General features: G+C 41.6%; 1 protein-coding gene across 1 annotated transcript; it reads right to left on the bottom strand.

Moving 5' to 3' along the window:
- Window positions 1–30453: 30453 nt before the first annotated feature.
- Htr2a (5-hydroxytryptamine receptor 2A) lies at window positions 30454–97099 on the bottom strand. Its single transcript, NM_001246728.1, is given in 3 exon segments — window positions 30454–32203; window positions 92840–93040; window positions 95518–97099. Coding segments are annotated over 3 exon segments (1416 nt in total). The 5' UTR covers window positions 95930–97099; the 3' UTR covers window positions 30454–31400.
- Between the last annotated feature and the right edge of the window lie 40456 nt (window positions 97100–137555).

Below are 137555 nucleotides of genomic sequence, written 5' to 3'. Positions count from 1 at the left end.
ACACACACACACACACACACACACACACACACACACACACAATTGGTTCTGTCTTCTCAGCATTTATTTCTATAAATAATTTATACACATAGACAAATGCTAATAGCCTCAATCCAAGGAACTTTTCTTTGCAGTGAGCAAATGCAGTGAGGCAATGTAGTGAATGAATGCAGTGTGAGAATGCAACATAGAGTGAGCCAATGCAGTGAGATGATGCAGTAAGGCCATGAAGTGTTCAGTGAGTGAAGGCAGTAAGGACATGGAGTGCAGTGAACAAATGCAAAGAGCCCATGCAGTCATCAAATTCCATGTGAGAATGCAGAGTGCAGGGAGCCAATACAATGAATGAAAGCAGTGTGAGAATGCAGTGTGCAGAGTTGATGCAGTGAGCCAATGCAGTGAATAGATGCAATGTGCAGTGGGCCAATGCTAGCAAGTCAATGCAGTGAGCTGACAGTGGAAGCCAATGCAATGCATGAATCCAGTGTGCAGTGAGCCTTTGAAGTGAGCAAATGTAGTGAGGCAATGCAAATGAATGCAGTGAGGTGACGCAGTGAGGTAATGCAGTGAGGTGATACAGTGAGGTGATGCAGTGAGGTGATGCAGTGAGCAAACACAGTGAGCCTTTGCAGTGAGGCAATGCAACAAGGCAGTGTAGCAAGGCAATATAGTGAGTCTTTGTAGCAAACAAATGCAGTGAGCAGATGCAATGAACCTTTGCAGTGAACAAATTCAGTGCCTAAATGAAGTCCAGTGTGTCCTTAGAAAAAGATGCCAGTCTCATCTATAATTTCAAGAGGTATGTAAATGTCATGAGAATATTATATTAAACAGGAATTTGCTCCAGGGCAGGCTCCAAAGCAATACAGAGAAACCAAAGCTGAACACAATGTGGAGTCAGAACAAGATTGAGAACAGGTAGTTTATAAAGTAGTAAAGTACTCACGCAACAGAGCCAGTGACCAGGTTTGAACAAGATTTCTTCTAGTCTGCTCAGCCAGGCGAGAGGGAGAAAAACGGCCTGGGTGAATACCTCCCTGCTTCTTAAACCCTTGCTACATCATTCTGACCACGCCCAAGTGGGCATGGTCAGCGGTACCTCTAAACAGGATTTCTCCCTATAAGAATCCTTGTCTTGAAAAATCATAAAAAGAGTAATTGAACCTATTTTTTAAGATCAGTTTTCTTGAAGGGTTAAAATTTGAAAGCCCACATAGATTTGGAACTCACAGTGACAAACAACTTTTTATTTGTTTTTTTAAAGCTAGATTATCATTGAAAGGGAACCAAGGTCATTTAGGTCTTTATTTATAATTGAAATTATGAGATGTCCAAATGGTGTTTATTCTGCCTCCTAGAGAACAGCACAACATGTACTTCCTGTCCCACATTTCTTTCTGATATTGAAAAGTAATGTATGCCATTACTCATCATGTCTGAGGAGGGTGACTCTGAGAACAGAGCCAAGAGTGAGGTACAGATTACCAATGTGCGAGATGGTAAGAGGCAGAAGATAGGGCTGGATAGAGAAGATGAAATGTCCCTAAGTGTATTATATTTGTGACTGCTAGAGATGTAGCCACCCATCTAAACTGAGTTGAACACATCATTTATTCTCTCAGCAGTTTTGTTAATAAAAACCTCAGTGTGTACATTCTACATAAAGCATGATTACATATGGGAAGTCTGAGGATAGAAGTATCCTTTTATAAAATGAATGAGGTCTTGTATGGGAGATTATTCAGTGCACTTCATAAAATATGCGTTTATTTTATCCAGTCCTCTAACTTTGTCACAAATTAGCCTAATTAATATGCAGCTAACTTAAAAGACCTATCTGATGCTGACTGAAGGGGTGCACAAGACAAGATGATCCCTGACTGTTTTAGCCACCATAGACACTGGAGAAAAGTAGCATTCTATGGACCAACCACAAAAGCCTTCATATTGTTGTAGAATTCATAAATATATTTAAGTTTCAAAAGGGAAATTAGAATATTAGATGTCAGTATTTCCAGACTCCATCGTTAATGTTTTTCATTCTAAACAAGAATCATATGTAAAAGGGGAGGGGATAAAACATCACAGACAAGAACTTTATAAAATAATGAACTCAAAAAAGAAATAAGCAGTGATCAAGCCAAAATTATTTTTTCAACACATAATATATTTAATCACTTGTCTCTTTGGAACTCTAATGGAATATACCTGCTTTCTGTTTAATCTCTAGCAGGAGATTTTCATATGAATTAGAAGGAAAAAGTGCACCTCGTTATTCATGAGTGATGCAAATCTGACAAAATTAAAACAACAGAATGCTTCCAAGAGCAACTGGAATGATTTGTGTGAAATGTCAGGCTTTAGCCAGGCTTCTGATAGAACACAGAGAACATGACTATGATTAAGTCATCTCTGAACTTCTCTCTACAGAGTGAGAAGCTGTGGTCCACACTTTGTTTTGTTCCCATATGCATTATAGACCTGACAAAGCTTAGGAACTCACTAGAATTTCTTGAATCTGGGGGTACAGCTTAGGAGAGACCATCTACCTAATATGTACAAGTCCCTATGTTTTATCTTCAGCTTAAAAAAATAAGACTAAATCTGGAATCACAATCACAATAATGATATAAATCACTTATTTTAATAACCAGAAGAGATAAAGGACTGACGTTAGAGAAACATTTATATAATTATTCTTTGAGAAAATTGCCTTACTGCTGTAAAAGATAAGTTAACTATTTCTTCTTTTGGTATGAATAGTTTTTATTTATTCTTTGGCAATTTTATGTATGTAAACAATGAATGTTGATCATAGGCACTCCTAACATTCCCCTTCCCCATCCATAACATCTCCTTTAAAAAAAAATGATAACCCAATGAGACCAATTATTGCTGCCTGTTTGAAGGTTCACTGTAAATGCCTACTGTATTTGCTCACTGCATTGGCTCACTGCATTGTATATAATCTCAGCATGTCCTTTCTCAGGGATCCAGGGTGCCTGACACAGATAGTTAGCACATAGAATTGCCAAGGGTAATGCAATATGCCATGTAGCCATCTGATAAATATAGGGATATAAAGAAAATGCAATCAAGAATGGTGCGGTTGAATTTATTATTAACTCAGGAGATGGGGAAGCAAACAAGGTTAATAGATGTACAGATCACTGCAATTCTCTTACCATTGGGGAAAATTTACTGACAGAAAACAGTGATCAAATCATACAGAGTGCTGAAAAGGAGAGAGGAATGGGCTTCAATTTGTTCCTCCACAAGCAGAAATAAGTAACGTTGTGCTATTTAATGAAGTCAGTAGAGATTCCCCTGGCATTGGCACGGAAGCTCATGCAGCTCTATAATTCCTTTCCTGTTGATATCAACCCTTGCCTTGTCTATAGGGGGTTTACTGCTAGTGAATGTATCCTTTGAAACTTCATATACAGAAAAGCAAATTGAATATTTATTGAAATGGGGACTTGGCAGAATTTGTAAGCACAGGCAAACAAAAGCACAGGAGGAATATTGAGAGGCATAAATACAGTAGTTTTAGGAAAGTGAGTAATGGGTTCTGATGTGCCCCACCCAACTCACACATTACTATTTTCAGTCTTCATTTATCTGTTTTTAAGAAGTTTGACATATTGTGGAAAATGTACCCGTAAACAAGATCAGCATAATGATAACAGCACAGCCAGGAGGAATTCCACATGGCTCCATACCTAGAGGAACTGTTTTTAGAAATTAATAATTTGAATTAAAAATTACTATATTATTACTATACTCCCTTGGACATCCCTCAGTCTTTTGGCTCTATCTTCTTTTTCATTCTGGATGGTGATTGTCTCCATTATCCTCAGTCCCCACCAGAGATGAGATTTTGTTTTCTCCTTCATGCCCATGGTCCTCCCTTCCTTCTGTTGCTCTGGTGTTTAAAGTGAGTAGCAACTTTAGTTTTTGACAATTTTTAGCTTTGGAATTGAGGATAAAATATCTTGGAACTGTGGTCAGAAGACTGTGAGCTTGGAGTCTGATAGTTTTCAAAAGGGCCTCATTCAATTGTTCTTCCATCTCCTATTCATCCTTTGTATTTCCAAACAGTGTCAGCATTTCCTACTTCAGGTGGGGCCATCAATATAAGATCCCTTCCAGTGTCTGGCTAACCAGAGGTACAAATCTAATTACGTGTGTTTTTCTCCACTAATCAATGATCGAGAGATGCCCATAAGAGAGCTTCTAAACATGGAAATTTGGTATTGTCTTTGATCTGCCTCCTCTCTATAAAATTATAATTCGTTCTCTGCTATTTCATTTTCTCTCTTCATGTTCAACACTAGATTTGCTGCTTTGTCAGATTCTTCCATAACCTGAGGGCTAAGATGCATTAGTACTTACTCATGAATTACAACTTACATTAGCGACTTTTCTTCCCACTGAGACAAAATACCTGACAAGCAACTTAAGGGATGAAAGGCTTGTTTTAGCTTGTGGTTTCACAGGGATTTCAGCCCATCATAGCTAGAGAGTCATAGTGCAACTCAGTGGGAGCCTGTGCAGGTAATGGGTTTTTTTTGTTTTGTTTTGTTTTATTTTTGAGATTGGGTTTCTCTGTTCTAGCACTAGCTGTCCTAGAACTTGCTTTGTAGACCAAGCAGGCCTCAAACTCAGAGATCTGCCTGCCTCTGTGCCCCGAGTGGTGGGATTAAAGGAGGTGTGCACCACCACGTGTGGCTTAGGTTACTTCATGGACCATGAAGCAGAGAGGGCAGCTGGACCAGCAGGGTAGAAAATCCTCCCAGGTCTATTGCCTCCACCTAAGCCCCATCTCAAAAAACGCACCACAGACTTCAAATCAGGTCTGCAAGATGGGGACCAAGTGCTGGAAACACTAGCCTCTGAGGAGCATTTCAGGTTCCTGTCATCACAAGTCAGTCTTCTCATCCTCAGACACTCATCCGCAGACTGGCTACTGGCCAGTTTTCCAGGCATGCCTGTGCCTTTGTAGTCAGCCAGACTATGGACTTTCTGAAGCCTGGTACTGAGGCTTTGCCAACATCCTTGCAGTAATTCCCAGCACCACCCTAAATATCTGGGTGAACTTACAATTGTTTCTTCATCATAGTTATTTATTTATTTATTTATTTTATTATTTTTACTTAATTTTGAGACAGGTCTCATGATCCAGGCTTGGCCGGTCTTGAACTTGCAATGTTGTTCCTTTCTCTGCCTCCTGAGTGCTGGGGTTACAGGTATGTGCTACCATGCCTGACGACTTGGATGCATTTCAAATAAACATCCACTGAAGGAATGAAAAATGGGGCTGAAGCCACACCTTTCAAGCTATATTTCCTGAAAAGAGGTCTGAGGACAGTGTAGAAACTCTATGTGTTATATACAACTTCAGATTCTGGGACTAGACCCTACATGCTTCCAAACAGAAGTTGCTATGTGATGTTTTCATTGCATTTTGACACTCCTAAGACTATCAATAAAGTTTGTTTTGAATCAGAGGGCAGAGCTAACTAGTAGGTGACCAACATTAACAATAGAGGTTTTGGAGGACTGAGGATAGATAGACAGGAAGTAGTAGGGCAGGGCTTAGAGAGGGTCTCAGCCTTTTTGGATGGAGGAAAAGAAGAGATAGGTTACTAGTGGCTTTTCTGCTGCTTCTCTGATCATTCAGGTTCTTACCCTGATATCTGACTTCCAAGTTTTTATTGATGAAGAATAATTAGATAAACACATCAAGATTCTCTGGAACAGGACCCTGCAGTCTGCATTTTAAATGTATTCTACAGATCAAGAACTATTGTTCTTGGGATTTCAAAAGATGCGGGTTGTTGTTTTGTCCAAAGGAACTTTTAGACTCAGGCAATTGTCTTCTGCTGTTCACTGTAGTTTGTCTACACCTTGACAATGGCAACCACTTACTTACCTTGGCTGTCTTGAATACCCATTTCTGCCTATTTTCCCACCTTCTGTTCTAACTCGTGGTTAGAACAGAATCATTACAACAACCCACAAGTCCCTGTGATTTCAAATTTCTAAGCAGTGGGTACCATAGTATTGCTTCTTACCTGCATTGGCCCCACTTTTCTGGCATGAGGAAGATCTCTGTAGACAAGGGCAGACCTGAGTCTGTTGTACTTGCTGAAGATTCATTTGGGGATTCGGTGGCTCTTTTCTCTTGATTTCTGAAGGGCTGAGGCTGCTTGACAGCAGATGCCCAGCAGATGTCAGCCAGTAGTAAAAAATGGAAAGTTTTACTGTTTTACGGATGGTTGGTAGGAATGGAATTAGCCTTGCCCCCTCCAGCCAACACAACTGACAGCTTTTTATACCATTTTAAGGAAATTGTAACTTGAAATCATAGTTTTCCTGTCATTACTTTAAATAACATTTCAGAGAAAATAATGTTTATCTAAATCAAAATTACCCTGTACCTGACTTCCTTTCTGCCTTAAAGGTTGGTAGGAAAGTACAAGGAAGTGCTCCCTTTCAAGAGTCCAAATACCATAGTCCCAAAGCCTCATGGGGCTCTTGTCTGGTGCTTGGGTGGAGAGGTGGGGAGGCTTACCCCCTGCACACCAGGCTTAGGCGTGGAGCACCTTTGCCAATACATCTGGATTTTGTTCTTTGCCTGTCCACTGGCAGCCTGAAAGAAGTCTTCTGGATTGCCAGCTGTCATCCAGGATGGAGCAGGCCATTGGTCTTTGTCACTTGTAGAAGTGCCAGTCCTGTGTTTCCCCCATGTCTGATAAACGATGTTGAAATCATCACTCCCATCCTACTTACATTTGATATGACACAGCCCAGAGGGTGGGGGTGGGGAGAGGTCTATTTTGTGGTTCCCCATGGGAAGGAGCCCTCAGACCTTTGGAAACAAGACAAGGTAAGAAAGCAGATGCCTCCCCTAAAGGGTGTATCTTCAAAAGAACCCCAAATAATGTTCTACTAGTTTGTTTTAAAGTCAAATGGTTTCTACATTGCAAAATTCCTCCCTGTAATATTTCTCTAAGTCCTCATGAAAGTATATTTGGGAATGGGCTAGATTTAAGAATGATTTTAAAAACATTTTTTCTCCCATAAATCTCACAAGCTTTAATGAGATGTAACCCACAAATGAAAACTGTACACATTCAATGTATACCTTGAATATGTTATGATTGAATCTACATGTATGTGTATAATGGCTAACAGGGTCAAATAACACATCAACCACCACACATTCGTATATGGGTGTATTTGGAAAGAACACTTCAGATCTACTTTTCTAGATGTTTTACAAGTAAAAGTATGCAGTATCGCTGCCATCATGTTGTATGTTACCAAAGTTTTGGTTGTAAGGTTTTATTTTATTTTATGTTTTTTGTCCAACATCTCCTGACTTCATGGTCTTTGGTAACCACTGCTCTACCCTACTTCTGTAAGTTTGATTGTTTTATATTCCACATGTAAATAAGATCATGCAGCATTTATCCTTTCATACTGCTTTTCTCCTTGGTAGCTCATCTTCTAGAAATGCCAGGGGGGAGAACCAAACAGGGTCAGACTTGTGGGAAACCCTCGCTAGATCTTATATAACTTTTGCCTTAGGCTTGTTAGTACTGAGGGTCCCTTGTATTCATCTTTCTCATCCTTCCTGTGGGAAGTGGCCAGGAGGGCGTGTTAGCCTCTGTTTACTGTGTCCTTCTGGATCAGCTCTTGTTGCAGAAGATTTCTGTAAATGTTCCCTGATCATTACAATGCTACAAACTACTGTTATCCTTGTGTTGTATGCCACTTGTGCCACACTTGTATCCACACTTGTGGTACGGTGACAGAACACCTGACAGGAACAATTTAAGGGAGAAGAGATTTGTCCTGGCTCATGTTCATCACGATGGGGAAGGCACAGTGGGAAGAGCTGTTTGGTCCTGAGTAGCTGAAGTCCATGGTTGATGCTTCCCACATGTGGCTGACAGCAAGTGGAGACAGGACCAGAAACACAGTGGTGGTCTAAAGATTCACCCCTAGTGGCCGGAATCTCCCAGCCACGCCCTGTGTCCCAAACATCCCACAATCTCCCAATATTGCACTATAGGATGGGGAGAAAGTTCTGGAGAATTTTCACATTTGAACCATAACAATGCATATTTAACAGGTGAGGATTGCAAAGTATAAATAATTGTTCCCCAGACCTGGTAAATGGTAGAGATAAGATGTGATCTGGTGTCTGTGGGATCCTAAGCTTGTGATCCATTTCCATTGTCTTCCTAAATCTTTCAGCACTAGATTTAAAAGACTCTACACAATGTCATTCCTAAGAATTTTGATTCACCGTGATACTCTTTAAAAATAAATTACCCAAGCTCTATTATATTGTTGTTTTCTTGCTGTAAATCTAAAGAATATGAGTAATTTGCCAGTTGTGGTAGTGATACAGTGTCATCAACCATCTTTTTGTTTATTAATCCCAGTACTCCAGAGGCAGAGGCAGAGGCAGATATGTGAGTTTGAGGTCTGCCTGGTCTACATAGTGACTTTCAGGCCAGCCAGGGCTACATAATGAGATACTGTCTCAAAAAAAAGAAAAAGAAAAAGAAAAAAACAAACAAAAAAGAATATGAATAATTTGAATAACTCTTGTACTACAGGAGTAATATTTTATTTTATTTTATTTTTTGAGACCAGGTATCTTTGTGTAGTCCTGGCTGTCCTGGAACTCTCTCTATAGACCATATAGACCAGGATGGCCTTGAACTCAGAAATCCACCTGCCTCTGCTTCCCACATGTTGGGCTTAAAGGTGTGCACTGCCATGAGTGGCCTACCATTCTCTGATTTGTCTCTACATGTCTGATCTGTAGAGATTGAAGTCCATGTTTCCCTCACTGGCAGGTATAATACAGACATTCTGGAACATACACATTTTGTAACATCAGTGGGTCTAAGGGCTCCATCAAACTGATGACATAAATGTTTCTAATTTAGTTACCAAATGGTTTTCTCCTCCACTGAAGTTTGAATGATTTTTTTCTTTCGAAATTGTCCAATTTCCTGTAGATTGTAATGTGGCTATTTTAATCACAGAGCTCAGCAATTGCTCCATAAAGGTCATAAAAATCACAGTTCTCAGGCAAGCAGTGAGAAAGCACCATTGGGTTTGATTCATCTCCCAGCCACTGTTTTCCTAGGGCTTTGTATTCATACTTCTGGAACTTTTTTAATGGCAACTATTTTTTTCAGATTAAACAATTAAACAGTGGCTGATATGTTTCTTATAATATACTTTAAAAGTGTCAACTGTTGTGAAAGTTCTGTTTTCAGACGAGGCTCGGATGGGAAATTGAAAATACTTATATTGGCAGGGAAAATGGAAAGAAACAGGAATGCAAAGCCTTAATGAGTAGCCACACTGACCGGAACAAGAAGTCAATGGATTCACTTTGCAGAGAAGGTTTTGATCCAGCATGTAGACTTAGGGTAAATTTGGTGACTCTTTTCCTGCCAAGGGATCCTTTCTAGGGACATCCCACACAGCTCATTACAGATGATTGGATTGAGAAGGGTCCCTGGCTGGAATCTGGTGTCATCCTCAGGTAGGGCTCAGAAGGCAATTATGTCCTTGTATGGAAAACCTAAACCACGATCCCTAAACATCTGCATAAGGAACAACAGGGAAAATCAAGTGATTATTGGCAACTGTAGAAGGTGAAAGGCCAAGTACATATAAGTCATTGTGGATCTTGAGTCAGCACATGTTATAAGATGCTAGAAGAGTGACTGGTAGAAAGATGATAAAAAGAAAGAGACAGGAGAGAGAGACAGGTTGAGGAGGGTGCTATGGAGTATGAGGCCTTTAGTGAGTACGGAGGCCTTCTGTGTGCATCTTTCAGATGTGGTATGAATTGGGTTGTGTCTCTCTATTTCTTTAAGGCCTGTTAGATGTTATTGACCCCTACTTACTCATTTCCATTTGTATCCTGACAGTAAATTCTACATTCTCTGAAGGAAGTAGAGGTTTTGCAATTTCTCTGACTAGCATGTCTAACACATTTAAAATATGAATTTTCAAGTCAAAATTCTTCTCTTCATTGGTGCAGGAAGTACCAAGAACATATCAGAAAGTTATTTTTGAGCCTACCCACTAATATGAAGGACAGAGTTTATGCATTTCCACCCTGTTTCAGAGGAACTTATGCCACATATGTTCTCTAGGCAAAAAGCTGAGTCAAAAGGAGAGACAAGGAAGGATTACTATCATTTTATTTATCCAATCAAGAGTGATCCTTTCTTTAGAGAATTTCTCACATTGGTAATGAAATAATACTTCTTTATCAAGGTCTATTAACCCTGCACAGGAAGTTAGAGTCACTAGGAAGAATTGTATCCTTCCCAAGGTTAGATCTTGGTAGAGTTTCACTCCAATAAAATAAAATAAAGACCAATTTGTGCTACACAAATATTCTTACATGAGTGGTCTTGTGCTCGAGAGTGGCCAACTTATTAGGGGCTAAACTTTAAGAAAAAAAAATTGTTTCACTCTGTCACATAAATTGCCAAAGGCTCCATGTTTTGGGGTAGGATTGTGTGCCCAACCCTCCTGTTTGCTGGGATTTGGTCCTGCTTGGGCTTGCACAGGTTTTGAATGTGCTGTTACAAAAGCCCTGAATTACAACTGTAACATTTACACTTGTTTACATTTTGGTGCTGAAACCTGTTGCAGTGTTCCCGCCTAGTACCACAGCCTCCTCAGAGCCCCCAAATAACACACGAGACACTATATTAATTATAACTTGTTGGCTGGTGACTAGTATTTCTTATAGGCTAGCTCTGTCTTAAGTATTAACCCATAGCTACTAATATATGTATTTCTACATGGACTTATCTTACCGAGAATGCCAGAATCATGTGTCCTCTCTCACATGACTACCTCTCTCTTACTACATTTCCCAGAATCCTCCTTGTCTCCTAGTCCCACCTATCTTACTTCCCTATTGGCCAACAGTGTTTTATTCATCAACCAATAAGAGAAATATATGTATAGAAGATCTCCCCCATCATCTCCGCTTTTCTGTCTAAATAAAAAGAAAGGTTTTAACTTTAACATAGGCAAATTATATATAACAAAATAGTTATTAAGCAAGAAGTATAATTACAATATTTAGCCCAATAACATTTAGAAAGATTTAAAGAAAACATTTTATCTATCCTACCTTTGTGAGTCTGAAGTTTTATAGTAACTTGTCTTTTATCATAACTAAGGAAAACAATAACCATGACTATTTGTTTTCAACTCCATCAAAGACAACAGAAGGATTATATATAAACTTTAGAATTGACAGATAATTCGATGCCTGGTCAGTTACCGGAAGTTCTTCCGTAATGTTCCATTTTCGGCCCATAGGCCATAGTGTGTCTGGCAGACTCCTCAACAAAGCAGGAAACTTTAAACTGTCTGCCTGTATTGGTAGTTTGTGTCCTGTAGGATGTCTGGCAGATTCTTCCATGAAGCAGGAACCCTGTGGCAATGCCCATCTTGTTCCAGCAGTCCCTTTCCTGTGGGTCCTGCATGTTCATTTTACACAGCATGAAGTCAAACAGTCCAGATAAGAGTGGTTTCTTGTCCAAATGGCTAGTCTTGTCAGACTAGAAGCAAACTCCATAATGAGTTTCTTCGATGTCCATCTTCCCTTCTGAAGCAGTTGGTGTTGCCAGGAGCAGATGTGTCTCACTGTTAAGTAAAACACTAAACCACTAAATGCCATATTCTGTAGGTCTTTGAAAGGTTTGAAGAATGTCTATACAATTGAAATGTAACTCTATATATCTAGAAAACCTAAGTAACCTAACTATACGTTTTGACTATTATAGGTAACTATCCATAATCTGTATTTAATTATACATTACATTTTTAAATGAACTATACAAACACAATACCTAAGCAAGAGGAGAAATACATATATCACAAAATTGACCTTAAATTTGTATCAATAAATGAAAATCCATTCCAATACAAAGTATTCATTTCTATACCATAATCTCCCTTTTACCTTTAAAAAGAGATTGGCTATGATCATTAACCATTTATAACCAACCCCATTTTAAATGAAAACAAAAAATTATAAACAATATTTGGGAATTTTGATGTCCTTTATTCTAAACTGCTTCCTTCTGGTTGGGGGCACGTCCATACCATGAGAATCATGATAAAATACAGATACCTGGCCAAGTCCTTGTTTTTGTAGTCTATAAGGCTGCATCGTCTCAGCTGTTTTAGATGTTGGATCACCTGGGACACTGGTTCAGGGGGTCTTGCTTCATCAAACCATATTAGTCTAGAAGAAATCCATAGCTTTGCATTTTTTTTGTGGAAACACAAGCAAAATCTCTTTTTCCAAGTAACCTGTTCTTTTACTTAAATTTAGAAGTCAAAGCATTTTTAAAATACATAAGTTGGATTAATTTAACAGTATTTATAATTAAATGTATTTTAGAAGCTGTAGCTCTTTCCTCAGCCATCAAACAATTTAAAGACAACATTATAGCATATAATATCCAGACTCTCTGTGTATTTTCCATCTTTATGTGGCTTTTTATTACTCTATATTTTCTTTTCTTTTTTCATTTTCTGAGACAGGGTTTCTCTGTGAACTTTTGTCTGTCCTGGAATTTACTCTGTACTCCTGAGTGCTGGGATTATTCATCAACCAATAAGAAAAACATATGTACAGAAGACGTCCCCCATCAGAAACCCTTGGTGCCTGTACTCTCCTCTTGGAGGCTGAGTTACACAGGGACCCTATTGCTTATCTCCAGTCCATCTGCAACAGACTCAGCTTCCAGCTCACTGATCACTCAATATTCCTTTCATGAGTGGCAATTAGGTGAGTTCCCCCTTGGTTGGTGTAAACATTTCCCTGGGGCTGAGGAAGTGACCCTTGAGTGTCCAGCACCCCTCTAGTACTCTTGAAAACAGAGGTACCCCCAGCCATGGTCTTTAAGACTATAGCTGGCTCTCTTCACCTGACCACACTCCCCCACCCTTGGAGCTGCAGTCAGGCAGTTTCCTTAGGCCTAATTGCGTGTGGCAACCCTTCCTGTCCTCTCTGCCTGTCTTCCCCATAAAAAGAAGCCACAAAAGCCTCCCTTTCCCAGCCATTTCCTGTGGATGAGACAGTCCCCCTAGAGCTCAGTTTTCTTTCGCCTTCTCACCTCTAGGGAAGCCCTGGTACCAGGCACCCTAGTCTCTCCACTGGTTTATCTGGGATTAGCTATTACTACAACTCATAAGGCAATTACCCTAGGAAGAAAACACTTAATCCACTCACTAACAGTCCCTACTACAAAGAATGAAAATATCTTTCCCAGGAATGTCCGGCTTCTAATGCTCTTGAATTCCTTCTCTCTCCTCTTGTCCATTGCCTATATACAGCAGCCCTTGGCCCCTCACACAAACCTCTTCTAGCCCCAGTTACTATGCCATTTTGTAAGCTTCAACAGGCCCTCCTCCAGGTTCTATCCCTACACTTCCAGATTGAACTCGACCCTTCTCTTTCTATGTTACTTAAAGGGAGGTAGCATTACCTCAGGCCACTTACACATGGTCCACAGATGGCAGCTCCTTCCTATATGAAGGAGTATGCAAAGCAGGATACGCTATTATTTCAGACATCATAGTGGTTGAAGCAGGGGTCCTTCTAGCCCAAATCACAAACCAGCAGGCTGAATTAATAGCTCTTACCCACACCTGTCAATTAGCAAAGAGATGATCCCTAAAATTAAATATAGACTACCAGCCTGCCTCCAGTCTCAGCAGAATGAGACCTAACACATCTGTCAGGATTCGAGCCCCGCCCTATTGGGTCAGGTCCTACCTCTTCTTCCCCTACTTCTATCACTAGTGAACTCTGTGCATGGAAATTTGAAGCTCAGGCAACATATACCAGACCACTCATGTGGTAGGTTCTGGAGACATAATGCATATTCAGGAAAACGCTGCCTTTGATGAAGAATGGGCAATCTTTCACATCCTAATTAAGGACCCATGGCACCCAGATGAAAAATGAGAGATTGGTAAGCTTTATTCTAGTATTATCATTGCCACCCCCGGACATGCTCAAAATACAGAGGATCCACATCCCGTTCTCTCAAACTTCTGCATATTGAATAATGCTCAGCTTGACCTCTTTGGGGAGAATGCTGCTTGTGTGTCTCTCTAGTGTCAAACTCTCACCCACCCTTTGTGGTTCACTCATTGTCCTACGAGATTCTTTCACCACTTGTTAATTGCGCCAAGCCAAATGTCACTGCCACCCCTTATCTCTCTCACAACCCTCTCTTTGGTATTACAGACTGCATTAATACACCAGAAACACACCCTGTGGGCACCCTGGATTCTGCTGACTGCAATACTTGGTACTATCAACCAGCCCCTGTGTCCAAATAATCACAATGCCTCTATTCTCTGTGGTACTCAAGTTTTATCATTGCTTACCTGCTAGATGGTCTGGGACTTGTGCCCTGATGTTCCTATTTCCTAAATTAGGGGTGGTATCTAGAAAAAAAAAACCTTGCCAATTCCCATTGCCACGTTCATAGCAGCATGGCATGATAAACAAGCAATCCTTTCTAGCAGCCCTGGGCATAACTGCAGGTGTAGCCACTGGAACTGTCCCGAGCGATATTCTCGCCGGCAAGAATCACACAGGACATTCGGATCCTTCTGCAGGAAAGCTTTAATGCATCTTGAGAGGAGAGCATAAGCTTACCAGAGCGGAGACCCTGAGCCCAAGAATCCCGTTCCTTAATAAAGGCTGGCGGCAGTCGCCTGGGACGTGTCACCCTATGAATGGCTTCAGCTCCTCAGGCCAAATGAGCCACGGGATAGGCAGAGATCAAAGGAATGGAAATTACCCAGCGCCTGTGAAATAATTTACATTTGGTGCCTGCAGGCACCATCATTGTAATGGAGAATGTAGGAACGGCTCCCTACAGATCCCCCTTTTTTTATTAATTAATGATAAGGCTTTATATTATTACAAGCAAATAGGTCACCCATATGTTGAGGGATAGAGGCAGAGGTTGTACCTTCCCAAATCAAACAATAAGACTGTGTACGAGAGTCTCGACTAGGCTGTTAGCTTGACCCGAAGCACTCTCGACCTGTCCTCTGCCGTTTTTCTGGGAAAGGGAGGCTGGGGCAGGCAACCCTTATGCAGGACAACATACCTCCCAGAGAAGCCTGCATACTGGGCAACTTCTCTGTGTGAAGCTTTGTTCGACATCCCTCATGGGCTGCTCAAACCAGACACTCTACCCTGTGCAATGAGCCTAGGCTCCGGGTGTGCAAGAGCTGTCTGGCCGGCGGCCTATTGCTTAAGCATAGTTAGCCAAATATCAGTGGAAGCGCTTGGGCGATAACCATCTTGTCTCTCTTTAGTTTGAGCCTTGAGCTTACAGACCAGCCAGAGAAGTAACACCAATCCGCAGCAAACGGCTGCACCAAACAATCCCATCCTCCACCCCTTAAGCGATCTATGATGACAATCTCTCCGTCAAGGACAGGAGTTAATCTGGATAATAATAGCGGCTCTCAACTCCCGGGGAGAGGGTGGAGTTCCGACTTTTGAAGGTCCGAAGGGGCTCTTCGGGTGAGTCTTTCTGGGATCCACAGGGGATTCTCTTCATCCTGTAGAAAAACACATAGCTCCCCTGGATCTTATGAGAATAGGATCCGGGCCTCTCCAAAGACCAGTTAAGATATCTTTTCATTTTATCATTTCTTTTGGCCTTTTAGGTTTTGAGGTGAGACGCTTGGCCTCAGTATGGCCCTGAGCATCAATGTTTATGAGGCTTTAAAGCCCCAGGCATTCCAGGCCTAATATGCATGGCCTTTTCCCCTATCAAAGACTGGGAAAGCCATCTGTAATTTCCTCCGCTCCTCTAATGGTAAGAAGGAGTCGGTACCAAATAATGGGGGTGTTGATGGAAGTACACCCGCTGGATTAACAGGTCTCTTAAATTTACCGGGTTGTGACCAGTTATCCCCTATTTTCTCTCCCTCCTTTTTTGTTTCTTTTTCACCTAGCTGAGCTGTTTCCTCTAAAACTTTATCTCTTGAGCTTTTAGAGTCATCAGAGCTATCAAGATTTAAAGCTTTAAACTTATTTACAGAATCATCTAACAAATTATTCACTCCCTTGTCATTAGACATCCCGGGAGGTCCTTTTTCCTTATTTGTTGCTGTTTCTCTTTTTATACACACTCCCTTGTCAGTAGACATCCCGGGAGGTCCTTTTTCCTTATATTTTATTGTTGGGCGTGCCCCATCTCTCACTACATTCGGTTTCTGACATGTAATTCTGGACTTCTTTAAGATTGCTACAACAGTGAGAAAGGTCAAAATGGCTCCTAGTAAAAGCACAGAAGCCTCTACACTAACCTCCCAAAATAGCAACATTCCCAAGCCAAAGTCCAGAAAAGACATACCTCTCCGAATTTACCACCCTGCAGTTCTGAATCCGCCTTGTAGCCAAGGGGTCTCCGAGGTGCCGGCGATGTTAACAAGTTCCCGGGTTTCGGCACCAGATGTCCCGAGCGATATTCTCGCCGGCAAGAATCACACAGGACATTCGGATCCTTCTGCAGGAAAGCTTTAATGCATCTTGAGAGGAGAGCATAAGCTTACCAGAGCGGAGACCCTGAGCCCAAGAATCCCGTTCCTTAATAAAGGCTGGTGGCAGTCGCCTGGGATGTGTCACCCTATGAATGTCTTCAGCTCCTCAGGCCAAATGAGCCACGGGATAGGCAGAGATCAAAGGAATGGAAATTACCCAGCGCCTGTGAAATAATTTACATTTGGTGCCTGCAGGCACCATCATTGTAATGGAGAATGTAGGAACGGCTCCCTACATGGAACAGCAGGACTGACTACCTCCCTAGCTATTTTCCATTGGCTTTTCTCAAAATTCACCCAGGATTTCCAGTGGGTAGCTAGGACTATCCTTCAGGAACAAATAGATTTGCTGGCCACTGTAGTACTACAAAATCAGAGATGATTCATTTCACTCATGGCAAAGAGAGATGATCTTTGTCTCTTTCCTGAGGAAGAATGTTGTTTCTGTGTCAACCAATCAGGTGTAGTGAAAGATAAGATTCAACAACTCCAAATGGATCTTCAAAACCAGCAATAGCCAATAGATCACTCATAGTCAGATTTGGAATTGCCCTTCATATGTTATCCTTTTAAACCCCTCTTCTCTTACTTGTTTTAGTCCTACTAATTGTGCCCTGTCTCATAAACCTCTTGTCTAGATTTCTTCAACAACAGATCCAAAAGATTTCTAACCAGACTTTTGACTAGTTACTATTAAGGATTACCAGCCCCTGGCCATGAGGATGAAGATCAAGATTGTCTTTAAGAACCTTGATGCCCCAATTCAGCAGGAAGTAGTTTAACAAAAATGCTGTCCCCTTTCCAACCTCCTAACCTGGTTGTTTATTAACAAACAAAAAAGGGGGAATGTAGGGTAAAAGGGACAGTCAAAGAAACCCACTCTGGATCTGAACCCAGAGCTGGTGAAAGAAACACTTTTGTCCCTGAACCCAGACCTGCAGAAACATACCCTCACTCTGAAACCAGAGCCAAAGAAACACAATTTGTGCCTGGATCCAGAGCCACTGAAAGAAATATGCCCTGGCCCCAAAACTAGAGCCAAAAAGCTAAGAAAAAATAAAATAAAATAAAATAAAATAACAGTGAAAGATACACAGTTTGGCCCTGAAACCAGAGCCAACACTGCCCCTGAGCAACTGAAACACAAACCCAACCAATCCCTGAGCAGGAAAACCAACCAATCCCTGAGCAGGAAAACCAACCAATGCCTGAGCAGGAAAACCAACCAATCCCTGAGCAGGAAAACCAGCCAATAATCCCTGAGCAGGAAAACCAACCAATCCCTGAGCAGGAAAACCAACCAATAATCCCTGAGTAGGAAACCAACCAATGCCTGAGCAGGAAAACCAACCAATCCCTGAGCAGGAAAACCAACCAATCCCTGAGCAGGAAACCAATCAATCCCTGAGCAGGAAAACCAACCAATAATCCCTGAGTAGGAAACCAACCAATCCCTGAGCATCCTGACTTTGAACTAGGAGCCAGTGAAAGAAACACACCCAGTATTTGAAACCTGAGCCAGTGGAAGAAACACTTCATCCCTGAGCCCAGAACAAAAGAAACACCCTGATTGTGAAACTGGTGCCAAAGAAACACTCTTTGTCCCCAGAATCAGAGCCAGTGAGAGAAATCCACTTTGATCCTAAAGTTAGAGCCTAAAGGCTAAAAGGGACCAGTGAAACAAACACAGTTTGGCCCTGAAATCAAAGCCATCTCTGCCCCTGACCAACAATATTAACAATCTCTGAGCAGAAAAACTTCTCCCTGGGAAAACTCCACCACCAAGAAGCCCTATATAAGCCCCCCTGCCTGTTCAGTTGTCAGCTGTCCTTTCCCACCCTGTCAGAGGCAGCCACTCTCCTGGACTCTTCCTTCCCATATAAATCTCTTTTTCAAAAGAGTCTTGGGTGAAGGTCTTCATTTGCCCGGCACAGAATAGAAAATCCTTGCTAAAATGTCCCGTAGGGGACTGAGTAGAAAACCCTTTCTGAGACATTCTCTTAGGAGGGGGGTGGTGAGGAAGGATGAGCAGAAAAAGCAATAACTTTCACTGGAGGAGATTACTACATTCCTGCAGGGCTTCCCCTGTGGCAGAGTGTAGCCGAAGAAGTAACATCTTGGGCAGAAGAAGAAGCAACAGCTCTGCTAGGACATTCCCTTAAGGGAACAGAGCAGAGCTCAGCTGTAATGGCTCCCTCTAGGAGAGTAGCAGGATTGCTATATCCTGCGAGAAGTCCATGTCCCACTGCACCCCAGCTTCAGGTAGTGTGGCTTCCCAACAAGTCAGGACACTTTCCCTCCAGGGCTGAGCTGTCCTATTGTGTCTCCAGCCTCTAGAGCTGTCCTTTTGCAGCTCTAGGTAGCCTGACTTTCCAACAAGTCAGGAAAGCTTTTTGTCAAGGGCTGAGGGTATCTTTGCAGCTCCAGAGCTGTAACACTCACACTTGCTTACACTATGTCCAGAAGATAATCTTTCCTTGTAGTACCTCATTACCTCAGGATTTGACATTCTTTCTGGCCCCTGTTCTGTAACGATCCTTGAATATTGGGAGGGGGTTTTCAGTATATATGTTCCCTTTAGTGTTGAGCATTCTGAAGTCTCTTATTAGCTATACCTTGGCTAATTGTAGGTCACCGTGTTAATCATCATCTACTGTAAATAGAAGCTTGTCAGATGAGACCTGCGTTGATCTATGTGTGTAACAATAAGTCATCAAGAGTCAATTTAACACTGTGTCCCTTTAGCAGCATAATAGCAATAGGTTCTCCCTTAGGTCCTATGACTTGTCTGGTCATAGGATCTTAGTCCAAAAATGGTTTCAGGTTTGGAATTATCATGTGGAATGGGACTTATATACAATGAAAAAGTAGTTGGTTACTCCCATGGCAGGTGTGCTGCGATTGCACTAATGGACAAGCCTTTCCAGGCTGATCACTGGAGCTTGAGGGGTTCATTGATGAATACCCTTCTCCTATAGTATCTTGCATGGAACATCCGAGCACTATAAAAGCTGTCCAGTAGAGAATAAAGCTTCCAGGGTAGTACCAGCTTGATTTTCCAGTGTTATGTGATGCAGTCATGTGGCGTCTTCAGGATCTTATTGTCAAGCTATGGAGGGTAACCAAAAGCAATGATGATAGTCTGTATTGTTTGGGGGCTATGCGACCTCACTCCAACAGAAATGCCAGTCACCTTTCTATGGCTATAAAGAGACACCATGACCAAGGCAGGAAAGCATTTAATTTGGGGCTTGCTAACATTTTTAGAGGATGAGTCCATGACCATTGTGGTGGGGTGCATGGTGGCAGACAAGGATGGTGCTGGAGTAGTAACTGAAACTTACATATGATCCTCAAACTTCAGGGAGAGAGAGAGAGAGAGAGAGAGAGAGAGAGAGAGAGAGAGAGAGAGAGAGAGAGACCAGGCCTAGCATGGGCCTTTGAAGCCTCAAAGACTACTACCAGTGACACACTTCCTCCAAGAACACCACACTTTCTAATCCCTCCTAAACAGTTCTACCAACTGTAACCAAGCATTAGATATAGGAGTCTATGGGGTGCCATTCTCATTCAAACCACCACAAGACGTAACTTACACTTGGTACTGGTATTGTTTGATTTTGTTAGCCTGTAGTATTTAGTAGGGATATGATTACCCTTTTATAGGATAACTTCATTTTAACTCTGTGTGTGTGTGTGTGTGTGTGTGTGTGTGTGTGTGTGTGTGTGTGTGTGTGTCCATCCCCCTACTTCCTCTTCTACTCTGGCTCCACTTCTGACCCCTTCTTGTTCCATTATTCCCCTTTAGCCCTTTATGCCAGTATATTCTATCTCCCTTCCCTTCCATGGGGATGGACTTCTCTTTAGCTTGGTCAAACTGCCTTCTGAGACCATTTATTGTGATTACATATGGGAGAGCTCTGCACAAAGTTCTTGCTCAAAAGATTTTGGCCTCAGTGTCTTCCTCCTGTGTTTTTCCTATCCACTCTTGTACTGTAAGGAAAGTAGACCGGGTTATGCTGAGCTTAATATCTGTACTTCAAGAAAAGGTCAAAACACTGCTAATTTCTACTTTTGGCATTCATCATTTGCCTACCTGCAAGAGATTGTAACTTTCTCAAATTCTTAGAACCTAGTCAGACTACTCCCCATTTTAAATAACATAGGGATCTAGTACTCAGTCCTAAATGTGACCTCTATATTAGCCCCCCTGCCCTTTGTCCCCACCACAGGCTCAGGGAACATGTGGAAGAGGACAAGGAAGGGAATAAGAGCTGAAGGATGGGGAGGAGTGCTGTGAGTGGTGGCTTCTGGACATGGCACTCTGGTGCACTTGTGAACCCACGACAGATGTAGTTAGCCACACAAGGTCAAGCCAACAAGGTCAGACAACCTTCCAACAGGCGGCACTAGTTGGTCTCAGTGGGTCATCATTTTTTAAAAAGGAGATGTTGGGAGTGGGGAAGGGGAATGTTAGGAGTGCCTATGATCAACATACGTTGTTTACATATATAAAATTGTCAAAGAATAAATTAAAACTCTTCATATCCAAAGAAGAAATAGTTCACTTATCTTTTGACATCAGCAAGGCAAATTTCTCAAAGAATGATGATATAAATGTTTCTCTAACATCAGTTTTTTCTCTCTTTTGGTTATTATTAAAATAATTGATTTATATCATGATAGTGATTGTAATATCAGATATAGACTCTTTTTAAAAGTTGAGGATAAAACCTAGGGCCTTGTACATATTAGGTAGATGGTCTCCTAAGCTATACCCCCAGATTCAAGTAGGTCTAGTGAGTTCCTGAACTTTGTCGGGTCTATAATGCATATGGGAACAAGATGAAGTGTGGACCACAGCTTCTCACTCTGTAGAGAGAAGTTCAGAGATGATTTAATCATAGTCCTGTTCTCTGTGTTCCATCAGAAGCCTGGCTAAAGCATGACATTTCACACAAATCATTCCAGTTGCTCTTGGAAGCATTCTGTTGTTTTAATTTTGTCAGATTTGCATCACTCATGAATAACTAAGTGCACTTTTTCCTTCTAATTCATATGAAAATCTCCTGCTAGAGATTAAACAGAAAGCAGGTATATCCCATTAGAGTACCAAAGAGACAAGTGATTAAATATGTTATGTGTTGAAAAAAATAATTTTGGCTTGATCACTGCTTATTTCTTTTTTGAGTTCATTGTTTTATAAAGTTCTTGTCTGTGATGTTTTATCCCCTCCCCTTTTACATATGATTCTTGGTGGCATCCATTGTGAACCTGTTTAGAATGAAAAACATTAACGATGGAGTCTGGAAATAGTGACATCTATCTAATTTCCCTTTTTGAAACTTAAATATATTTATGAATTCTACAACAATTTGAAGGCTTTTGTGGTTGGTCCATAGAATGCTACTTTTCTCCAGTGTCTATGGTGGCTAAAACAGTCAGGGATCATCTTGTCTTGTGCACCTCTTCAGGCAGCATCATCAGATAGGTCTTTTAAGTTAGCTGCATATTAATTAGGCTAATTTGTGACAAAGTTAGAGGACTGGATAAAATAAACACATATTTTATGAAGTGCACTGAATAATCTCCCATACAAGACCTCATTCATTTTATAAAAGGATACTTCTATCCTCAGACTTCCCATATGTAATCATGCTTTATGTAGAATGTACACACTGGGGTTTTTATTAACAAAACTGCTGAGAGAATAAATGATGTGTTCAACTCAGTTTAGATGGGTGGCTACATCTCTAGCAGTCACAAATATAATACACTTAGGGACATTTCATCTTCTCTATCCAACCCTATCTTCTTCCTCTTACCATCTCGCACATTGGTAATCTGTACCTCACTCTTGGCTCTGTTCTCAGAGTCACCCTCCTCAGACATGATGAGTAATGGCATACATTACTTTTCATTATCAGAAAGAAATGTGGGACAGGAAGTACATGTTGTGCTGTTCTCTAGGAGGCAGAATAAACACCATTTGGACATCTCATAATTTCAATTATAAATAAAGACCTAAATGACCTTGGCTCTCTTTCAACAATAATCTAGCTTTAAAAAAATAAATAAAAAGTTGTTTGTCACTGTGAGTTCCAAATCTATGTGGGCTTTCAGATTTTAACCCTTCAAGGAAACTGATTTCAAATTATAGATTCAAATACTCTTTAGGAAGCCTAGCAACTACTAAAAAGAGAAACTGTTTATCTTCTAGCAGCGATGAACCTGTTTAAAGGAGGGTCTGGCTCTGGGATAATGCCACAGCAAGACTCATTTATGTTGATATCCCACTTTTGGTTCCATAGCTTACAAAAATTTTTGATCATTGATGGTTCGTCACAGGATTACTATTATGAAGTTAGCTACCACCATGTAAAATTCAGCTATAGATTTAAGAGTTCCAGAATATTCTTTTCTTTGGTTCACAGATGTCTGAAGTACTAGGCTTTCCAACATTCGGGTAAGTTCAGACTTAGGGCAGGCTCCTCCACCATTATCTCTAAGTCTTTTATTCTACCTTCCAAGTAATAGAAACATTTTCCCACAGTCAGATAAGAGCGGCAAGCCGGGTGTGAGTCTTCTGGCTCTTTTCAGCCACAATTGGGCTAGATGAAAGAGGCTCTAAATAAGCAGGAAAATCTCATGGTGTGCTGGGTCATGTGAACATACTGGTGTTAAATTTAAGCACGGCTCTTGCCATTTCTCTTGGTTGCCTACCAGAACCTCATGCTGAAGACACCACCTACATTCATTGGAACATACAGAGAAATCAAGTTGGAACTGAACTGGAAGCTTTAATCCTGATAGCTAACTTTCATAGCCTCAGAAGGTGCTACACAGGATCCTGGGAGAGTGTGATTGCTATTCTTCGTTGTCAACTTGACTACATATGGAATTAACTAAAATCCAAGTACACCTGTGAGGGATTTTTAGTTTACTGCATCATTCCAGGTAGGAAGACATGATCATTTGAGTTTGGAGGACGTGCCTGAAATCTGGGCCATACTTCTAGTGTCAGCCTATGTAAAGGACAAGGACAAAAGAAGCTTTTGTTTTATGCCTGCTCACCTTCAGTTTTGTTTCATTGTATCAAAGCCTACTTATTTTGTGTTCCAACATATACCGAAGACCAGCTGAGACATCCAGCCTCGTGGACTGAACAATTACTGGCTTCTTGGACTAAGGCACTCTAATAAATCCCATATATGGGTTGTATATTCATTCTATCAGCTCTATTCCTCTAGAGAATGCTGATTAATACAGAGAGAAAAGGCATGAATAGTCTTAACCAGCTGTGAACTCTGCATTGCTATGCCAACCTGAATGAACGCAGGTCACAAATGCATTGTGTGAATGCCACGAGCAGACACAGTGAGCACATTCATTGAGGCCAGGTAGTATGCACTGCACCAATGAAGTGAACCAATGCAGTGAGGTCACACAGTGTTTAGTGAATGAATGCAGTGAGTGAACGCAGTCACCTGATGCAGTGTCTAGTGAGCCAATGTAGTGAATGGATGCAGCACACAATTGCAGAATGCTGTGAACTGATGCAGTGAGCCAATACAATATGCTGGCACAGTGTGGAGCAAGCCAATGCAGTGCACGAATGCAGTGTGTGAATGCAGTGTGCAGTGAACCAATGCAGTGGGCTGCTGTAGTGATCGAATGAAGCATGCAGGGAGCCTACACAGTGAACCAACACAGCAAAGCTGATGCTGTGGGTGGATGAAATGCACATGTGCAGTGTGCGGTGAGCCAATACCGTGAGCCAACACAGTGAGCCGACGCAGTGAGCAGATGCAGTGAGGCAATGTAGTGAGTTGATGCAGTTAGTGTGCAGTGAGCCAATGAAGTGAATGAAAGCAGTGTGTAGTAAGCCGATGAAGTAAGTGATGCAGTGAGGCAATGCAGTGTGCAGTGAGCTAATAGACTTCATGAATGCAGTGCACAAATACAGTGAGCCAGTGAAGTGACCCACTTCAGCACACACAGTGTGCAGTGAGCAAGTACAGTGAGCTAATTAGATGAGCCAATGTGGCAAGCGGATATAGTAAGTCAATACAGTGAACAAATGCCATGAAGAAATGCAGTGAGGCAATGCAGTAAGGAAGCAAGTGAGCAAATGCAGTTATCTGATGCAGCATGCAGTGAGCAGATGCAGTGAGCCCTTGCAGTGAGCAAATGCAGTGATACAATGCAGTGAGTAAATGCAGTGAACAAATCAGTGAGGTGATGCAGTGAGCCTTGCAATAAGCAAATGCAGTGATGCAATGCAGTGATGCAATGCACTGAACAAATACAGTGAGCAGATGCAGTCGGTGGATGTCGTGAGGCAAAAGCAGAGACCTACGGCTGCTCCCAGTCCTGAGAATAAGTGATGATTGAGAGCTTGGCCTTAAACAGATCATTTATATCATCACCAGTAAGGCTCAGGGAACATTGAAGAAATGGAGAAGGAAAGGATATAAGAGTCAGGAGACGAGACAAAAGTCTTCGAAATGTTATCTTCAGGGCATGACAATCGTGACCCCATGCAGCTGAGGTTGCTTCCACTGGGCCTGTCATTAGTCCATCACGGAGTAGGAAGGAGCTTCCAGAGCCCCATCCCTTCTGCTGAACTATTGGCTACTTGTAAATTCTGGAGGAGAGACAGACATGGGCTTCAGTGTTGTGCCCCTGGGTGAGCCCACAAAGCTCCAGTGGGCATTTCCAAACCCATGGTCATACAGAGGGTCCTGCTTAAAATCAGTGGGTCATAAACAAATCAAAAGACATGAGTGTGGGAGAGGGATGTGCAGATGAGAGGGAAAGCAGACAGTGTGAGTGCCGAGAGCAACCAGAATGCATTATGTCATGTATGAAGCTCAAAAGACAAATTTAATAAAAATTATAAAAAGGAAGGGCAGAGCTTTTGTGTGTGTATTATTGTTATTCAGAAGAAAGCATTTGTTTTTACAACCCATATACAAATAATCAGTAAGCAACAAAAGGTGGTATAATTATTGTGTATTTACCGAAATAAATACCCATAAACTGCCAAACAGGAGGAAGAATTTAGTAATATTCCTAATTTTCTCAAAGTTATGGATTTTTTCCAAGTCATTATTATGGGTTAAAAGTTGTTAGGTGATAATACTGTCATAAGTACGAAACACTATCTCAGCCGATTAAACAACACTTGCATAATGACAACAGTGGCTGACATGACAATGTGGACAGGGAAAGCCTTAGAGGGGCCTCCTCTAGAAGGACAACTACAAGCAAATGGCTGCTCCAAGAGGGAAAGGAGAATCAGTTTTCTCCAAGGATGAGCTCACTGACAGGCTATCCAATCACAAGAGGTCAGCCTTTTACATATTCATTTACAATTGAGCAACACTACATGGACTCATCAGGTGTGTGTGTGTGTGTGTGTGTGTGTGTGTGTGTGTGTGTGTGTGTGTGTGTGTATGTGTGTGTGTTTGTGAGCATGCATGTATCTCAATAATAATTTGAGATGTCATGACTTTGAGAGGGAGTAAGGAGGCACAGGAAGAGTTGGGGGCTATAGGGAGTAGAAAAGATATGAATACAAGATAGGAAATTCTATTTAAAAATCCTTTCTAATGTTAAATTGCAAACATTTATATGAATATGGAAGATCCAAAGGTACCTGTTTTCCTGTAGATCATTTGCAAGACACCAGGAAAATATTACTGGTCCCCAAATTTCTTTCTTATTTGTCTTCTTGGTGCCTAAAATGTTTGTCTTTTGTTTTTGCCTGTTGGATTATGTTAAGGGTGGACAGCTAAAGAGATGTCAGTGGTTCCCAAGGCCAATAAGCTCTAGTTTCTTATTAAAATAGAGGCCTGCCTGGTAGGAACAAATACATTCAAAAGACATGCTTGTGTACTCATCTTTGTCTATCAGACTATTGAAACAAATGGGTCTCCCAATAAATAGAATTTCTTAGCAATCTCTTGTTGGAGAAGAAAATGTCCATGCCATGGGGACAACCAGAGAAGGAGCTTTTGTCAGCCAGAAGAGAAACTTGTCTTTGGGGGCAGACTTACAGCTTGCTAGATGATGACGCAGGAGAAACTAACTTCAGGAGAGACTGGATCTGAGACAATGATGGGCAGTCCTTTGCAGGACTGCTTAGCTATCTCTTGCCTTCTGATTCTCCATCACTGATTGAATAAATCCTCCTTTATTGTTTTCACTATTAATTTGGCTCTTTCAATTGATTTATCAAGGGTGGCTGAATCTGGTTTGCTAGGCACAGATTGTAGGCGGCCATAAACCTGGTGACAGTCTTATAAACAGGACATTAAATGGGTACTTTTGAAAGAAGCAATAAAGGGAGCCAGATGAAGGAACCTATGTATCATGGTAGCAGAGGTAAAAGGTGTTTTGAAAGTCAGAAACATTCACAGAAAACAGTAGAGAATTATGAAAAACTGTGTTGGAGGAAGATCACAGGTTCAGGCCCTTCCTAAGCTATGGAGTAGGTTCAAGGCCAGCCTGGGCAACCTAAGAACCTCTCTCAAAAGGAAAGCTTAAAGTTATAGTTAGGTGGCAGAATGCTTACCTAGCATTGTAAGAGCCTAGATTGAATCCTTAGTTTCATAATAATAAAAACAAACAAAAACTGAAGCAAACAAACCCATTTCTAACATTTCCAGGTTGTTGCAGGTTATCAGGAACAGCTACAGCTGTGATATAATGTATCCATCTTTGTCTGCGAGGCAGGGCCCAGCAGGTCCAGTCTAGAGACACAACAATGAGGTGCATGGTGACAAGGATGACTCAAGTTCATAATTAAGTGTAGAGGAGAAGCAAAGATGGAAACTGGAGTGTCTGGGTTATAAAAGATACTCTTTCCACCACTTGGATGAATTTAGGAGAAGCATTAATGGATTTGGATCAGACGCCTCTGGCTTGAACTGCCATATTTCTTGTTAGCTGTGTGACTTTTGACATGTCACTAATGGAGTATCAGTTTCTTACCTTCAAAAAAGACTATTCCTACCTTTAGGATCATTGTGAAGAGCCCATTTATATGAAATGAGCAAAAACCAGACAGCTTAACAGCTGGAATACAGTAGGTGGATGCTCAACACATGAGTTATAACATCCTGGAAAAGACCATTATCCCTTTTTGTAATTATCTCTATACTTCCTTCATTTTTTTGAAACAGGGTATCATGCAGTTCAGGCTGGCCTTATTATCTGTAAGCATCCCTCACCCTCTAGCCTCCACCTCCTCAGTGCTGGGGTTACAGGCATGCACCTATGAAGCCCTGCTTTGTTTCATCCCTTAAAGATGAAATGATGACCCTCTGGCCTATTTAATGATGCTCCATGTCCTTGATTAACTATGGTCCCTATGAAAGAATGTGCATGTGCTTGTGCATGTATGGTTATGTGCGCGTGTACACCTGAAGGCAAGCCTGTATCTCTTGATGGCATCAGTAAGACACAGAGCATCTGTCTCTCTTCTGTATATGATAACTGGAAGCTGACTCATGACCTTGAAGCTGAAGAAGTGAGTTCTAGCTTTTTGATGTGGCTGAATCCAGAAGGTCAGGCTTTTGATTTCCAATTGTCCTCAGCTTGGAGATCTGGTAGGTTTGAGGCAATTCCTTTCAGCAAACACAGCTATTGACTCACTGTTTTTAGTATACTTTATTTGCAATTAATCATTCATTCTTGAAATATTTTAGAATAGATTAAAATCAGTACATAAAATAAATCTTCACTGTATTTGTTACATATGGCACAGAATAACAACACTTTATAAATATGTTTCATCAGTGCACAAAATGGGAGAAGAACCCTTTTGCTAAAAGCAGCCCAGTCACAATTTAATTGAACTATGGTAGCATTTTCCAAAACTGACCATGAGATGGCGATGTGGCCAAATAGATTATGTAAGCTTTAAATTGAGTTTTCCTTAGCTATGGCATTGAATCCCTTAAGTCTAGAAGAGTTTATCATCCAACCTAAAGAAGAGTGTAGTTACTCTTTTAATAGTACTGGCTAGAAATGAATCCTTTCACCATGGATCAATAAATCATTAGATGGTCTTTTCCCCCCTACTGGGGAGAGGAGTGTATCTGAAGAGCCATAGAGGTCAGGAAGGACCCAGCTTAAAGAGAGGCCTTAAGTTACCATCCAATTTCATATTAATACATGGAACACAGACTATTATTTTCAACATCCTGATAGACCTGTGTTAAAATCTTTCCATACAATTAAAGCATTTTCCAGTTTGTTTAGACGGTATCTCTGTTACACTGTAACCTCATTTGGCAGTCATGGAAAGTCATAGGAATCTTAGTTCATGAATTCACATTTAGATCAACATGATTCAAACATGCACGTGTGTGTGTGTGTTCAATGACTTGCTCTTCTTCCATATAAATATATAAATATTGAATAAAGTGCATGGGAACATGTCTGTACATATATACAGGTACACGTTTTCTTATATACACTTCAATGAATACTTACACAGAGAAAAACCACATACACACTGGCTATACATGTATAGTCAAAAGACATCTGCCAGGCAGTATTTATGTTCATTCTGATGAACTAAGTTCATGGATTAGAATTGATAGCCTTTTCCTTAATGCATATTGACATGTGTACAGTGTGTAAGGCAACACACATTACAGTAGACTTCCTAACACAACCTCAGTACTAGTGACATACTATAATTCTATGTCTGAAACAATGACCACCACTCAAAGCGCCTGTAAGGACAAACTTGGGAAAACATTAGTGCATTTCCAACCTACATAATGAAGCTTTCTACATTCTTTAATGCCAAACTTGTAACATTTCCCAAAGGCTTACAGCAAAACACCTTTATAGTGAATATAAATCTTCCAGCATTTTACCCTGCGTCTATCATCTGTTCCCAACAGTAATGTGCAATTCACTCTTGTGCATCACAGTGTCAAAGGGGACTAACGGTGGCTGACTTTGTTAGTGATCATTTCTACCAAACATTATGGTAACTGATATTTGCTTTTTAATTGGGAGCTAGTATCTATCAATAAAATGAATGTAGTTTTAGAGGGTAGGAACAAAAATATTGCTTTAAACCTTGATCGTCATGAATTGGATCCAGTTTGAGGTGCTTATTTCTATATATAAGTTGAAATCTTTGATTCAATTGATATTTTCCCATTTTCTTGCCTGCTTGGCAAATGAGAAAAATTGAAACAAACAAACAAACAAACATTTTCTAGAGTAAATACAAACTCTTTTCCGAATCAGGTAAGAAAGAAATTGAACTGATTGATCTTCAAAATAAATCTGTTCATACTTTTTTACAATGACCAATTAAGTTGTCATTTTTAAATGCAAAGATCTTATAAATTTATTTTTATATCTTTAATAACTAAGGAACTGCTCCACTCATAAGATACAGTACATAGATCACTGTGGAACCAAGCTAACCCATTTTAATAAATAATATAAATACATTTAACCTGAAAGTATCAACTTTAAAAAAGCCTATATTTATTTATTTTCTTTTGGGGGCAGGGTTTCATGCAGTCCACACTGACTTGATAAATAGCTGAGAATGACTTTGAATTCCTGATTCACCTGCATCTCCCAAGGGCTAGAATAATAGGCATGCACCACCTTGCCCTGTGGATCCAAGCTAGTGCTCGCAGTGCTGGGGAATCCTGCATGCTAGAGGAACACTGTTATCATTGGAGCTATATCCCCAGCCCTTTGAAAACATCAGTTTTACCTGATTAAGTGTCAATAAGAAAGTCACTTGACTTTTTTTTTTTTTTTCAGAAACAGCCTAAGAAGCTACTGCTAACAGCGAGAAACCTGAGTTTATTGTTTAGCTGTGGCAGTCAAATCAATGTACTGGTCACAGCTCAAAGGGCGCATGCACAATGCAGTGGTCCCACAGTGCGTGACCAAATACCTCCAGGGTGCTGTTTCTTTGAAGCGCGTTCTAGAACTGTATTTCGAAAAGCAAAATTATCCTTTGATAGTTTACAGAGAGGAAAATATACGAAACAAGATCACATTGCAAATTCAGGTTAAGCCCAAGAAGTAGAAGAGAAAGCAGCACGTTATTGAGTAACATTTAAAACCCTTCCACATCTGAGAATTAAATGACAAATGCAGCAAATGCCAGCGATCTTGTGAACATTTCAAAATGGCATCTATGAAAAGGCAAGAATGAAAAATATTGTCAAGTATTTCAATTAATTTATATTAGCAATACAAATTTCATAATACTATTTTTTATTTTCAAAATATGTGTCATGGTGAATTTTAAACACTTTTTTAAAAGAGGCTATTCATTATTTTAGTATTTCTAGCTATTTTTATATACAATAATAGTTCACCAACTCACTCCTGCGCCACCCATCAACAACATGGCAGCAAGGTTTCAATTTGAATAATAGAAATTAATTAGATTGATTTTATGCCTCATTGTAATTGTACAGTAAAGTACAATGATCTTAAAGATCTCACTGACAAGGTTAAAAGGACAATGATAAAACCATAACACTCAGCTCAAATGCCGTCAGGACATTGTCCAAGTGCACATTTTGTGGTACACTGCTCTTCATACACAGAATACAATGAGGCATATAGATTCTGTTGAGTCACTGGAGTAGTCTAATTTGTCCCAGCCTCCTTATTCCCACCCCCACACACAAGGGCTAAAAACTTGTTCAAGTGCCAGCGTCACAGCAACCAGTCCGTCACACACAGCTAACCTTTTCATTCACGGTGTTGATATTGTCTGTACAAGTCTCTTCTGATTGTTGTTTTCCTAGTGTAACCATAGAGCAGTCATTATCTGTCGGCTCAGCGTCTTCCTTAGAGTCCTTATTTTGTCCCGCCTGGAGCTGACTAGACTTGTAGGCCAACGCCGGTATAGTGTTCACTAAAATTAACTGCAGTGGCTTTCTGTTTTCCTTGTACTGACACTGAATGTACCGTGAGAAGGCAGACCTGTAAGTCTTATTGAACAGTGTATAGACCAGTGGATTGACAGCCGAGGAGAGGTAACCAATCCAGACAAACACATTGAGCAGGGCTCCGATGACATGTTCGTTGCAGGACTCTTTGCAGATGACGGCCATGATGTTGGTGATGAAGAATGGGCACCACATTACGACAAACAGAAAGAACACGATGCCCAGCACCTTGCACGCTTTTTGCTCATTGCTGATGGACTGCATCGTCCTTCTGCCGGTGTAGGAGCCTGGCTCCCTGTGGATGGACCGCTGGAAGAGCTTTTCGGATGACAGAGAACTCTGAGGCAGGAAGCTGAAGGAGGCTAATTTGGCCCGAGTGCTGAGGTCACTCACACACAGGGTGGCTTCTTTCTGAAGGGACTTGATAGTGAGGAAGTAGGTGATCACCATGATGGTTAAGGGGATGAAAAATGCCACAAAAGAACCTATGAGGACAAAATTGTCGTCGGCCAGCAGGCAGCTCCCCTGCTTAAAGACCTTGGAGTCATCCTGCAATCCAAAGACTGGGATCGGCATGGAAACACCTGGAAGGGAAGCAGGGTGAGACACGTGATCAAGCAATTGCGTATATGAAGGTGAGAGTATCACTACAAAATGCTGGCTGGTCAAAGAATTTATACCACCTTACTTTAAGGTTTAATATATTACTGCAATGAGAGTTGGGCTAATTCTTACTCTATAGTTTTTCTGATTCTATTTTGGAGAAAACATACACAGAGGCAAAATGAAGCAAATAAAAAATGACCACTAACACCTCCATCCAGAGACCAACAGACAAACTTCCGTGGGCAATTTAATGTTGTTTGTCTTAAGCACGCATCACACACATCACGCACGCGTGCACTCACATACTGGGAAGAGGAACAAGCTTCTACTTTATCTACTATTTTGCAATTTTCCATTTCACATTATATTTTTGGTTGCGAGCCTAGCCTTTAACGGCTGAGCCATCTCTCCAGCCCCATTTCACTTTATATTATCAGCATATCTTACTTTGTAAAGTTACAAGTCTAATATAGTTCCTTTTTAGCAAATCTGAGAAATATTTAAAAAGTAAATAAATAAAATAGCATTTATTCTCACTGCCAAGGGAACATAGGTTACATTTCTTTTGTTTACACAGTACTTTATAGGCAGTTTTAGATCTTCCTTTCCCATTTTATATTCATTATAAGACTGAATTGCTTTTGCTTGCTGAGACAGGGTCTTACACTAGACCAGGCTAGCCTCAAACTCACATAGATCCCACTTCTTCAGGTTCTTGAGTGTATTTGCCAACATGTACAGCTTTAAAGTTAAACAAGTTTTTAAACTATTTTTGAAAAAACACTTTCTGATACTAATTTCAGATAATCCAAATGAATTTGGGTTAGCTTTAAAAAGCTTTTATCTTGGAGAAATTTTAACATCTGCAAAATCCAAAAAGAACAAAGGCAAATGTTGTCCCAGGGAAGCCTTATAGCATTTACACTTGTGAGCTCAAAATGAATGTTGTGTCATCTTTGTCTGGGATGGTCCTCCTTGTTGTGAAGTAAACCTCAGACATCACATGATTAAACAGGTATACATCTTATTGTGTAGATCTAAAAGTGACACACTTTCAGAGAAATCTTCGATCACATACTGGCTTAACCATGAAGAGAAACTTACTGTTTCCTTCACATCATGAAATATAGAATTCGTGTTCAGACTTCTCATTGTTTCATAAAAGTCATATATATTCACAGCAGAATACCTGATAGGATGAATTACCGAAAACAAGACAGCAGCAGACTTTTATTGTCAAATGTATGACTTAGGTACACTGGAACATGGGCTTGCAGCCAGTGAGTTGCTCTATGCTCAGATTTGGAGCATCTCTAATGGTCCTTCAGGTACACGCTCAGGCAGAGGAGTACAGCAGCGAGGAAATATCACAGCTGGCTCTGATCATGCTAATTTTTCCTCATGGTGATTGGACCCTACTTTGTGAAGTTTAGCTTGACCTTGATGGGAAGTTTTGTTCCTATTTGGAGCTCAGGCAATTTGAAAGAGGCTGATTAAGCCAAAGCAACCATGGTTCACTTCTTGTTATGTTATTTTCTCTGCCACAAAGGCAGAGATGGGAAAGGAGAAGAAACAACTGCAAAACTCACTCCAAGTTTGCCTCTTTCACCAAAGGATGGACAGAGGCTTTGTTTCCTTCCTGCACTTTTCCTGTATTTTCAGTTTCCCAAGTTGCCTGATAGAGGGCCCTGGTGGTGCTTTCAGAGGCTCTGTAGCCCCAGATGCTGCTCTCAGGCCAGCTCAGCACAGAGTCAGGGGCCACTGCTTAACCCCTGCCTTGCCATCCAACAGGAAAAGTTTCCTTTGAGGACGTGTACTACAAACACTGCAGCAGCAGTAACAGCAGCAACGACAAAACAAGAGACAAATAACCAAACTCTGCATGGTCAGAAATGAGTTTGGCGCTCTCCAAACACCGGTGTGGCTGTCCTAACATTCTGCTGTTGGGAGGGACAGTAGCTGGAACTTAAGAGTGATATTTCGCAAGAACATCTGTCTGTCTCCCCCGCCCTCTTGTGTGTGTGTGTGTGTGTGAGAGAGAGAGAGAGAGAGACAGAGAGAGAGACAGAGAGACAGACAGAGAGAGACAGAGACAGAGACAGAGACAGAGAGACAGAGAGACAGAGAGAGAGTGAGAGAGAGAGACAGAGAGAGACAGAGAGAGAGAGAGAGAGAGAGAGAGAGAGAGAGAGAGAGAGAGAGAGAGAGAGAGCGCTTGCCCACCATCTGGGGCCATATTGGAGCCTAAGGCTGCCATCCTCCTTAATCACTTCCTCACTTTATGTTTTGAGACGGGAATCTCTCACTGAACCCAGAGCTTGCCATTTAAGCCAGACTGGAAGGCCAGTGCCCCCTGATCTATCTGTTTCCATCTTGCTAGTCCAGATGGCCAGTGAGCCCTTGATCTGTCTGTCTCCATCTGGTCCCTCCCTTTTGCTGCCATGCCCAGATTTTTGCATGAGTATTTAGGATCCAAACTTGGGTCCTCATACTTGCCCGGCATACACTTTGCCCCCTGAACTGTTTTCCTAGTCTGATAAGACTCCCTTTGAGTGTCATTTTCCCATAACTCCACAGTCTCTAATGATAATATTTGTCACTTGTCTATGCAAGATCATTCCAGATTTTTTTGTTTGTTTTGTTTTGTTTTTGGAAGGTGAACATAAATGACATCCAGTGATAATTTTTGTGGTAAATAACTCTTAATTTATTGCCACTGTGTCCCTGCCACATTGTTGAGGACATCCTCTGAGCCAAGAGTTATGACTGTAGGGGAACCCTCCTCTGAGACCTTCTGATACCTCACCAAATTTCAGAAAACTAACCCTAAAAGATAACCTATGATTTATAAGAGAGCTTTCTTTTTCTGCCAATATTTGAACTCATATCTGTGAGAGATGCTTCTTGTAGTCATCCAGTCTCATTATACAGACTCCCTGCTTACTGATTAGAATGGATACACTGGACATCCATTTCAGATGGGTTTAGATTTGAGTCTTGGCTATGGCTCTGGGCTCCTGGGGTGATTTTCAGTTCTTCTATAATATGAGGCTGGTGCCAATGTGCCTTCATGAATGGAATGGGGATAAAATGGATCAAATATGCAGAGCACCAGGATGGTGCATGACCCAAAGGAGATAGAATAACAACTGAAAAGCAGGTGGCAATAATTTTCCTGGTGTCATTACTGAGAAAAAAAGGTATCAGCAGTGTTTTATTTTAATTTATTTTGTTTAATCTTTCTATGCTAGCCTTTATATAACAGAGTTTATAAACCAAAAGAAGCAAAATAGTGTTTTGGCTGCTTACTATTGGCTATGTAACAATGATGTAATTATTAGCTTTTGCCAGGGTCATGTGAGGTCTCAATCAATTTTAATTTGGTATGGCTAGCACTGTTGATTACTTTTCTAATGTGATGGATTATAGCCATTACTATTAGTCATGATGCAAATAAACAGACTATCATCTGTCCAAAAGGTATATGATTTTGTTGTTAAACTCTTGAGTATTCATTTTCTTGATTAATACAAGGAAGGTCCCACCTTGAAAGCCTTTTGCCCTATTACTTATTACCTGGTAATTTGTAATGAGTGGCCATTTTCAGTGAACCAGAATGTAGGACAGCCTAAGGCACCCAACCCCTCGATCAGTTGAAATTTGTTACTTTGTCTTGGGTTGGCAAGACACACAAACTATCCACCCCCTATGGGATGTTTTCATTTCTGCAGCCCTGGAAGGAAGGGTGATGGAACCACTCATATGGACACCAAGATTCTCTCTCTAAAATGTCTGAGATAAAGCACTAACTCAGGAAGGTATGGTAGGAGGTCATAGGGAGGATTGTTTTGGGCTTAGAGAGGACACCTTGTTTGGATGGGGGACCATCAAAATCACTGGTCTTTAAATGTCCCATTTCTCTTCATTAGCAACAAAACTATCCTGATTATTGCTGTATACCATTTGTTTGTAGTAGTTCTTCCTGAAACACTGTGGTCAGCAAATGCTTGTAAATGGTAGTTGGAAAGTTAAAGCGGTACTCTAGAAAGAAGGGAAGAATTTTTGGTCAAAGAACCAAGGTGTGTAGATAGGCTTCCTGTGTACAATAAGGAGTGCTGAAGCATGCTCCTACCAAGAGAAGTGAAGAATGCTGGCTGATAGCCAGGAGTATGATCACAGTCATCTCAAGTGCATTAATTTTCTGGCTGCTTTGTTTGATAATAGTGGCTTTTGGAGACCTGACATCTCCTCTCACTTGAAATTCCTGCATATTAAGCATTTTGCTTTATGAAGAGACAGTGGGTAGCTTGAACTACGTGACTCTGCATTTTGTTTAATAAGTTTTTTTCTCCTTAGAAGTAGAAAACAGCAATCAAAATTCACTAAAGGTATTGGATCTTCTGTGCACACTTTTTATTCCTCTGCATTAACATTCAGACAGTGAAGTGAACGGGAAACACAGACACTAAGAACGCAAAGGCTTTGGAGGGTGTTCTCTTTGAGCTCGGCTCTCTGTGCATCTCTAGTTAGCATCTTGCGGTGGACTAAAGGATCTTAACTCTGAACTACTGGCTGTGACAGATGGGCTTTTCCTTTTAATCCTATACATTCATGATTTAGGATCTTGCAACTACAAATGGTTCTTTTGTGGCAACTACTTTTCTTTAGATGTAAGAAGTTTGAAGTGCTAGGTAGCAAGGGTCTCATGGGACACTGAGAGTTGGTGGGGGGCTTTCAGTGTATAGAGGAGATGATGGAAAGAGGTATTTCATGAGCCAGAGGAAAATTTTGAGTCATGCATTTCAGTTTCCCTCAGACTGTCACCTTTTCTTTGTATTTGGACACTTGACTCTTTTTAATTATAAGAGAGGATTTACTAGCAGTTTGACAGAAAGCACCATAAGCCAATGCTACAGGATAATCTTCAGGCTCCAGGTAAAAGGAAATTGATTCTCTGTGGGGAAACTGGAAATGGCACTCACCAACCTGCAAGCTCTAATACATGGCAACATTTCAAGATATTTTACACACACGCATTCACTCCACCTTGACCTTTTAACAGACTGGATAAACATTGTGCAGACTACCTAAGAATTGATAAGAATTTCACCATAAGGAGATGAAAATTGGCACTAGCTAAGTAAGTTATGTAACTTACTTAGAATCGCATAAAATTTAGGGTCAAAATTAAGACTTCTACCAGTCTTTTAATTTTTATGTGATATTTAAAAACTGATTTTATAGTAGTTATAAAATCTAAGACTATATCAGAGCTCATTAATGTTGATTTCAGAAAGTCCCCAATAATCCTAAAAGCTTTTGACTAGCACAGATACAAATTTATATATAGTCTATGAGAAAGATAGAACTTTCATCAGATTATCTGAAAACATAGCAACCAACATCATTAATTACCATTAAATTTCTCAGATGTTGCATGGACAGCACATACACTTACACACATGTACCTACTCATTTACCTCCTACATGTACATATCATACATACACTTATAATACACACACACACACACACACACACACACACACACACACACACACACACACACCCTTCTTCAATGCTTCTCTGAACTTTGATTCTTCATTCTTAATCTCAAAATAAATCTCCTGGTGAGACATTACATTTCTGAGACTAGAAATTAGAAAGCAATTTAAAATCCTCATTAGGTCTCTGTCACATATAACAGTTGTCCTCATCTCTGGCTGTACATTAGAATCACCCAGGAAGCTTTTAAAAATTATGATGCCTGGGCCTCATTCCAGACTGATTTACAGAGTCTGAGAACTATGAATGCCCAGGCTCTGTCTTGACCTTGAAGCAAAAGCCATGTCTGTGACCTCTGAGAGCTAAGTGGTGTGCAATGTGGAGGCTGGCTGCCTGGTTGCCCCATCTTAGATTCTTTGTTCTGTTGGCCCTCTCTGTTTTGTAGCGAAGGGACTATGCTTGGAAACTCTGTGAGGATCTCCCACAGAAGGTAGGTAGAATTCTGACTTGGAGATGCAGATTGCTGGCTGCCACTTCAGCTCCCATCCATGTTTCTTCTTTCAGGGAAGTGTTATTTATATTTACCATTTTGCCTCTTGAAAATATAAGTACCTGAATCGTATCAAATAATTGAAATCATTAAAGCTTATTATTAAAAATTCATTTATTAATATCATGGGGTGGGCACATAGGCCACATCATATGTGTGATGGTCAGAGGATAATTGTGTGGAGTTGGTTCTCCCCTCCCACTGTCAGTTCTAAGGACCGAACTTAGGTCTCAGGCTTAGGCAGCACGCACCTGCTGAGCCATCTCACTGTCCCTGAAACAAATTATTATAACCTTGCTTTGCTGCCGAAACCACAAATAAGAAAGGAACTTTGGGTGATGGCTATGTAAATTATCGTGGTTTAATTATCCTATGGCATATTCAGGTACCAAAACTTATGTTATATCTCATATATGTATATAGTTATGATTGTCTAATAAAACAATAATAAAACTCAAATATACTGTTTCTTTTTAATAAGCATATAGTGGTGAATGTTACCCACCATTACCAAGTATTCTTTTCTCATTTGAATATTTAGCAACATTTAGGCAAAGGTTATGCCTGGTCCATATTATTGAACCCCAACTTTTATTATAGTTTCCCTGAATTTCTTCTGGGTACAGATTTTCTGAATAAGCTTTGCATGGGATACATCTCATTTTGGCAGCTCCAGTCTTCAAGGTATGTGTAGAAAGAGTCCTGGTTCATCTCCTGTAATCAGACTGGTGACTACCCTAGTTGATATCAGAGAGCTTCATCGAGTAACTGATGGAAACAGATGCAGAGATCCACAGCCAAGCTCTGGGAAGAGCTCTGGAAGTCCAAGGGATTGTATGAGCCAGGAGGGTCAAGGTTATGATGGGGAACCCACAGAAACAGTTGACCTGAGCTTGTAGAAACTCATGGACTCTGGACCAACAGTTAGGGATCTTGCATGGGACCAACCTAGGCCCTCTGCATGGGTGTGACAGTTGTGTAGCTTAGTGTGTTTGCAAGACTCCTAGCAGTGAGATCAGGACCTGTCCCTGGTCTTAGCTGGCTTTTGGGAACCTATTCTCCATGCTGGATTACCTTGCCCAGCCTTGATGAAGGGGAGGGGTTCGATCCTGCCTCAACTTGATGTGCCAAGCTTTGTTCACTCTCATGGGAAGCCTGCCCCTTTCTGAATGGAGGTGGAGGAGACGTGGATGGGGAGAGGGGAAGGGAGGGAACAGGAGGAGAGGAGGGAGGGGAAACTGTAGTCAATACATAAAACCAATGAAAAAATGTTAATAAAATAAATAAATTAAAAAAGAAAGAGTCCCGGTGTCTGGAAAGGGTGTGGCAGCTATGTGTCCACACAACCCAGGTCTAATAGAAGTCAAATCCACCTGTGGGTTAGGACACTGGATTAACCATACTACAGTATAGAGAACCCACCACCTTCCTAACGCTCAAGCAATTACCAGTCACTCAGCTTGCCCTAGAAAGCCTTAGCAGTTTGGTCTTTATGTAATTCACAATTGGTAGATTTTCACCTGATCCTGTAGCCTTCTCTCTCTCTCTCTCTCTCTCTCTCTCTCTCTCTCTCTCTCTCTCTTTCTCTCTCTCTCTCTCTCTCTCTCTCTCGCTCTTCTTAATCATGTCTGGACTATTCAGGACAGCATTGCACCTGGTTTGCCTTTTAGGTTAACCACATGGTGATTTGAGATGTTCCTAAGACCTGCCTCCTCTCACGTGCATCTCACCCCAATGACTTGGTTGATCTAATGCAGTGCCCTGTTACTAGTAAGACAGGTTTCTCTTTGTATACCTGGAATACATTGGAGGGCTGGCTTTAACCCAAATTTATTTGGCATTGGACAGAGGTGGGTCCATGTGGACTTTGGCTGTCATGGAAGAGAAACCACAGGGAACAGCTTAGGGGTGCTAGTCTGATAGTAATATGACAAATATATCCTCGTATTCTTAAAAGGCTAGCATCAAGGGGCACTATAAGTAGTAATCAGAGTATAGTGACTCACATCTCATTTCTCCTCTGGACCAATTCCGATGCCATCTACTTCTCCAAATGCTCCACGAATGACCTTTAATGGTTCCAGGATTTCTGCTAAGCAAGGGCTTGGGTAGGGCAGTGGGTTGGGCATCTGGGGGCGGGGAACCTGTCTCATGGCTACACTTGCATAGGAAGCAGACTTTTTATTTTGTATGATTACCTCACATGGTATTGGGCTGCAGATGGGGACTAGTGTTCCAAACTGCCTCCTATTCCTTCAAGCCATTTCCCAAGGCACATCCCTTGTGAAAACTTCTCAAAATCATCTCTCTCTCCAATATGCTCTCTCTCATCACTCTATATTCATCCCTGACTCCCTCCTCATTTACCTGGTGCTTCCAACACCTTAGCATTCCTTTTCTTTAGAGGTTTCACTTCACTCATGGGATGGTGATCTCATTAGCAGCAGAGATGCTTTTTCTTAAAAACTTATTCTAAGTTCAGACCTCAGATAAATGCTGGCGGGGTAGGGAGCAAGCATGAGAAGGGAAAAGGGATGGGTGGGAATCATAATACATTTTATAGACATTTCTTGGAATTATTGAATAATCTCAGTGTTTCTCAGTTTTGCTTGGGAAACACAGTAATGAGGTTTTAATTAGTTATAAAAGGCAAAAGAAAGCAAAATGGACACTTACATGAGACAGAAGAGCTACCCACGGGATGAGGCAGCACAGAGCAGACTACTTGGACAGCTAAAATTACAGGGGGTGGTGGGGATGGGTGTCCATGGTGCCATGTGGAAATCAAGGATCTCAGTTCAATTCCATTCTACTTTGATTCCTGGGCTGGTATCTGTCCTTTTATTTTCCTTAAAGCTGTTTCTCAGGTAAACTGATTGCTGAGAAACTAGAGAATTGTACAGAGGGGGAAGACAGGGTTTAAAAACCTGAAATTTGTCTCTCGACTGTTCATCAGTAGCTGAGTGACCTTAGGCTGTGGAATTATAATGATTCCATTTGTAAGGTAAGGTATGTTTGTGTGTGTGTGTGTGTGTGTGTGTGTGAGAGAGAGAGAGAGAGAGAGAGAGAGAGAGAGAGAGAGAGAGACAGAGACAGAGACAGAGACAGAGACACAGAGAGACAGAGATAGAGAGAGTCAGGGACAGACAGAAACAAACAGATCGAGAGAGAGAGACAGAGACAGAGACAGAGAGAGATCCATCTTTATCTTCAAATGGGACTGTAATGAGGAAATAATGATATACTGGTTCAGAATTATTTTATAAACTTATAAGATTTATTTTTTAAAAAGCAATGACAATTCACTTCATTCAGGGTGCGTTTCTTTAGTAATACAAAGGGCATAGGAGAAGCATTGGGAAGCCTGGGATCTTATGGGGAAATTTAAATGTGCATACATGATTTATTAAGGAGGCAGTACAGGAGGAAATGAGATCAAGAGGCAAAGTAGAAGGCCCGGTTAAGCAAGGCTGAATCATGGCAGAGTGTGATGCCCATGATGAGTTCACATTTCTGGAGAGAGTCATGTAGGAGACAGATGCTAAGCTGGCCCTGTGGCTGAACATCTGGGTGGGCTTCTGGACCGAAGGCAGGATCCAGGAGGGGGTCTGTGTGCACCTTGGCTGAGGAACACCTGGCCTTGTGCATCCCAGTAGGCAAGCGCCTGGCCATGTGTGTTTTGGCACAGGTGTGCCTGACCTCACTATGGGCCAAGGAAGTCTCCAGTTTATCGTGCAGCTGCAGGCTCAGAAGCAAGCATACATATTTCCTTTGTTTTGTTCTGTTTTCTTTTTTGTTCTGGAGTCAAACCCAAGGCCCTGTCTATGCTCTTCAAGGACATCCCCACTGAGCTACAAACTAAGTTCCACACCAATGTCTTGCTTCTTGTTATAGACACTGAGTAGCCCCTCCATCTGGGTCAGCAATCAGTTTTATCCATCAAACAAATGTTTAATTGAATCTCCACTGAATGAGGTACTTAGGAATGCAAGAAGAAGAAGAAGAAGAAGAAGAAGAAGAAGAAGAAGAAGAAGAAGAAGAAGAAGAAGAAGAAGAAGAAGAAGAAGAAGAAGGGCTTTAGTATAAACAGTTGCTTTATAATCCAAGACCTTTCATGGTCATCAGTCCCAAGGAAGACTGGGAGAGAGGGAGAGGGAAGGGAAGCAAGCAGAATCAGGGTTATACCAGCACCATACTGCTAAAACCATGATGCATTCAGGGAAATCTGCATTCTCCTTGAACTTTGTTGTCGTTGTTGAAGGGTACTATAATGTATACTTGCAGTTCTGGGACATTCAGTCTCAAGACTTGTTTACACATTAAAAATCATTAAAATGTCCAGAAAGCCTTTTGTTTTGGGGAGTTTTAAGTATCTATTGTTTCAGAAGTTCAAAAGAGCACTTTAAAGACAATCATTAATTGATTCATTTAATAATAAAATATTATATATAGACATGTGTAGCATATTTTAAACAAAAAGGCCCCTGTACTCCCCCAAATGAATGTGAGGTGGCACTGTTTTGTAAGTGAAAATCTCTTTACCATCAGGTTTCACAGAAGATGATAGATTCACACGGCTCCACCTGCTTCTGTCTTTGTATTGTCACAAATCCTTCTAACTGGAAACTGCACCCTGCCCGCCTTAAGGATGAAAGGGAAGAAGGAAAATGCCTTCTTGAAAATACCATTGACCCCTTTGGACTTCCTGGGAGTGACCCTGGGATTCCCAAAGACCTTCACAGCATACTTAAAACCACCAGTGTAATAGAGAAAAACAATTAGTTTTCATCAGAAAAACCCAGTTTGGATGCCCTGTTACTTGAAGCAAACCTCTTCATTTCTCAGAGTTTCCTGTGTAAAATGAGGATTCCTCAGTATTGTCCCTTGAAAGGACTGTCATCAGGAATAGAAATGAGACTTGCTGTACCAGTAGTGGCGATTGTGGCAGTATCTAACAGCTGGCAAAGAGAAGAATGCTCCCTTAATGTTTAGAGTTCTTCATTCTGTCTGAAATTCCTGCTGTAGCCCAAACCTCCAGCCACCCTTGTTTGGTTCTAACAAAATGCTACCATCCTTACGACTTTGAAGATGTGTGCACGACTTAACTCCTCTGCACAAACGTCTCTATTAACATGAAACCACTAACCTCCCAAGATAGGGACCCTGCCGAGCAAGACTCTGTCCTAGGATGGCTTGAAACAGAAGTGCTGAATGTGACTTCTGGGGTGGGAACAATGGAGTCATCCACCAACACTGAATAATGGGTGCAAATGCAAAAAAATGGACATGGCTTAAGAAAACACATGAGGACACAGATTCATAGAGCGAGGATAAAAGAGATGTCCACCATGGCCTTCCTCTCTGGGCCTTCGGATAGCTGGGCTCTCTTGAGCATTGGGGTCCATGGGGATTAGTATGAGTGACCCTCTTCTTACAAAGTCCCCAATGAAAGGTCTGCATTGCCCTCTTTGTTAGAAAAGGTCTTTGGATTTAAAAATGGTAGCTGGTTCTGGCTAATGTAGCAGAAACCGACACTGAGCACATCAAGAAATGTGGGAGAGGCCTGGGCTCCAGGATGAAATCTCAGAAGTGAAACTATACTGCGGATGCAAGGGGTGGGTGAAGAACATTTCAATGTTCTTTGCCTGATTAGTGCTCACGAGACTGCAGAAGTGTCCCTTCTGTACTTGGGCCTCAGGGGCTGGGTCTCTGGCAACAGGTGCTGTAGATCCGTGAACCAGCACCTGATAACTGCTTCATCTTGTTTGTTCCCTTCACTCCTTCCAAAGTCCAAGTTTGACCAGAGCATTTCTGCTGGCTCCAAGGGTCCTAGGGAAAGTTGGGAAATCAGAGTTCTGAGAAGATTTGGAGTTCTCAAGAACCCCTTCTAAATATTGAAGTCACTTCGAGGACAGTCATAGCTCTGGAGTGCAGTGGCTGGCACTCACTTTCCTCAACATAAAGTAGGACAAGCTGTTGTGGATTATTTTAACTGAGTGAAGATGTGTCACATTTGTTTATGCTGTGGAATATTACTTTAACTGAGAAAAGACGACTTGCATTTGTTTATGCTGCATTTGCTTAATGATGTAAGGGTGTGTTACATTTGTCCATGCTGCATTTGTTTAATTATGATAAGACATGTTGCTGTTTCGCCTTGCCTGCCTAAGGCACCTAATAGAAAGCTGAATCGTCAATAGCTAGGTAGGAGAGAGATAGGTGGGGTTTGTGGGTAGAGAGAATAAACATGAGGAGAAATCTAGGCTTGAGAGAGACGAAGAGAAGAACGAGGGAGAAAGAGAGGGACATGCTGGGGCCCGAAGCCAAGCAGTCGCCAGCCAGACACAAGAAGCAATGAAAGCAAGATGTATAGAAGGAAAGAAAGGTAGGAAGTTCTGAGTCAAATGTAGTTGAGAGAGAGAGAGAGAGAGAGAGAGAGAGAGAGAGAGAGAGAGAGAGAGAAACAGCTTAATTTAAAAGAGCTAGACAGAAATGAGCCTAAGCTAAGCTGAGCATTCATAACTACTAAGAAGTGTTCTTGTCATGATTTGGTTGGTGGCCTAAAAACAAACAAACAAAACCAGGTACAATATGCAACTGCTATAATGGCCTTTTTCAGAGGTGCTGATGATAAAATTTCATTTTCCCCCATTTCCTACTTCTCTTGGATTCTGTTCTCCTTTTCAGTGATCTTTGCAGTTAGCATATGGTCACATAGCAAGATGGAACAGTTGATAAAGTACCTACCACACAAACTCAAGGGCTTGAGTTAAGATCCTCAGAGCCTGCATAAAAATCAGGCATAGCAGCATACATATATAACTCCTGAACTCCAAGGTGGGGCAGAGATGGGAAGATCCTTGGTACTCATTGGCCAGCTAGCCTAGATGAATCAATGGGGTCTAGGTTCAGTGAGAGACTCTGGCAGAACTGGGAAGATGGCTAAAAGGGTAGGAGCATTTTCTGAAGACCTCAGTTCAAATCTCCAGCCCCCACCTGAGAAGCAGGCCTTGGTCATGTACCGTTGAAATGCTGGCACACTATTGAGGATGGAGACAAGAGGATCACTGGAGCTTTCTGGACACCAGCCTAGCTTCAGGCGCAGTGAGAGACCTTGTCCCTTGTCTCAAAAGAGTAAGGTGGAGAGAGTGACAAAGCAAGGTCTTCCTCTGACTTCCCCACATTCCCATGGTATGCATACCTGGTTAGGTGTGTACACACACACACACACACACACACACACACACACACACACACACACGGTCAAAGACAACACTTGACATTGACCTCCGGCCTCCACAGGCATGTGCACACACAGCTACAGCACCTTCTTTCATACATGCACACACATGAATAAACACACACACACACACACACACACACACACACACACACACACACACACACACACGTCAATTTGGAAGCACAAAGCACTTACTGACAGCTGTGAACTCAGAGGCTTATGCAGCCAGTGTTTATAACTCAGGAACATATCAGAGCTATGATGCAGTGGGAGATGGTTGGGAGACTGGTGCTAGGCAAATAATAATATCAGTGTCCAATAATATCTGTGTTCAATTAAAAGGAAAACAGAGACACATTGGACAAGTAAAACAAAATGTGTCTGTGGGCGAGAGACACTTTTCCATTTTGTTATTAGCTTGGCAAGCTTGGAGCTTTAGAGAATTTCTCTTGAGATCTTTTTTAGTTCACATCCCTCATGAGCTTTTCACCTTGGCCTTACTCTTGGGGTCACTGTCCCTGTAGTGATAAACTGACACAATTTCTACCACAGGGTTCAAAGTAACCTGAACCCTTGGGCTCAGAAAACACTACTTTTCATAGGTAGGTAAGATCTCAATTTGACAGTGCCTGGAGGCATTATTTGGGGACGTGAAAAAGTCCCTAACTAGCAACTTCATTTTCTAACCCTAGCTACCCTTCAGTTCCCTACTGTCTTAGTTGTGCTGCAGCTCCTAGAATTCTTGAGGCTTCTCTATGATTTCACCTTTCAACACCTGTCTAGTTGGCTCAGACCCCCACATTTTTAATCCAGCTTAGGGGGCCTCAGGATGAAGATCTCAGAGCTCTGCTTTCTCTCAAGTTGTATTTGCTAGTTGAGCAACACTAAAGCTGCTAGTCAGTGAAGAGTTTACCACTTTTGCCTTCTGCAAAGTTCTGCATACCCTGACGTGTTAGTTCCGGGATATGGAGGGAGAAATATTCATTCCTATAACTGAGAAACGTGTCTGGGTTTGAATCCCTACTTGTACATGCTCCATTGATGAATTTATCTGGTTGTTATCAAGAAGATCGAATCTAGCTTTCTTGTGAAGAGCTCTAGTAGAGCTTAATGGCCACAGAATGAAGCAGCTGTCCTTTATATTCAATGTTCCAGGCAAACATACACTCAAAGGCAGCAAGCAGGGAGAAATGACCCACCAGGTATCAGGCTCTGTGTAGGTCATCACAGATCTTCTACTCCACAAGGAACTGATGAGGCAGCAGGCATTCATCTCACTTTGTGAAGAAAACACAGATGCCAATATAGTCTATAGTTTGCTGTCAGCCTTGGAGCTAACAAATGAATGAGCTAGGATAGGAAGCTAGATCTGATCTACTTTCTTCCATAACTCAAATGTTTTAGGACCTTGGCCTGGTGGACTGATGTTAGCCTCGTCTGGTTTAACTAGGCTGTTGTGTTTATAGGCCAGTTGGAAGGAGTTTTTGTAGATCCCTTGACAGTGTGAGGTTTATTAGCATTTTCATGACTTTCCTATTGAAGCCAGTGCTTCTGGGCTCTGAGGATTAAGCGCATTCACTCATGGGAGCATTGAGATGCATATGGAAATTATTCAATATCCCAGATTACTTAAACATGGATAAAGGAACAGAAAGAAGAGTTCAAAATAGAAACAAACAGAACCTGTACCCCAAAGGCAGGGCACTGTCCACACTCAGTAAGATACAATTATGAGAGCTTCCCTCTCAACTTTGCAGCTCTCTAATGGGCATTCCTCCCTTTGCATAGCAGTGCTATGGGCTGCATTCCATTGCCTATTGCCCTTAGCCCAGGAAAGGGCACTGCTGTGTGTAAATCCTTGGCTCAAGATCTTAGGAGAAACATTTTCATTTTGCTCCCTCCGAGCATCCTAATGATGCTGGGAACCTGTACACTTTGCACCCTGTACTTAATGACCACATCTATCTTTCTATTCCCATTGCTATACCTATACTGCCAGCCTTTCGGGCTCATGTTTGATTTTCCCCACTGTTCATGCTGCTTCACGTCCTGCCTATGTATCTTTGACTCTCCATGGCATGCTCTGACCTTCCTCCTTTCCTCAGTTGGCACTACTCACTGCCTTTTGTAGGATCCAACACTGCTCTGTTGACGTCTGTCTCTGTTCTTCAGCCCCATAAACGTCTTTATGGTCATAGGACTTACTGATTCCACTGTCAGGACACGTTCCGCTAATACGCACATAGCCATGAGGGTTAAATGGTATTCAGAAATACCCTCTAATCAGAGGTCCCCTCCTGACCATTTAGTCTGAACTGGCCCAAATTCCCTCACTTTGAAGAGTTAAGGGGTCAGGCCTGGCTCTTGGGTCCAGAATCCCCAGACTGTGGGGGACCCAGAAGTCATGCTGAGATCTGTGCAATATTTTTATGAGTGCATATATTTTATGTGTATTTGTGCCATGGGGGTGGTTATTTAAAATTCAGAGCCATTAAGATGAGGCTGAGGTGAAAGCAGGCCATGGCTTCCCAGAGGAGACATAAAAAGGAAAGCGATGTGTGGTAGCTTCTGGAACTTGGTTTGAAGGAATAATTGCCTGTTACTATAAGCCCTTAATGCCCATCTTCCAGGTCAATATGTTTTAAATTACCATTTGCTCCACTCTTACAATGTTTAATTTCTGTCATTGAATTTCTGAGAACTGATGTCCTAGACCTGAACTGATGTTGACTTTTTCTCCTCCAACTTAGCCTATGGAGGATGCTGAAGGGCATAGAGAGCAGATTCCCTTAAAGAGGAGTGCAAACATTTACATGTGTCTGAGTTTAGAAGAGGAGGATTCTGCAAGCTCTGTAACACATAAGGCATTCGGAATCTCTGGGCCTAGATGAGCAGTGGCCTTTTTGATGCTGTCGCATAAGTGTGTTGTGTATACACCTGCTCATCGTGCCTGTTGGAAAATCAGGTTCTGGGCTTCCCAGTTCAGCCTTTTCTGGACAGTACTCTCCTGAGAACAGAAAAGGACTGTGTACTTAGAAAACATGGTAAGAAAGAAAAGTCACAGTCAAAAGGAAAGGTGGCAGATGTTTATGAGAAAATGCAGTGGAATGATGATAAGCTTCTGGGGGGGGGGTGGCACAACAACATCCAGGAAGAAGTTAATTTGCTGGGTTGTGCTCACGAGTTAACACAGAAGATTGAAGTCTGTTAGGCAAGAAGGGGCAGGCTTAGAATAATGAGACCATCTTTTTAAACAATATTGTGTGTGTGTGTGTGTGTGTGTGTGTGTGTGTGTGTGTGTGTGTGTATCTATCTGATTAAGTTGCCAACTTCTCTGTGATGTGAAGGGTAACTTTTAGATTTTGTAAGAGTAATAAGTTTTTTGCAGCCTTCTGAACATTTGCACCTGCTGTATTTTGTGGCAGGCATAATAATAATGGTGTGCCCTCATCTGATTCCTGGGATCTGTGGCTATGTTATGTTTCACAGTAAAGAGGAATTAAAGTGGCTGAAGTGGCAGGCGGCAATAAAGCATCCAGATCAGTTGACCTTAACAACAGATTACATGCCGTGGGCCACCCAGGTGGACCCAATGTCATCCCAGGAGTCTTTGGAAGTGGAAAAGGGAGGCAGGAGTGTTTGATCAGAGCTTCTCAGAAAGAGGAAGGCCCACCTGGTCCTGATTGGCTTTGCAGATAGAGCAAGTGCACAGGCCTAGTTTGTTTGGATGTTTGAAGGAGAAAGACTGGCCTCCAGGGAGAGCAACTCTAGCATTACTGCTGGTTACAAGGTATTATTTGCCCATATTCTGCTTGGATATCTCCATTGACGCTTGCATGGGCTGCAGCTCTCCCTCAAAATTTCCTAACCCCTGTGCTTAAAGCTCAGAGGCTGGTGAGTGACTCTCAATCCTCTTTGTGATATCATTGGTTACTGGATACGCATTTGGGACCACCAGCCAACTTAAAAATCCCCCATGTCTGTCTGAATCCATGAGGTCCGTCTTTACTTCCCAGGAAAGGCTGAGGGTGTGGGCACTGATATGTTCCACAGAGCCCCCTGAGTGATTCTGATGTAGCATGAACTGAGCTCTTCATTCTTCATAGGCTATGGAAGATTCTGGGCTACCACTGCTCTCTCTGCCTTGGACAAAAGGTGGCAACCTCTGGCCAGGCAGTGCAGACACTAAACCCGGGCACTGTATACATTGTGCTTTTCTCAGCTGTCCTCCACTCTGGGCTACGTATGCTTCTACAGGTGGACTAATGAGCTCTCCTTTGCAGAAATTCATTAGTTTCTGTTGGCTCTGAGTCTCTCATCTTTCTCCAATTATGACTGATAGTCTGTAGTACCAGCTAGTGTACCTTCAAGGCAGAACCAGGAGGCCCTCTTCACTTTTTGTTTATTTTTTAAATTTATGTATGTAGGCATTTTCTAGCATGCATGTCTTTGTACCACTTGTATGTCTGGTGCCTGTGGAGGCCAGAAGAAGGCATTGTATCCCCTGGAACTGGAGTTACAGACAGTTCTGAATTACCATATGGGTTTGGGGATTTGAACCCAGGTCCTCTGGAAGAGCAGCAGTGCTCTTAGCTGCTGAGTCCTCTCTCTAGGCTTCCTTCTGTACTTGTAATCCTGAAAGAAGGGGAAACTATCATGACCCAGCCAGGTGGGTCATTAGAACCCCTTAATCCTACTATGTGCCTAGAAATTACTCTGTTCCCTGAGCCATGCCTCCTGCTCCTCCCCACTAGGCTGCTTTAGTAGATTTGGCCAGAATTGGCTTTATCAGAACTTTCTTCCATTATGTGACACAAGAGGCACACCGCTGAGGGCACCCAGGCAGTTCTTTGCAGGCTGGACCGGTTTGGGAACAAAAGTTATAGGAAGAATATATCTATCATTCCAGGACTGGTGCTATCACACTTTAGTTCTTTCTGGATAGAAAGTTGTCCCAGGCTTTTATGGTCTACAGGACTCATGGCACGAGTTAGGAAAGACTCTTGTGCATGGGGAAATACTATGTCAGCTTGACATACCTAGGAAGAGGGATCTTCAGTTGAGCAATTGACTCTAATAGATTGGCCTGTGAGGGTCATTTTCTTGATTAATAATTGGTTTGGAAGGGCCCTTGGCCTACTGTGCACAGTGCCACAGTGTTACTGTCTGTAACTGTGCACAGTGGGCAGGTGGTCCTGGATGGCATAAAAAGCAGGCTGGCAAGCCAGTAGTAGCACTCCTCTGTGGTGTTTCAGTTCCTACCTTGCCTTCCTTCAATGATGGACTGCAACCTATAAAACAAATAAACCCTTTCCCACAAGTTGCTTTGGGTCATGGTGTTTTACAGTGATTATAGGATCAGAAGCTAACTAGAACAGTAGTAATATAATTAACTTTTTAAAAACAATCACATTCAAGGTAACAACAAAATAGTGTTGGTGGCCAGAGCATCAATCTCCAAAGCCCATTGTGGGCTGGGGCTGGTGGGCTTTATACAAAGTGCTCCAAGTCCTAAAAGTCCTACTCTCCAGCAGTGAGTGTGATCTTGCTTGGAAATAGACTGTCTGACCAAGATAAAGTCAGATTTGGGGGATGGCTCCAATCTAGTATTACTGATGGCTTTATATAAAAAGGGGGTCATTAGGGCCCAGAGGAATACCTGCTTTGTGAAAGTGAAGACAGAGATTAAGTGACAATATAAAAGCCAAGGGCACTAAGGATCACCATCATACAGGCAGAATCTAAGACAAGGGCACAGAGAGGACCCCAGAGGGAAGCAGACTGGATGCTACCCTGATCCTAGTCTCCTGATCTGCAGAGAGAGACAAGCACTGTGCTGCAGCAGCCCTATGGTCAATATTGCCCTTCTCTACCTTACAGAAGGAGTGCTGTAGATTGGTCAAACTGGGGGACACCTACTCAATTCACAGGCTAAAATATGGAAAGACTGACATCCACCTACAGAGACAGGAATGTCACAGGACTTACACTAGTATGTCTTTTAGCAAGGAGAACTTTGGAGAAATCCCTTTGGAGCCAGGGATGGACATGTCTCTTTCAGTTTGCAGCTCCATGGAGAGTGGTAAATTGGGGAAGGTATCCCCAAATGGATACACATTTTTCCTTGGTTTTCCTTATGCTTTTTGGATGCTCTTCATTCAAGGTATCCAGAAAACATGTAAACAGAGGCAGACTCCCCAAATTCCCCTCCCTAATGAAGGTGGCAGGCAGGCAGGTAGGAATCAATGAGAACTTTAAGACCTAGAAAAAAGTATTGTTCAAAATACATAAAAATTGCAATCTCAGAATTAATACATTTTGATCTCCATTAAAATGTTCCTACCCATTGGACATATCAGTTCTAATAGCTGAATAGCTAAGTTATTTAGCATGACACATTAATGTATATGATTAGATGTAAGTGGGCTCTACAAAAGTAAGAGGGGGTAAAGGTCTGAAATGACCATGGGCACTGGAACAAATGCTTTCTTCTGCTCCTACCTGCTCACACCCAGACCTTCTTACAAGAGGACCTGCTTCCCAGCATTCAGTAGAGTAGAATGATGACTTGGTATGAGTTGAGGACAAAGGGGTAGATGAAAGCAGTCCCCTCTGGGGCTGTGTCTCTGCTTATGCATTTTGCCTTAGAAAACTGAGCAGTTTAGCAGTGGGCTGAAAACAAGACTCGGATATTCTTGGGTCCCTGCCAATACCATCTCATTCCTTGTGAGAGAGTACCCAATTGAATTTTTTTCTCTATAGAAATTCATTGAAATAAAAGCAAAGCACCAGTCCCTCATAGATTTATAATCAAACTAATATACCATTTAGAAAAGATGAAGCCAAAGCTTAGGCACAGAGTTCTGTCTATCCAATGAAACTTCAATAAATCTAATTACTTTCATACTTTCCTTACAAAGGCAGGTGGGAAGGGAAAATGTTTAAATGTTGCTGGGAATGCTATAAGCTTCAGAAATTCAAGAGCTAGGAAACACAGCAAGGTTTCAAATAGCAAGAGAGCTTTTAAAATGGATGTGAGGATCAGTTGTTCCCAAGGGGTATGGGTCTTTTAAGTGCACATGGACACTGTGGTAGTTTGAATGAAAATGGCCCCTGTAGGCTCATAGGAGGTGGCGCTATTAAGGACAAGTGGCTTTGTTGGAGGAAGTGTGTCACTGGGAGTGGGCTTTGAAGTTTAAAATACTCAAGCCAGGCCCAGTGTCTCTCTTTTCTTGCTGCCTGCCAGTCCAGATGTAGAACTCTCAACTATCTGTCCCAGCACCATGTCTGCCTGCATGCTGCCATGCTTCCCACCATGATGATAATAGACCAAACCTCTGAAACTCTAAGCCAGTCCTAATTAAATGTTTTCCTTTAGAAGAGTTGCCATGGGCATGGTATCTCTTCACAGCAATAAAACTCTAACTAAGACAGACCCTGAACACACCTTCAAGTTTGTGGCAGTGAATTCAGCAAGACTCACTAGGCTTCTTGAACAAAATCCTAGGCTGGATAGAACATTAATGCAATCAAGGATGTTTGTTATGTAGGATTTCACACTTGAATTGCATTTTCTTAAAACTTAGATTAAGAGACATACCATTATTCAATTCTATAACTGATTCATGGTTATATTTTATCCATGGGATATTTTACAGAAAGTTTAAGTGTCAGAAATATAACCTTTGTCCAAAACAGCAGCAGTCCCTATCATTAAGCAGCTTATCAGGCCAGTAGGAGGCATTTATGTCAGTATGACAAATACTAGCATGAAGATGGTATAGGGTATGAGGCACAATGGCATCTTAGACCCAATGGGCTGCCATAACAAAATACCACCAACAAGGTCATTTACAGATCATAGAAATGTAGTTCTTACAGTTATGAAGGCTAGAAAATCAAAGATGGAGGCAACAACAATTGGGTGTCTGATATAGACTCACACACACACACACACACACACACACACACACACACACCTCCCCCCAAATGATATTCACGGTATCTTCACATGGTGGAAGGGCCAAGGTAGCTCTCTGAGGCCCCTTGTACAAAGGTGCAATCCATTTGAGATTTCTGCCCTTAGGATTTAATCACCTCTCACCAGCACATTGGTGATTAGGTTTTAGTGCACAGAATTGAGAACACACTCAAACATTCAGACCATATCATGCAGGGAGGGGCACTTGACTTGGATTTGAGAACTGATTAGGAAAGATTTCTGTGGAAAGTGATAGCCAAGCCTTCAAAAACACCAGGACTTTATCCAGACAAATTGGATAAATGCCCCAGAGGCAAGAAAGCTCAGCACATAATCAGAACTGAAAGCAATTCAATATGAGGTGAGGGTGCTCAAGAGAGAGAGAGGGGCTCAGACGAAGATGCAAGAGGCACATCTTGAAGGGGTTTGCAAGCCATTTAGAGAAAATATAACTGTATCCTGAGGACAGAAATGATGCAATGAGCGCCTTGGCCATATGGTAGATGGATTTGGACTAGACCATCACAGAGGATGCTACAGTAAACAAGATGGGCAGAGACAGAGCGCCGAGGACAGGAAGTAGAGGGTTCCTCAGATACTGGGAGATAGAATTGGCAGAATTAGTAATTAACTGGGACTAGACACTTAGGAAAAGACTGGTTGTTTCTAGCATAAGAATTTGTGAAAGGAGAAACAAGTTTTGAAGGAAAGATAATGCTTCCATATTGTACATCCTGTGTTGGAGGTAAAGTGTATCTAAATTGATATATGCTGAAGGAAGTCAGGACAGGAACTCAAACAGGGCAGGAACCACGAGCTGATGCAGAGGCCATGGAGGGGGTGCTATTTACTGACTTGCTCCCTATGGCTTGCTCAGCCTGCTTTCTTATAGACTCCAGGACCACCAGCCCAGGGATGGCACCACACACAGTGGACTGGGCCCTGCCCCACCAATCACTAATTAAGAAAATGTCTCGCAGTTGGATCTTATGGAGGCATTTTCTCAGCTGAGACTTCCTCCTTTCAGATCACTCGAGCTTGGGGCAAGTTGACCTAAGACTAGCCAGTAGATATGCTCACTGAGTTCTGAGGAGAGAGCTACTGGGAATTCATCTAGGACAGGCAGCTCTAGGGCCTTCAAGAAGGGAGTGCTAAACTGAGTTTTGAAGGATGAATGCTAGTGCTTAGGAGGCTAAGGAAAGAAAACACCCTAGGAGGAAGTGTGTAGGTGAAGCAGAGGAAGCCTGTGAGGAGCTGCAGGTGGTACAGAGGGGTGGAGACAGAAGGCAGGGCAGTCCTGATGGGCCTTCTACATCGTTTTTAATGTCTGGGGAAGTTAAAAAGAGCCAACGACTTCAAACAAGAGAGAGATGATATTTGTTTTAGACATTAGACCTGTCAATGGGAATAAAGCAGACCAATTTACAGAAAGCAGCATGAGTGCATTCAAAAGATCAGCTCCCATGCTGGGGCAAAGGCCAGGGGGTAGAGAGGAAGGAAGGGATTTGAGAGAGATCTAGGTAGCAGAAATGAGAAATGTAGGGTTCAATTAGGTATGGAGGAAGGTGGCAAGGACGGTGCTCAGGGCTCTGCTTTTGGCTACCTGGAAGATGGGCAATACCACCCGGGTGTTAGGGAAACGGGTGAAAAAAAAGTCCTGACAGGCTGGTCACAAACCTTGGTTTGTTCATTTTAATCTAATGTCATTAGTCTCTAAAAACGTTGAATTTGTGTCCCTACAAGAAACAATCATAATCTGCACCAAGGAATGTGATGTCACTTAACCGCTCTTCTTTTGGCAGTATTAAGTCTTAGGAGTTAGTTCCATATTTGGGAAATGTTTTTGCTTTTAGAAAGCAGCAGCAGCACTATTCAACATCCACGAGACTGATGAAATCCCTTTAGGATTCAGCACTTGCAGGACATTGGGGTCAAATAACCCAAAAGAATCAGGTGCTTCTCTGCAGCAGTGGCTTAGGTTTGGTCAGGTCTCTGAGACTCTGCCGTATGTGGTGCTGGCTCTTCTTCCAGGGTCTGCAGAGACGAAAACCGGCAGCAGGCCTTTCCTGAAAAAATTCTTCCTAAGTGTGTTCCATCACTGAATTGTGCCATCACATCCTGTTCATTCGAAGCACCACCCTTGCCAATATTCAAAGGCTGTTTTTTTTTTCCCCATTCCTTGTCTTTCTTCCTGCTACATAAGGTCCTGGGTGGGGGTGTACAGCTTCTTGACCTGGGCCTAACCAATAGCAGCATTATTACGTCTGCTGTGTAATCACCCTTCTGTAAATCCTGACTGAGTCTTGGAGATCCCTGTTTGCAGGCTCTTTTAAGCCAGCACCATGACCACATTGATGTTTAACAGCCCAGTTCCGTTTGTTGTCCTTACCAGCCACTGCTCAGAGCCCTGGGATCCTTCACCATTACCAATACACATCTCTCCCTTCTACTGAGAGTCTTTGATTTTTTTCCCGGTAACCTACCACTTAAAGCTCAACAACCCAGTCAAGCAGGCTCTCACCCTGGTGCTAAAACTGATGCTTGTTCAAGTTGGTCTCTGTGCTGTACATGCTTATATATGACTACCATGCCCTCACTGCCTTTAATTTGTTTTGCTGTGTAATGCATGGGAACTTCCACAGCAATTAGGTTAATATAAGAAAGGATTCCTAATGTTAGCCATGAACAAGCTCATTTCCATTAAAGGAGAAACAAAGCGTGGGTTTCTGCACATAGATGGGAGGTCGATGTATCTAATTGTGACAGAGTCAAGAAACACAGGAGAAAGGGTTGGGGACTGGAGCATATCATGTTTACTCTATTTTGAATGGGATACAATGTTTTATTGCTTTCAAAGAAAGTTAAGGCTCACTGAAAGCAGGCTAACTTGAAGTGTGTTGATTCTGCAATATCTTAAGTGAAGGATCTTGATTGAACCCTCCTCTTTGGCTGGCTTAATTGGATTCCAACTGGGCAGAACAGATTCTTAATCAGAATATATTTTATTTGCTTAAAATGAATATCACTACAGTTATCCCCTATTTATCAACAGAGTGGTCATTAAGAGCCATCGGCGGCTGACCTTGACAGATTCCATTACTGAAATAATGAAACCTGATGGGTTACTATTATTTGCTAATGATGCTCCATTGCAGAGAAAGCATGAAACTCGGGGGAAGAGAGCTACTTCAGGCAGGCTGACCCCGGGGAGAAGGTGAGGAAGGAATTAATAAAAAGCGTGGGATCTTGATGAAAAACAAATGCCTCTTGGGCAGAATTTCTACAAATGAAATGCAAATTTGGATATATGTCTTTTAGTCACCGGGCTGAAAATGTTGATCATTTAAAATTAGATTCTCCAGATGTGTTTGTGGGAGGCAGGAATGGGTGACTGACGAAGAGGGGAAATAAGAATTCATCCTTTGAAAAAGCTCTAGTTATTTCATAATAGCTCCGGGAACATTGAAAGCATCCAGACTTAGGAGGGGAATGAAGGGGAAAACCCCAGAACAAGATGGAGGAAAAGCAAGCTGACTCCTATCAACCTTATCAGCTTTTAGCATTTGTGAAATCTAGAAGCCTGAGTTGGTGGGAAAAGGAAGTAATTTTCTTAGTCCCCCAGCCCCAAGGTATTCACAGGTTAGCAGCATTTTCCTCACTGACCTATATTGAACTTGTCAAAACATTCCCTTCAGAAGCAAATTTTCATCTCTTTTAAATCTTTGACCCACAGAAAACAACCTAGCGATTTCATTTTTCTGGGCAGAGCCAGCAGTGTGCACAGGAGTATCTTCTCTTCTGTAACACACCTTGTGGGACACAGGGAAAGGCCTGTACCAGCTCAGATTTCCCCCACCTCTCTGAAATTTCCCATCACACCTGCATTTCTTCCCCTCTATGAAGCATTTTGATGTTTCTGCCTTCAATTCACATAAAAGCATCTGGAGGAGATAGTAACTTACACCCCTCTGCTCTTAGCATGTGGAATTTCAGCCTAAATGGAAGTCCTATCGGGGCTGAATCAAGTGGAGTGGATTATCTTTTCGTAATTATCATTTGGATGAGGGAAAATAGCACACAGAGACATTGGCAGAAGCCACTCCTGCCTGTCTTATGGCTTGAAGAGGGAGGCATCAGTTCTGGCGTAGCCAGTATCTACTATCCAGACTTTATGGCTCACTGATTCTCCAGCCAATAGTTGCATTGGAGCCCAAGGTAATGAATACTAAGCATACACGGGGACAAGTGCTTCATTTGTCTAGAAGACAGAAATGGAGTCTGTATTGTCAGGGAGTACGCTTGTCTCCCTGAGTCAGTGGTCTAGGCTGCTGCTGATTTCCTACACAAGAAATATGTTGTAGACCTCAAAATGACCTCTGTTTAAGAATACGAAATACCAGATATGAGTAAATTTTTGCCCTGTGCTGACCAACTATAATTACACAAGTGCAGTATCATTTGTAAGTATACTTGACTTTGATAATCAGGGCACAGCATGTAGAGAATGCAGATGAAATTTTAGACACAGCCTTTAAAGCGAGTAGCTCCTTTAAAAATACATTTTTCTGTATATCACTTTAAACACAGTATATCCTTTGTAGCTCTCACAGATTACAAAGATGATCACCCTGCAGACTGAGGGTCTGCAATATGCAAATGGGTGTGTTGTTGGGGAATTTATGCTACATTGTATTACCAAGTTGATTGTTTTTAATATAAAACACTTATTTTATGTGTACGGTTGTTTGGGGCTGCATATATATGTCTGTGCATGATTCATAACCCTGGTGCTAGCAGAGGTCAGAGAGGGTGTCAGATCCCCTGGACCAGAAGTTGGTTGTGAGCCACCATGTGGTTGCTGGGAATTGAACCCAGGTCTTCTGGAAGAGCAGCCAGTGCTCTTAATCACCTTGGAATCTCTCCAGCTACCATACTATCAATTTAAAAAATATTTATTCTTTTAAACTTCATTTTACATTCCAACCAGTTATCCCTCCCACCCATCCTCCTGATGTCTCACCTCTCCTACTTCAGCCCATCCCAAGTCCACTCGTCACCACAGGTAAGGACTCTCATCAGGAATCAACAATGTCTGACACAATACGTTGGGGCAGGGCCAAGCCCCTCTCCCAAGCATTAAGGCTGAGCAAGGCATCCCATCATAGGGACTGGGCTTCAACAAGCTAGCCCATGTACCAGGTTTGTATCATGGCTCTACTGACAGAGGCTCCTCTGATAGTCCAAGCTTCACAACTGTCTCTCACATATGGAAGGCTTAGTTCAGTCCCTGGGAGTCTCTACTGCTGTCGGTCTAGAGTTCATGAATTTCCACAAACTTGATTCAGCTGTCTCTGTACATTTCTCCATCATGATATTGACTTCCGTTGCTCATAAATTCCCTCCTTCCTTTATTGACTGGATTCCCAGAGCTAGTCCTGGTTCTTGGTTGTGGATCTCTGACTCTAGTTCCATCACTTACTGGATGAAAGCTCTATGATGATAGTTTCGGTAATCACCAATCTGATTATAGGGGAAGGCCAGTTTGGGCACACTCTCCACTATTGCTGGGAGTCTTAGCTAGGGTCACCCTTGTAGATTCTTAGGAATTACCCTAGAACCCGGTTTCTTCCTAACCCCACAGTGGCTCTCTCTACTAAGATCTCTTTAATTGCTCTTCCACTGCGTCCTTCCCCTCCCCTCAACCATCCCATTTCCTCATGTTCTCATCCCCCCTCCCTTCCCTGCCTCATCCTCAGTTTACCAGATCTCATCTAATTTCAGTTCCCAAGGTGATCTATGTGTTCCTCTTAGGGCCCTCCTTGTTACCTAGCTTCTCTGGAGTTGTGGATTGTAGTAAGGTTATCCTTTGCTTTATCTCCAATATCCACTTATGGGTTAATATATACTATGTCTTTCTGAGTCTGGGTAGACATGACAGCCTACAGAATGGGAAAAGTTCTCTACCAACCCCACATCTGACAGAGGCCTAATCTCCAAAATATATAAAGAACTCAAGAAACTAGACATAAAAATACAAAATAATCCAATTGAAAAACAGGTTACAGAGCTAAACAGAGAATTCTCACCAGAAGAATCTCAGATGGCCAAAAGACATTTAAGAAAAGGATCAACATCCTTAATCATCAGGGAAATGCAAATCAAAATGACTCTGAGATACCATCTTTTACCTGCCAGAATGGCTAAGATCAAATATGTTAGAGAGGATGTGGAGTCAGGGAACTACTCCTCCACTGCTGGTGGAAGTGCCAACTTATACAGCCACTTTGGAAATCAATACGACAGCTTCTCAGAAAATTGGAAATCAATCTACCTCGAGAACCAGTGATACTATTCTTGGGCATTTACCCAAAGGATACTCAATCATACCACAAGGACACTTGCTCAACAATGTTCATAGCAGCATCATTCATAATATCCAGAACCTGGAAACAATCTAGATGCCCTCATCAGAAGAATGGATAAGGAAAATGTATATTTACACAATGGAGTATTATTCATCTGTAAAAAATGAGGTTATTCATTGCAGGCAGATGGATGGAACTAGAAAAAAAACATACTATCAAATTTAATGAAAGAAAGGAAAAATTAAATTTATTTGGCAGAAAAAACTTGTAGTATAATTCTTTTTGAGAAAGATCAAAATGGCTTTGGGAACATAGTCTCTCAGTGAGGAGTCTCAGAAACAGGAAAAAACAGAAGTTAGTGATTCTCCTTTAGGTGATAATTAACAGCAACTTCCCTTTGTTGGTAGAAAAATTCAACTCTCACCTCAAAAAGAGTAAGATAGTTTATTCTAGAGACAAATGTAAACAATCATGGCTTGGGGATTAGGTCACCCCAAGTACCTGTTCCAATGAGACAACAGTTCCATCAAGTTTTACGGTGTATCAAACCAAAAGGGAGGGCATGAAGTAAGGCATTTTTCAAACACAATATCGAACAGCAGGTCAGGTGGTTACAGCAAAAGGGGAAATCTCTGCTTTAGGCTTCAGATCCTATCAGAAGACGCTTTAAGCCTTTGTGTTGGTAGAGGTTACATTAGTGAAATGATCTACCTGATTACATTAGGATGTTGGGTCAGAGGTAGACAATGAATAGCTGTTAAGGGGGCTGATGATAATTAGATTCTTGGGCCTGCACTATTACCAACTCCCCTCAATTATAAAGTGATAATCAGCCTTTAGATCTTTAATTGCCCCCCCAAACTACACTTTACCTATTAAATGAACTGTTTGAGACAAAGAATAACTTATGTTGTATGAGTCGACTTGAAAAATACCTTTTAATTTATAATAAACAGATCCAATGTTAAAATATGTCCATATATCCCAACTGGGAGCCCAGACCTGAAAAGAGAGTAAAAAATGAAGTGGATAGTGGGCATGAACAGGGTATGAATTTGAAGCCTGAAACAGAAATTACTGGTAACTGGGGAAAGTCTTTGCCTGCCTTTAAGGGGGGAATGAGGAAGAAGGGTTCAGTGAAGGGAGAAAGAAGCTGGGAAGATGTTTTAAACTATATTTAGGGCCGGGAAAGATGATACCTCAAACAATAGGAAGCTTTAAAAAAGATACTTTAAAAAGCTTTAAAAGAGATACTCCCAGCTTACATCTCTGAAGTCTACCTAGTAGCCTGAGATAATGACAGCTGCTATGTTCATTCAACATTGAAGTAATCAACTCCAAATTAGCTGTGTTAAGTGTACGTGTGTAATGTGTGTACGCATGGTGTGTGTATATATTAATATGTACATAATATAATATTATGGTGTGTGTGTATATGTGGGTTTTTTTTAGACTTTCTTCTCCTCCTCTTGATTTGTATATTACATTCTGACTGCAGTTTCCCTTCCCTTCCATCCCCTAGTCTCCATGGCATCTCCCTTCTCCCTGATCCAAGCCTCTTCTGTCTCCCCTCAGAAAAGAGCAGGCCTCCCGGGGACATCAACCATACATGCTTCGAGAAGACCAGGCACATACCATCACGTCAAGGCTGGATGAGGTCACCCAGTAGGAGGAACGGGTCCCCATAAATAGGCAAAAAGAATCTTTTTTTTTTTTTAATATAGAGTTTTACTATGCAGTCTTGGCTAGCCTGGATCTCACTATGTAGACCAAATAGACCTTGAAATTTTGGCAGTCCTCTTTCCCTTGCTTCCTGACTGGTGGTATTACAGGCATGCACCACCATACCCAGCTGACTAATTGTCTATTTTGTATGATTATTAAAAATCTTGGCAATGCTCTGACCATTGAAGAATGAAATAAAAGAATAATACATGGACTATAGCCAACTGGTCCTTGACATGAAGGATAGGGTTATTTTTTCAAATCAGAATCTTAATAAGGATTGAAATTGAATTTCTAAACCATGTGGCAGGGAGTTTCCCTAAGCTGTAACAGAAGTTAGCAAGAGCATAACATTGTTACTTGCAATTTTCCCCAATAACGCAATGAAGGAGGCAAAAACCTAAAGCAAGGCAATGAATCTAAGACAAACAATGGTCTCTAATCCACATAATACAATTTTATTTCAATATTAATTACTACTTCAGAACATACAAGGACATATTTGTGCCACCTATAAAATGACATTTTAGAGACAAACAGCATAAAAGGGGCTTTTGGGAAAATGATCGGCTGAGTAGATGGTTTTCAGGTACTTACCATTTGCTTCTAATGACATCAGCCACTAATTAAACATGTTTCAACTCAGTGTCATAGAAGACACCCCAAGGACCTACCCACTGATGCTCCTACGTGCACCAGAAGGTGAAAAATCTCTAAAGTCATCTGCTATTTAGAGGAACCCAAGGTTCGTTTTCTCAAAGATTAGTCAAACAAGGTGGCACTATAAATGCTTGTACAAACCTTTGAATGGAAGCATTTTGTGAAGATTGTACGTGCAAATATGAAGAAAAGCAAGCCATGTGCCTGCCCTTTGCCGACAGAATTTTCTTTTGTACACTTGTGATTATCAATTGCTTCTCTGCTCTTGGAGACCCAATCTTTGTAAAGACCCTTTTTCTGGTCTTAGAACTCTGAGCATCTTTTCCCAAGGACCAGTGAGTCATCGTTTGACATGTAATCTCCAAAGGGACAGTGTTCCTGTCTTCCATGTTCAGAGGAAGGGTCTGGGGGAGCCCAGTCTCTTAGAAGTGCTTCTCCAAGTTATAACTACCTTTTTTATTTCTTGAGACAGGGTTTCTTTGTGCAACACTCCTGGCTATTCTGGAACTTATTCTGTAGACCAGGCTGGCCTGGAACTCACTGAGATCTGCCAGTCTCTGCTTCCCGAGTGCTGGGATTAAAGGTCCGGCTATAACTACCTATTGCCATTATGTGGTCCTGATCTTTTGCATGAAGCCAATTAGTTGATACAGATGGTCACTCAGGTTTCCAGGAAAATGTAAAACAGACTATGTATGGCAGCTGGAGCTGCCAGTCATCCTTCTTTGAGGATAGTCAAGTTTTTATCTTGAAAATGTGTGTCACAGGCTGCATCTTTAAGGCTCTATAAAAAGATGAGATTTCTTTCTATCTGTGCCTGTGTGCATCAGCCCTGATTAAATGTATGCCCAACAACACATCCTTGAGGAGAAGTATTCTGGGCTTGAAGATGGTTTTGTTTGAAATCTCCCTTGTATGACCAGGTATTGACCATATGGATGGGTCTCCATGCTCTTAAGTCTCTATTGTAGCAGAGGTTATGTTTTCAGTGTCTATGGCTTAGCCATCAGTGTCAAAGAGCTTCTCCTCCCTAAGATCACCGAGTTAATGTGGAATACACCCACTGTCGTTCTCTCCATCCTGTTCTGACCTGATCTCTAATAATGTACTGAAACTTTAATTTAAACATAGAAGGTTAATTTTGTGATCCTCCCAAGGAGTGAACACAGGAACAGGGTGGGTTACTTAAGCTTTGGCAGGCGGGGAACTGTCAAGAGGCTGAGCAAAAGAGGACTGATTATAACTGGTGGGGAACGGAGCGAGGCTCAGCTGTCAGCAGTTCAAGGTCAGTGAGTGTACCACAGAAAATAAAACATTTCCTGATCCCAGAAGGCAGAATGAGATGAAATAACAGCTTACAGTTACAGAAAGAAAAGAAGCGAGGGGGATGCTGCACTTCACTCCTAGCAACAGACTGTGGTACTGAACTTGCTGCAGTAGCATGTCGAGATCAGACCCAAAACAGCCCCTCATGCTCATGCCATGCCTAAAGTGACACTGACCAATGACACTTGGTTTTCCATTCCTTTGGATCATGCTATATCCTACAGACCATCGGGCCTCAGTACTAAATCTTCCTCAGTCTCCTTAAGTGCCTCTCCTTAAGTGCCGGGATTACAAGTCTGCTCCCCCATTCCTTAATTTCTCTTGAGCCTTCAGAAGCAAGGAAAATGGTACAGGCTTGCATTGTTCCTTGCAGTAGCCACCAATCCTGTGTGTCAGTTCACAACTGAATGTGCCTAGTGTGACTGAAGAATGTTAAAATATTAATTTAAAAATTTAAGGATTTTGTTTGTTTGTTCCAGACAGGGTTTCTCTGTGTAACAGTCCTGGCTGTCCTGGAACTCGCTCAGTAGACCAGGCTGGCCTCAAACTCACAGAGATCTGCCTGTCTCTGCCTCCCAAGTGCTGGGATTAAAGGCATGCACCGCCACCTTCCAGCAAAACTTAAGTTTTTAATCAACTTAAATTATTGTTGAATTACTATACCTAGTATCTACTCCCTTGGACAGCACAAGGGAAAATTGAGGGTCATCTACTAAGGAACTGATTTACAGCAGCTGTGCTGTTGACGTGAGTGAGTTGTATGTGTGGGTACTGCTCATCGTGTGTGTGTGTGTGTGTGCGTGCGTGCGTGCGTGTGTGCGTGCGTGCGTGCGTGCGTGCGTGCGTGCGTGCGCGCGTGCGTGCGTGCGTGCGTTGCGTGCGTGCGTGTGCGTGTGTGTGTGTGTGTGTGTGTGTGTGTGTGTGTGTGTGCTGTGATGGAGGGCTGCTCAGAGCTGTTCAGGGCTGGAGCTCCTGAAGGTTGCTCCTAAATGGATGAGGTAAGCGCTTCTGGACTCTTTTGCAGCCTCTGCCTGAGACCTTTTAGCTGTTTTGCTTTCACATATTCCGTTATTTTCAAGTTCTGCTATCTTTATCTTGCCCACATCCTGGGACTCCTAAGAGGATTCATTTGTGAGAGTTTTAGAAATAGCTTTGTAGATTAAAATTCTGTAGAAAGTGTCTATTACCACTGGCTGTCCTGACTTAGAGAGATTAGGCTTCTGACAGTTCGTTGTTATAGGGTTCAGGGTGATGAATCTGTGTCATGAACCCGGGAGGCAGGCCCTTTCAGACACACCCTCAGAGAGAGGATGCTTCCCATAAAGTTAGCCATTCTGCTGCTGCAGCCTGCTGTCACAGTCCCTCACTTCTCTGCCCATCACAGAGTCTTGGCTCCTGACAGAGCTGACTGACACCTGCCTGGGGGCTGTGCCAACAGGTCTGTCTGGGGTTGTGTCATCAGCTCTGTCTGAGAGCAAGGAGCGGTTGGTCACAGTGATAAGCATCATCACATAGTGGGAAGTGCAGCTTGAGGTCAGAAGACAAGTCTTTGAGCCCTGATGCCCCTGTGGAGGATTTTAAAGCATAACTAGGTACAGAATCTCATTTTGGTGACCAATGTCAGGCCAGGTTTTATTTCATTGGGGACTAGAGTCATCAGTGAATAGCTACTTCATGGAAATTATGTTTCCACTAGGGGAACTGCAAATAAAATATAACAAATACTTTATAAACATACTAGAAAATAACAAGCTAGGGGAAAAAATAAACTGCAAGAAATGGGTGGGAGTGAATATAATTTCTGCAGTCGAATCAGGGTAGCTCTCACAGAGACACAGACCTTAGAGCAAAAACTGGGCAGAAATGGAGTGTAGCTCCATATGATTCTGCTTTTCCAATAACACAGGTTTGGTTTAGAACAGGACAGGAGACCTGAAAGTATAATGCGATTGTTCATTCTCACTGACAGTAACAGCTACCTGGGAAGTGCTTAACACATGCTAGATACCAATAATTTAAAACTCTTTTTTCCTTCTCTTTCTCTTTCTCTCTCTCTCTCTCTCTCTCTCTCTCTCTCTCTCTCTCTCTCTCTGTCTCTGTCTCTGTCTCTGTCTCTGTCTTGTGTGTGTTAAATCCAGGGCTTTGAATATCTATGTACACTCTCTGCTACATACCTAGTTGCAAATACTTCACATCTGAAAGCTGGTACCAACTGGTCCTCACCTTGGAAGATGAAGGCCAACAGTGAAACTTCAAACTATCAGTCTCAGGAAATAGGTATTTTCAAATTGAATCTGACTCCATTTATCACTGGGGATTTATCTCAATATTAAGAACTGGCTACATATTCGGAGATGGGGAATGGTACGTAAAACAACCAAGAACTGGTTCTCCCAGGACTGAGACCACAAGTTTCCATTTTTCTTCAACCTTTTCTGAGGATTTTGAGGAATTAATAGCTTGAAACACAGATGGTGTCTGTACCTGGAGGAAAGGGCACATTTGTTACTGCTCATAATGAAAGAGCTGGCTTCTTTAAGCTTAGCTGCCTTTCTTTAGTGCTGTTATTCTCAACATGTGGGTCATGACCACTTGGGAGGGTCAAATGACCCTTTTGCAGAGGTTGCCAAAGGCCATCAGAAAACAGATATTTACATGACGATTCATAACAGTAGTAAAATTACAGTTAGAAAGTAGCAAGGAAAATAATTTTATAGTGGGGGGTCACCACAATATGAAGAACTGTATTAAAGAGTTGAAGCATTAGGAGGGTTGAGAATCACTGCTCTAGTGTCATCAAGCATTTGTAAGTGGTGGGAAGTGAAACTCAGGTGGCCAGCAGGAGCAAGTGACTACAATGCTATTACCAGGTGACTCTCTGACCCAAGAGTCCTATCTGTCACTAGAAGGAGTGGCATGCTAACTCACTAGTTGGCTAGTAGAGTATAATTTAAAGATCCAATCTGGAAACTGTTGCTGTGGAGAGTTATGTGAACTAGTCTTTCAAGGAGAAAATACAAGAGAATTTAAGGAGGAAAGATTAAGAAAAACCTTATAAACATAATGTTCTGAACTCTGAGTAATGGTCCAGATTATAAAGTACATAAGGAAATGATGGCTCATTTGCTGTCACAGCACAGCTGTAAAGAGATGGTCCTTAAGTGGCAGGTTTCTTAGGCCATTGGCTGTATAGATGATTTTGTGGCTGTATTAGGCCATTATTTGATGTTTTGTTTCCATTTTCAAGCATTTACCCCACTTCTAACATCCTGCAGCTAGGGAATGTTATTTTCTTTAAAAGACCAGACCTTGGGGAGCACTGGACATTTGAATGAGATAGCTTAGGATCCTTGCGTTTGTGAGCTGCCAGAGCAGGATCAGAGGCAAGCTGAGCAGAGCAGGTGATCTGGAGGTAAAATGGCCAGGAAAGCCCTGGGGCAGGCTGGGAGCTGAGCCTTAACATTTATACAAGGTCCTGGAGGGTAAAGGCATCGGCAAGAACAAACACAACTGTCAAGATCATAGTTTCAAAGCCTCCTCCATATGCTCAAAAGTAAATGCCAGGACAAGGACTCACACACCCTCCAGAATCCACAAAATATCACCACTGATTTTATTTTCTTTGCAATTATGGGGTTAGCACCCTACAAATGTATGATGACTACTCTTAGATCTTGGCAAGAACCTATTCTTGGGGAGTTGATTCTGTATGTTTAACTGAGTCCTTGTTTTATCCCATATGTGGCATGTGCATGGTTTATCTTCATGTACTTTCAAAGGAGGTCTAGGGCAAGATGTTCATCTTTGAATAAACATGTGTATTACAAGGCTAGGGCACTGCTCACTTTCCTAACATGTGAGACTCTGGGCTCAATCAGCAGATGGTGGCCAAAGGAAACTTTGGAAATCCTTAAACAACTCAGGTTATTGTCAAAGTTATTGGTTGCTCCCCATAAACTGATGATAAAGCCTTATTATTGAAGACAAAACTTACATACCTCAATCACCATGGATAATTCAAGTTTATATCTAACTAGAGCCTTCACCTCTACTGACTAGTGTTCATAGTACTGGAAGGTACTTTGCACACCATCAGAGGAGAAAGGTAAAAATGAACCCTTCTACAAAATCTTCCATCTACAATGGCGACCTGTCTGCATGACATGCTGATGCAGTGGGGGCACAAATGTTGTAGGATAAACTAAACAGTTTCTGATTAGATTTAAGGCCTGCTCCATGAGATGGAATCCGTGCCTGGCACAGCTTGAGTGGCTAAGCATCTCAGAGTAGATAGGCCATGGACCTAGGTTAAAACCAATTACTAGTGTTCTACTAAAGGGACACAGTAATAAAATGACTCCTAATGACATTCTATTTATCCCTGTAGATAATTGTCTTGTTTAGCCATCATCAGCTGAACTGAAGCTTCCTCCTGCAGAATATGGGAACTAATACAGAGACCCACAAATGGACAATGTGCAGAGAGTGAGAGACCTTGGATCACCAAGTCCTAAGTGGGATGTCTCCATCAAACCCCTCCCCTCAGGACTCAGGGAATTATGTGGAAGAGGATGCAGAAAGATAGTTAAGAGCCAGAGGAGGAGGACGCCAAGGAAACGATGTCTTCCAGACACCCCAGGACTGACACATACATGAACTCACAGAGACTGTAGCAGCATGCATGGGACCTGTACAGGTCAAAACCAGTTGGGGTCCCAGCAATGAGAAGGGGAAGTAGATGAGAACTCCTGTCTCTAAACAAGAAGCTCTCTTCAATTGACAACTGGTTGCAAAGAAAAAATGGTTTCTCTAAGGAAGTGTCATTGTGTATACAAACCACACTTCTTGGAGGATCCATGCCCAGTAGTGAATGGCCAGCACAAAACAAACTCAAAACATTTTTGGTGCGTGCGTGCGTGCGTGTGTGTGTGTGTGTGTGTGTGTGTGTGTGTGTGTGTGTGTGTGTGTGTGTGAAATCATTTTGTTTGGGCAATATTTTTAACCTTACTGGTCTTTTGCTTATATATTGTAGTTTTACGATTTTGTGTTTTTATAGGTTTTCTTTATATGTGTGTCTCTGTGTGTATGTGTTTGGTGTTCTTTTCGTTTCCTTTTTTTTTTTGTTTCTCTGTTTATTTTGTCTTATTCTTATTTGTTTGTCTTTGTTTTACTTGATTGTTTGTGTTCTTAACGGAGAGAAGGAATGGAGTTGGAAGGTAGGGAAGGTGGGGAGAATCTGGGAGGAGATAAGGGAGGGGAAAATGTCATCAGAATATATTGTATAAAAACCTTTTATTTTCAATTGAGAAGTTTAAACATTAAAAAAAAACAGATGTATTGACCTCATCAAAAGTAAAACCCTTTATACATCAAAGGTATTGCCATAAACATGGAAGGAGCTTATAGAATGATTGTGTAGAATGGTGTAGAATGAGGGGAAATATTTGCAAATCATATCAGATAATCAGATAAGATTATATTCCCAGGCTACATAAAGAGCACCCAAAACTCCACAAGATAACACCACCAACTAAAGATAGGCAAAGAACTGGGACCTTTCTGTAGAGAAGACCTTCAAGTGGCTATAAGTATATGAAATGGTTCCAATTTCATTAATTAGTAGGGAAATACAAATACCACAGGATCATAGCAGTTCACATGTAATTCAGTGGTCAGAATAAAAACAATGGGAAATATGGGTAGATGAGGGCTGGAGAAACAAGAACCTTCTTACATCAATAGTGGGAACCCAAAAAGTTATAGTTATTTTAGAAAAGACTTTGGCACCTGGTGGTGGTAGCACATGCTTTAATCCCAGCACTTGGGAGGCAGAGGCAAGCAAATCTCTGAGTTCAAGGCCAAGCCTGGTCTACAGATCGAGTTCCAGGGTGGCCAGAGATATACAGAGAAACCCTGTCTTGAAAAAAACAAACAAACAAAAAACCCCAAAAAACAACAACAACAAAAAAGGTTTTGGCAATTTCTGAAAAAAAAAAATAAAACAGAAACAAAATATAAAACACAAATCTACTAAAGGACTCAGTAATTCTATTCATGGGCACAAACCTGAAAGATTGAAAAACAAAACTCTAGATAGCTATTTGCAAACATTCACTGTAATGTCACAACAGACGAAGGGCAGAAACAGCAAGATGCTGTTCCTGTGCCAAAGTTTATGTAGCAGTGAACAGTAATCTAAGGAAAATAGCTGAAGGGGAAAGCATTGTACAATCCCACTTACATAAAATGCCTAGAATACACAAACCATTAGAAAGCAGGTTAAGGAGAACCTAGGAACTTGGGTGGAGAAAAGAAAAGATTACTGATTAATCGAGACACAGTTTCTATTTAGGAGATGAAAGTTCGGAAATGGTGGTGATAATAGATAACAATCTGGGTGCCATTAATGCCATTCCCTGAATGGTTAAAATAGCAAATTTGGTGTTAGATATTTCACCATGAGACTTGTCTTTATATCTATCTTTGTGACTTCGAAAAATGTGAGTTCTAAACTCATCAAATGCAAGTGATAAAATTATTGCCACCCAAACAAATATACCTGAGCAAATGATAAAGAGGTAAAACTAAAAGGACAAATGTAGACTTCTGTGAGGTAGAGGTGGGCTGAAACCAGACCAAGGATGCTGTGTGAATAAACTACTTTATTTCACTTTTACTAGGTGGCCAGAAGTGGATTGGTTAAGTCAGTTAATACACCATGCTAGACCACCATGAAGGGAGAACTGGCAGTATTGGGAGTCATTATAAACCCTAGGTAGAGGAAGAAAGATGTTAGCAATGCAAGGTTACATAGAAGGTTCAGAGCATAGACCGGCAGATGATGTTCTAGCAACTTTAAGCTATGCTACATGTGGCAGACAAAACATAAAATGGAAATAGCTGTGCTAGAATTAAAATATTTTGAGTGCAGTTGTATTATTCAGTTTTTTTAAAGGAGAAAATGAAAGTAAAAAAGGTTGACTTAGTACATTGCTGCTTAATAATAACTCAATGCTGGTCCTCCCTCCGCCCTCTGCCGCCTGTCGCCTGAGGTGAATCTGGGCACTGCTCTGCCCCCAACTTCTCCCATTACCCTCTGCTTGATTCTTCCTGAGCCTCCCCCTGGACAAGAGTGGACCTGCCCAGACCAGAAGGTCCACTCTGAGTTCAGATGCACCTCGCTCTTGTTCTTCCCCCTCCCCTGTCTTCTGCCCTCCACCCTCTGCCCTCCGCCTGCTACCTGAGAGAGGGAGAGACCCCACCTGCACCCACTGGAAGAAGGGATGAGAAGACAACAGAATAAGAACAAACTCAACAACAGAAAGATCGATGTGACACCACCAGAATCTAGGGACTCCACACCAGCAAGATCTGAAATGCCCAGAGGATGAAGAAGAGGTGGATCTTAAAAATTATCTTATGAAGATGATAGAGACCATTAAAGAGGAAGCAAGAAAATCCCTTAAAAAAATAGAAGAAAAAACAAGCAAAAAATTACATGAAATGGAGGAAAAGACAAATCAAAAAATTCAAGAAATAAACAAATCTCTTAAAGAATCTAAAGAAAGCCAAGAAAAAACAACCAAACAAGTGAAGGAAACAATTCAAACAGTTCATGCTTTGAAAGCAGAATTAGAAACAATAAGGAAAACACAGAATGAGGGGATGCTGCAAATAGAAAAGTTGGGTAAATGATCAGGAACCTCTGAAGTAAGTAACCATAGCCAATAGAATATATGAGATGGAAGAGAGAATCTCAGGTGTTGAAGACTCACTAGAGGGTATACAGTCATCGACCAAAGAAAATCTCAAGTCCAACAAGTCCCTAACACAAAATATCCAGGAAATACCGGACACCGTGAAAAGACCAAACCTAAGAATAATAGGCATAGAAGGTGAAGAAATTCAGCTCAAAGGTACAGAAACCACATTCAACAAAATCATAGAAGAAAACTTCCCCAACCTAAAGAAGGATATGCCTATGAAAGTACAAGAAGCTTACAGAACACCAAATAGATTGGACCACAAAAAGAAGTCCCCTCGCCACATAATAATCAAAACACCAAACTTACAGAATAAAGAAAAAAATAATAAGAGCAGCAAAAGAAAAAGGCCAAGTAACATATAAAGGCAGACCTATCAGAATTACACCCACTTCTCAATGGAAACTTTGAAAGCCAGAAGATCCTGGATAGAAGTTCTACAAACGTTAAGGGAACATGTATGCCAGCCCAGACTACTGTATCCAGCAAAGCTTTCAATTACTATAGATGGAGAAAACAAGATATTCCATGACAAAACCAGATTTAAGCAATACATATCCACAAATCCAGCCATACAGAAATTACTAGAAGGGAAACTCCAACCCAATGAAGATACTAACTACGCTCAAAAAACCATAGGCACAAACCATGAATACAAAACCAGTAGCACAGACATTGAGATCGACAATAAATGGGACCTTCTGAAACTGAGAAGCTTCTGTAAGGCAAAGGACACAGACAGCAAGACAAAACACCAGCCCACAGAATGGGAAAAGATATTCCCCAACCCCACATCTGACAGAGGGCTAATCACCAAAATATACAATGAATTCAAGAAGCTAGCCAACAAAATACCAAACAATGCAATTAAAAAGTGGAGTGCAGAACTAAATAGAGAATTCTCAACAGTGGAATCTAAAATGGCTGAAAGACACTTGAGAAAGTGCCCAACATCCTTAGCCATTAGGGAAATGCAGCTCAAAACCACTCTGAGATACCATCTTATTTCTGTCAGAATGTCTAAAATCAGTGACACCAATGACAATCTATGCTGGAGAGAATGTGGAAAAAGAGGAACACTCCTCCATTGCTGGTGGGAGTACAAACTTGTACAACCACTTTGGAAATAAGTATGGTGGTTTCTCAGGAAAACAGGAATCAGTCTACCTCAAGATCCAGCAATTCCTCTTTTGGGCATATACCCAAAGAATGCACATTCATACAATAAGAACATATATGTTCAACTATGTTCATTGCAGCATTATTTGTAATAGCCAGAACATGGAAGCAACCTAGATGCCCCTCAACTGAAGAATGGATAGAGAAAATGTGGTACAATTACACAATGGAGTACTACTCAGCGGAAAAAAAACCAATGGAATCTTGAAATTTGCAGACAAAAGGATGGAACTAGAAGAAACCATCCTGAGTGATGTAACCCAGTCACAAAAAGACAAACATGGTATGTACTAACTCATATATGATTTTTAGACATAGAGCAAAGGATTCCCAGTCTACAATCCATACTGCCAGAGGGGCTAGGAAACAAGGAGGACCCCAAAAGAAGATTGCATAGTCCCTCAATGAAGGGGAGGGGGGGGCAAGAACCCCTGAGCAAAGTGGGAGCATGGGGCATGGATGGAGAGGAAGGAGGTGGGAAGGGAAGAAGGGGAAGGGGGAAGAGAACAAGAGGGCTGAGACAGGGGAGGAATAGAGGGAAAGAAAGGAGATGCCTTGTTATAGGGAGACAATACAGATTTTTAGAGAGGTCTGGCACAGGGGAAATGTTAGGGGATCTACTTTGATGACCCCAACTAAGAATCTAGGCAGTGTTGCAGAGGATGGCTTTGAAGCCCTTCCCCTATAAGGAGATTGGTGTCTACCTTGGTTACCATTCCTAGAGCCTTTACCCAGTAGCTGTTCAAAGCAAAAACAGGTACCCACAGCTAAGCACTGAACCATACCCCTGAAATCCAATTGTGCAGAGGGAGGTGAGATGAGCAAAGAAACCAAGACAGTGCTGCAGAAACCCACAGAAACAGTTGATCTGACCTAGTGAGAGCATGGAGACCCTAGTCATAAAGCTGGGAAACAGTATTGGACCGAACCAAGCCCTCTGAATGTGGGTACCAGTTAGGAGGCCAAGACAGTCTATAGGACCTCTAACAGTGGAGCCAGTCTTTAACCCTAGAGCACAAATGGATTTGGGGAGCCCATTCCCTATGGAGGGATACTATTGCAGCCCAGATACAGCAAGGAGGGCCTAGGCCCTCCCCCAAATGATATGACAGACTTTGAAGGTCCCTGGTAGAGTGCCCCACTATCCCTGGGGAGGGGTTGGGGGATGGGTTGGGGGGGTTGGTGGGGAACATGGGTGGATGAGAGGGCGAGGGAATGGGGGGATGGATATGTAAATATGAGTAGTAATTAAAGAATAAAAATAATGACTCAATGCCCAATTAAATACCTTGGGGGTTCAGGATGGATTTCCTCTATCCTATAGTTGTATTGAGAATATAAAATCTTAGTCTGCAGATCACGTCTAATTGAGGTGGTGACACTGGAGTGAAGCCAATGATTTAGTTACATATTTTAGGAATTCCACATTGTATTTTACTTGAGAGCTTCCTAAATATTCTACCTGGTAAGTCTTTAAGATTCAGTCTATGTAGCTAAAATTATGGAGTTGGAGATGTGTTTAGGGCTTTGGTAGCCTTCAGAAGCTAAGATCTCCTGAGTCTTAATCCCCTACTCATTATGGCAATGAAATCTCTGACATGTTCTCAAATTCTGTACCAATGTTACAGACATATGGCAGTGAACTTGGTTCTTGAAGACAACATTGGATGACACCAGCTTGTCTGCACCAAACTAACAAAATTGAGCTGGGGAGTTATCTCAGCCAGGAAAGTGGTACAAGTGTGAGGACCTGTGTTTGATCCTCATGTAAAAATGCAGGCATTGTGGCCAATTCTTATAATACCAGAGGTAGGGAGACAGAGACAGGTGGATTCCTGGAGTTTTCTGGCCAGCCTACTGAGCCAAGTCAAGGAGACCCAGGCCAGTGAATGTCTCTGTACAAGAGACAAGGTGGCCAGCTTCTGAAGAATAGCAGCCACAGTTGTCCTCAGAACTCCACACGCACTTGTGTACATACATGCATTATTCCCCACAAATGGACACACACACACACACACACACACACACGAGACAGATGAGAGATATTAAACTAACCAAATTGGTTAACCCATTGTGCTTTCTCATCTCATAAGAGTGATTTCTACTTAGCTATCCTTCACCTCTGACAAGAGAGAGCAGCTGGATGTGCTCCTATAAATACAGCCTTATTCAATTCCCCCCAAAAGTATGTTCCTAGCACAATTATTATTTGAATCAATTCTAACTCTAAAAATACCAGACAAAGCAGAAGGAAATCAATGTGGAGACCCACCACCTCCAGGGCTGAAATCCAGGTTCACCTGTAGCAGGAGGTTGGGGCAGAATAGAACCTCTCTGGCCCTTCAGTCTTTTCCTGGTCTAATTCCATTGCTGTCCTGTTAATTCAATTTGATGAGTCTGATGAGGCTGTTAAAGAATCAATTTTCTGCTCTGTATTCAACTGTCTTAGAAAAGAAAAGAATTTTGAAAATGGATTTTAGCATCACTCATTCAATAGGGTCTACCTACAATATAGTGTGTTCAACCAAGAGATAACCTGTTACACAAATTCTACTTGGTATTAATAATAAAAGCCCAGAGACAGATATTGGTGTTAAAGCTGAAGATCGAAGCAAAGCAGCCAGCCATTAGAGAGTTCTCACCTCTACCAATGCTCAGACTGGAAGGGGTGATCCTTTCCTCAGACTGCCTCTGTCTCCACTGAACCTCAAACTATACTAAACTCCTGTCTCCTCCCACCTTATAGTCTTCTCTAATGCTGGGATTAAAGTCATGGGATCCCAAGTGCTGAGATCACCTTTGTGTGATCTGTTTCTCTTTTAGACTGGATCAATTTTGTGTAGCTCAGGGTGGCCTGGAATTAACAGAAATCTGTCTGTCTCTGTCTCCCGAGTCCTGGAATTAAAGATGTATGCCATCACTGCCTGGCCTCTATGGCTAACTAGTGTGGCAAGCTTTGCACTCTGATCTTCAGGCAAGTTTTATTTGCTAGATCATAAACAGATCATAAACACTAACCTCACTTTGAGAATAAGCACGTGTTCAAAGACTACAGTTAGATAGCCGACGTGAAACTGCAGTTGGTCAGACCACCGAGAGGTTTCTGCCTCCTCCCATGTATTGTGACACCTAAGCATGGCTCTGAAAATTTCATGGAAACTTGAGAGCCTATGCTGTTGGAGCAAAAAGCCCTTCATGGAGCTTGCTGACAGTCTGAGGTCTTGAAACCTGATGGCCAAGCTGTAACTAGAATACTGAGAAGGATCATCAAACTGTAGTTTGATTTGAGACAAATTCCTTGTGAGACCTTTCTGAACAAATCAGGGAACCTGTTTCAGTTTTCCTTTTGTTTTTCTGTTACAGCCTGGAAGTAATTACTAATGGATGTCGATGTCTTTGAAACATTGTGGTATTATTTAAGATAGGAGGAGACACCATTTCACCTTCTCATGAACTTGTCATGAAAACTCCTCCTGGGTACAGACTTTAGATCCAAGGTAACATGAGAGAAAATTCTAAAAAACAAAATCAAGGCCAGCATACCTACTTCAGGAAATCATGACGGGTTTCTCAAAATTTTTGACATCTGTAGTATTGACTAAGTGTCTCTGTGTCAGTGAGAGAAGCCCAATGAGACATATCCTTCTCACCATAGCAGTGGAGACCCCATGAAGGGAAAATGATTTCCTTCTGGTCAAGAGGACAGAAATCTTTAGCCTGGGTAGAGACCTAATATTCCAGAGGCCAGTCACCTGGCTTAAAGCACCCCCTAGCAAGGTGGATCCATCTTAAGACCATGCTAAGAAGAAAGGAAGTATAATTATCTCCGGAATGAGGAAATGTACTTTTCTTTTCCAGATATCCAACCCCCTAGTGCACTTGCTATAGGGCTGCTGGGAGGTTCTATTGGGTCTGCCACAGCATTTGGGCCCTAGAGTAACCTCCCTCCCTCCCTCCCTCCCTCCCTCCTCCCTCCCTCCCTCCCTCCCTCCCTCCCTCCCTCCTTCCCTCCCTTTTGCTGTCAGATCCTTAAGTATGCCTTTTATGGTTTTATGGTACCCTGGCTTCCTTTTTTTCTTTTTCTCTGACCCCCATGCCTAGTTCAAAGCTCATGGTCTTCTTTCTTCCTTTTACTCATTTCTGTCCTCTGGATAGCAACTGAGATTGACAGCTTGCCTGCTTTGGGTTTTCCTTTTAAATAGTTCTAAAGCTTTCTTCAGAGCCTGCTCTTAAGTCATTTTATTAACTAGACTAAAAACACCAACAGAGGACCCTGGTTTCTCATAATATGTGGCAACTCTGGCCAGAGCATTCCCCTATCCAAAATTTTCAATAACATCTCTTGCCCCTGAGAGCCTAAAACTCTATTAGGCTCTATATCTTGGTTAACTTGGCCACTCTGCATATTGCTGTTGGAAGTGCTTGCATAAGAAACACATGGACTGGACAGAAACCCTCTGAGTTTAGAAACAAGTATATCTACAGTGTGGCTCATGCAATCTGCCTTAATCTATAAGCAAACATTTGAGGAGTGCATCCCAGTCTACTCAACTGCACGTTGCTCCTTGGCTCCTATTGGGTCAGATTATCTGGGAATGGCCTTTAGGAAAATGCATTTTCCAGAAATTTCTATGCACTTTGCAGAAAAGTCATGCATCATCTAGATAAAGGTTTTCACCCAAAGGTCCAGAGGTCCTTTGGGGCCATCATTTTTGCATCTATGTCCCATTCTGATTTGTCAGGATCTTTAGCAAGCACTCACTTTTATAGTTCAGTCATATTCTCCCATTCCTTAGAATGGTTTATCCAAACTTAATACAAAAAATGGTCTAATATAGGCAGGTGAGTGAGTGTGGAAAGGGCTTGAGGCAAGGAACTGTGAAGGCTATAACTGGAATCTTAGTTTTCCATTCCTTGCCTCCCAGAAACATTCCCTGTGAACACATTCCCTGCAAGTGCTTCCACTCAGAGGAGAAGCTGAAACAGTCAGAAATTAACCTCATTAACACAATGGAAATATTTCTCAGTTGAATTACTATGCTGCTCTCCTGAGTGTAAAGCTCCAGGTTACTGAAAAGACTGTGCAAGGGAAGTGACAGCATGTACCTTGCCCTTTCAGTGCAAAATCCTTGCGCTATATGATTTTCATTCTTGGCTTCTGTCTGCAGCCAGCTTTGCCAAATCTATCTCCAAGGAAACGAACATTAGATCTGTGAGAATACTGGAAAAGCCACCATGGAGATATTCATCCAGACTCATTTGTTGTACTTTTCCAAGTAAGGTCCCGTATGCCCCCAGACAGGCACAGGCAGACATGAGGCTGTGGAAACCACTTCCTTATCAGGAAAACACACAAGAGCCTCTGGGGAAACATTCTCTCTCGTCTCCCAGCTCTTGGTTGGCCCTCTTTATTTTCTTTCCCTTCTTTTCTCATTTGTCTTTCATTCAACAACATAGATGGGCTCCCATTTGTGGCTAAATGTGTATGCCCATATAATTCTATTTCTTCCCATCTAGCTCTGTGATGCATAGCTTTAAGGGAAGCCAATCAACAAAGCTACTATGTTTGAGTGTATCTAGGGAACCTGTCCATGAGACAGATCATGGTGTGAAGGAAAGTTTGCGGTTGATGTCACTAACATCTAACACCTAATGTTGTGTGTATATCTTCAGTGAGAAGGTTGACTAGAATGACAGGGAGACTGGGGTAGAGGCGTGTTAGGGAATCAGGAGTGGAGGAGAATACAAAGGCTCCTTGGGAGAGCTATAGTTGACAGATGCCTGGCTCCCTGTCCTCTTCAGGTGGACTCAATAAACTATTAACTGAAGAAGCCTCCAGCATCTAATACATCATGGTAGGGGTGGGGATGTGGCCCGATGTTCCCGATGCTATGCCTAAGATCAAATGGGAGACACAAAGTCACCATGCTTCCTGCACACCTGGCAATTGGAGATCACCTCCCTTTATTTAAGACAAGCTAGCATATCTCTCTTCAGATGAATCAAAATTTTAGGAAGAGCCATTTCCAATAACAGATGGATGAATCGATCTATTAGTGAGGAGACAGGAGGCAGTCCTTCGGCCAAGAAGGGGCCTTGGGACATGGCTCAGTGGTAAAATGCTTGCCACACAAACATGAGGACCTGAGTTTGGATCCCAGGGTGCACACAAATCTGGACACTGAAACCCCATCTGTAATCCCAGTGCTCTTAAATTGGGAGTGAGAGGTGGAGACAGAAGGTTCCTGGAACCTCACTGGCAAGCTGGCCTGGGGTGTATAGTAGTGAGGAACAAGAGACCCTGTCTCAAACAAGGTGGGAAGCAAGGACCAAAACTCAAGGTTCTCATGCATATGAACTCATTCACACACTTATAGGTCATATATCCCCTGCCACAATCACACACTTGGAGTGGCAAGAATGAGTGGTTTTGACCCTAAAGTTTCTTAAGGACATATTTTAATATGCTAGGCACCAAGTTTCTCCTCATCCCTATACTTCACCACAGCCAAACACCCTAACTTCTGGAGTCAGATGTTAATAATAAATGAGAAAAGTAAATTTGATAATTCACTTCCAAGTTACAACTTTTCAAGCATGCCATTGTAAGTCACACTTCTTAAAGTAACACCAAACTGGGAACCTAGAATGCCTCAGCAAATTGCTTCTTTATGAAAAGAAACCAAGGTTTGTCATAAGCCAGTGAAACTGTTCATCTGCTGGTGTTTTCCTAGAACAGCCTGTCCAGAAGAATTCTGCAAGTTTTCTGATATAAAAATGTTTCCCTTTCTGGATGTCACCAAATGATAATTTACAGGGTGACCGGTATGAGCCAGGGTTAATCCTAGAGTTTTGATATAAAAATAGCAGATGGCTGATGCCTGAGTAGGGTAAGTCTGGCAAGTTGGGCATCATCCCTGTGCTTGCCAGGGGAGCAGGGTTCAGTTCTGGGCAACTGGGCTCAAATAGCCAACCACTGATCCTCTTGTCAGAGGGCTGCAGAATGGTAGAGTTATGAAAGACTCTAAGAAAGTTTTATTTTTTTGGAAGTCTGATTTTTTTCATACAATACATATTCTGATTACAATTCTTCCTCCCCCAAATCCTCCCAGATCCCCCCAGAACCTAAATTCCCACTGTTCCTTCCTCACTTTCTTTAGAAAACAGGCAAGCATTTAATAAAAATAAAGTAAAATAAAGTAAAAACAAACAGAACAGAATAGGACAAAACAAACATAAAAAAAGAGCCAAAGAAAAAACACAAGAAACACATATAGATTCAGACACACACATTTGCACATCCAGGAATCCTGTAAAAACAAAATGCCCAGATAAAGCCTTATGAGACCAAAAACCTCCCCAAATACCATTGAGTCCGTTTTGTATTGACTGTCTATTTCTAGGCATATTCTGCCTTAAGTGTTGTTTGTAGAGCCAGTGAGACTCCTTCGGAGAGAACTGATTTCTTTCTTTCTTTCTTTCTTTCTTTCTTTCTTTCTTTCTTTCTTTCTTTCTTTCTTTCTTTCTTTTTTTTGAGAGTCTTAACCCTTTGTTTATGATGCCTGTCTCCCACAGCAGTCTCTTCTTGGAAGCTCTCCCTCTTATTTCTTTTGCTGACAACTTGTTTATCATTCAAATTCAATTTTAACCTTTCCCTGTTTAGCCAGCTTTCCTGATCCCCAACCCTGCCAGAGTTCTCTGCACGTCAATCATAATGGTAAATTCTATTTTCTGCTATATGGAGCTGTTTTTCCATGAGCTATTTTTAGTGTGTTTATGTATTTACTTTAAATTTTTAATTAAAAGTTAGTTTTTGGCAATTTTTATACACATACGCAACATTTTGTGAACGTATCCACCCCACGGTCCTCTCTTTTCTCTCCCACTCCCCCGGTTGATTTTTATTTTAAAACAGTCTGTGAGCATTTCCACATCAACCTGCTGAGTGCTCGCTTGTGCCCTCACATGCTTGTACAGTCCCTGGCCCACTGTGGACTCTTGATTTTCTTGCAATGGTATTTAATATGGCCTTTGAGAGGATTCCCCTTCTAGGAGGGAGGAACCGGGAAAATGTGTCTCTGGGACTCCACATTCAAAATAAAGAAATTTAATTGTGATTTGATGTGTGAATTTCCTTGGACCGTGACAGTCCCTGAATCAAGGAAACAAGCATTGGAAGAGTAAACCAGACTTGGACTGTTGATGCAGCGGGCTGTGAACAATCCCCTGAGCAACTAGTCAGTTGTTGAGATCCTGCCTGGGCAGATATAGAAGCCTGCCTGCTTGCCTTCTTTCTCTTCTCTGCTTCTCCCCTCATCTCTTCACCCAACTGAAAAATCAACTTCCCTAGAGGTTCCTTTGATTCCAGGGTAGGAAATCCCACTTTCCAAAGGAGTAACTCCCAAAGGCTTCTGAAGAAATTTCAAGATCTCAAATTGAAGTCTAACAGCAAGTGGGGAGCTTAACCTCTAGAGCAAAGCCCACCAAGAGTCCTTTCTTGCAGCCTCTGCTAATTAGCGTTGTTAATAACTCTACCAAGCTGATGCTAAGTAGGACGATAAAACAAGTCCTTTCTTGCATAACTATTAGTCTTTATAGCTTGAAGTATAGGGAAACAGTCTAAAAATAGCTTTGAAGCAGGGCATAGAAATACAATTTCTTTTAAAGGTGTCTCAGTGTCAGACTCAAGAAATTAGTTTTCAGATGAGTGCTTGGTTAGGTGTTTTCTATTATCATATGGATTGGGAGCAAGAGGAAGTACATTTTATTTCTGCTTGTTTTGCTTTCTGTTTCTATTTGCTTTATGTTCTCTGGAAAATTGTGACCTAGCATGGAAGTCGATTATTATTACAAAAATGGAATAGGCGAGGAGATAGATGTATGGAAGAAACAAAGCAGGCCAATACTTAATTTCTTGAGAGAAGAGAAGTTTGAAGGCTTCTTAGTGGCAGTAAATTAAAGCAAAAACCTTCTAAGCAAGGGGAAGCGAGGGCTTTGCAGACAGACGTTTACTAGGTGCTGTGAGAATAATGGCAACTGATGGTGGCTGGGGAGTGTGGAGTGAGCTAGGGTGTACTAGGAGATACAGCTGCCATCAGGGCTTGTGAAAGTTTGCTTGAAAATCTCAACACTTGGTCCCCAGTTGGTGGCTAAGCCAAAGTGAACACTTTGTTCCTTAATTGCTTTTTGTCATTGTCTTAGGAATTGTTAACGATGTTCAATTATCAGAAAGACCATTTGGAAGGTATTTTTCAGATCCAACGTCCCTATGAGAGTTCTGTGAACATAAAGGGCAAAACTTGCTGGTTTCCTTTTTAAATTGAAATTATTAGCTAATAGGTAAAGACATACAGATGTCCATGTTGTGGGGGTGTAGGAAATTTGAAATATGTTCATTATACTATTGACACATTTTCAGGTTTCCAATGGGCTACTGCTCTCAACTCTGAAAAAGCCGATTCTGTTATTACACACCTGCTAGAGGTGATGGCAGTTTTGGGTATACCTGCACAAATAAAAACTGACAATGCTCTGGCATATGTTTCCACAAAAATGGAACAGTTCTTAAAATATTATAACATAAAGCATGTCACCGGTATACCACACAATCCTACTGGACAAGCAGTCATTGAAAGATCTAATAGGACGCTTAAGGAGATGCTCCATAGGCAAGCTGGTAAGTTGAAACGCCCCAAACATAGGTTGCATAATGCTTTATTGACACTAAATTTTCTTAATGCCAATGACAAAGGACAACCAGCTGCGAAAAGACACTGGACTACGGAAAAAAACTGCTTAGCTAAATCAACCAGTGTACTTCAAAGATGTACTGACCTCGGTATGGAAGCCTGGACATGTGTTACGTTGGGGTAGGGGTTTTGCATTTGTTTCCACAGGAGAAGAAAAACTTTGGATACCATCAAAGTTGATCAAGATTCGAGTTGAAAAAAGACAACCCTCTCGACAAGGATGACTGACAGGTATTTATTTACTGAGGTATATTTCATAAACTAAATAAAATTCTCCCAAAGGAAAGGGAAGTGCTTTGTTTCTATCTTAACAGGAAAACACATCTCCAGAAGTCCAAGAATACTACGTGGGTAGATGCTTAAGAAAAGAAGGTACCTATAACCATCAAACAAAAGGAACGTGCCATATGGTAAACTTTACAGCTGTCTCTCAAATAACTCTATTTATCTTCATTTCCTAGTCCCTATTCAATTAAATCAACACTGGATTTAGAGTTGGATTTGGCTTTCCTCCCCTAAAATCTAAGCATGTTGTTTAACTAAACTTTAGAGTTTCCATATTATATCAAGAAGCCAATTGATATAATATAGAATAAATGAAGAATTTGAGGACTATCTTTTGTCTTTTCTTGGCTCTTTCTTTCAAGGCGTACACTCTCTCATAATTGTTATTTTCCCATGGTTGCCTTTCCCAGCATACATACATATACAAGCAAACATTTCTCTGCTAACACTTATGTTTGAGTCCCATACAGCCAATAAAGACCTACCTGCCTAACAACAATCCCTGCATGCTCCGGAAAAGGAATTGGGCCATACCTCCTGGACTGCACTGAATCCAACTTACTCCATTTCAACTGACACTCCAACCAGAGCTTTGAGTACTGACTTCAATTAAGTTGAGGATTTCAACCTAGATCAAGCAAATCCCAACTAACATGGACTAGATATAACCCATTAGAGACTTTCACTATACTATCATTCTCTTCTCACAGGACCCCACAAGGCTACCATCGTCCCATTTCAGCAGGAAGTAACTTGGAAGATGCTACACCCCCATTCCCCATTATTGTCTATTAGGGTGGTGTAAGTCTAGTTAGGAATAACTTTCCTATTGTTTAGGGTTGGGATTGGAAGGAGGTGTTCAGGTTGGACACACCTTTCAGATGACTTTAGTACTTAGCTGGAATAGACATAGTTACGATGTACAATGGCAGATTATTGTATCTTCTTGTATTTCACCTTTATGATTGTTAATTTTGGATGTTTTACACTATTAAGTTTTAATCCTCTTTTAGACTAAAAGGGAGAATTGTAGGGAGACACCATAACCATGCCTCCTAAGGGCTGGCTACAGGTGTTCTTAACCACGCCTATCAGGGTGTGGCCAGGGGATGTTCAGGATGATGAGTGGGGGTTCTTAAGGTGCTAGAGACACATGGAAGCTCTCTCTCTGGCCTCCCTAGCTTGCTGCCTCTGGGAATACTCTGGCTTGCGCTTGGCCAGTATTATTTGAATAAAGATATCTTAACCTGCAAGCTCACGTCACATGGGGGTGCCATGATATCTGAATGCACAAATATGTTATATGATTAAGTATGAAAAGATGCTAAAAGTCCTGTGTGAAAATAATTATAAATTAAAACTAGTTATATGTGTTATTTTCCCCGTTCCTGTGTGTGCATCCTCAGAAGGAAGGTTTTCCACCTGCATAAAGGAGGAGGTTTGATCCAGGGACTGAAGCTTTTGGTTTAGGATTCTGTGCATGGCTCACAGCTTTTGAGGCTAAAGGCCTTGAATAAATGTGACCCAGCCTACCTCTTCATCTATTACAGAAGTAATAACAGAGAGAATAGGTGCTTAGCCTTGAGGGGGAAAATCTTTCTATTTAGATGCACTTCAAAATTATCCTATGAGTTGCGGATGCATTTCTGGAATGAAATACTACTTATGGAAAAGGGATTTGAAGGGGCATATTTGCTTTTCATCATATGACAATGTGCAAATACAATTTTAACCTTCCTATCCCATGCTTATCTTCGCTCATGATAGTCAGGAGATAAAGGAACATATATTTCTTTTCCCATGACATTAGCAATGCAATCAAGGATAGAGTTTACTCATTTTTGCATTAGAGTGAAGTCACAGTTAGCTCTGGTATTGTGAATTAGGTTTGAGAAGGAAATATAATCGACAGACAACCCCAGGATCATTCTTAACCACATGCCTCATTCAGTCATTGTCACTCCTTCACCCGAGAAGCTCACAAATGGGACACGGGATTGATTTGTAATTATGCTCATTTTCCTCAGAAGTTGATGGAAGCCTAGACAAGCAAGATCTTGGCAATGCTGGTATCGTTGAACAGGGGAGAAAACAGTAGACGTTAGGATTTAGCTTGTGCAAGGAAACCCAAATCCTCTGCAAGCAGGCTGCGGAGGCTGCCATTTGTAACATAAATCCTCAAGGTTGGCCACTGCCTCCAGGAAATCTTTTCTGATTCATCATGGAATTCTGACATTCCGCTCTTGGTTATCTAAAACACCTTGGAAGTAATGTTTGTGGTGATTACAACTGTATAGAAGCATATGACTGAAGAGATGACAGGTCTGACACTCTGGAGTTTTGGCCTTTGTGAATGTGAAATTCTCCAGCAGCCCCCCAGTTTCACCACCTCTGTCTCCCTCTGATCATGATTAACGCTATCAACCTTTTTAAAATCAGAACCGGCCCATATCTCACACACCACCCCCACAACTTGATGTCTGCATTTAACCTCATAGACATGCTTCCTCTGTTTGAGTAGCCAATGTCCTAACTCATTGCTTTCCAGCACTTCAGATTGTTTTGAAACAGAAAATCAATCTACCCAGTCTTGGCTGACCTTCTGTTTTCACACTATTTTAAACATTGAGGCGCTGACCTTGCTCGGCCTTGATACAGGGAGGGGGGGCTTGGTTCTGCCTCAGCTTGATATGACAGACTTTGTTGATGCCCCAAAGAAGGCCATACCCCTTATGAGGGGTGGAGGGGGATGGGAATGAAGGGAGGTGGGGGGCAGGAGAGTGGGGAAGGGGGAGCTGGGGTTGGTATGAAAAATGAAAAATAATTTTTTAAATTAAAAAGTTGAGGAGCTGAATACTTTTACACATACTTGTATTTTTTAATAGAAAAAAAATCTGTTAAGCAGGATATATGTCCACTTTTAATAGCCTAGGCTAGATTGTCAAAGAACTAACACCTCACACTGTCACACAGGAAATATGGGCGTACATGTGGTGCCATGCTCACAATGGAGTATGTGATGGCAAGGGTGGGGGTGGGGTGAAGACATCTTTAGCCTCTCTATGTGGCTGACCATTGAGTGAAAAGCCAAGCTACATCGATGCTTTAAGTCATGTCTCTATGACCCCCTGAGCGAAGAGTCCATGTGCCTTAGTGTCTATTTCAAGTTATATTTCTGAAAATTGCCTGCTTATTTGGTTTATTTCTTTCCTTACTGGGTTATTTGTCCTTAAAAAATAAGAAGCAGGTGCATTTTGCCTCTTTTAAGTGTATTTCTTGGTCTGTTATTCCTATAGGTATTCTTGAGTTTGCTCATGACTATTTTAGCCATACCAAACATTTTCCATAGAATTTGCTAAGCCTGTATTTATCTTTACAGTTCCTATACTTTGTGACCTGTGGCAAAAGACCTGGCACACCACTAGGTGAGCTAAAAATACTAGAGCAAAAGCAAACTATGAACTGGAGATGCAAAGCAGCTGAGAGAAAATAAGACACTTACCTGCTTTGTGTTCCCAGTAGAAAGATGGCTGTGATAATTATGTAGGATAAAACTTTAATCAGGAGAGGAATGAAAAGAAAAATCTTATAGAAATTTGAGTTGGGGGAAGTAGTAGAGGAAATGAAGGGAGAATTTGCAGTTCAATTTAAAATGGGGAAGCAGGGACAGCATGAGAGAAGTATGGGAAAAAGAAATGGCAGCTATAACATAAAACACAACAGGAAACTAATTATACCAAGTGTCACAGTGAATGTAGATGGCCTGAAGTTCAGTATTAAAGAGAGACTGTCAGATCCTGAGAAAAAACAAAATGTACCTATACACTGTGAAATGCACAGAAGGCAGAGAAACGAATTATGTTAAAATGAAGAGACAAAGGATACACTGGAGAGAAGCAAACTGAACGAGGCATGGCTTTATTAATGTAGAGTAAAGTAGAATTCATGTCTCCGTGAGCGCTGCTGAGGCGGAAGGAGGGGCAGAGGCGTCAGGTGGTGGGGGGCTCCCTTGTGTCTCAATCACCCACTGATTTGTCGGAGGCTGAATGAGTTTGCAGCCATATTGTGGGTTGAAGCTATGAGAGCTGAGGTCAGAGCTCCTACAGTCAAGAACCATCAAGCCTTCACCAGGCACCATAGAGGAATACAGAGAGGATGGAGAGACACAAGGAGAAATCAGTTCTTATGAGATGGCTGCTTAAAAGAAACGGTCTGATCCAGTCAAGGCATGCCTGCCCATGCATGCACACACATGCACATGTACACACATATACTGTGATCTGTTAAAACTCATGGATTCCCCTGTGGTGAAAGCTAATATCAACACACTGCCTACTGGATTTCTTACATAAGATACAATGCAAGTAAAAAAAAAAAAAAAGCAAAAAAACAAAAAACAAAACAAAACAAAAAAACTACTAGGTATAGCAACTCAAAGAAATGAGGCAGGCCTGGGAGAAAAATCAGGGGACAGAATCACCAGGTAACTGAGATGCCCAGAAAAATGGTGATTGATATTTGATAGATGAATAATAATAATAAAAAACTAGTCCAGACAACTGAAATCTGTTAAATAATCAATTGGGCAAATCTAACAATCTAGTCACTGAAATAGAATCTATGAGAACATATTAGAAGGGCTTGGCAGTAGATTAGAAGTAGCTTATGCCAGAAGAATCTGTGACACAGATTGAAGGGGGGAGGGGGAAGAGAATGTAGAAACTGCGCCCTAAGAAGCATGGGTCAAAGTTGTATTGTGTATGAGCTGGAGTCCCAGAGTGAGGGCAGGGAGAATGGTGCAGGTGTGATAATTGAAAGGATAATGGCTAAGAAATTCTCCAAAGTGACAGCAAGATGACATTGAACATCAAATTTAAGATTCCATACAAACCAAGTTTAGGATGAAGACACAACTAACCCACACCTAGGCAGCACCTAAGAAGATTGCTAAAACACAGACCAAGATACTCTCTGAAGTCAGGTGACATGGTGGCTTCTGTGGCCACCAACAGCTGAATTCTTACAAACAACAAACAAATAATCTAGAGACACAGAAGGCCATGGGGAAAGTTCTGGAAAAGAGACTGCTTAATTTATTTATTTATTTATTTATTTGTACTGGGATTAAACCTAGAGCCTCACACATGTTGGGCAAGTGCTCTCCATTGAGCTACAGACCAAGCTTCTTTTACTTTTACTTCATGCCAAAGTCTAACTAAGTTGCCCATGCTAGCCTTGGGCTTTTCTGGCAACAGAGTCTCAGACAGCAGGCATCATGGTTCTGCATTACCAGATCCCTTTGGGTTCTATCTGATGCAAAAGTGTGCTTTAAATGAAAGTAAGATAGAGTGATTGGGAGTAATGAGAATGGAGAGCAAACAGCAAGCATGGCGTTGCAAGGAAGTTCACCAGGAGTGAGGACTATACATCCAGGCAGAATTGCAGGAGTGAAGAAAGCAGAATACAGCAACAGAAGAGTTGATATGTAGGAAACACATGCCAAGTTCATAGGGCAGCTGGAATGATGCCTTGGGTTTTGGTTAACCTCTGTGTACACAACAGGAAAGGAAAACCCAAAGGACCATGGGGTAAATGGGGGGTTAAAATGTTCTCAATGTTTTGCATTCCCAAGAGGTGTAAAAAGATTTGTTTTAGGCTCTGAACAATAAAAAGAGGCATGTTGATATTGCTAAAAGAATAGATGATCAATAAGCTAAAAGAGAAATTTTTAGCTTATTATAGTTCTGATCAATCTAAAAGTAAAGCAGAAAGAAATCAACTGACATCAACTATAAAAGAAGTAAATAATCCAATTAAAAGACAAAGATGGGGGCTGGAGTGATGGCTCAGCCATTAAGAGCAATTGCTGCTCTTCCACAGGACCCAGTTCCCAGCATCCATACCAGACAGCTACCAATAGTCTGTAACTCTAGCTCCAGAGGATTTGGCGCCTCTGGCCTCCACAGGCCCCTGTACTCACATGCACTCATCTACAAGGAGGCACACACACCTACATATAAATAAAAACAAATCTTTTTCTAAAGGCAAAAATGGATTGGATTTAAAAAAAAAAAGCAAAAACAAACAAACAAACAAACAAAAAAACTGGGTGTGCTTCCATTCAGGTGGCATATTTAAAATACAAAGTCACAGCCTGATGGTAATAGCACAGAGTAAAATACAGCCAGAAAAAAATGATAATCAAAAGAAATCTGACATAAATACGGTGCCATCTATGGAGCTGAGTTTTAAGGCAAGAAGCCTCACTAGAAATGAAGAGAGCACTTGACAGCAATTAAAAACCAGCACGAAAGATAAAATCTGTATCTAGCCAATAACCCATGAAGGGTTAGGAAGTGTAAACAGAGGCTAAAGAGAGAGTTAAGTGTTTTTAATGGCACCAGAGAGTTAGGACTAAGTTCTATACAACTTTTCAAAAATACACACGCCTTACTTATGTAAGGACCTTGGGGGAAATGGCAAACTCTGAACTTTATTAAGGATGCTCAGAAAATAACTGCAGAAATCCAAGTTTGGCTCTGTATTCATCAACTTATCAAGAAAACTGAATATATCATTTAACTAATGAAAATTTTACGGTAGATGCTGTAAAAGCTTTAACTGTTAATTGAAAGCAAGGTTGGTCATATCCAAATAGAATTCCGTATTATGCAGCTGTAGAAAAGACATTTGTCTGTTTCCAACAGATTGGATTAGTCTTGAAAGAATAGTAAGGATATATGATCTCACTCATATATGGAGTCTAAGAAAGGTTGCATTTATAGAAACAGTAGAATGACATTTCCTGAAGCAGGGATTTTAGGGTAAAATCTGGGCCCTTGCAGCTCCCTGTGAGCAATGTGGCAGTGGAAGAGAACTACTCAGAGATGCAGAGGAAGGGAATTTAGTCAGTATGGACACCTTGTGAAGGACAAAGATGTCCAGTGACCCCCAAGCACATCTTTGGGGTCCTGATGTGAGGTTTATGTTTCAATATAAGGTGAAGTGTATAAACTACACAGTGCTGACCAAGACATTGTACACTCAGCACTGAACAGCACTGTCCGGCTTTGGTCTGTCCTGCAAGGTTGTCTGATAAGATACCAGACCACTGAGAGCTCTCTTCCAGAGAGTCACGTTCTTTCTCTGCCTGGCACCAGGACTTTGGTCTTCTCTTTCCACCACTGGGGAATTTTGATTCATTGGCGTTCATTGTTTAAATAATCTGTTAATGGGAAGTGACGGCACATCCATCTCTTTTAGAATATTTCCTCCCTGGCAAGAACAGTTCTATTACCAGAGACAGATGGGGGGAGAGAATATGGGTTAGTTCAGGGGACCTAGTGTATGGCATGGTGTCTGCATTTACTAACTCTGAGTTTTACTCCTGTGATTTTCTCCATGATTGCAAAATAAAAAGCATTGTGGTGAGAGGATGGAGAACTTACCTATGATTGGAGTATTTATTTTACAACATATTTGTACATTCAATCACCATGGTGTACATTTTGAAGACAGTTTCACTGGTTGACTATACATGATATAAAAACAAACAAACAGGAAAAAGTTCCAGCTGGAATAAGGGACCAAGAATAGAGTCACATACAGAGCAAACTAAATCCTCAAGCCCAAACAAAACAATAGAAATAGAAACTAGAGAAGAAAAGTCAGGAAGATGTCGGTGCTGAGCCTTTTCTGGACCCAAGGTAGAACCGACTTCTGATATTTAGCATTTCTTACCTGATTGTTCCTCAGAATTCCACCTCACAGGTAGTTACAAGGTTGTGTAAACTCGACTTTTCTACATTTAACTGGCTCTACCATACTTGAGAGACACTTGAACAGACACCAGTCATCGGGTTTATGTTAGAAAATCCACAGAACAGATAGACTATAACTTCCGAATTACTCTTCTTTAACGATGACCATTGGTTAGCATCCCCATGACCATTCCAATCTGTCTCCCTCCTGGGATGACAGCCAGAAAGCTGGGGAAGACGGCCTTATTAGGTAGCAGATAAAGTACAGACTGGAGCTGAGTTGACCTGGGTGGACTCCTACGTCTAAATGCTACCATCGTGTGTGACAGGCTTATCTAAAAGATTACTTGGACATGGCTGGGTCTGTGGTAATACTCAGAATCTCTAACTTTTGCTAATGACATCATCAAGAAGCTTATCAGAGACAGGAAGTTGTTTTGGCCAAGGGTAAAAGATGACAAACTCTGGGGCTGGAGAGATGGCTTAGTGGGTACAAGTCCTTGCTGTAATGTGAGGACCAGAGTTTAAGATTCTCAGCACTTATGTAAATGTTGGGTGGACTACTTGTAATCCCAACCCTTAGGGGGCTGAGGCAGGATCCCTGGGACAAACTAGCTGACTAGACTAGTCAAATTGGCAAGCTCTGGATTCAAGTGAGAGGCCCTGCCTTATAAAGTAGAGTTAAACCGAGAAGGATACTTGACATCAACTTTTGGCCACTACATTGAATGTGCATACACATGAACCTCTGTACATGCAAACACATACCACATACATGCAAAGGAAAAGGTCTAGGTCATCACAGTTTCTGCTTAGCTCCTGGGGCACTCTGTGAAGTGAAAATAGAGTCCTTGGCTGCATGAATTACACTTGACCCTTTGTTTGTCATGTTTCCTTCTCTGATAATCTGGCTCATGGTCCTCAAACATGGGTCTCTCTCAGGAACACTCAGCCATCTAAACCTAAGGCTTCTTCAGAGTGGTAACAAGCAGCTTGGATGGTTACCTGCTGGCCCCTTTACCCTCCTGTTCCAGGTGGAACAAGTCCTGGCTTGCAGGGATTAAAGCCCTTAGCATTTTCTTGGAGAAGAAACTGCTGGCTAAAGAAGGTGTGGTGCACTGGGCAGAGAGAGAAAGGGCTTGATGCCAGAAGCCTAGAGGGCTAGTGAGTCAGACCGGTGACCCTGGAAACCCCAAGTCTTGTGTCCTGAGGTTCCCCAACTTATCAAACAAACACAATGAGATTGTCTGTGCTTCTGACCTTAAGTGATATATAAGGCTCAAAATGGAAATCAGATAAGGGTTTTACCCAAAATGCTATGTAACTTGTCATGTTGGCCTCAGAACTAAAGGATGCTCATTGAGCCCATGCTTGGTGCATATATACACCTCATTTCCGGTTTTAGACATTAGTTTTCTCATCTACAAAATGGAGAGAGTGTCACACTAATACTTGTTATTAGCAGGGAAGGAAGCAATGAACACAAACTGTGCTTGCTGTTTCTGATAGATATTTTAAAAATTGCTTCTATTTTATGTGTATGGGTGTTTTGCCTGCCTGTATGTCTGTACCACATGTATGTTCCTGGTGCCCTCAGAGACCAGAAGAGGGTGTCAAATGTCTTGGAACTGGGTCATAAGCTACCATGTAGGTGCTGGAAATCAAACTGGGTCTTCTGCAAGAGTAGCAAATGCTCTTAATGCTATTACAAAATTGTGAGTAGTATCAAATGAGTTCTGGAATTTTAACCTACCATGGAATCCCACAGTCTCTCTTAGAAGTATATAGCACACCCCATGGGTCTTAGCAAGTACAGTATTTCTGCCTGAAAAGCTTGGAGACTTTACAACAGGTCTCAGGGAGCCTTTGATTACGAACCCAGTCTGCTGAGGTGACAGGTACAATTGACTTTGCTGCCTGAGAGCTGCCCCTTTAGATCCTATTATGGTGACAGAAGATCAATACTCCAAGAGGTATGTGTAATCAGCCTAACTGAAGTCGGTTGGAACCCTTTGGTGTGGATGTCACAGCAGAGAGAAGGAAAAGAAGAAGAAAGAAAGGCCATAGAGGCATCAAGCTGCTGAAATGCCCAGCCCTTAAGCAATTGTTGCCACTTCCCTCTGTCCTCAGCTTCTGCCACTGTCTGGATCCCCTCTCGAGGCCTGTGTTATCTAGGACAAGTGTCTGTATTCTTCGGCAACCACATGTCCAGCAATGACAAAACTCAGGTTTCTGGGAGACCCAAAACTTGGAGTACTGAGCTTGGATGTAAGAAAGAACACAGCCATTCCTGACTCGGGCTCTGCTAGTGTGCTGGTTCCTAATGTATGCAAAACAATACATACAGTTGCTGTCAGGTGACATCCACGGACTTTCCTTTCCTAAAATAACTCCACTAATCATGAAGTTTGGGACATGCCTTGCAACACACAAAACAACAGACTCAAGAGTGTCAAGTTTCAGTGCAACAAAATAGAACATGTCTCCAGGGAAAGGACAAACTCCAGTTTCGAACGGCAGCTTACCTACAGATATGGTCCATACAGCAATGATTTTCAGGAAGGCCTTGGTTCTGGAGTTGAAGCGGCTATGGTGGATGGGGTTCTGGATAGCGACATAGCGGTCCAGTGAGATGGCGCAGAGGTGCATGATGGAGGCGGTAGAGAAGAGGACATCCAGGTAGATCCAGACTGCGCAGAGCTTGCTGGGCAAAGGCCACCGGTACCCTGTGGTGCAGAAATTTAGCATCAGCAAGCAGCTTCACACTTCTGGCATGTGACCTATACCCTGGGACAGCTGCTTACAGCTTGGGGAAAGAGATTACAAGACTCTCAATATTTAAACAAATAGCAAGTGTGCTTAATTACACCATGATGACACTGAGAGGTGAGTGTAGGTTTGGATGTTTCTGGTCTGTGGAATTACATTAGCAAAAGAGGAACTGTGATAATGTGACAAAATGGCTTCAAGTCTACCTCTTGAAAGTCTTTACTTAAGATACACAGTCCCCTAATGTTTTATCAAACTCAAATTTGGGGCATGTGAGAAACATTGAGGATGACGAAGAAAATCAAGGGTGTCTAGCCCTTGGAGCTTTGTCTCAGGGCAGTGCTCAGACTATGGGTGACAGCTAGTTTTCTTAGTTGGTTCCTTACAATGGGGACCCGGACCCACCTCTGGCCATTCTGATTCAGTAAGGCTGGAGCAGGCTGGAAAATGTGCAGTTTTCAAAAACTTAGAAATCATACAGCTGACTCTGATATTGGCGCCTCTCCCTGTCTGTAGCTGTGGCTTGGGGCAAAGATGCCCTTCCTCCCGCCCCTCCCCGCCCCAGCATCGCAAATAGCCAGTAGAACTTTGGGTCCAGTTAATTATTCTCTCTGTAGAGTGGCTAGAGGTGGGTCCTCAGTATCAAAGGGTTCTAAAAACTTCCCAGAGTTCCGGGCAGCAAGCCTGGCAAATGCTCTGTTGTCTGAGGAAGACAGCGGATGCCTTGATACCGCAAAGGAAGTGTCCTGTTCCTCTCTGTGTGTTTTGGGGAGCAACGAACACTTGAATAAACCGTTAATTAGTTTGGCTAACAGAATGAGCAATGATACTACATCTGCCTACGAATGGGAAAGAAAATTAGATCAGTTCTGTAGAATAGTAGAGCTCAAACTGAGGGAGCTCTCACTTATGCACAAGTCTTATCTCTGCCATGCTGCCCCCGGGAGTATTCAGAAAAGGAGCACTGCGGAACCTAAACCTAATCCAAACCTTCTAGTTCTGGTCTCAACATTTATACTCTTAGCAGCTCTAAACCCAGAAACGGGCTCTGCTCCTGGGAACTGATGTTGGCTCTTGCCGTGCAGGAGATGGATGGTGGTGGCGGGGGCAGGGGGAGGGGGGGCGAGTCTTCCCTGAAAGAAAGCAGGCCCTTCTCCCCTCAAAGTATCCTCCAAGATGTAAGAAGAGAATACTTGTGCAAGACGGATTTGTGACTTGTCCTCTGGGGAAGGCGCAGGACCGGTAGTGTCTAGCAGACTCTGGGTGGGTGCAGGCTGCCCACCCAGAAGTTGTCACTAGGGGGCAGCCTTGAGCCGAGACCAAGGGACCTGCTGCACTTGCTACGTGGCCAGGGCTGCCCCTGCTGCTCAACAGCTCACCCCGCCCTCCTGCTATGGTTTGGGTTCCTGCAGAGTCACCCCTCCCACCCGCAGTAGAGTTTGCTCCCAGGGATGGCTAGGGTTTTGGGAAGTGAAAGCCCCTCCTCAGTGGCAGAGAAACGATAAGCAAATGTAATGGAATTATTCCGGTGAGTCATTTGGATGGTCAAGCCAGGGCTGGTCTTTACAAATGGATACTGGCTATTGCTGACTGGTCTCCTTCCTCCTTGAAGCTTTTCAGGGCTAGGTTCATATTGTAACCTCTAGGACTTGGCCAGAAAACCCTTTAAAGGTATCTCTAAAACTGCCTGTAGCTCCGGTGACTCGTGAGTACATGTGCCAAAAGTCTTAATAGTATTTCCTTTGCTCTTTGTTAGGAGGACTCTGGCTGGATTACTCATAATTTGAAAGAATATCGCGTTCTGCTCCCCCATGAAAGCTGTCCCAGTGTTTGCAGACTTCCTGAGAAGTTTGACACTGTCAAACTGGGTTGAGAAGAGAGCAAGATTAATAGCTTTCCATTTGTTTCCCACCATCCCCCAAAACCAGACAGGAGGACTTTCTGTGTATACATTTTTAAAGACTCGAGGGTATAACTCAAAGGCTTTCTCCCATATTGGCTTTTCTGGGCAAGGGGGGGCAATTAAAACCAAAGTAATTCATTTATTCTAATGGAGACTCTGAATATTTTAACATTAAACCCACTCCAGCACTAATGCTCTCTCTGCAAATGTTCCAAGGTAATTGGGAAGGTTTTACCACTCCATTAGAAGTGCTGAGGACTGTGTGACAAAGATAAAGCCATTCTGTCCCGAGGCTGGCAAAGAAAAGCAAAAATCACATGGACACAGAATGAAAGTTAAATTACGCTCATGGAGTTTTGGAATACCAATAAATTATTATCGGTATTCCAATTTTAGGTACCAGGCTGTCTCTCAAGTAAAACACAATTTTAAGATTAAAAGCTTCTGGTCTATTTCTTTCCTGAGCCCCGTCCCCATGCACATGCTCTTTGCGACTACACTGGGGGCAGCTAACATGCTAACACCACTCACCATACAAGATGGTTAACATGGACACAGGCATGACAAGGAAGCCCAGCAGCATATCAGCTATGGCAAGTGACATCAGGAAATAGTTGGTGGCATTCTGTAGCTTTTTCTCTAGGGACACTGCCATGATGACCAGTATGTTTCCAGCAATGGTTAGGATAATCACTACAGCTGTCAATAAAGCAGACCAGTTTTTTTCCTGGAGATGAAGAATGGAGAGGCATGTCGGTGGGAGGTACCCTTCGAAGGAAAGGTTGGTCCGGTTTTCGCCATCAATTGTCCAGTTTGATGCATCAGAGCTGTTAGCATCTCTGGAGTTGAAGTCGTTACGGTAGAGCCCGGAGTCACCATCTACTTGCATTAAAGAGTTTGGAATTGAGCTCAGAGAAGTATTGTCTTCACAAAGAATTTCCATGTCTAAGCCGGAAGTTGTAGCGGATCAAGTGTGGAAAGACTAGCAAGTCATAGCCTTGGCTCACCATTCATCTTCATGTCCCGGTGCTAGGACGTGTTGAAGCGGAGACCATGTGTGGCTCCTCTGGCTGCCTTTTCCTCTCCCATAGTAAGAGTTACAGAAGTGTGACGCCTCTTGATACTGCCTCCCTTCACAGTGCTAGGAAGAGTCCGAGGTCCAGCTGTAACTTCTCAATGAAGCAAAGACAACAAAAAGCCCCTTTGAGCATTTGGGGACACAATCGTGCTCCTGGTTAAGGAAGAAAAGTTTTGGAACCGCTGGGAATCTGTTTCAGCCAATTCTCGGGATAAATGTGCGGATTTCACGAGTTCAGCCATCACAAAGTTAAAACAGCATCCGAAATCCGTAGGGAAGGCTGTGTGCCCTCTGTGCTAAGGAAGTCCGTTAAAAACCCATGCAGTGCTAATCCCATAGTAACTGGGTATGCTTCTTAGTCTCAGGCAGAATCGCCGCAGCGGCGATCAGGAATTGCAGCTCATGTCTGTGGCTTGGTTAGTGAAAGAAAAACGCATCCCGAAGAGCAGCAGAGAACTTTCCACTCCAGAAATTCTCATGGCAATGACGGCATCGTGGCCAAGCGTGACTTCAACCAGAAAGAAAATCCCACAGCAGTAAAAGACAGCAGCCTAAGAACTTACATTCATTGTCGCCAGGGTCCGCTATCCTGTGACTCGCCTGTCGCACGGTGGTGACTGAGCTGGTGTGGAATCCCCTTTCCTTGAGCTTCCAGCAGCATAAAATGATAGTAATTTGATTTCTGTTTCTGCTGACTTCAAAAACTGCATGCCAGTTCCATCAGTTGAGGTCTGTGCTGGCTGCCTCTGGCCACTTACTCTGCTCGGGTCCTCCCTTCCGGAGCCCAGCTGCTCGCCTCAGCAGGCGCTCAGTAGCAATCAGTCGCCGGGAGCCCCTCTCAAAGTCACACAAAAGAGCCGCAGGGAAAGTAGGAAGGGCTGTCTGCACCAAGTGGCTCCCGGGTTTCCAGGAGAACAAGTAGCTCCCTCCAGTCTGTCTCCTTTCTCAGATCTCCCTCTGTCACTGTGTCAAAACCTGCAAGGTGGCGACAGCCAGGAAGGGCGGACCAGTCCCCCTCCCCCATTCTTCTTTCTGCTACAGGTTCACATTGAGAACTTTTGCTTTAGGCAGAGAGAGAGAGAGAGAGAGAGAGAGAGAGAGAGAGAGAGAGAGAGAGAGAGAGAGAGAGAGAGAGAGAGAGAGAGAGAGACTGAAGACACAGCCCAGTGGATAGATTCCTGATCAGGTGGGCTACATGGCAGTGATATTTCAGGCAGAGGGGTGAAGAGTGAGGAGAGACCTGGGATGTGGAACCTGCCAGGACTTCTGTCCAAGCCAGTGGTGCTGTGTGTAGGAGGGATGGCTGACATTGGCAACATGAGTTTGGAGGAGCCCGGAAGTCTGGGGAGACAACTGATAAACCATTAGTACAATGTTGAGTTAGTTAAACATATTTCAGCACACACGCCATCGTTATGTGTACGCACCACTTAACCAGCTTATTTTTCTTCATCTGAAAAATGTCACCAGGAAGTAATTGAAACCTTCATGTTAGAAAATGAAGCGTTTTATTTTACTTTTATTTATTTATTTTTATCCAGAAGTGACACTATATGGCCCTCTCTCACGTGGTTCCTAAGGAAGGCCGATGTAGATCATTACCTCTCCAGCTAAGAAGCGGATTATTCCCCCAGCGTGAGGGGCTTTCTGGGGGTTCTGTCTACCACACTCCTTTGCCCTTCCCACTCAGCCACTCCCAGGCCTTCAATGTGTTGCCAATCACCCAATCTTCGTTGCAGTACCACAGCTAAGCATCTGTGACCCAGGTCACCTTGTCACTGTCCATTCTGAGCCTCTCTCTTAGGGCCTCTTGCCTCACCTCCCCGTGGTTCATGGAATCATCATAATTATGGTCCACCCAGTCCTCGCTTCCATCTCCCTGCCCGTCCCTCGAGACTCCAGCTTTCCCAACCACCTCAAACACATTCCTCAGGTCTTCTCTGTTCAGCCACAGTGAGGAGCCCTTCTGTTATTCCTGGGTGGACACATTATTCCCCAGATTGCCTGCCTGTCACTAGACTGCTGGTCTTCTGCATCCAAATCGAGGTCTGTGAGGGCGGGACTGTGGAGAGTAGGCAAGGGAGTCACAGGCCCTTGGTTCCGAACCCCAGCTTTTGTAACTCATACAATTCCCCTGTCCTGAGAGCCCCTGTGTCCTCCATTGTCAACCAGGGTGATGTTAGCTTCCTCACTGGGTTGCAGTGAGGCATATATGACATGCATGCATGTTTAGCCCATGTCTGGCTAGTAGCATGTTCTACACTGTACGCTAGTCATTTTTATTCCTATTAAAATTATTATTGATTGCAGGAAAAAAATTATTATCATCCTTTTGCCTACATTCCTTTTCGCTTCTTTGAGGGGAACACAGCTCCTTTTTTAGTTTGCTCATTCTCTGGGAGTCCCCTACTTTCAGTCCTAGACTCACAGCGTTTCCATGGTCAGGCTGGCTCCAGTCTGAACCTTCATGCTGCTGACACATTCATGTTTGTGTTTGTAGCTCCTCGAGACTGGAATGCTTTCACTGCCTCTCTTTCTGAATCCATCTTGGGAATTTCCAAGGTGCGACTCCCAAGCTTGCCACTTGTCACCTCTGTGACCTTGATTAAGCTCTTTTATCTCTATACTCATCTGAATGAAAAGGAATAGGATTAGCCATACATTGTCTTGAGAGTGTTAACCTGAGAGCTAAGCAAGTTTATAGATTTGCCTAGCATTTTATAAGCCCACGTGTTTTTAGTCTTATTGCTGTTATTGGATTTCCTTTTAGGGAGCTTTCTGTGAATTTCCCTTCCCCATTGGAGGCAAAGACTTGCACATTCTCTGCAGTCTTTCATTTGAATGCTAATCACATTGAGTTCAAGCCACATAAAGGCAAGAGGTGTGGGCATCTTGTTCATGGTTGAGTGCATGATTTTTCCTTTTAAATACACATGGAATAAAGTGTTAGTGCTGTCTAATGTTTTTTGAAGACTTGGTGGCACAGGCCTGTAATCTTACCTTCTTAGGGGCTTTGGGGAGTAGGGAGCAGGTTCAAGTCCAGCCTGGGAAAAATAAAATATTTAAAGAAAGGATTATTTGCAATTTTTGCACAGTTTTGTGAACAAAGCAATATAGACACAATCTATCTATGTTGTTGACTACTGATAATAGAATGTGAGTCAGAATTGGGTAGGATGACATTTGTATTCCTATATATTAGACATAATAATGGGACTTTATTATGACATTTAAATATATGTATAAATACAACATGTTTTGTCTATATTCAGCCCTAACTATTCTAAGTCCAACAGTCTTTTTGAGTTTGCAGTGTGTTGGCAGCTGTGGTGGACACTGAAAAGTGCAGCCCAGCACCCTCTGCAGGACTGTAGTGTTTAGTCTCCCTACTGAGAGAAGTATTGGCAGATGGCTTTCAGCTATTACCCTCAGCCCTACTATGTGAACATACTATTTCCCTGGGGGCAGTTCCCATGTGGTAACAGTAGTGACACTGGGGTCGCCTTTGCCCAAAGGTTGGACAGCTGTCAGCGGCCTCCTGTAAGGGGGTTCTCACATGTACTGAGGCCTTCATTGTATGAGTCATAATCCCTACCACCAACAAGGCCTGTCATCTGTGTCTGTGTCCTGTCCCCACACTCTCCCCCTCCTCAACTGCTCCTCTATGGGTGCTGATCTGCCAGTCCTCTTAGCGAACCTTCCTACATAAGCCTGCCTGATTTGGCTTCCTGGGAACTTGGCCTAAGATGTAACTTTCTCAACTGTGTTTTAATGCTTTTTACACCCATGGATGGGCTGTCCTATAGGGAGCAGAAAAAGAATTGTTGCTTAAGTTAGTGAATGCTTCTTTGTTGTTTTTTGTTTGTTTGTTTTGTTTTGTTTTTGTTTTTTGTTTTCTTTTCCCCACTGTAGATCAGAGATTTTTAATGACTGGTTCATTTTCTTTTAAAAAATATTTTATTTTATTTTTAAAATTTATTTTACATGCCAATCACAGTTCCCCTCCTTCCCCCTCCACTCCCTCCCCCTACCCCACCTCCATCCACTCCTTGGAAAGGGTAAGGCCTCCCATGGGGAGTCAACAAAGCCTGGCACATGAAGTTGAGGCAGGACCAAGCCCGCCCCCCCCCCCCCCCAGGCTGAGTGAGGTATCCCATCATATGGAATGGGTTTCAAAAAGCCAGCCCATGCACTAGAAACAGATCCTGGTCCCACTGCAGGAGGTCCCACAAACAAACCAGGCTACAAAACTGTTGCCTACATGCAGAGGGCCTGCTTTGGTGCCATTTAGGCTCCTTAGCTATTGGTCTAGAGTCCACAAGCTCCAGAAAGTTTGAGCCAACTGTCTCTGTGGGCTTTCCATAGTGATCTTGACCTCTGCCCCTTGTTCATATAATCACTCCTCCCTCTTTTTGACTGGACTCCAGTAGCTTAGCCTGGTGCTTGCATATGGATCTCTGCATCTGCTTCCATCAGTTACTGGATGAAAGTTCTGTGATGACAGTTAAAGTAGTTACCAGTCTGATTACAGGGGAAGGCTAGTTTAGGTGCCCTCTCCACTATTGCTGGAGTTCTTAGCTGGCATCATACTGTGGATCCCTGGTATTTCCTAGCACCAGGTTTCTCCTGAGCCCCATAAAGGCTCCCTCTGTGGAAATCTCTCTTTCCTTGCTCTCCCACCCCATCCTTTCCCCCAACTGGACCATCAAGTGCCTTCATGTTCTCCTTCCCATCCTTCCTCTTCAACACCCCCCATCTCCCCCCTCCGTTTACCCAGGACATCTCAAGTTTTTCTCCTTCCCAGGATAATCCATGTGTCCCTCTTAGGGTCCTCCTTGTTACCTAGCTTCTCTGGAGCTGTGGATTGTGGTCTGGTTATTCTTTGCTTTACATCTAATAGCCACATATGATTGAGTACATACCATGTTTGTCTTTCTGGGTCTGAGTTACCTCACTCAGAATGATTTTTTTTTCTAGTTCCATACATTTGCCTGCACATTTCAAGATGTCATTGTCTTTTTACAGCTGAGTAATACTCCGTTGTGTAAATGAATCACATTTTCTTTATCCATTGTTTGATTGAGGGGCATCTAGGTTGTTTTCAGGTTCTGGTTATTATGAATAATGCTGCTACGAACATAGTAAGTGTACTTGTAGTATGATTGAGCATCCTTTGGGTATATGCCCAAGAGTGGTTGTGGTGGATCTTGAGGTAGACTGCTTCCCAATTTTCTGAGAAACCTCCATACTTACTTCCAACTTCCAGTTACCCATGGACAGTGGCTGCCTTGTTATTGTCAGAGGAGTTTGAAGTCAACAATTCAAATCAATTTATTATTTGAGTCAGAATTCTACAATGATTGGGCCTTACATTATGGGGTGCCTTTTATAACTAGTTTATATTACACAGGTCTACAGAAATATTATTGTTTAAAATTGCTTTAAAATGTAGCTGGAGTAGCATTGAGAGCCCTTGCTGAACTTTTTCCCCATGCTAAAGGCATTTGGTTCCTGAAATATTAATGCTTTATAGATGTTAAAATATGTAAGGAAAAAAGTTCTGTGAGTAAATAAATCTGGGACATATTGCATTTTTATTGCCTCCTCTTTAGCATTTTAAAGGCTGCGGGAAACCCTGTAATAACAGATTTGCTTCTGCTTAACTTTTTCTTCCCTCTTCCAAAACATTCACTCTAGGTTCATTTTCTTTCAAAGAATTGAGTTATATTTTGCAGTCATCAAAATATAAAGATCTTAAATATGTAGTTCAGTGAGTTTTGAAAAAATATATATGCCCACACAACTGTCACCCAAATCAACAAACCTGCCATTCCTATGTTTCTATTATTTTTGAAACTTCCTTCATACTCATTTTTGACCTCTGCTTAAGCTAGAAACATTTGGTTTCTTTTTACTCTGTAGTATGTCTATGAGTTCTATCCAGTTTGCTGCCATAAAACTGGTGTGTGTGTGTGTGTGTGTGTGTGTGTGTGTGTGTGTGTGTGTGTGTACACGCACCGGGACATGCCAACAAAGCCAAAGGAGGACAACTGTTCTCCTGTTCTGTCATTCTCCTCCCTCTTAAAATAGGCTCTAATGCTATACCTGGAGCTCACTGTTTCTTGCCTCAGACTGGTTGACCATTAGGCTCTAATGGTATTCCTTACCATTCATACCACTTCATACCAGCAGCAGGGTTAAAGGTCAGTGTGGCTATGCCCAGGTTTTATGTTTGTGTAGGGAATCTAAACTGAGGTGCTCATGTTTTCTCAACAAGTGATCTTAGCCACTGAGCCATCTCCCCAGAACACACCCCCACCTGCCCATGTTTAAAAATACATGGTAACCCAGTAAAATCTTTAAGAATCTAGGTATGAGTATAGACTGGATAAGTAGTCTATCTGTCCTTTTAAAAATTTCTCCTTTTCAAGATGCTGCCAACATTAACCTCTATTCAATCAACCGAATCCAATTTTGTCCTAAGTTGGCAGCATGGAATTCTTTTACTCCATGTCCTTCTTTAAGAATATGTCCTGAATTTTCTGTGGCACAGATTTTACCAATGGTCTGAGGATGAAAAAAAAAAAAAAACACTATTCACAGGATAGTTTTTAGTTGTATTTAATCTGTGAGTTTCCTTGGATGCTGCATTTTTTTCAGGTTTGGAATAAGCTACCCCTCTTTATTTTTTTTTTTACTTAACAATATTTTTTCATTTTATATATTTTGATTATAGTTTCTCCTCCCTATATTCCTCCCAGTTCCACACCACCTGTCCTCTTATCTGGCTCCATAGGCTTTCTGTTTCTTGTTAGGAAATAAACAGATATCTAAGGGATAAGAGGTCCAGACCAGGCTGGTGAAACCCACAGAAACAGCTGACCTGAATATCCGGGAACTCTTGCTTCCCAGTCTGATAGCTGGATTACCAGCATGGGACTGATCTAGACCCAAGGAACATGGGTTTCTGTGAGGAAACCTCAGAAATCTATGGGACCTCCTGTATTTATCCCTATCATAGGAGTGGACTTTGGGAGCCCATTCCACATAGAGGAATACTCCCTGAGCCAAGACACATGGAGGTGGGCCTAGGCCCTATCCCAAAGGATACAAAAGGCTCTGATGACACCCTATGGAAGGCCTCACCATCCAGGGGGAGCAGAAAAGATATGTGACAGATAAGGTTTTAGTTGGGGTCGGGGTAAGGGAGGACGGGTGGGAGAAGGGAACTGGGATTGTCATGTAAAACAATCCTGTTTCTAACTCAAATAAAAAAAGTTGGAAAAAAATAAACAAGCCAGAACATGACTGAACAACTAAATAATAAAAAGAGTCAAAGAAAAAGCACAAGAAACACATATGAATACAGAGACATACACATTTGCACACAGAAGAATCCCATAAAAACCCCAAACTGGAAACCATAATAAATATGCAAAGGACCTATAAGGTTAAAAAAAAAATAATGCCCTGACATAACCTGGGACAAAGAACCCCAAAGGTACCTTTGAGTTTGTTTCATGTTGACGATTTACTGCTGAGCATGTGCCTACCCTTAAGAGTGCTTTATTTTGCCAGTGAGACTCCCTTGGAGAAAACGAATTTTTCATTTACAAGTGATTATCCATTGGATTATCCCTCATCTCCTTTGAGATCTGTAACTCCATCTGATACAGACCGGTCAGGTCCTATGCATGCCGCCACATTCTCCAGGAGTTCCTATGTAAAAGCTTGCATACTTGACCACTGTATATCTGGAATGTACAGCTGCCACTGTCTTTAACAAAAGAAATGAATGTTTGAAATTAGTGAATGGCTGTCAAGCTTTGAATTTTTCTTAGTGAGTGTTTAGTTTGCAATGTATATTAACTAGAAAACTGTTGAGCTCCTTGAAGATAACTGGCTTCTTGCTCAAATACTTGATGACAGCATAGATGAGCATTGGGTTTGGGGGAAAGAAATAAATTTGCCAATCCATGGCATATTGATGGCATTTTAACTATGACACTGGGTGAGATCATAGAAGAAGCTTGAGACAGGGAAGGGAAAAGGGCTGAGGACTGAGCTCTGGATTTTTTCAGTATTTTGGGTCAGGAAGGGGCAAAAAGTTAGTTAAATAGATTTGCTTAGACTATCACTAAGTCTTTGCATTCACCTAAAGTCAAGGAAAGTGTACAATGAGGTAACATTTTCCCGATGAGTTCAATATAATGAAGATGGAATACCAAAAAACTTGTAAGAATGGCAGCCTTCAGTGACCTTGTTCTAGTGGAGTTTTTAGAGTAGAAATTCAACTGAGCGGGTTCAAGAAAAATTTGAAAGAGATGGAAGGATTGGCAATGAATGCAGACAGCCTTATGGAAGATGCCTGGAGAGCACAGGTGGAGGGATGTTGGAAGCCAGAAAACTTGCTGTGGTAGAGCATACCTGTTATCCTGGCACCCTGGAGGTGTAGGCAAGAGCATCAGGCATTTGAGGCAAGCCTAGAGTATATAAGGAGATGGGGAATTGATACTGAAATGATGGCAGGAGATACAACAAAGTTCTTGAGTGGTGAAAAGGGATTGAACACATGCAAAAATATAGAGCAAGGGAAATGGACATGTGGGTGCTGTTGGTAGAGATGGTAAAAGACATTCCCAGTTCTTCATTAGCTTGGTGTTATAGTTTGGGAAAATAGCAAATGAATGCTTTTCTACACTGCATACATTCTGTGATGGTGGTTAACAGGGTGATATAGTCAAGTGTTAAGAGTGAGGAACAGCTTTTGGTAGGATGGTCTGGGATCACTTTCCATGAAGGTTGCATCTGAGATGAAATCAGAAGCAGGAAGACACTGGATGTAGAGTCCTCCAAGCAAAAGGAGGCAAATGTGGGCTTCCCTAAGGCTAGACTGGTCTGGAGTTAAGACAAGATTAATTCTGAGAGCTGGGTAAGAATAGAAATGGGGGAACTGGAGAAGGTGTGAGGCTTGCAGGGTTGTTGATCATCAATCATGTCAGCCTTGCTAGACCATGACCAATGGCTGGATTCTACTTGAAGTGCAATGGGAAGCCACTTGGGTTTTAAGGATGATAAAAGCATAATTCTTTGATGGGGGATGTCCACTGTATGTTGTGACTATGTGTTTCTCTTATTGGTTGATGGATAACGTTGTTTCAACCAATGAACAGGCATAATTCAGCTAGGTGGGAATTCTGAACAAAGAGGCAGGGAAAGAAAGACAAAGAACAGACACCATGTAGTGCCCAGGGAGGTAGGATCCCAGAGCATCACCTAGGTAAGCCACAGCCACATGTAGATACACAGATTAATATTAATGGGTTAATTAGAGAGAGAGAGAGAGAAGAGAGAGAGAGAGAGAGAGAGAGAGAGAGAGAGAGAGAGAGAACTAGCCAATGGCCCCAAACCAATGACCAAACAATTATTAATATACATTAAGTCTCTGAGTGGTTATTTCTTAAGTGGCTGCGGGACCTGGTGAGCAGAGGAAAACTGGTCCAATTGGCCTGGAATAGACAGAAAAATATCCTATGCAATTCTTATGTTACAAAAAGGTTGTTGTGTCTATGATATGGAGAAAAGGTGAAGGTAGGAAGAATAAAAGCAGAGAAAATGACTAAAAGATATCACATGCTCACAGAAGAAATACTGGGGGTTTGCCTCTGATGCTGGGAATGTAGAGGACAGATGTATTTGGAACAAGAATCACCACAATACTGTCTACCTGTGATTAGGAGGTAGGGTGATTAAGATAGTAAGAACAGAGAGGTTGGGTAGGTGAGATCGTATTATCTACCTATGTGATTAATCCAAATACTAGAAAATAGTTCTTGATCTCTGCCATTACTGTCATTTATGTAATGAGGAAGTCTAAAGTGTTGAGTTTTAAAGAAAAAAACTCACAGCAATTCTGTTATTGGTATTCTAATTTTATCATCCAAGTTAGGTTGAAGTTTAGCTCCAAGTAGTACGAGTCCCAAGATAATAGCATCATAAGCAACAGGGAAGTTTTCCATCTTCAAACAGAATCTCCAGGGTTTTCAATCACCCAAAGAACTCGGGTTCTTCCATCTCATGGTTCTATCATCCTGCAATGATAGAACTGCTTTGGGAGTTCTGCCTGCTTTGGGAGGCAGTATGGATGCCTGAGCTTCAGCCATCCTATTTGTACTCCAGTTAGCAGGAGGGAAAAAAAACAAAAACAAAAACAAAAAAACAAAACAAAAAACAAAAAACAAAACAAAACAAAACAAAACAAAAAAACAGTTTTCTTCCTCTTCCAGTGCCAGGCTGGGTACATGGCCTGGTTTAGTTATTGATCAGGAATTTCGTGATAGTGGAAAAAGAGAAAGGAAGTTGGAAAAAGCTAGCAGGTTAGGCCACCAAAATCCCACAGTTACCCAAAGGCAGTTGAATGTTGAGTCAGCAGACACAGGAGCAGTTAGGGCAAGGGTATACACATTGGAGTCATCAGCATACATGGTATTAAAGATTATACACATTCATATTTTAGTTCTCATACAAGTTGCTACAAACTGTATTGCTTATAACCAAATTTAGTGTAGTTCTGTGGGTTGGAAGTCCCCAAGGATCTTCCTGGCACAGCTCAAACTGTACTTAAGGTGGCATTCTTCTCTACATACTCGTAGGGCCTGCGATCCAACTCCCCTTTCAGTTTCTAATGGTCATATTGCATGGATGTTGTCCCTTCCTTCATGTCTAAGGCCACCCACTGCAAAGGAACCCTCAGGTGTTTACCTCACTGTTGCCCTCACAGGGAAGAGTTCTCTGCTTTTAAAGACACGCACAATTTTATCGAGTAGCCTTGGAAAATCCAGGATACTCTTCTCATCTCAAGAGTCTTAATTCTAATCACACATGCAAAACGGTGCTTTCTTTTGATAGTAGCTCATTAACAGGTTGGAAGGATTAAGGCATAGGCCTAGTAGTTTAAAAAGCAAAGTGGCAGAGATGGCTTAGCAGTTAAGACACCTGCTGCTCTTGCAGAATTTGGTTTCCAGCACCCACATGCCTCACAATATCCTACAACTCTAGTTTCGGGGGAACCTGATGCCCTCTGGCCTTCAGGGGTATCTGCATTCACTTGGTGTACATAAACTCATGTGAGCACACATGCATACACATAAATAAGGTGCATATAAATTTAAATAAGTGAAGTATGTCATCACATTATTTGGATTCTGTTCTAAAGCTGAGGCAGAGGAAGAGGATATGCCAAATATCACAGCTTGTGAAAGAGGACTCAGCTTATTGGTGTCTTACCATTTACTAGGAAGGTTTGGCTGGACCTCTGTAGGTCACATGCCCATCTCTGAACCCATCATGACATCCCAGAGAACAGGTTACTCAAATTGTCTGAGTCACTTGCAACACTTGTGGGGAAAAGCCTGAAAAATAGGGGTGAAGGGACCTCTCGCCCAAATAAAGATGCCTGCCCATGTGGTGAAATGAAGACTATTCACTCTATTAGTGGAAGGCACTGTTTGACTTATTTTCTTGGTAAGTTTTTTTATTCAGCCACACTGTCTCCAGAATCTGAGTCATCCTTAGATCTTAGGAGAAGCATCACATTTGTTTCAGGTCACAGTAAGAACATTTACTGCTTTCTTCTGCTGGAGGTAAATAGCCCCTCCAGTCAGAGTTGAACTAAAAGTAGTGTAAGTGTATTTCCCCAAATATCTAACTTATTGTCAGCCATGACCTTGGCTTGGGAGATATTAATATACTATCACTTAGACTCTCATATTTTCTTACATGGAAGTCAGAACTATTTGAGGAAAAGATGTGTTCTAGTCTCAAGACATTATTCTTGACTAGAAACAATTACTCAATTGTTTCTTCAAAATTTGAGACTTTCTTACAGGAAGACATTTGGCCAGGATGCCAAATTTTGTTTTAGTGTCAATTGTTGGGTGCCCCTCTCGCATGACAAAGAGGTATTTGAGAAGATTTGCTTCTCACTGCTAACCAGGGTCTGGAGTGTGCCAGAGTTGTCCATAGGAGATGTTGAGTTCTGTTTTTTGTCCAGTCTCACCAAAACATTCACTGGACTTGTCCTCTGAACCCTTCCCTGGTTCTCACTTATTACTTATGGGGCTATGACAACTAATGGCTGAAGTCCTCTCCAAGTGAGGAGAGCACTCTGGACCGGTATCATGAGAAAAGCAGGCTATGGGGAGAAAGAAAGATACCCAAAGAGAAAGAGATGCCTCAGTGTTGAGAGGAGAGGTGTCTAAGGTGTTTGCTTCTTCTATAGAAGGTTGTGTCTTTCAGAAGTATGACCTTGACCTTGACCTAATTTAGGCCTTTCCTTCCTTTGTAGTGGGTGGCACTGGGGTTTAAAGGAAGTCTCAAACTTTACGGTATTTAATGGGTAGACTGTACTTTCAGTTTTCATATATTCCTGTGGGTTTACTAATGTGAGTTACTGTGAACATGGGAGACACCAGGGTTATCAAAAAATTCAAATCGATACCTCATGAAGCTACTTTTCAAATCCAAATGACTGTTCATTCTGTCTACCTAATGTTGATGATTCATGCAGCTCAGCCCTCAGGGCATTTTATAAATATCTCAGATGGGGTACTGGAAACCACTGACATGGATCAGAACATTACTTCAATTTAGTTTCTCCTAAGGCCACAGAAAATTACTCTTCTTGTTCAGTTGTTTATCTCAAATTAGCTCAGTTCCGCTCTCCAGGATGAGGTGGTAGGTCCTATTTCAGTATTTCAGCTGGCTTCTAAGCCCTAGGGTTAATCTGCTGTAACAAAAATACCAGAGACGAGTGACTTAGAAGCAGGGAATGCTTATGTTTGTCTCACTTGCTTGGCTGCTTTGGACCTGTGCTGGTGCAGAGCATCCTGGGAAGTGTGTTGTGGAGGGAACTTAAAACCATACAGCAGCTTCAAGAACATGTCACCCATGACCTAGCTTCCTCCACTTAGCACTCAGAGTCCTACTTTTCTCCAAGTTCCCCCTACTTCCCAATAGTGTAATAGCTAGGGCCCAAGCCTTTAGCACATTGGCCTCTGAGGGACACATCCAAATGACAGCAGATTTTGGAGTTTAAAAAAGAGCCACATACTTTATTTGTAAAAATTAATCATTTGATTAATGTTCTTAAGAAACCGATACCCCACTTGAAGCCCATTGCTGTCCCCACGTCTCCTGATGCTGACAAAGGACTCTAGAGCATTAGACCAAAGAGGTCCATCCTGCTTCAGACCTCATGGTGGGGAGACAATTACAGTTGATCAGTCTACTGCTTGATGCCACCAGTGTGTCTGTGGAAGCCATGTCCATCCCTTGGGAAAAGTGAACCTTCAGTTATAGAACTGCCTTTGCTCTGTGGTGGTCTGCAGTGGTCTGGTGGCCAGAATAATTTTTAGTTTGTTTTCAGGAGATGTCCATTGTTCCTGGAATCAAGATTTCTGTTTGGTGACTTATTTTAGGCATCCTCTTGGCAGAACTACATGCTACACTTTGTCACCATGATGTTGTGAATCTTCAGGGTAGAGGGGTTGAAGAAGATGCCATTCTGCATTTAAGACATTTTCAGAGAGATGCATTCCTAGAGTATCAGTTGGCTTTGTTCTTATAGGTCCCTACCAACTGTGATATTGTTTTAGTCTGTGAATCTAAATAAAATGCACACAAAAGTCACACCTTTTAGAAGCATCTCTTTTCTAAACATAACCCCATATTTTATATTCCTCTAGATATTTTCTTTGGCCATGTGTTTACCTTTGTGTAATCACACATATATGTGATTTGTATGTAATATGTACATTGTACATAAAATTAGAAATACAGATTGGCAATGGGATTCTACTGGTTAGATACTCCATCATTCATTTAATTCATCTCTTTTTGACAGCGAGGCAAAAATGTTAACCTTGCAGGTACCAAAAATAGCCCCCCAGTGCTACTTTACATGGCCACCAGCAGCTCATTATTACTCTCCTTGTACCTAACAAAGGGTTCTTTACAGGGGCAACCAATTGGAAATTAAAATTTGTTTCACTATAAAATTTTCATTCCTCTTCAATTGAGACATTCATGAAAAAGTTTCTGTTTGAACTTTCAAGGCATAAAATGTAGTAGGATTTTGGAAGTTACAGTGTTTGAGACTAACAAATCCCTCCCTTTCACAAGAGACGCCACCACTCTCCATTCAAGGTCTCCTCTTCTGCTCCCTTCACCCCTATTTATTCTGACCACAAATAACCTGTTTCCAGAGGCTTTCAGGACAAAGATCACGAGCCTCTTCCCATATTCCTTGCTATAAGAACACTCCGTCTTAATGTTGGGAGAAAATATAAACTGTCAGTAGAATTCTACTGATGGAAATTCCATAACTCACGTAATCAGTTTCCTTTTAATAATTAAATTAATTAAACAAGCAGTTAGCTAAATTCAATTAAATAAGTTGCAATATTATAAAGTACTAAATTTTTAAAAATCACTGAATAGTTCTCTAAAATGGTCTGCTAATTTATAGTCTCATCCACAGCCCATGTTGTGAATCACTCCGAACTCTTAATAGATAGGGTTGTGCACGGCTGGGTTGTGTAACAGATAGGGTTATGAACAGCTGAGTTGTGTAACAGATAGGGCTGTGGATGACTGGGTTGTGTAACAGGGTTGTGCACATCTGGGACTATTTGCAGGTCACTGTAGCTTTTCTGCATCTTAGGCGTGTGCATTTGTTTAGTGCTTACTCTGCCAGCTTTAAATGATATCTATAAAGAGGAGAGACACTCTCATTATCAGTCTTTGCAAATTTGGAAGGTATCATATCTAGTTTCTGCTCTGTGATCAGAATCCCCATGTTGCCTCCAGTTTTTGTCCTGGGTTTTGCTGCTATGGGTGACCTATGACTGATCACAGAATGTTCTTCAGTGTTCTCTTCAGAAATGATCCTGTAATCATACTCCTTGAGCGCTCAAAAGCTAAGAGAAATTCTGTTGCCTAAACACACAAGAAAAATTCGATCAATTTAAAAGTCGTGTCGCATTTTCTTTCTGTAAGGATGCTGTAGCTCTTGAATTAACCATCTACTGGGCTAGCATGTTGATGTGGATAAGAATGGGCCTGATGAGGCAGGCCGCTCTGGTTCATGTGTTTAAAAGTTTCATCTGCATCAGTGGTTCTCAAACTGTGGGATGCCACTCTTTGGGGGCCAAATGACTCCTTCACAGGGGTTGCATACTAGAAATCCTGCGTATCATATACTTGCATTACAATTCATATAACAGTAGCAAAATTACAGTTATAAAGTAGCAATAAAAATAATTTTATGGCTGGGGGTCACCACAACATGAAGAAATGTATTAAAGTGTCACAGCATTAGGAAGGTTGGGAATCATTGATCTAGATTCTTTAAGAATCTGTTTTCATGTTAGCTTTGTATGTTTAGATTGCCAGGGTAAAAATATAAATATGGTACACACACACCTTCATTGTCTATCAGGCTTTCCTGAAACACCATAAGACCTTTCTAGTAGTACATTAATTTCTTCCTGAAGGTTCTTAAAGTTTTCTTGAATTGTATTTTATTAAGTAAATTTATTAAAATATATACATATATACCTATATGCATATATACATATACGTGGTGTGTGTGTGTGTGTGTGTGTGTGTGTGTGTGTGTGTGTGTGTGTGTGTGTGTTACTTTTTGAGAAACCACCATGCTGATTTCCATAGTGGCTGGGCTAGTTTACCTTCCAACCAGCACCATTTTGAATAATACTGGAGAGAGAGGACACTCTTGTTTCATTTCTGATGTTTTAGAGGAAATGCTTCCAATTTTCCCCCACTTAGCATAATGGTGGCTATAGGTTTGCCATATGTATTCTTTATTATACTGGAGTATACTCCCTCTACTCTTTTATCATAAAGAGATGCTAAACTTTGTCTAGGACCCTTTCTGCATGTGATTTCTGTTTCTGAGTCTGTTTGTCTGCATTAAGTTTACTGATTCGCTTATGCTGTCTGTCTATGAATGTCTGTAATGAAACCAAGGAGATCATGGTATCATCCCTTTAAAGGTGACTTTGAATTAGTTTTGCAAGGATTTTACTGAGAATTTTAGTATCTTTGTTCATTGGGCTTATTTGTATACAGGTTTCTCACTCTTTTCCTTCCTACCTCCCTATGTCTTTCCTTCCCCCCTTCCTCAACTCCTTCCTCTGTGTGTGTGTGTGTGTGTGTGTGTGTGTGCGCGCGCGCGCGCGCGCGCGTGCGTGCATGCACACATGCACATATACCCCTATTGTCCTTATTTGATTTTGGTGACAAGGTAAACGTCATACTATGGAGTGACTTTGGTAACTCCCCCACCCCAGCATTTTCTATTTCATGGGGTCACTGAGGAGCCATGGTCCTGTTCTTATTTCAGTCTGAGAGAATTTAGCAGTGAATCCATCCTGTCCCAGGATTCTCTTTTTTGGGAAGCTCTTGTTATTCCTCAGTGTCATCCTTTTTAATATATGTATATGTATATGTATATGTATATGTATATGTATATGTATATGTATATGTATATGTATATATATATATATATATATATATATATTTAAGTTGTGCTGTCTTCTTGTTTTAATTTTGATAGGTCTCACGTATATTGGAGTTTATTATTTCTGCTAGATTTTCCATCTTTTTAGAACATACATTTTCCAGAGTTTTTTCTAATAATCCTTCACATTTCATTGGCACTGGTAAAACATTCTCTCTTTTTTTTTACATCTTCAATTTTATTAATTTGGGTTTTCTCTCTATCTTTTGGTTAGGTTGGCCAATGGTTTGTTGATTTAAAAATATTTTTATCGATGCTTGGAGAATATCGCATAATGTATCTATATCATACACACTCCATCTTCATCCTTCAGCTCCTCTTCCTCCCCAGAACCCTCCACTTCTCACCACCCTTTGTTAGAGGACACCATCTTGCTGCAAGCAGTTGGTGTAGATGCTGTGTTGTAAAAATGCATTGAATTGATAAGGAATGGACACCCTATGGTCAGTTATCTTCATTTTGACCCCTTGTGACTTCTATAATGGTTTCTTTCTACTGCATAAGGATGCTTCCTTGAGAGGGAAGAGCTATGCTTACCTGTGGATATAACGAGAAATAGAATGGAGTTAGCAATTAATACTGGTTAAGGAAAGCGGCAGTAGTGGGCTTTCCTCTGGGTTCCATGGCCTCAGGAGCCATGAGTAGTTAGTTAAGCTTCCAGTACAGGATATGAATTTCCCTCCTAGTGAGCAGACCTTAAGTCCTAGTAAGTGGCTATTGGTGACCCCCAGGGTGTAAATGCCACTGTTGCATCTTTCAGAATATCTGCTGCTCTGGTCATTGTGGTTCATAGGCTTTACAGCTGGATAGGAGGACTACCCATTGCTGGAGTACACTTAGTTCCTTCTGACACCGTGTGAGCTAGTCTTCAGGGAGAAAGTCAGATCATATCCGGATTGATTCCTTCACATCCTGTGCTTGAAGTGTGTGATGTCTTCAGCATTTAGGGTCTTGCCTACAATAGCAATAACCTATATTGTTTGGGTCCCTTGTACTCTGCTGACCAACAACTTGAAAGAAGGTTTCATGCCTGGTACTGGGGTTTTTGTTAAATAGCCTAATGGTGTTTTGGGGGAGCCTTATCACCCACAAATGGTGTAACTTCAGTGAAACTTTATGTATATGCTAATACTTTCTAATTATATGTAATTTTCAGTTAACATAAAATGTTCCCTATGACTTTTTCAAACATCCTTAGTGTTATTTATCTGTCTTCCTTTTCTCTATCTTCCCCTCCCTCCTTCCCTTATCCCTGGGTTTGTTCATCCTTTTGTCCTTTCAAAGTACCAATTTTTGTTGATTCTTGTTCTTTCAGCCATTGTTTCATTAATTTTTATTGTGATCTTTATTATTTATTTATATCCACATATTTTGGGTTTGGCTGGTTCTTGTTTTTCTAAGAGCTTGAGTTGCATCATTGCTTATTAGAGTTCTCTCAATATATTTTGAAATCAAAACCAATGATGTGTTTATCACATTAAAATTGTGTCCCTGATGAGCCATTAAGATAATATTATTGTGGTGCTCATAAAATTTTTGTTTTTCTATCAGTTTATAATGGATTATCCTTTCCATATACTTCCCATAGCAATTTTGAGTCCATCTCCAACCCCCTTTCCAGAGTTTTAAAGCCACACAGTGTTCAATGGAGTTGCCTCTCTTTGTGGGCACTATCATTCTGCACCAGCTCAGGCAGGATGTGATGAGCAGCCAAACTGTGGGATGAACTGAGATGTGACTGGCAAGGGGCTTTAACACTGCCAAGAGTTTCTTCACCAGCTTCTAAATAATTAACTGACTTTTTTCTCTTAAACACACACACACACACACACACACACACACACACACACCAAACCTCATCAAGTACAGTTGGTCTCAGATGTGTGGCCATTCAACCTACCAGTGGCTACCCACTTAAAGAAAATGGAGTTTCGCCGGGCGTTGGTGGCACACGGTTTTAATTCCAGTACTCGGGAGGCAGAGGCAGGTGGATCTCTGTGAGGTCGAGGGCAGCCTGGTCTCCAGAGCGTGTGCCAGGATAGGCTCCAAAGCTACACAGAGAAACCCTGTCTCGAAAAACCAAAGAAAAAAAAGAAAAGAAAATGGAGTTTCCCTTTTTTGGTAGCAATTGATTGCCAACAGCTCCTTATCCATAGGTGAGACTTATGACCTTCCTCATGTATGTATGTATGTATGTATGTATGTATGTATGTATGTATGTATGTATGTACATATAAATGTAGGTATGTATCTATTTATTGTTTTAATTAACTTATTTTACATCATGGTCACAGGTTTCCTCTCTTCTCCTCTCAGTCCCTTTCTCCACCCCTTCTGTTCCCATCCCCCACTGCTCCCACCCCCTAATCTACCACTCTTCCATGTCTGCTTAGGAAAGGGCACGTCTCCCATGAGTATAACAAAACGTGGTATATCAAGTTGCAGTATGACTAAGCACTTCTCTATTTACCAAGGCTGGGCAAGGAAAACCAATATGAGGAGTAAAGTCCCAAAAGCCAGTAAAAGAGTCAGAGACTCTTTTACTGTCTACACACACACACACACACACACACACACACACACACACACACACACACAGAGTGCCTAGGTCAGGGTCATGAAGGCTCCCTGGTTGTCAGTTCAGTCTCTGTGAGCCCCTATGAGTCCTGGTTTGTGAATTTTCTTGTGGTGTCCTTGACTTCTCTGGCTCCTCAATCCTTTCTCCATTCCCCTTCCACAGGATTCCCTGAACTTTGCCTTATGTATGGGTGTGAATTTGCCTCAGTTTCCACCAGTTCCTGGATGAAGCCATTCTATTAACAGTTGGGACAGGCACCAATCCCAGCACATCCCATAGGCAGGGCAGACTATATGTTGAAGGTTATGTGGTTGAGTTGGTTTCATACTCCCTCCATTTGAATCTTGCCCGGTCACAGGAGATGCCAGTTCAAGCTATTGTATCTGCTATTGCCAGGAGTCTTAGCTGGGGTCATCCTTGTAGATTCTTGGGAGACTCCCTTGCACCAGGTTTTTATCTGACTCCCAAATGCATCCCCATTCCCCGTAGTCACTTTCAGTACTCTCCACCTCTGCTCCCCCCACCTGATTGCTCATGTTCCCATCCCCACACCACCCTCAGGCCACTCACGAAATTTCTTCTATTTCCCCTTCCAAGTGAGATCCACTATCCCCCAATGAGCCCTAATTACTTAGCCTCTTGGTCTGTGGATTATTGCATAGTTATCCTTTATTTTTACAGCTAATATCCACTTATGAGTGAGTTTATACTATGTTTATCCTTTTTGGTCTGGGTTACCTCACTCAGGATGATTTTTTTTCTAGTTATATCCATTTGCCTTCAAATTTCCTGGTGTCCTTATTGTTAACAGCTGAAGCTGAGTAGTACTCTGTTGTATAAATGTACCACATTTTCTTTATTCATTCACCAGCTGAGGGACATCTAAGTTTCCAGGTTCCAGCTATTACAAATAAAGCTGCTGTGAACTTAGTTTCAGCAAGTGTCCTTATGGTATGTTTGAGCATCCTTTGGGTATATGCCCAAGATTGATATAGCAGGGTCTTACAATGGATTGATTCGCAGTTTTCTTTTTTCTTTCTTTCTTTTTTTTCTTTTTCTTTTTCTTTCTTTCTTTTTTTTTTTTCGAGACAGGGTTTCTCTGTGTAGCTTTGGAGCCTATCCTGGCACTTGCTCTGGAGACCAGGCTGGTCTCAAACTCACAGAGATCTGCCTGCCTCTGCCTCCCGAGTGCTGGGATTAAAGGTGTGTACCACCAACGCCTGGCCTTGATTCACAGTTTTCTGAGAAGCCACCCTATTGATTTCCAAAGTGACCATACAATTTCACACTCCCACCAGCAATGGAGGAGTGTTCCCCTTGCTCCACATCCTCTCCAGCATGAGTTGTCACTTGTGGTTTTGATCTTAGCCATTCTGACAGGTGTAAGATGAAATGTCAGAGTTGTTTTGATTTGCATTTCCCTGATGGCTAAGGATGTTGAACATCTCCTTAAGTATTTCTCAGCCACTTGAGATTCTTCCGTTGGGAATTCTCTGCTTAGATTTAAATTGGATATTTGATTTGGTTATTAGATTATTGATTTGTTGATGTCTACTTTATTTACTTCTTTATATATTTGGAAACCAGCCTTCTGTCAGATGTGGTTTGGTGGAGACTTTTTCCCATTTTGTAGGCTGCCAGTTTGTCTTATTGATGATGTCCTTTGCCTTGAAGAAACTTCGGTTTCATGAAGTCCCATTTATTAAGCATTGATCTTAGTGTCTGCCCTATTGGTATCCTGTTCAGGAAGTCTTCTGTGCCAATGTGCTCAAGGCTATTTCCCACTTTCTCTTCTATCAGGTTCAGTATATCTGGATTTATGTTGAAGTCTTTGACTTGAGTTTTGTGCAGGGCAATAGATATGGATCTATCTGCAATCTTCTATATGCTGACATCCAGTTAAATCAGCACTATTTATTGAAGATGCTTTCCATTTTCCATGGTATAATTTTGACTTCTTTGTTGAAAATCAGGTGTCCATAGGTGTATGGATTTATGTCTAGGTCTTTGATTCAATTCCATTGATCCACCTATCTGTTTTTATGCCAACACCGTGAGGTTTTTTATTACTATAGCTGTGCAGTAAAGCTTGAAATCAGGGATGGTGATACCTCCAGAAGTTCTTTTACTGAACAGGATTGTTTTAGCATCCTGGGTTTTTTGTTTTTCTATATGAAGTTGAGTATTGTTCTTTCAAGGTCTGAAAGAATTGTGTTGGTATTTTAATGGGGATTGCATTGAATTTGTAGGTTGTTTTTGGTAAGATGGCCATTTTTGCTATGTTAATCCTACTGATCCATGAACATTGGAGACCTTTCTATCTTCTGATGTCTTCTCCAATTTCTTTCTTCAAAGACTTTAAGCTCTTCTCATACAGGTCTTTCACTTTCTTGGTTTCTATTATTTGAGGCTATTGTAAAGGGTTTTGAATCCTCAATTTCTTTCTCAGATGTTTATCATTTGTATACAGAAGGGCTACTGATTTTTTGAGTTCTATATTCTGTCACGTGACAAAAGGTGTTTATCAGCTGTAGGAATTCCCTAGTAGAATTTTTGGAGTTACTTATGTAAACTATCATATCATCTGTGAATAATGATACTTTCCTTTCCAATTTGTATCCCCTTGATTTCCTTTAGTTGTCTTATCATTCTAGCTAGAACTTCAAGAAGTATATTGACTAGATATGGGAAAAGTGGAGTGCCTGATTTTAGTGGAATTGCTTTGAATTTCTCTTCATTTAGTTTGATACTGGTAATCAGCTTGCTATATTTTGCTTTTATTATGTTTAGGTATGTCCCTTGTATCACTGACCTCTCCAAGATTTTTATTATGAAGGGGTGTTGGATTTGTCAAAGGCTTTTTCGGCATCTAAAGAGGATATTTTTTTCCTTTCTGTTTGTTTATATGGTGGATTGCATTTACAGATTTACATATGTTGACTTTCCCTTTTTTTGCTGGGATTTTTTATTTTCTGGCTTGAGTTTGTATGAGTTTTGTGTGTGCTGTCCCAATTGCTGTGAATTTACATATGCAACTGTCCCCACTGTCTCTGGAAAATTATTTCCTTGTATTCATCTACTACCTCTGGCTCCTGAACTCCTCTGGCCCCTCTTTTGCACAATGATACCTGAGCCTTGGGTGATGTAGATGTCTCATTTAGGGCTTGAGTCATCTGCAGTTTCTTATTATCTGCAACTTGACCAGTTATTGGTAGGTCTCTATGTTAATTCTTATCTACTGCAAAAAGAAACTTTTCTGATGAGGGTTGACAGATACTAATCTAGGGGTATAATGACAAACTATTAGGACTTGGTTTAACACTGTGTTATCAGAAAAATAGTAATAGGTTCTCCCACAGGGCCAATCACCTATCTAGCTTTAGATTCTTGGTTTCAGTATCCATACTGGGTATGAGTTTCAACTTGTGGAGCAGTACCTAAATCCAACCAGAAAGTGGTTGGTTACTCTGTGGTATTTGTGCCACTATTGCATCAATGAACATGCCTTGTCTGTATAGTTGTTATTATAGATCCCAGGGTTCGCACCTGGGTATGATTGGTGATTATTTTTCTCTCTGATAGGGTGTATAGCACCTTTTGGAACAATAAGAGAGAGCCAGGAGGGATGAAGCTTGAAGAACAGTGCCAGCTTGATTTCTCCATGTTTTATGATTCAAGTATGTGATATCTTTAGCATTAGGGTCTTACTGTAAGGTTCTAGAAGGTCATTAAGAGCAGTGGCAATAGCCTCTATTGTTGGGGGATTCTATGGGACCTGACAGGTCAACAACTCCAAAGAGGAAACCCATTCCTATCTCTGGGCTTCTTAGTTATTAGCCTGTGGTGTCTAGTAGGGTTATTGTGTGGTAACTAGCTTTAAACATTTTATGTAAGCATAGGTGTATATATTTTAGGAAGTTTTTATAGTAGTAGATCTCCATATGGTTTAATGTTTCTCTTATTTTTAATATGCATTTTTTGTTTAATGCATATAAGTATTTTGCTTATATGGATGTGTATACACTATGTGCATGCCTGTGGCCCTTAGAGGTCAGAAAAGAGCATCATGTCCTCTGTGACTGGAGTTTCATATGGTACTAGCCACCATGTGGGTGCTGGGGATGGAACTCAGATTCTCTGCGAGAGCAACATGTGCTCTTAGTCATTGACCCATCTCTCTAGACTCACCTTTTGAATGTACTTAGAGCTCTAAAATTTCCACCTTGAACTGCCTTTGCTGTATATCTGTATTCTGATTAATTATGCCTTTGTTTTCATTAGTTTATAACTGTTTGACTTTCCTGCCAAATTTCTTTGACACACTGATCATTCTAGTCTCTGATAATTAAAAACAAACCAAATCAACCAACAATTTCACTGAATATAGCAATCTTGGTTGGCAATTGTTTTATTTCATGGCTTAAATATTTATTTGTTTATGCTTTTCTGGTTGTTAGGGTATCTTTTGGGAAGTCTAGTATTATTTTGGTATTTTTACTTTAGTAAGTTAATTTATATATATATTTGAGATAGAGTCTAATGTAGCTCAGCTCGGCCTTGAACTCATTGTATAGCCAAGAATGACTTTGAACTCCTGAGTCTGCTACCTTTACCCACCAAGTGCTGGGATTACAGGTGTGTGTAGCATTATGGCTGGATGTTAGTATCTTAATATTATAAATTTTACTATTTTTGTTTTGTTTTGTTTTGATTTTGATATGTTGACTATAATATGCCATGGAGATTTTTCTCCAGCCATGTCTACTTGAAGTTAGAACTTTCCCTTGTACTTGATAACCATTTTTCCCATAAATTTGGGGAAAGTTTGTTATAATTTCATTTAACTTATTTCTCTGTCATTCATTTTTTATAACTCTTTATAGCCTTTGGATTCTTAGGTGTTGCCTATTTTCCTTATTAATATGGAAATATAGTAGTTCTTTAACCTTGTCTTCTGTCCTCTCACCTTCCACTCTCTTCCCTGCTTGCTCTAGTATGTTAGGGACACTTTCCACTCGGGTTTTGTACTTTATTTGTTTTGCATTTTGAACATTTGCTTTCTCAGATTCTCAATTTTCTTGCTAATTTTCCTGTCAGTATTGTTGCCTTTCCCCTCTGTTTCTGACTTTCATATTTACAAACTGCACTGAACTCTTCAATTTATTTTTCTGCTTATTTCCTCTTTGAAATGATTACTTTCAGCAGAACACTTTGAATTCTTATTTCAACCAGAATCTTTAGGTTTGGTAGTTGATTCTGATCTTTCTTTCATTCTCTCTCTCTCTCTCTCTCTCTCTCTCTCTCTCTCTCTCTCTCCTTCCTTCTCTTCTCCTCTTTTCTTTCTTTTTTTTTTTTTTGAGACAGGGTTTGTCTCTATATTTCTGGCTGTCCTGGAACTTTCTCTGTAGACCAGGCTGACCTCAAAGTAGAGCTTGGCCTGCCTCTGCCTCCCACATGTCAGGAGTTCTGGTATCTTGAAAGCATCATGTTACTTTTTTAATTTTTAATTTCTTTTTCATGTTTTATGTGGTGATTGATGCATCTGTTATTTTGGGTATTACATTTGGTTTTATTGGGGCAATCATCTTAGTAAACAACCTCTTTTCCTTTCTCTTCTTAATGAACTTTTAGGTTAGGATACAAAGTAATGGTTTCCACAATAGCACTTTATTCATGTGTGTCATGCTGTGTCCTCACTTGTTCTCCTCCCCTTGTTTCTTTCCCCCAACTCCTCGATCCCTTCCCTGCATCATTTTCCCTTCTGCTTTCCACGGCCCTTCCTGTTTACTACTTCCTCCATTCTCATAATTCCCTTTATGTGTTCATGAATCTATGCATACATACACACACACACACACACACACACACACACACACTCACACACACACTCACACATTCACACACTCACACACACACACACACACACATTCACACACACACATATACACACACATACACACTCACATACATACTCACACACACACACACACTCACACCCACATTCACACACACACACACACACACACACACACACACACACACACACCCCATTTTGTATCTAGGTAAGAGGAAATATCAAGTATTTATCTTTGAATCTGGATAATTTCATTTAACATTGATTTCTGGTTTTATCCATTTTCTTCTGAATATTATTTCAGTTTTCTTTGTGGCTGCATTAAATTTCATTGCATATGCATATATGCTTTATATCCTCTTCAGGCATTCATTTACTGATAGGCACCTACCTTGGTTCTATTTCCTGGCTATGTGGGAATGAGGAGGCGATTAACACAGATGTACCAGTATCACTGGGGGATGTTAGCATCGTCAGTCCTTTACCTACATACACAGGAGTAGTTTAGTGAACTGCCTATTTGAAACTGGGTCTCAATACACAGTCTCCTCAGAGAGGAGAAAGAAAATTCTATAACAGTGGCATAACACAACCAGAAAGATACAGAAATACACTTAAAATTGATTGAAGCTAAGTAATGCCCTACCAATGACCATAGAACAGCAAGTGAAAAAGAAAAAAAAAAAAAAAAACCAGATGTTGAGTGCTAGGAAGGCGAAAAGTGTTTATGTCTGTGTACAAAGAACTGTGAATATGCTAGAGGATGTTGGAGCTGAAGAGAGGACTCAGTAGTTAGGAGCACTGTCTGCTCTTCCAGGGGACCCAGGTTCAATTCAGAACACCCACATGGAACCTCAAAACTGTCTGCAACTCCAGTTCCAGGAGATCCAACACATCACAGACATACATGCAGGAAAAACATCAGTGCTCATAAAATAAAAATAAATAATTTTAAAAAGATAGAGGAAGATGGCAGGCAAAGTGGAGAAAGCAAGAAGCAGTCAGGGTAAATGAGGGAAGAGAAAAATGAGACTGGAGAAAGATAAAATGATGGAGTGTCCTTTAAAAAGGTGTCAACAAAAATGTAAGGACAGGAATAAAGACATAAGCTATCATGGCTTTACAGACAAAACCACTGAACACAGAGTTTAAAAGGGAGGGAGTGGAGAAGGGGGGAAGAAGAAAGGAAGTCCTGGGTCACCTTTTTTTCTGTATTCTCCTGGAGGCTTCAAAGTGACTGTGCGGCTGGTAGGAGCACTCAGGTCAGCCTGGAGACTTGTGTCCTATGGCCTAGCACTGTCTGTCACAGCCGTTTTCACCTTAGTGGCTTCCCTTTGCACACCAGGGGCCCCGGCTGGTCACAATTAACTTTGTAGTCTGCAGGCTTGTCAGATTCTCCACACCCTGGGGACTCATCAGTTTGTATACACACTGATGTGGCTAATGTTCAAGGAGGGTGTCTCACAAGGCTCAGGCTGGGGGAACAGTAAGCACATCACTGGGATCTATAAGGGTGGGTTTATGTCAGCACTTTAAACCCTACTCATCATTGAATAATTGTCTGCTGGAACCCAGCATTCTCAGGTCTTCTGGCAGTGAACCTCAGAGAGGTGGGGCCAGAGGCTATTCTTGTCTCTGACTTGAATATCAGAGGTACCTGACTCCACAATTATTACCTTGTGATGACATGAGTGCTAACCCATTCAAGTTATCCTTTACCACCCCAGAAAAGCCTCCCATCTCCTCAGCTTTTTGACATGTGGGGGACTTCATGGATCCTGTCTTTCTTCACACTTACCTCCATGGCTGTCTCTTATCCTGGGGAGATGATGGTTAACTCTTAGATTCCCTAAGTTCAGATTTCTTTTTTTCTTGTTATGGAGCCCTCAGGGTAGCTCAGTCATAAACAACAGCTTCCCTATGGCTATTAACCATAGGGAATAGAACCAGAAATTAGAACCAGGCTTTTGAGAGATGAACGATGACCAAGTGGTCCAGTCTCCACTGCTGTCTCATGATGCTGAAGGAGTCACAGTCTGACCAAAGCTCTCAGACTGAGACTGGCCTGTGGTTGGAGCTACCTATATCCTTTTACTAGGGTCACCTGGATAGCCTTTTGGATGAGGCTTCTGTTTCCCTCTCACTGGGGAACAGGGCCATGTGATATGTTCTCCTCTTTACTGTATAACCCTGATGTTTTTCCACACCCACCTGCCATCTTTTGTGATTTTGGATGTTATGCCATTCTCTCTCTCTCTGTAACAGTCTGCTTTTAATTCTCTTGGCTTTACACCGTACATGGAGGTGGCCCTCTTCTTAGAGTCTCACTCTTTACACATTATTTTGAAAGACCCTGCTTCTTGGTGTTTGAACATAGATCTCACCTATTTTCAAATATTTTAAAACTATAATGTCAAAGCCTTAAAGCAGTGAAAGGAAGCCTTGATACAAAGCATAACTCCCAGGAAAAGAATGGCAAGCCTATGTGACTAATTCAAGCGTGGTTCACTCCAGTGCAATAACAATTTAATATAAAACATATAAACCAGAACACTGAGCTCCTTTTTTCTTTCAGTGGTACCATTTAAAAAAAAGCTATGACTTAGAAAGAAATTCAGTCTTTATTTTCAACATTGCTATTCAGGACCTGCCATATACAATAAAGAGCTAAAAAAATGCAGAGGAGGTCAGATAGCAGTGAGGGATAAGGCCGAGAACATGCTTGTCGGTGCAGATCTCATATGAAGCTGTCAGCATCCATCTTCCCCACAAGGCTGCAAACTGAAGAAAGGAAGGCTGACAACCCTTTTTCTGAAACAGGATGGAGGTCTGAGGAGGGCATGAGCTTTCCTTTCCCATTTGAAACAGAAAAAGGCTCTGAAGGGCATCTCTCCATAAGAGATGCCAAGTGACTACAGGACAGCATTTGCCTTGACCACTGCCTTCCACCATCAGTGTCTGTTGACAAGGGAGACTGAAGCCAAGGACACAGGTAAGAGTGACAGCAAGAGTGAGTGGAGGAGATGACGCAACAGAAGGGGGAGGAAGAAGAAAAGGAAGAGGAGGGGGAAGAAAGGAGAGGAAAGGAGGGGGGATTAAGGAGAGGGAGAAAGAAGGAAAGAAGGGGAAGGGAAAGAGGGGCGGGGAGAAAGGAGGGAGGGAGGGAGAGAAGGAGAAAGGGGTGAGAGGGAGGCAAGGGGAGGGAAAGAAGGAGTGAAATGGAGGAAGAGACAAGAAAGAGAGGAAAGGGAAGAAGAGGGGGAGACAAGGGGAGAGATGAGAGACGTGGGGAGAGATGGGATGGAAATGGGGACGAGACGGGGGAGACAAGGGAGAAGGGGAAAGGCAGGTATAGGGAAGGAGGGGAGTGGAAGAGAAGAGAGAATGAGTATGGCGAAAAAGGAATTTGTCTCAACCATATTTATAGGCGCTGAATAGTACCGTGTTCTGGTCCTATGGAGAACTTCTGTAAGTAACAGAAGGAAAATACAATAAAAACAAAAACAACAAAGAAAACTTGGATACCAAGAATATTTCATCTTCCCCAAAACAATTCCATAGAGATCAGAATTTTGTACAAACATTATGATGTGACTACCAAGGCCTTTATGAAGCAAACTCCCATATAAACAAGAGCTGCAAGTTTGGGTCTGCATCTCAATTAGGATTAAAGAGGGACCGCACAAGGAGACCTTAGAGGACCCAGTTCTGGATGGAGGGGTCACAGTAGTGCACACCATACTGAAGCTGTGAGAGAAGACACCCTCCCAAACACAGAGAGAGACCAGCAAGACAGGCTGTGGAAACTGGAGGATGAGAGGAACTACTCCCAACTGGAGTCTCTAAGAAACTGACCAGATATACCGTGTCCTCCTCGCTCCCCAAGCATACACAAGCATGAAGGACTTCTGAAGTACTCTGCCAAACCAGCACAGTTATCTGGAGAGAACAGAGACCAGATGAACAGCCTGGAAAGGACACTCTCCAAACTGTTGAGCTGTCCGTAGGCTGCGCAGTGGGCTCCAGGTTTCCTGCTTTGTGAGCTGTCACCCTTGCTGTGGCAGGGCTTTGGTAAAAAAACGTTGAGTCATTTTTGCTCCAAGTAAGTAATCCCTCACCTATATTCTTGCAAGTAACTACAGTAAAACTCACTGTTACCAAGCTGGATTTGATGGCATTCTCCTTTGATACACCATTTGTTTCCTCTCTGGGGTAGGGACATCTGTTTGTTCCTGTCTCCACAGGAAAAGTGTCAGATAGTATTATGATAGCAATCATGTGGCATTAAGTTTTTTGCAGAAAAAAATACTTACTGATTTAGAGTAATTCCCTATCACCTTGTAATTCTTTGTATTTCTTTCTTTCAAGGGCACTCTGGGGTAAAAGAGGAAACCTCTACTTCTGGTCTTTCCTCCCAGGAAGTAGCATGTGGGGTTGGCATATTAACAAATCTCCTTTGCTATTTCTTAGATATAGACCAGATACCATTTTTTGGTAAGTTATTACCTTTTGGAGAATGCCAAGAAATTTGAATTTTTAGACAGTTTGGAGAAATCTGTAAGATACTTTCCTGTGCCCCCTAATTTTTGGATGTTTAGAAGACTCTCCTGTAATATAGTCATCTTTCATGGTTGTATGGCTGTCTCCAAATATTGTTATCACCTATTTCGAGGGTGATCACAGTCCATGGCTTCTAGAATCATTTGCTATTGACCCTCACAGCCAAATACTGTAAAGGAAGATTGTGGCAAATAATACAATTTTATGTATCCACACGGTCTTTTCTCTTCCATTCTGCTTGTTGCTTTTATTACCAGATACATTTTCCTCCATAATAAGAAATTATAACCATTGTATACCAACTATATGTACTATTCTAATGTTGAAAAAAAGGCAATGAAGAAGGCATCATTTTTGCTCAGAGAAGCAATAATACAGCACACAGACTGCTGTGACACATGCTTCCTTTTTTTCATCTACATACTTTGATATTTTTTCTGTCAGTCCCCAAACACAAAGACTGTTGTTGAATTTTTTTTTGTGTGTGTCTGTGTGTGTGTGTAGTGCTGGCTCATTTTGAATTTTGCTTTTGTGTCTCAGATTACAACCTTTGTTTCCTTGAAATCGTCTCTGAATCCTGTCCCTTCTGGAGCCCAGAGGAGAAACAAGGAGTGATAGCAGAAGCTTCAACTCAGTAACTTCTTCATTGCAGCATTATGGGTGCTGATGTGCCAGTTCCTCCTTCAGCATTCAATAACAAGGTACTTGCAAATGGAAACACGCTCTTGCTGATTCCTCTTCAGCCTGAGACCCTTCAATACCTTGACAGGGGTTCTTTTTTCCTGTAGCACTTGAATCTGGCTGCTGGTGCTTGATTATCATTTATTCCAGTGACATATATGTTAGTGACACCCCACTGAGGCCATAGTACAGCTCTGGATTGTTAACCACTGTGGCACAGCCAGACTTCTTTAAGATGTCACATTGTGCTTTATTGTTATGGGTTCTGGAGAAGCTTGGCTGTCCAGGAGCTCATTTATCACACACCATTGCTTGTCCACCTCAGAAAAGTATGCAAGATTGGACTTGTGTAAAACTCTCTGAACTTTCCTAATTCTGAAGTGCTATGGACATTTCATTGTAGTGTTTTCCTATTGGATGATGCATTTTTGGGGCGGGGAGGGTGTTTTGAGACAGGGTTTCTCTGTGACTTTGGAGGCTGTCCTGGAATTATCTCTTGTAGACCAGGGTGGTCTTGAACTCACAGAGATCTGCCTGCCTCTGCCTCCCAAGTGTGCTGGGATTAAAGGCGTGTGCTACCACCACCCGGCTGGATGGTGCATTCTTATGTGTTTTCGCTGCATTAAGAATAGAGGAATTGGTTTTATAAGAAATACATTCTTATCTTATTTTAGGGTCAAGGGAGGGAAATGCATGGATGCTAATGAAGTCATGTGCTTCACGTTCACATTACACAATGCTGGTGACAGCTCTGCATGGCAGGGAAGGTGGAGTCTGTGACACAGACACCTCTTGACAAGTAAAGAGATGTGCCCACATTTGTGTCATGGCCCAGTGCTTGTACTAGATCTCGTGCTTACCTCTGCCCATCTTTTCCTATTATTCCATCCTTTATTTAGCTGTGCTCCTTTCTTATTTTATTTGGTCTTGGTCTAAAATTTTTTAATTGACTAATAACCACTGTGTTTTGTTACAGATGTGTTAGGTTTGTTTTAGGTTTTAGTTATATCTCACACACAGACACACACACCACAGAGACACTGACACATAAACACACACACACACACACACACACAGACACACACACACACACACAGACACAGACACACACACACACACACACACACACACACACACACACACACAGACACACACACACACACACACACACACACACACACACACACACACACACAGATCTCCTGTAAGGTTATAGTGCAATTAATTTTCTCAAACTAAATGTACCTGTGCTTATCAGCACTATCTGAGAAACTGAAATAAATGAACATCAAAGAAAGCTCTTTAATCTCCCATTCAGTCCTTTCCCTTAACTCTAAGGGTAGCCACTGCCTTGACTACCAACAGCAAAGACAGTTTTTATCTATCTGTTGTTCAGTTTCATGTTGAGAGACTCATATAGTAATACCTCTTGTATCTGGCTACTTCAGCTCATCACTTTGTTGCTGAGATTGTGAGTTATTGTTACATGAGTGGTTGATGGTTGACCATACCCCATTCTGGGAATCTCCCATAATGTTATCTACTATAGATAGGCTTTTGGCTGATCTTTGATTTTAGACTAAATAATGTTCTTCATCTCTAACAAGCCTTTTTAAGGCTTAGGCCATTCACCCAGAATAGGGCCCAGTTTTCTTCATTAAATAAAAAACAAAACTTCATGGATTTTCATGTATATGGCAAAAGTCAACACCATTGACTGTTATTTTTATGACAGAATGATGTAATATTGTTTAAATATCTTTTCTACATTTTTAATAAGGACAAGCTTATAAACCTGTACATATACCACTCAATGGCACTTTACAATTAGTTATGCAAACACATCATTTCTTTAATTTTATTTTTTAACAAAATAAACTATAATAAGATAAAATGAAGGCAACCACATCAAAGTTGAACAAGGTAAACCAAGAGAAGAAAAAGACCCTGAGAGAAAGCACTAGAATCAGAGACCCACTTGTTCACGCACTCAGGAGTCCCATAAAAATATAGGCTGAAAGCTATAATATATATGAAGAGGACTTGTTTCAGATCCATGCACACCCTTAGCTTATTGCTTCAGTCGCTGTGAGCTCATATGAGCTTTGCTGGGTTGACTTAGAAGGCTTCATTTCCTGGTGCACTCTGTCCCCACTGGCTCTTAAACCCTTTCTACCTCCTCTTCCCTGGGGTTCCCTGAGCTGTGAGGGGAGGAATTTGTTGGAGACATCCCATTTAGAGTTGTGACAAACATATCATTTTTAAATTGCTTTCTATGTTTTCTATTTTATCTTTCATGTTTAAAAAATAGCATGTTTTAAGACAATTCAATCCTGTCTAGTGTCTGCTCCGCTCCATCCCTTCTGCATGTTTGCCATTCAAGCAACCCCATGTTTTCACATAGCGGGTGTCTTATATCAGACCAAGATTCAATTTTCCTGGAAAGTGTAATCCATTTTCCTGGTAAATGGGAACCAAACAGTCTGGAGACCTCAGGATTTGGATGTAAAGTATCCCCAAATGTTCCCGTGTGGAAGGTTCAGTCCCCAGCTGGTGGTGAAATGAAACTGACTTGTCATAGGTCCCATATATTTCTATAAAGACTGTCTGTATATTTTAGAAAAGTTTTAGGTTTTTATTGTTTCTTTGTGACAATTTAGTACACAAACACAATGCATTGCCATTACATTGATGTCTTCCTCTCTTACCCCAGTACCTTCTCTTACCCATGCCTTTCTGGTCTTCTTCCTCAGGACCTTTTCATCTTCCCAAACAGACCCATGGGTAGGGTGTTTCCTTGGAGCAGGGAGTGTAGCTACACCATCACAGGAATTGACTTTGTCACTCTACGTGATTCGGGGTCTTTGTCACGTTTCATTCTTCTTGTATATATAGCAGTTTTTTTTAATCACTGGATTATGTTCAGTGGCATAGCTGTAGCACAGGATTTATTTTATTTTATTTACATAGTGAAAGAATATAGATCATTCCCATTATTTTGATGACACAAATAAGAGATCCATAAATATCAGCACAAGGACATTTGCATGAATGTAAAGTTTTACTTCTCTGGGATTAATGCCCAGAAACAAAATGGCCAAGTGAAGTCTGCAGCTCTGTGAACAGCAGCTGTACAATTTTTTCAGTCACTCTAGCACAGCTTAAGAGATGTGGCTCCTCTACATTTTTTCAGCCTTGGTCGCTGTCTCTGTTTTTCATTTTATCTGGACAGGTATGTAGTGGCATCTCCTTGTGCTTTTAATTTCCCGTTCCCTAATACTTAGTGGTACTGGTCACCTTTTCCATATTTATTCATCACCCTATATTATGTTAGCTGTATTTTCCTCCATTTTCAAATGTGATTTTCTTAAAATTACAGGGTTTTGAGTATTGCTTGTTTATATTTTGGATGGGGGTTCAGATGACTTCTTTGGCCAGTGCACTGCTTAGAAGAATGCAGATTTTTCTGCTGTCTTTCTGCCTTTGATTTCTTCCTTCATTCCATTGTGGTTGTGATGGCATACCTATGACTTCAGTTCCTGTAACCTGAGGTGGATTTTACAGGAACAAGGTCTATCTTGCTTACATGTTCCTGTGTGCTTGAAAGTAATACAAACTCTGAGATCCATCCTATGTGCCTACCATAAAGGTGGCTGATGCTCTTGTTGAACTCTTCTGTATCCTTGCTGATTGTGATGGTTTGAATGAAAAATGTGCCCCAAAGACTCATGTGTTGAAAGGTTGGTCTCTAGTTGGTGGTGCTGTTTGGCAAGGTTATGGAATCTTTAGGAAATGCAGTTTTGCTGGAGGATGTGTGTCACTGGGAGTGAGTTTTGAGGGTTTGTAGCCTCACTCTACTTCTTGTTTATTCTTCTCTTGTTTCCTGTGTGTGGATGAAAATGCAGTTAGCTAGCCATTCCCTGATGTGATCGACTATCCCTCTAGAACTGTAAGCCAAAAGAACCCTTTATACCTCTAATTATGGTTTCATTGATTTTTCTCTTCAATTCTATACATTTTGTTATACATAATTTGTATCTCTTAATTGGTGTACCCATGTGTAATGCTGATTTTTGTGTTGGTGTATTAACTATTTTTATCATTATGTAATGTTATTTTGAATATCTACAAGTACTCTTTGCTCTCAAGTTCATTATGTAATAGAATAAAGCCACTTCTACCTACCTTCGGTTTATACCCAAGTGACAGTTGTTTTTTTTTTTATTATTCTTTTTCATTTACCTTGCCTTGATCAGTATACATGAAGAAAATTTCTTAAGGCAGCTTATTGTTTGGGTCATATTTTTCAATTTACTTTACCAACACTAGTATTCTAATTAGAATATTGTATAGTTTATATTCACTGTATTATTCTTACTTATTTGTAGTATTTCATCTTCCATGTTTTGGTTTTGTCTTTTCTATTTTAGTTTTTCTTCTTTCTTTTTCTATCTCGCTGAGGATTACTCAATGACCTTTACAGGCTCATTTTTATTTACAGTGGTTATTAAAACTTTGATTCTTTCAGTAGTTTCTGGGGCTATTATATTACATATACATTGTTTGTTATAGTCTACTGATATCAGTTTCATTGAGTTCAGCAAAATATGAAAACTTTACTTCTCTTTATATTCTTGTTGCCTCTCACTTTTTAATAATTAATAATTAAAATAAAATATTATAAGCATGCTAAATGTTTCTTCTGTGTATACTTATAACCTCAGAACACTGTTAAGCTCTTCCCATCTATCACAGCATACAACTCAAGAGAAGGAAAGTCTATTTCATTTGCTTATATTATTTTTGCTTCTAGAATTTTAGCTTCTTGATAAAATCTATCCCAGCTTCATCTTCTGTCATTTTCACTCATGTAGAAGTTTTCCATTGTCCACCTATTTTCTGTAGCTCTTCTAGAAACATACTCTTGTTGTGTTTTTCTTTCATTTTAACATGTCTTGTTTCCCTTTGGTAGATCTAAAGGATATACTCATTGACTGTTAGAATCATAGTCCTTTTCTTTTTTCCTTTTTAAAATTTATTTTATTTTATTTTTTGCAGATGTTTTTTATTTGAATTAGAAATAAGATTGTTTCACATGTCATCCCAGTTCCCTCGCCCTCTCCTCTTCCCCTACTACTCCCCCCAACTAAAACCCTACCTATCACTATCCTTTCTGCTCCCCAGGGAGGGTGAGGCCTTCCTTTGGGATAGGGCCTAGCGCCCCCCCCCCCCCGTGTCTTGGCTCAGGAAGTATCCCTCTATGTGGAATGGGCTCCCAAAGTCCACACCTATGGTAGGGATAAGTACTGATCTACTACAGGAGTTCCCATAGATTTCCGAGGTCTCCTCATTGAAACCCACGTTCCTGGGGTCTGGATCAGCCCCATGCTGGTATCCCAGCTATCAGTCTGAGGACCAAGAGCTCCCCGTTGTTCAGGTCAGCTGTTTCTGTGGGTTTCGCCAGCCTGGTCTGGACCCCTTTGCTCATCACTGGTTCTTCTCTGCAACTGGATTCCAGTTAAGTTCAGTGATTAGCTGTGGGTGTATCAGTGAACTTTTGAGGCGTCTGGACCTCCTTTAAGAACATGCATTGGAGAGTACTGGGTAGAAGTCTGGGCTCCCCTAGCATTTTCTCTGAAACTGATGTGGGTGACTTATCATCCATCAATGGTGAGCATCCTGGAAACTTTTTAGACCTTCTTGGGTCCTACCCTGATTGGGCTTTGGATGCCTCAGTTTCCCCAGCAAGGGTCCCCATTCAGTGTTTGCCTGGTGGTGGTGGTAAGCCACAGTTGATTCATTGGTGATTGGCTGGAAAAGAGTTGTCATTAAGATTTTTGCTTTCCCAGTCAGTGTCTTGGTTGCTTGTCTCATTGCTGTGCTAACATACCTGACAAAGTCCATTCAAAGGGGAAAAGGCTTACGTTGGGTACATAGTTCAGGGGTGTGGTCTACCCTGACAGAGAAGCTTGAAGCAGCTGGTCATATCACAATCCTAGTCGGCTAGAAGAGCAGCGAAGGCCAGCTTTCTCCTTTCATGCAGATGAGGATCCAGACTCTGGGAATGGTGCCTCCTCTCAGTGTGAGTCTTCCCACCTGAGTAAACCTAACCAACACAGTTCCCCCAGGGGCTTTCAGAAGCTTGCCTTCTAGGTGATTTCAGACAGATCCAGGTAAGTGGAAAACACTATTAAACCTACTCAGTACTTTTGCTGGCCCTTTTGCTAGGGAGAAGCTTTTAAGATTTTTTGTTTGTTTGTTTGTTTCCTCTTCTTGGGGTTTCTCAATTATTGTCTTCTGAGGTACCCATTCAGGGATATATGAGATCAGAAATCACCACTGTGTTGTTCCTTGAGGGAAGACAACTATCTGGTTTTGGCTTTATCATCACCTTCCAGAGTTATCACATTCTATGAATGTATATGTACACACACACACACACACACACACACACACACACACACACACACACACACACACACAGAGAGAGAGAGAGAGAGAGAGAGAGAGAGAGAGAGAGAGAGAGAGAGAGAGAAGGGAGTATAGGATAAAGTACATCTCCATTCCGTGTTTCTGAAAGTACAAGTGATTTTGCTGGAGGTTTGTTAAGACCATTTCAGAATTAAGAACAGAGACTAAGAAAGCCATTTAGGGTGAGTGGCCCATTCACTTGTTTACAAGGAAGGCATCAGGACTGTGGCCGTTAGTCAAGTCAGCTGGGATGGTAGAAGCAGAGCCTTCAAGAGGAAGTTTGCCAGGCAGGGCTTCAAGGTTATGGTTTAGTGCATAGACTCTCAGTTTCTAAGAACTATTTCCTAGTTGTGATTCATTTGTGAAACACAGATGCTAAAGATTTATTTCTATAATATTTGGGTAGTCTGAACACCATATGAATGAACAAATTAAATATGAACAGAGGTAGGAAAATAGAATGGATGCTTCTCAGACATTTATGACAAAATTTTAAATTATAAATAATGCAGAGCAATAATTTTTTCATAATAAATGGGGAGAGGAGAAATACCATTTAACATGAATTTATAAAGAAGATAACCAAAACATTTGAATTCCACATGCATTACTTACATGGTAATTTGAGGTACAATTTATTAATCGCAGTCAACTCAGTTGTAAGATGTTCATTATACATTCCTGACAAACCTTCACCTGCCATTTTCTTGTCAAGAAGCCTGACATTCTCTACAGTGTTTGCTGTGCCTTTTAACGGTATTTAAAAAAAAATCAGATTCCTGTGAACATAATTGGGTTAGAGATGTTCTGTCTCGAATTAAAAAAAAAAAAAAAACTCTCAAATTGAGCAGAGGGCTGTTTTCTGTAACCGTTGCATTTCTAGTTACCCTAACAGTTTGTTTTTACACCTCGCCACACTAGTTTCTCTTAAACAGCCTCTGGCATGCCCTCATTCATTAACAATTTATTCAGGACCTCCCAATATCCAGACTTTAGGTACTGGGTAGACAGATGTGAGCAGCATGGAGTTAAGTGCCTTCTATGAAGTTTCCATCTCATTTGGGAAGATAGATCATAAACAGATATGCAAAGTAGTATCCAAGATTTGCCCAAATGACCAAATAATGCTGAGTTTTAGCAAGGCAATGGCAGAGGGGAAGAGGCTAGAGAGTGATGGGTGCTGGGGGTAGGGAGAATGTAGGACAGGTGAGAAAGGCCTTTCTGAGCAGTTAATATTACAACTATTTCTGATGGCAAGGAGCCCCTGAGAACCGGAGTAAGGCCTTTCTAGGCAGAGTCAAAAGGAAATACAAAGTGTTTATGTAAACTTGGGATATTTAAGGAACAGCAGACGGCCTAGGTATCTAGACTAGAGCGGGTGAAGGTGCCTGGTGGATGAGGTCGGATTCTGGTAACCCGCAGAATATAGAGGGCAGCACAGCTTTGCTAAGTATCATGGAGATTCATGACCAGAGAAGCAGAAGTAAAGGAAGAATTCCAGTGATATGGAATTATCTGAGGAAGAAAGACCCACCCTGAATTTGAGCACTGTCATCCCACGGGCTGAGGTCCTGGACCGAATGAAACAGAGAAAGTGAGCTGAGCCTCAGCCTTCGTCTTGTGCTGCATACGGAGTGCAGGCCCAGTGTGTCCAGCTGCTTTACTAGCCTGTCACCATGCCTTCACAGCCACAACGGACAGCACTTTCAAGCTCTGGACAGAAATAAATTCTTTTCTGAAGCTGATTTTGTTGCCACTTTGTCACAGCAGCAGGACCAGTGACCAGTGCAGAGCTGAACAGACCTGGGGATATTCAATTCATGTTTCTTTCACTCAGCAGATAGGAAAAAAAAATTGCTTGTCCTTGTGAGTCATTCAGCATTAGTCTAGGGATAATTAAGAAATTAGGATTGCTTTCCTTACAGAGTTATTATGAGAATCAAAGTCACATAAAGATGTTCTTTATAGTTCCAAAATTGTCGGGAAGGACATTATGTACTTTGGGAACATCTTCAAAATACACTGCTTAAAATGGAAAAAAGTGAGATACAACTCACTGTATGTCTTAGGATTTGCTTTTGTTTTGCTCTAGCATAAGAAAGTGCCATAGAGTGGGAGGCTTAACCCACTGACTGTGGAGGAATATTCTGAACATAGGTCTCCGTGGGGCTCAGTTGTGGGGTGGGAATACCTCAGTCTAGCTCTCTGTCACTGTAACAAAATACCTGAGGCAAATAACTAATTGAAAAGAAATGTTTATTGTGGCTTGGTTTTTGTCAAAACAAGACAGATGACAGGCTAGCATGACATATAAGAAAATTTTCTTTTTAAGCTGTCAGAGTTTTCAAAAGTATTTTTCCTACCATCGCTTTCAACAGATAGTTTCCATCTTATTCCAAAGATGTGTGAGGTGCGTGCACATTGTCCCACCTGCTCAGCTCCAACACTGTCAGTGAAGGATCTGCTCCCTGAGTCTAGGGATTCTAATGGACCTGCTTTCACTGTACGCCGGCAAGATGAGCACAGAACCCACACAGGCGGGGGTGGGGGGAGGTGTCTCTCTCACTATTGTGCCTGGTCCAGCTGAGCACTTAGAATATAAGAAGAAAGACTTAGATGTCCTGAGGAATTTTAAATGTAGATGCTAAATGATAGAAGAACTCCTTTCTCTAGAGAATACACTAGAGCATCTAGTCGAAAAGAATAGGCCAAATGTACGAAGAGAAGCAAAGACAGGACAAGATTGCATTCAAGTTCTGCGGCTGTTTATCCTCCACATACTTTAAACTTGCTAACAGTCTGAGCAGGTCACTTCCTCTTGCTTTGCTTCTGGCTGCTATTAATTGTGCCTGGAAGGATCCTGGCATGATTTTATATCACACAGTTAACACAATGACAAGAGTTAAAGGAATTACTGCAGAACATGATGCTAGTACAGGAAAAAGTTGGGCTTTCTGAAGGATTTTCATGTCTGTGTGGAGTGGGCGCACAAAAGGAGGTTAGTAAGCAAATGTGTTGGTTGCATTTCCCCATGACTTTTCTTTCTTCAGATTGCTGTATCTGCCCACATCTAATAAAGGAATATATGGTCATGCTGGCTGGCTGCTGGCACTCATATTTTGGTCTTACTGCTTGAATGTATGTAAAAATAATTGGGTCTGTGGGACTACCCATTCAGGCTGTGTCTGCTTGCTGAGTGTACTGGCATTCATCTTAGCAATCCACTCTGAGATTTTCAAATGAAACCAAAGGGAAGTCTTCTGCTGATGAGAACAAGAAATTCTTTATCCTCAGCACTGACCAGTGGTGCTGGAATGCACACTCACCAGCAGCAACACGGACATGCAAATGTGAACCTAAGGACAAACTCCCTCGCCTTGTCCACCAGAGAAGAACACTGTGCTGGTGCGGTTCTAAGTCCTGAGACCTTTTCTCTGGAGGAGAAAGAATCCACAGACCGGGAGTAGAGATTTTATTTCTCACCTAGAGAATTATGAAGGCCTCGGAATTTTCTCCTGGAGGCCTTATATATGTGAAGGGCTGTAGTGGCCTTTCCAGGTGACCATTCCCAGCCCCTCTTTGTTGCTGCAATGCAGAATGGGAGCTCAGAGCCCTGATTGCTTCCAGATTCCACACAAAGCTATGACAAGACAACTGACTCCAGCTTGTTAAGCTATGTCTTCAAGTCTAGCTGCTTTTTTCCTCCACTGGCTGACTTTCTACATCCAGTTTCCACTACAGTGCCCCTCTTCCTGAAAACCAGTCTCTGTGCTCAGGATCTGGGGCAATTTTAATAGCATGCACCTATTGATCTTTCTTCTAAAAATACAAGTAATTGTCTTTGGGATTAAATTTGTTTCCATGGCTGTTTGAAACGGCCTTATTGAGTCTGGACTGATCCAGATGTAGTCTATGAAATGATGCTATGCTAGTTCTGGGTCTGGCCACTAGGGGGCTGCAACTCCTGCTTATTGTGTCACCGAACCGGTGGTTCTCAACCTTCCTAAGGCAGAGACCCTTTAATACAATCCCTCATGCTGTGGTAACTCCCAACCATAACTATTTTCATTGCGAATTCATAACTATAATTTTACTACTGTTAGGAATTGTAATGTAAACATCTGTGTTTTCCTATGGTCTTTCGGCAGTTGCCACCCACAGGTTAAGAACAGCTGCTAGTCTTACCTTATCTTGGAGCCTGGAGCCACCTTGTAGAGCCTAACCATCCTACTGAGAGGACCCTGGAGAGAAAGGCTCTGAGACTATATGGAGGAACCGAGGGTCTCACCTGCATTGAGCTGTCCAGTCACTGTCACCAAAGCCACAGGGAGCTAAGTGTAGATATTTTTGGACTCCTATACTGAATCAGACTAGCAGCTAATTGAGACTGAAGAATCATGGTAGGGGAGCATGGGGCACACAAGAAATGCCCATGAAGCTGAGTGTGATGATACACTCATATCTGCAATCCTAGCCCTCAGGGAGTGGACATGGAATTACCATGAGGTCAAGCTATGAGACAAGGCTTATATACAGTTAAGACCTAGTATCAATTTTTCTGTAACCCCTGCTACCCTCATCTCCAACTTTTTTTTATTGTTTTAAAAGATAAGCACATAGAAAAGAGTGAGAAGCAATATAAGAAGCCATTTTTAGCCTCTATGTGTTGGGTAGTATTGTTATCCCGCCGCAGTTAGTAAATAAGTAAATAGTTCTGATGCCTTTGAAGAAACTACTTTCCTCT

Source organism: Cricetulus griseus, assembly GCF_003668045.3.
Source record: "Cricetulus griseus strain 17A/GY chromosome 1 unlocalized genomic scaffold, alternate assembly CriGri-PICRH-1.0 chr1_1, whole genome shotgun sequence".
NCBI lineage: Eukaryota > Metazoa > Chordata > Mammalia > Rodentia > Cricetidae > Cricetulus > Cricetulus griseus.
The sequence above is the reverse complement of the archived record's forward strand: the minus strand, read 5'-3'. Positions and strand labels throughout refer to the sequence as shown.